This window comes from Phascolarctos cinereus, unplaced genomic scaffold (assembly GCF_003287225.1).
Source record: "Phascolarctos cinereus isolate Bilbo 61053 unplaced genomic scaffold, phaCin_HiC Scaffold_2;HRSCAF=192, whole genome shotgun sequence".
NCBI lineage: Eukaryota > Metazoa > Chordata > Mammalia > Diprotodontia > Phascolarctidae > Phascolarctos > Phascolarctos cinereus.
The window spans coordinates 383,124,626-383,268,804 of NW_027555625.1; the positions used below are offsets into that span (position 1 = coordinate 383,124,626).

General features: G+C 40.5%; 2 protein-coding genes and 1 pseudogene across 10 annotated transcripts; 1 reads left to right on the forward strand and 2 right to left on the reverse strand.

Moving 5' to 3' along the window:
• Positions 1-3,296: 3,296 nt before the first annotated feature.
• On the reverse strand, positions 3,297-6,106 carry LOC110192870 (large ribosomal subunit protein eL42-like; annotated as a pseudogene).
• Positions 6,107-18,018: 11,912 nt separating this feature from the next.
• On the forward strand, positions 18,019-27,399 carry LOC110192822 (heterogeneous nuclear ribonucleoprotein H). Of its 5 annotated transcripts, XM_020964210.2 has the most exons (14): positions 18,019-18,047; positions 18,532-18,650; positions 20,002-20,157; positions 20,348-20,491; positions 22,146-22,284; positions 23,260-23,438; positions 23,524-23,595; positions 23,652-23,785; positions 23,919-24,054; positions 24,373-24,432; positions 24,524-24,613; positions 25,333-25,425; positions 25,959-26,008; positions 26,623-26,710. In XM_020964210.2, the coding sequence occupies exons 2-13, from the start codon at positions 18,554-18,556 to the stop codon at positions 26,006-26,008; spliced, it is 1,350 nt and encodes a 449-aa protein (XP_020819869.1). In that variant the 5' UTR covers positions 18,019-18,047; positions 18,532-18,553; the 3' UTR covers positions 26,623-26,710. The 5 variants fall into 5 exon arrangements, with proteins under 5 accessions (XP_020819869.1, XP_020819871.1, XP_020819870.1 ...); XM_020964212.2 differs by lacking the exons at positions 18,019-18,047; positions 25,959-26,008 and having other exon boundaries at positions 18,554-18,650; positions 26,623-27,399; XM_020964211.2 differs by lacking the exons at positions 18,019-18,047; positions 24,524-24,613 and having other exon boundaries at positions 18,554-18,650; positions 24,373-24,462.
• A 5,881-nt stretch (positions 27,400-33,280) lies between these two features.
• Positions 33,281-75,819, reverse strand: RUFY1 (RUN and FYVE domain containing 1). Of its 5 annotated transcripts, none has more exons than XM_020964221.2 (18): positions 75,415-75,814; positions 59,158-59,331; positions 58,143-58,260; positions 56,529-56,630; positions 54,838-54,961; positions 52,925-52,986; positions 51,533-51,598; positions 50,126-50,195; positions 45,619-45,720; positions 44,682-44,798; positions 44,047-44,214; positions 42,153-42,250; positions 41,667-41,786; positions 40,912-41,041; positions 38,611-38,705; positions 36,461-36,509; positions 34,935-35,012; positions 33,281-34,043 (listed from the first exon to the last, which is right to left on the reverse strand). In XM_020964221.2, the coding sequence occupies exons 1-18, from the start codon at positions 75,701-75,703 to the stop codon at positions 33,900-33,902; spliced, it is 2,106 nt and encodes a 701-aa protein (XP_020819880.1). In that variant the 5' UTR covers positions 75,704-75,814; the 3' UTR covers positions 33,281-33,899. The 5 variants fall into 5 exon arrangements, with proteins under 5 accessions (XP_020819880.1, XP_020819882.1, XP_020819881.1 ...); XM_020964223.2 differs by lacking the exon at positions 75,415-75,814 and adding an exon at positions 60,284-60,388; XM_020964222.2 differs by lacking the exon at positions 75,415-75,814 and adding an exon at positions 59,995-60,253.
• Positions 75,820-144,179: the final 68,360 nt, after the last annotated feature.

A 144,179-nucleotide genomic window follows, 5' to 3' on the forward strand; every position in this document is an offset into this window, starting at 1 on the left:
ATGACCACAATAATATAAATGAAAACACTATTAAAAGGCTTCCAATCATATGATGAAACAGCCCTCTCTCCTGTCAGCAAGGAGGTGGGTAATCTATAGGTACAGAATGAATTCTACATTTTCTTACTTAGATAATGTATTTGTTTTGCTTGACTTAGCTTATTTGTTATAAGGCATGTGACTTACGGAGGAAGGATTTGGGAGGTGATGCTGATGTAAAAAAAAGAAAATATCAATAAAACTTTAAAAAAAACCCAAGGAGACACAGGCTGTTGTGGGGGCTAGAGAATCAGTCAGGAAGACATGTGTTCAAGACCTATGTCCAACACATCCTAGCTGTGTGACCATACATTTAATCTCTTATTTCCCAAAGGAACTCTTTAAAGCTATAGTTTCTCATCTGTATCAGTGGAGGACATTAGGTGTCCTCACACTGATGAAATCACAGGTCTGGACCAAAAATAAGTCCACAAAAAATTCTGAAAATTATAATTGCTAAGATTGGCTTTCTCTCCACTGCACACTATTGTTACTTGTTGCTTTTTCTCAGCATAAGATTTCAGGCTTCCTGTTACATTTTTAACAATCCAACCTCATTCCCTGCTGCCCACGCCAAACACAGATAAAGCTTATCTAGTTTGTAACAGTACAATTTTAATCAAATCCTACTCCTTTCTCTGCTCATATCAAACAGACATCCTGGGATTCTACTTTTCAGGATATAATCCCTTAAAAATTGTCTTTGTTTATTCAATCTTCTCCACGATCCTAAATAGGAATATGTGCTTTGGAAAATATTCTCTTCCATACTTCCCCGCCCCCCCCATCTCTTTGATTAATCTTTACTTGTGGTGTTCAATTTATTTTCATTGTTAAAAATTGTATTGATTTTGCATTTTTACAAAACAATTAAGAAAAACCTACCTACTCAGAGATCCTGTCAGGTGATGGAAGCAATATTCCACATTCATATTCCTCCACCTCTCTGCTGAAAGAAGGAAACTATATTTCATTGTCTTCCAAGATTAGCCAACATATTTTAATCCTGGTTCGGTTTTCTTTTCTTTTATCAGTTCTTACAGTTTCCCCATATTTTCTGAAGTCATCATGCTCATAATTTCTTATGATGTAATGCCCAATTTTAAGAAATATTATTATTTCATTTCTTCAACCTCTTCTAGTCAGCCCTTCAGATGATCTAATTCTGCCTAAACTCCTTTCAAGGAATTCTTCCCTCAAATTCCCAGCCTTTGCTTTTCAGGGACCCTTATACCAATGGTGATTTAAGAACTACAATAGACATTGCCTCCTTATTGTATTTTAACATTGAGTTCTATTTTACTTTTTAATTGCACTCAATTCTAAATTACCTTTCTAAAGTTGCATTTGCTTGGTCAAATTGTATTTTTAAAACCCTGTACAATTCTAGATTTCTCATCAAGAAGTAAAATTTCTGACCTCATTAAAGAGCCAATTTTCCCATGGTATAGTATTCTCACTGTTTCAGAATAGATAATTTTTAGATGCACACGAATTTCTCTTCCTTTTTTAGCACATCACATTTCAGCATATTCTTTCATTCTTGTCCTTAAAAGTAACACTCCTAATCCAGCATTGTCTTATTCCTCTTCTAGATTAAATTTAGGGGGTTATTGGGTTCAAGGTGCTCTTTGGTTCTAACACTCCTAAAAGATGTATAGTTCAGGAGGTTCCGCTGGCATATTACCTTTATAATAGTCATCCAGAGGATACAATTAGCTCAAAGGGAAGAAGGGTAGAAAGGGATAAGCATTTATATAGAGGGTCTGGTAGAGGCCAGGGATTGTGCTAAGCGCTTTGTAAATATTATCTCATTTGATACAACAACCCTTAGAGTTAAGTGCTGTTGTTATCTATTTTACTTTTGAGGAAACTGAGGCAAAGAGGTTAAATAACTTTCCCAAGGCCACCCAGCTAAGTAAAGGTCTGAGGCAAGATTTGAACTCAGATCTTTCTGACTCCAGCTGAGCCCAGCACTTTATGGCCTGTGCCATCTGTCTGCCCCCCAAGCCATCTACTGAAATGGCATCATAAGAAAAGTAGCTATAAAACATTCGCCTACTATGCCAAAAAGTGCACTCCCCTACAACTCTATAAAGTACTAGTGGGAAGAGTATGTATGTATGTATGTATAGTTTCCATTCATAGAGAACACACATGGCTCAAGAAATTCATACCTTCAGCACTGCAGGGCCCCAATGTCCTTTTCCACCATAAACAATATTTCTGCTGAGCAGGTACTCATCTGGATTTCCTAGGCCTGTCTCTGTAGCTCAAATTTTACTGTTCTGGCTCAAAAAGCTCTATCAGTTTTGTGCCTTGATTGGGAATAGTGTCTCCTGCTAAGCAAGTACCTCCATTACAAGATGCCATGATGGATGAATTAGCAGGAGAAGAAGAGAGGAAACCCCTCCTGCCTTAGGTGTGGAACAGTTCCCTCTCAAGGGTTGGGTCCTTCTTTCACGGCTAGCTCTCCACTCACAGTGCTCACAGTCATCAGAGCTATCTCCTGCCTTAATTCTCTATCTTGTTGTCTGTCCTTCATCCTAGAAGAGGACCGTGACATCAGGAAGATGATGCCATGACTTGCGAGTGAGTTGGATTTAAGTGAAAGAGAGCTGTGCAGTGTCACCAGCCTGACTTTCTCCTCTCGAGCCATCTGGGTCCAGTGGCCAGATCTAGATCAGGAGGACTGGAGATGGCCCCGGATGAAGTGGGAGACCAAGGTCTTTCCCAGGTCTCTGTTTGACTGAGGCAACTTCCATTCAGTGATTAAGGCTAGGTAAGAGATGAGGCAAAGAATGGCCTCTTTTATCTAGTTAAAAAAAAAATCAATCTGGGAAGGGGAAGACCTGCAGGGTTTCTGGGCAAAACAGAAAACAATCCGCTATCTACATTCACTCTGAACAATCAGGGTCCAAACAATGACCCTGTAGGCTTGGGCTGGGACCTACTGTTGGCCAATCAAATTCTCCATCTGGAGCAGAGGTTTCCAAACTTATTTGGCCTACTGCCCCCTTTTAAAAAAAATTACCCAGCATCCTCCTGGAAATCTACTTTCTTTAACCCTTTAATTTTTTTTTTAAATTTGCATCGTTTAAAAAATATATTATTTTTTAAAAATGCATCTCAAATTTTTTTTAGGAAAACAACATTTATTAAGCACCTTTAGTGTGATACGACCAAAATACAACCCAATAACCCTCTAAATTTAATCTAGAAGTGGAATAAGACAATGCCGGATTAGGGGTGTTACTTTTAAGGACAAGAATGGAAAAGTATGCTGAGGATGTGATCAGCCACATCCACAAGAACTTTTTCTCTGGGGGGGAAAAGCTTCACATGGTTTTCCTCAAGCCTCTTCCTTTCCAAGACAGAAGACACAAAACCAAGGGATGGAGTGAAACTCAGAGCTGGATCACTTGGTCCGCTCTCTTCTTATCTCCTCCCAGTTCAAAAATGCTTATACCCTTTCATAGCAAGCATCTTCTCAGACCTGCAGCTGGGTTCCACACGTTCAAGCCTCAGTACAATCTTTTCTGTGGTCTTTGCCTGTTTCCAGAAAATTGGTTTTGTTTGACCATCGGAGCCACTCTGCTTCTGATCATCTAGCCTTTTGCGCATCCTTGCCTTTCTTGGACTGGATCACTTTGTGAGGCTAGTGCTTGCTGCACTTTTTGCAGAAAGTTCTTTGGGTTTTAGGGACATTCAACGAAGGGCAGAGGGGCGCTTCCAACTGGGCTTCTCTGATATCCAGGCTACTGGTATCCTTTGGCCCAGCACTCACAGGTGAGCAGTTGGTCACAACTAAATGAGCTGAACAAGACCACTAGCTTCAAAGAATGATGGTAGAAGACTGCAGCTTCACTTGATGCATCTCAAATTTAATCATTTATTGTAAATTTGTGGGTTTTCTTCCTGCATTGAAATTTTGATGTTGCAATATTGCATCATGTAACTATGGTATTGTAAACAAGTCATTACACACATATTCCTGCCGTTGCATGCACCAACACTTGTTTATTAAGAGCTGTCGGTGAACTTGACCCACTGATCTGTTGTAATTTGCATTTTGTGTATTTGTTTGGGTTTTTTTTTTTATTTTTAGGCAATTGGGGTTAGGAGACTTGCCCAGGGTCACACAGCTAGTACGTATCAAGTGTTTGGTCTGAGGGCAGATTTGAACTCTGGTCCTCCTGACTTCAGGGCCGGTGCTCTATCCACTGCGCCACCTAGCTGCCCCTTGTGTATTTATTTGGAAAATAACGTAATCACTATGAATTTAACTTTGTTACACAACAGATGAAACTTATGGCTTTTCAAAATTTTCTTATCTTCTTTCCTTATGCTTCCACCGCCCTCTTATTTTTATTCAATGCCCCCCAACTGCACCCGACACTACTACTGCCTCCCTGGATCATTCCAGCACCCTTCCAGGGGGTACTTTATCACTCACTTTGGGAACCTATGAATTTTCTAGAATTAGTTAATAAAGAGTTACCAAGGGTAGGGCTGCTCTTTTGGCTAACCAATGGCTAGTTGTTAATTCCATCAAATATGATCAGAAATCTTCATACCTTGTAAAGGGTTAATGAAGTATAAATACTATATACTTAACAGCTTATAGTCTCTTTTATGTTCTGGAATTTCATTAACTGGGCTGAGGCCAAGTGGGAAGTCAATGAACCAGGTATTTTCCTGAACAACTTCCATCCCTTTCCCTATTTAAAAACAAAAAAAAAATTTTTTTTCTGTGTCAAATCCCTGTAGTTTTAGGATGTCAAACTTTTATCCTTTGTCTGGCTTTTAAAGCCCTTTACAACCCTGCCGCTTTCTACCTTTCCAGTCCTCTTACATTTTACTCTCCTCCCTGTGCTCCAGGCCTTCTGTTCTTCTTTGCACATAAACATTTCTTTTCGGGGCTGTTGTTGCCCACGCCTGGAATGCTCTCCCTCCTCACTTCCAACCTCCTGGTGTCTCTAGATTTCTTCCAAGTTCAGCTTGAATATCACCTTCTTCAACAGGCCTCTTCCCAGATCCCTACTGCTAGTGCTTTGCCTCTGAGGTTGCCTCTCAGTTCCAGTTGCCACATCTTATATGGATATAGTTGTTTGCACAGATGTCTTCCCCACTAGAATGTGAGCTCCTAGAGGACAGGAATGTGTTTTTGCCATCCTTTGTATTCCCAGAGCTTAGCACATAGAGAGCTCTTAATAAATGCTTTAAGTGCTGTTGAGGCTGACTTGAGTGCAGGGACTAAAGCTTTTTGTATTTGTATCCCCAGTGCTTAGCACAATACTTGATACACACTTAATAAATTCTTTTTCATTCATAATAAATGATTGCTGATTGATTAATTGATTAATTCTGAGAGTGGCAGAGCTAAGAGTGAGCCAAGAATACAGAAAGGGAAGCCACAGCTATTAATGGCTGTCTTGGGGCTGAGGCACATGTGGTGGCAGACAGTCCTAAATGTATAAGCAAGTAGTTCTTATCCTAACTAATCCTAAATGCAAGGAGACTTAAAATAGTGAACTCTTCAATTAACAAACCAGGCACAATCTTACAGCATTAGGGATACAAAAACAATGAAAAGACCCTGCTCTCAAGGAGTTCGCATTCTGTCAGTTGTGATGAAACTTTATATATGTAATGATATACAGAATAAATACAAAGTAATTTAATACAAAATACTTTGGAAAAGAGGGCGCCAGTTGTTACGGAGATGAGGAAACTTGATGTCTGAGATGTGTCTAGAAGGAATTTTGGGGGTCTATGAAGTGAATCCTTATATAAAACTGAAGCTGTTCTTCAGAGCTCCCTCTTCTCTCTCCTCATCTCACATCACCCAGACACCTTCTGATACTCTCTCTTCCTTCACTCTTATCTCACATGAAGAAGTAGTGGCCCTTCTCCTTGTCAGGACAGACCCCTCTACCCGTACAAGTGATGCCCTTCCAGCTGGTCTCCTCCAGCAGATTACCCCCTCTATCATCACCACTCTGTCATTTATCTTCAATTCTCCCTTCCTACTGGCTACCTCCTTACTGCCTACAAACACACCCATGTCTCCCATATCCTCAAAAATATCTCAACTGATCTGTCCATTCCACAATCTCTTGTCTCACATCCCTTCCCCCTTTTGTGGCCAGACTCCTTGAGAAGGCCATCTACAGATGGTGATTCTACCTCCTTTCTTCTACTCTTTACAATTTGACTTCAGACCTCTCTGTTCTCTCCAGTTACCAATGATCTTCTAATTTCAAAATCTAATGGCCTTTTCTCCATCCTGATGCTTCATGACCTCTGTGCAGCCTTCGACACTGTCAGTCACCCTCTTCTTTCTAGGTTTTCATGACATTACTCTATCCTGGTTCTCTTCCTACCTGTCTGCTCCTTCTTGGGCAGCCAGGAGGTGCAGTGGATACAGCCTTGGGCCTTAAGTTTGGAAGACTTGAATTCAAATCCATTTGCTAGCTGTGTGACCCTGGACAAGTTACCTGTTTCTTCAACTATAAAATGGACATAATAACAGCAACTACTGTGAAGAGTTATTGTAAGGCTTAAATGAGATAATATTTGTGAAGTGCTTAACATTAACACAGTGCCTGACACATACGTGCTATATAAATGCTTATTCCCTTTCCACTTCTCAGTTCCCTTTACTCTGTCCAGGTCATACCCACTAACTGTGGGGGTTCTCCAGAGTTCCGGGTTGTCTTTTCTCTCTGTATTATATATATATATATATATATATATATATATATATATATATATATATATATATATATATATATATATACTATTTCACTTGGTGACTTTAATCAGTATACATGGATTCAATTATCATCTCTATGCTGATGATTCTTAAATCTACTTATCCAGACCTCTCTCCTAACTTCCGGTTTCTCATCTGAAGCTCCAATTGCCTTTTCAACACATCTTAAACTGGATATCCCACAGATATCTTAAAACCTTAATCTTAAAGCCTCAAACTCACTATCTTTCTTTTCCAACTTCCCTATTACTATCAAGGGCACTACCACCCTTCTTATCACCCAGGCTTGTAATCTAAGTGTCATCCTTGACTCTGGACACTCACTCATCTCCTTATATCCAATCAGTTACCAAGTCCTGGTGACTCTACCTTGATAACAATGTCTTATATGTCGCCTTATCTCCTATAATACTATCACCTACCCGCTAAAGGCCCTCATCACCTCAAGCCTAGACTACTGCAATGGTTGGATGCAAAGGTTAGACTCCCTACCTTGTCTCTCCTCACTCCAATTCATCCTCCACTCAGCTATTAATCTTCCTAAAGCACAGGTCTGACTATGTCACCCTCTCCCCATGCCCATTTCAACAAACTCCAGTGGTTCCCTATTATCTCTGGGATCAAATATAAAATCTTCTGCTTGGCATTCAAAGCTCTTCACAACCTGTGCTCCTCCTACCTTTCCAGTCTTCTTACACTTCATTCCCCACCATATACTGTCATCTAGTGACACTGGCCTTTTTGCTGTTCCTTGAATAGGATACTCCATCTCTCAACTCTTTACATTTTCAGTCGCTGTCTCCAGTGCCTGAAATCTCTCCCTCATCTCCATCTCCTGGTTCTTCTGGCTTCAAGTCCCAGCTAAAACCCTGTCTTCTACAAGTAGCCTTAATGCTAGTGCCTTCCTTAGTTGATTATCTTCAATTTACCCTAAATATATGTTGTTTATACATGTTTATTTTCATGTTGTTTCTCTCATTAGATTGTGAGCTCCTTGAGAACAAAGACATTTAACACAGTGACTGGCACAGACTGGAATTCAATAAGTGCATATTGCCTGACTGGTGAGGAGGAAGTGCATTCCAGAGAGGGGAGACTGTCTGTAAAAAAGCAAGGAGAGAAGATATAGTGTATCAAGTGAGCAACAGCGAAAAGGATATTTTGCTATCATATAGATTGTGGGGAGGGAAGTGATGTATGAGAAGACTGGAACGATTGGTTATTGTCAGGTGAGAAAGGATTTTAAAAGCCAAACAGAGTTTGTATTTTTCTCCTAGAGGCAATTGGGATCCACTGGAATTTAATGAGCAGAAGAAGACTGACACAGTCAGATTTGAGTTTAAGGACACTTACTTTGGCTGCTGTAAGGAGAATGGACTAGAGCTTGATTGAAAGGATTTATGGCAAGGAGATCTCACTGCAGTAGTCTACGTGAGAAGTGATGAGGGCCTCTATTAAGGTGGTGGCTGTGAGAGATACTGAGGAGATAGAAATGAAAAGGTTTGGCCTCTGCCTGGATATGTGGAATACTGGTGAGTAAGGATTCAAGAATATCAAAGTTAGGAACCTGGGAGAATGGAAAAGCACTGCTGTACTTGACAGAAATGGAGAAGTTTAGTAGAGAGGAGGGCTTTAGGGGAAAGGGAATACATTCTGCTGGGGTAATTTGAGTTTGAGATGTCTCGGGGCTATCTAGTTTGAAATGTCCAATAAGCAGTTGGTGACTTAATACTGGAGCTCAGGAGAGAGAATAAAGCTGCAAGCATAGATCTGTGATTTATCTAAATAGAAATGATAATCAAAACTACTGGAACTGATAAAGTTATTAAGGAAAATACAGAGAAAGAGAAGAGGGTCCTTGGACAGTCTTGGGGTATACCACATTTAGGGTTGTGAGCAGATCAATGGTGTCAAATTCAAATAGAAAAGGGGCAAATAACCATAAATAAGGATCCTTGCTGGCAGCTATTGACTTAGAAAACCACATACTAACATTATCTATGTTCCATTGTAATTTTATTTTGCTAAGTATTTCCCAAGTACATTTTTATCTGGTTCAGGCTGTGGAGTGTTACAGCCTGTAATTCCATGGAAAGCTGAGTGTTTGACACCTCTGACAGAGATGATAAACAAGCAAAGATGACTAGGGAGCAATGAGAAAGGTGGAAGGAGAACCCAAAGGGGACTAACACAGTCTAACATAGTAGCCAAGATTAAGGCCCACCTCTAATGCAGGAAAGAAATCAGTGTTGTCAGGAAGTCTCGCAGCCCTCCCTTTTGGAAGATCCTACCATATGACTCATAGCACTGGAGAAGGGAGTAGGTCTGGGTTGTTACTCCATCGAGGTGTAGCCAGTGGATTAGAGTCCTGGGTCCAGACTCAAATCCCGCCTCTGACATTTAATAACGTCAGTGTGACCAAATAAATTGACCACGCTAAATCTAGACTAAGGTTTAAGTTTCTTCATCTTTATAAAGCAGGGATCTCCTTAATGTGGACCTCAGCTTATTAATGCTCATGGCTCTTTGAGGCTCAATTATCTATTCAGATCCATTCATCTGAGTTCTTTATAATGACTTTCACAAGACCAAACCAGAAGATGCATAAATTCAAAGCAAAATTATTTAATAAACAAATACCTGACTTAGTCACAAGTTCTTCCCTAAAGCTGCTACCTTCACAACTTCAAAAATGAGGGTGCAAGTCCAGTCTACCACTAAAACCCACTGCTTCTCCAACACTGTGGGAGAGAGAGACACACAGGCAGTTCATTTAATTTATGCACTGATGATGCAACATTGAATGTGAGGTGAGCTGTGCTTATAATTACCTCTCCTTTACTCTTTGCCTGGAAGGATACAGAGTTCTGCTGGCCAGGCCCTGACATACTAAAACCTCTTACTTCTCCACCATACCTCATTCTTTTTGGTTGTCTATAAATGCCAGAGCTCAGGACATGGCTGCCATTCTTTCTCAACCTTATCCATCCTTATATATTCAACCCCAACCCCACCTAGGTATATTAACCATTCTACCCCTGGGAGACTTTCTTCTCTTTAAATTGTATGTGTTAAGTTAAAGCTCTCATAGTCAAAGTACATAAGGAACAAATTCACATTTGTAAGACCAAAAGAAATGTCCAAATTGATAAATGGTCAAAGGATATGACTAGGCAGTTTCCTCCCCCCCCCCCCACTTAATAGTGTTTTATTTTTTCCAATTACATGTCAAGATAGTTTTCAACATTCAATTCTACAAGACTTTGAGTTCCAATTTTTTTTTCTCCCTCCCTTCCCTTTCCCCTCCCCAAGACAGCATGCAATCTGATATAAGCTATACGTGTACAATCATATTAAACATTTCCACATTAGTCATGTTGTAAAAGAAGAATCAGAACAAAAGGGAAAAACCATGAGAAAGAAAAAACAAGAGCAGAAAAAAAAGAAAGAAAAAATAGTATGCTTCAATATGCATTCAGATTCCATAGTTCTTTCTACGGATGTGGATAGCATTTTCCTTTTGGAATTGTCTGAGATCACTGTATTGCTGAAAAGACCTAACTCTGTAAAAGTTGGTCATCACACAGTGTTGCTGTTACTGTGTACAACATTCTCCTGGTTCTGCTCACTTCACTCAGCATCACTTCATGTAAGTCTTTCCAGGTTTTTCTGAAATCTGCCTGCTCAGCATTTCTTTTAGAACAATAGTATTCCATAACATTCATATACCACAATTTGTTCAGTCATTCCCCAATTGATAGGCATCCCTTCAATTTCCAATTCTTTGCTACCACAAAAGAGCTGCTATAAATATTTTTGTACATGTGGGTCAGGATCTCTTTGGGATACAGACCTAGTAGTGGCACTGCTGGATCAAAAGGTAGGCAGTTTTATAGCCCTTTGCTCACAGTTCCAAATTGCTCTCCAGAATGGTTGGATCAGTTCACAACTCCACCAACAATGTATTAGTGTTCAAGTTTTCCCACATCTTCTCCAACATTTATCATTTTCCTTTTTTTGTCATGTTAGCCAATCTGATAGGTGTGAGGTGAACCTCAGAGTTGTTTTAATTTGCATTTCTCTAATCAATAGTGATTTAAAGCATTTTTTTCATATGACTATAGATAGCTTTAATTTCTTCATCTAAAAACCGATGCAAATGATTAACAATCACATGAAAAAATGCTCCAAATCTATAGAATTAGAGAGATGCAAATTAAAATAAATCAACTTCTATATCCAATCCATCAGATGGGAAAAGATGACAAAATAGGAAAATAACAAATATTGGAAGGGCTAAGGGAAAAATAGACACATTGCAATGCATTGTTGGAGTTGTGAATTGGTCCAGCCAGTAGGGAAGGCAATTTCAAACTGTTCCTAAAAAAAGTTGCTAAATATGTATGCACTTTGATCCAGTTATTCCACTGTTGGTAAAACTTATAGAAACTGATGAGTGGAGTGAATTTCACTAGAACAATTTATACGATGACAACATTATAAAACAACTTTGAAACACATTAAGAGTTCTGATCAATGCAATGATAAACCAAAATGCCAAAAGACTGAAGATGAAATGTGTTCTATACTTCCTACCAGACAGGTGGAAGAATTAAAATACAGAATGAGACGAAAATTTTCGACACGGCCAGTGCAGGAATTGTTTTGCTGGGCTATGCAAATGTTATGAAGATACTATTTTTTATTGTTCTATGGGGAGGTGGTGGGAGAGTTAATTAATGCTTGCAAAAACGAAAAACAAAACAAAACAAATTGCATTCTAGAACTGCATCTACTTAATTATGCTAAGTTATGCCATGAAACAAAGCTTCCACACTGCCTCCTGAGAGGTATAGTCCAAAGAGACCACAGGTCTATATATAGATCTGGTCCTTCCCCATACATATAATAAGGCTAATAATACCCTTGTCTTAGAGGGTGGTTGTCAGGTTCAATTGAAATAATGTATTAAAACACTGCAAATTTCAAAGTGCAATATAAGTCCCAGTTATTGTTATTATTTCAATTTGGGACTATGCAGATGGAGCAGCATACATGGCTTTCTCTTAAGGGAGCCTGGGAATCTCTTCCTCTCGTTTCTCCAAAGGCTATTACTCTTCTTAACCTGAGGACAGCTCCCTCCCTCCTGGGAGGAACAAGTGAATAAGCTAGTCTTCCTTGAGGAGCTAGTGTACCTGTCTCTACATTGGTTTATTTCTTATTCATCCTCTGTTATCTTTATTAGGTATAGGTTGTTCAATAGGATATATGGACTGGTTCTCTAAAGAGGCTGCAAGAATGTATCAGACTATCTACAGGGTACCAGATTTTTCTGTATCATAAGTCTCTGTGAGAGTCTGACCTTCCTTTCAAAGGCTAAGCTTTAGGGCCAGGCTTAGAAATGTGAACTAAGCCATGAATTTGAGTCTGAGTTAGAACAAAGGCCTTATCAGTGGGGGCTGAGAGACTGAGATAGGAATTCTCATCTTCAATAGGAAATTTATATCTTGTCAAAGGGATAGAAGAAAGGGAAAAGGGGCTAGGGAGGGGACATATGACAACTACATAATTAAGACTCTTAATTAATTTCTTTCTGCTTTTATCCAGTTATTGGGCAGTTTCTATATAGCTAAGGATGCAGTAGCATCTTAGAAGTCAGAATCTAGTTTTACGTTTTTGAGTATTTCTCCAGGGAGTCATGTAGATATGTAATTGTAAAGAGTATCAAAATACCAGTCAGTCCTATCTCCCTGCTCACAGAACGTTATAAAGTTTAGAGGTTAAAGGCAATTTTTTTTTAAACTTTAGAATCTAACACATATAAGAGGTCTTTAGAACTAGAAGATGCAGGAAAGAAGGAGCAGCAACTTCTGGAGAGAAGCAGAGGAGTAGAAAGGAAATGCTTTGGGGGTAGAGGTATCATAAGTAGCACTGCCTACATTTAGGAAGAGACATTGAAATAACAGCAGAAAAGTAACAGTGGCTATTGACTATATCCTCAATCTGGTCTGAATGCCTTTCTCTTTCTTTCTATCCCTAATGCCATCACCCCAGCCTCAGGTCTTCATCAACTTTCATGGAGACTACCTTCCCAATAGGTCCCATTCCTTCGAGCCTCTTGCCTCTTCCATATATCTTGCATACACTGCTGGATTAATCATCATAAAGCTCATCTTTACACATATTACTTTCCTACTTAAAAACATCCAAACGTTATCCATTGATAATTCAGCACATTTCATACTCCTTAACCTGTCATTTAAGACTCTCTAAAAACTAGAGCCTGATATATACTCTTATGTCCTAGCAAGGATGAGTATCGTCACCCAAGCACTACATTTAGGTGTCACTTTAACTCTCTTTGGGCCATTTCCACAAAATAGATGCCCTTTCCCTTCTCCCACTGAAGCCAAATCTTATCATCATACAAGGCCCAACTCTAATTCCACCTCTGGCCTACAGGAAACTGTCCTGTGAAGTCCTATAACACCTGTCTGTACCCCTCATTTGGTACATAGGATATAATAGCCTCTATTTTAAATTTTATATCTTTATCTCCTTTCCTAGACTGATTTCCTGAAGTAACTAGACCATATCTCATTAAAAAAATTTATCTTTTGCTATTATGAACTTGATAAACACTAACATAAATATTTCTGCCCAAAACCCCCAAACAAACCAGAAGGGTATATATGAAACTACATTTCTCTTATAACTTGCTTTTTAAAAAAGCACATAGAAATTCAACATGTTAGTTTCAAAGTTCTCCAACTTGTCTGTCTCCCTTTCTTCTCTTCTCTGCATTTTTAAATGTGTTAATGACCCTCTATTCTTTTTTTTTTTTTGCATCAGTATCACTGGCTCTTCCACTTCATTTTTTCTTAAAATTTTCACCTGTAACAAATCAGTATGCTCAAATACATGCTGGTCATGTCCCAAAATGTCTCAAATCTGCTTCTCAAGTCCATTACTTCTGTCAGAAGGTGGACCATATTTTATTCATCCCTGGATTTTCCCAACATAATAGGCTCTTGGAAAATGTCTTTTGAATAAGAAAGGCAGAAGCAATGGATAGGAAGAAGTTGGGAAATATGGAGCAAGCAAAGTGACAAACTGGGCACTGGAGGACTGAATTTCACTGACTTGATGGGTAATCATGAACAAATTGCTTTAAAGGAGTTAAGATTGATCTCTCTACTTTGCTCCTTTCTCAGACTGTAAAATTATCTGTGGTAGGGAGTTGATTATTTGTATTCCAGCTCATACCTAAGAGTGCCTGATGCTTTGTACTCTTTAAGCACTGTTTAATTTTTGGACTAAATAAGCAATGGGTGAGTATGATAGAATGTACACTGGAAACATATCAAGAAATTTGGTTTCTAGTCTTAGCTCTCTGTTTGCCTTAGTTTCCTCATCTTGAAAATGAGCTGGAGAAGGAAATGGCAAACCACTCCAGTGTCTTTGACAAGAAAACTCCAAATGAGGTCGGGAAGGATCAGGTCTGAAATGACAGAACGACAACAACTACTCAGCTCTCTTACTAACTAGCTGTGTTACCTTGAGTAATTTATCTACCTCTCTCCTCTGGAACTATTTCTTTATATTAAAGTGAAAGAATTGGAATCCTCATTTATAAGTTATCTCTAACTGTAAAATTCTATGCTATTTCCTTTAAAAAAAATCCATTCTAATACCCTGACAATTACTTTAATAATGGCTTCTCAAACATGATAAGCATATCAACACAGTGGTGAGGAAATTGTTAAGACCCAGGCAAGCTCCATCTTCTCTATGAACTTTTCCCTAATTATTCTGGTTCAGAGGTGGGGAGTCATTGGCCTCGAGGCCACGTGGCCCTCTAGGTCCTCAAGTGTGGCCTTTTAACAGAATCCAAGGGTCAAACTTGAGGATCTAGAGGGCCACATGTGGCCTTGAGGCCAATGGCTCCCCATTCATGCTGATTCCTTATTCCACTTACTGTATGTACTGTATTGAAAATTATCCCAATATTTTTTTCTACATAACAAGATAGCACTTTATTAAAGCAATGTTCCATGGACCTGTGATCTCATCCCTTTGTATATTTATTTGCTCTAGGACTTTTCCTTATAGGTGTTTTTTGTCCATATCCCTGCATAAATCTGTAATAGATTTATCTACCCAATAACCCTGAAAGTCTTAATCTAAACTGAGTCTTGATTCTTTTAGAAATTCATCATTCTAGTGAAGCATTTGAGATGTACCTGTTATCTCTTGCTCTGTGATGGTGCAGCAGTATAAAACTCTTCCTATATATTCGTATAGTTTTGTTCACCAATTGTTAACGTTGAAAGGAGTGCTACTTTGTTGTCATTATTTTTAACAATGAAAACACCATTTAAAAGGAGGCTAATATTTGTATATTTTTCTTTTCCATGAAAATAAAATTGTGAAACAAATTAAGTTTCAAGGAAAAGAAATGTTGGTAGCACAAGAGGATAACAATCCTGGGCAAATTCAGAAGTCATCTAGACATTTCACTCAATGCAATTAATTTATATTGTCTTGTTGACATGTTAATGAATCTTCTGAATCCCACTACTAGACTTAAAGTTCCTTGTAGGTAGAGAATTAATATTTCTTTTGGATCTCAGGGTACTTAGCATGCATTATAATAAATGTTTATTTAATGATATGGAACAAAGACTTTGTGAGCCCACTCAAATCACCTATTGTGTAGTAATGACTCTCAGGCTGTTATGACCTACTATTTATATAGCACTTCAGTTTTGCAAAGTTTTTTTTTTCTTCTAATTTTTAGGCAATTGGGGTTAAGTGACTTGCCCAGGGTCACACAGCTATTGCGGGGCAAGTGTTTGGTCTGAGGCTGGATTTGAACTCAGGTCCTCCTGACTTCAGGGCCGGTGCTCTACCCACTGTGACACCTAGCTGCCCCTTGCAAACTATTCCGACACAACTCTAGACACAGGTGAATATCATACTTCTTGATTAAGCCGCCAAAACACTTGACCAATAGTTAAGCTCTAAAATGGGTTTCCTATATCTAGTCTCTTCATCTTTAATACTCTATCACTAATATTTAAATATTGCTTTGATTTCATCACTTTCAATAATGGAATGTGCAGTGAACAAAATGATAGATTGGGCACTGGAGGGACTGAACTTCACTGTTATCAATGGGTTAATTGCTTAAAGGGAGCTGAAGTTAAATCTCTCTAGTTTGCTTCTTTTTGAGATTGTAAAATCATCTTTGGGAGGGAGTTGATTATTTGTATTTCTCTTCCTACCTAAGACTGCCTGGTGCTTTGTACACTTTGAGCATTCTGTTTAATCTTTGGACTAAAAAAAAAACTGGGTATGATAGAAAGTACATTTGAAACATGAAAACTTGAGTTCCTTTTCTCTAATCTACACTGTCCCTGTCAATTGGTGACTCAGCTGCAATAGTTTGAATTATCATCTCCACGCAGACTATTCCAAGATCTGTCTATCACCAGTGTCTCTCTGGAGTTTCAGTTCCACATCACTGACTGACTATTGGGGCATTTCAAACTGGATGTTCTGGAGACATCTCAAACTCAACAATATCCAAAAGAAATGATCTTTTCCCCCTAGAGCCCCTTTTGAAACTTTCCTATTTTCTGTCCAAGGCACTACTGATCTTGCAGGATCCCCGCAGCCTGGGATAGCTTATAAAGAGCTGGCCTTGGAGCCCACAAGATTTGAGTTCAAGTCCTGCATCTAATACATAATGGCCCCGTACCCCCTGAAAGCCATTCCCAACCTCTCAGTGTTCTAGGCAATCCTCCAAGAACACAAATTGCAGAGAAGATGTTAATCTGCACTGGTAGGATTTTCCTCACCGGGGAGATCCCTATACCAAGTCCAGTCACTATCCCTATGGGAAACGAGTTCAACAAGCAGTTATTAAGCACCTACTATGTCCCCAAATCGTAAGGGAATACAAAGGCCGACTATGGCTCCAGAACCACCTAGTTGCTGGCTTTCCACTTTAATCCCTAACCCATCCTTCAACGTCCAGTTTCCCTCATCCCCCGAAAATCCCAAAGCACGCCTGTCGCTCTAACATTGAATCATGCACTTTGTATCATGTAACTTTTCTGTGTGGATGTCGTGCCTCTCCAATTATTACGTAAGCTTTCTGAGGGCCGGGAAATCTTTCTTCTCTCCATACCTTCCTAGTGATGAACTACCGGGTAGCAGGTGCTCAAAAAAAGCAGGATAAGGGGCAGGCCGGGGGTTCCCTACCATTTGTGAAGGAGCTTACTGGCAGCCCCCAAGCCCCATGCCAGGGGTCACCACCCCGGGTCCAGGGATTTGGTGGGGCTCCGTAAAGAGAGGGCGGGCCGGCCCCATCTTCTCATCGGGGCCTCGCCAGCAGGGGAGCTCCCATGTTCCCCCAAACCAACATTTATTAAGTGCCTACAGCGCGCCAGGCAAGGGGTACATTAGACCAAAACAAACTGGGGCCCTGCCCTCGAAGAGCTTCCATTCTTCTGGGTTGAGGCCTTAAGGCCCGCAGGGTTCCCGGATCCGAGAGCCTCCGCAGAGGAGAGGCTGCCTCTCGGGTTCGGCCGCCCCGCGGGACTGGTGAAGAGAGGAGGGAAGGGCCGGCGCGTGCCCGGAGCGGCCGCGGGGGGGGGGGCTAAAGCCTAATTCCGGAAAGGCCCTGACGTTAGCGCCGGGCCCGAGCCTGAGAGCAGGTCTGAGATGTCTGCCGTGCTCCCCTCCGGGACCGGGAGCTCGGGCCTCGCAGGAGGGAAGGCCTAGCCGCGGAGAGCGAGAGCAACTAACGCCACAGACCAAAGGCCGCCACCTCAGGCCCGGCATAGCCTGCCCCTCCCCCACCTTGGCGGACCTGAGAAGCGAACCAACAGTAGGTCGGCGCATGCGCAACAGGCAAAGTTGTAAGCGGACGGGCACGAAGTTCAATATTCGCGGGAAGGCGCAAGCGCAGAAAGGGCGTGGGGGTGTTGGTGGGGGAAGGGTTGAGACGGACTGTGGCCAAAGCGCACGCGCGCGAGATTCCTGTGGCGGGAGGAGGTTGGCGCTCGTGGAACTACGCCTGCGCACAAGCATTGTGTGACGCAAGGGGGCGGAGACTGGAGTTCTTCTGCGCGTGCGCAGAGCGTGCTCAAAAGGGTTTATCTAGGATGCGCAGGCGCTCAGCGGTCATTTCTTCGTAGCCACGCCGAAGTCAAGTATCGAGGTGAGCACCGGTCGGCTCTCGTCCAACCTCCGGCGCCCGCGGGAACGGCACTTCTCTCTGGACCCCTCTCGGCCTGGTCCCCGTCGGCACTTTGGGGGGAGCGCGGCGCGTTGTGGGCCGTGATTCGGGTCGGCCGGAGCTTGTCGGCGCCTCCGAGGCCTGCGGGCCGAGGCGACTCCATTGTGTGCGGAGGAGGCGGAGCGGAAGCAGCCGCCGCCATTTCCTCGGCCGCCCGCCCGCCGGAGAGAGGCTCGGCCAGCGCGGCCTCGGAGGCGCGGGCGGCCGGTTTTGGGGGCGCGGCTGGGGGAGGGGGGGTGTTCGGTGTGGTGGAGACGAAAGACGGGTTACCGGTTGTGGATCCCCGTTTGGCGCGGGGACGCGAACGGCCGGGAACGCGGGCGAGGGGGGTAAGGGGCGGGGCCAGGGCCTACCCGGGAGGCGGGGGGAGGGGTCCCTTTCCTCATCCCCGGCCCTCGCTTCGCAGCCGCCGCCACTGACTGAACAAGATGATGCTGAGCACTGAAGGCGGAGAAGGCTTCGTGGTGAAGGTCCGGGGCTTGCCCTGGTCCTGCTCGGCCGATGAAGTCCAACGCTTCTTCTCGGGTAAGCGGGCGGGGGTGGGGCGGGGTGTGGGGTAGGGTGTGGGGTAGGGGAAAAGTGAGAGCGCGCCTCTGGGCGGCGGTGGCGCGCGCCGGCCTCGCATCCGCGTCGGCCTCGTGCCCGCGTCGGCAGCAGGTCGACGGGCGGGGGAGGGGGGGCCGCGTGGTCCTAGGCCGCCGCGCGCTCCTGGCGGCCCCCTGGCGGGGGAGCGGCCGCTTGCTGCAAGTCTCGCGCTGTTGCCTTGGGGGAGGGGGTGGAAGTTGGTTTCGCTTTGCGTCATTACACAATGGAAATTGCGAAACGACCGCAGCTTGCTTACGGGAAGTGGAGCGGAGGGGCCGGGTTAGCATAAGCGAAAGGCTTTTTTTCCCCTAGATCCTTATGGTTCTTATCATTCTGCCAAAGTAGGGCTGCTTGGAAATGCATCTATTGCTTTGACAAGAATTGAATGTCTTCCTGGTAAACATTTGACTGTCTCCTACATAGCAAAAGTGTCGTGGAAAGGCTGGTATGAATTTTTATTTAGGACAGATGAAGGATGCATTTTTTTTCCCTGGAAAGTAACCTTAGTTTATGATTGGAGTTAGAGACCTTAAGATAAAAGTATAAGTTAAAATTTCGTTGAGATATGGGTAATTGAAGGACTTAACAAAACTGAATAATAGTAAAGCTGTGATTAGGAGTCGATTAGGAAATCGATTTGGAAGAAATTAATAGGTCTGATTCTTTAAGTTGTCAGTGGTATTGGTAAAATGCTGGAGAAGTATGGGAAGGTAAAGCTTTTATAGCCTGCTTACTATTCAGATGAAGCTGTTGTGGAAACGAAAATAAGAAGCTGCTTAGCAGTTTGTAAGGTGGGTCAATAATTAATGCTTGTACTTTATTACAATATGATACCATAGTAGTCCTGCTGCTTGACGTATGGATGGTAAGTCAAGAATGTTTTCACCTGGGTTCTGTTATCTTGGTAAAGACAAGTCATTTCAATGCCAGTTGTTTTCACTCTCCCCCCCCCCTTTTTCCCCGAGATAATCAGCTTTAGAGGAGCTTTAGAGCAAATGGAGTAACCACTGGGTATGCTTGGCATGCAGTCTAGAAGGTTGATTTTTGAGTAAAAGATATTTTTGAAGTTGTAGAACAGCTTTGTTAAGGATTTTAAACTCCCTACATTTATTTAACAGTTCTCTTAGGGACTCTTGTTTCACTTTGAAAACTGCTCAAACCATAACCAGTTATATGTTGTAGTACTTAAGAATATATCTTTTTTTATTAAAAGCAGTCCTAATTATTCGGAGCAGGACAGTCCAAATATTTAGATATGTTAACTGTGAATTAACAATTGGTTTCTTTACAGAATGCAAAATTCAAAATGGGGCATCAGGCATTCGTTTCATCTATACCCGAGAAGGCAGACCAAGTGGAGAAGCTTTTGTTGAACTTGAATCAGAAGATGAAGTCAAATTGGCACTGAAAAAAGACAGAGAAACTATGGGACACAGATATGTTGAAGGTTTGATTTATGTTGACATAGTAAAGTGTTAAGTGTGTAGATTTTACCCCCCTTTCTGAATTTTAGGTAATTGACCGCATGGAAATGGTCATCTAAGTGAGTTTTTGGCAGCTCCTAGTTTATCTAAAAATAAGGAAATCTTACTCATTCTGACATTCCGAAATTGACTAATTCTAAGCACCTCTTACAGTATTCAAGTCAAACAACGTTGAAATGGATTGGGTGTTGAAGCATACTGGTCCAAATAGTCCTGACACTGCCAATGATGGCTTTGTGCGCCTTAGAGGACTCCCATTTGGCTGTAGCAAGGAAGAAATTGTTCAGTTTTTTTCAGGTATGTAGCAGTGCTTGTCATTGGACAGTGCATTCTGGCTAGTTCAAGTAATTGGAGTGATACAGATGTACTTGTTTGGGTAGGTTGAAATGAAAATTTAAGCACTGAATGCTGTTCTCTGGTTTAGAACTTCAGGGACCTTCAAATAATTTAAGCCCATAAATTAGAATACCTTAAAGCTGGAAAACAACTTGGATTCTAAATATTACTAAATTTTTAATTTTTTTTATACTTGGTGTTGTAGTCTAAAGTAGATATTTAGATGCTAGAGGATTGTCCTCAACAGCTTAACTACTTTCTACACATTTGCTGTTCAGCATAGTACCTCAAGTTTATAAGGTAAGCTGCACTTATCACCATGACTAGACTGATGTACTTTAATTTTCACTAACACTCTTCCTGCTGTTATTCATTATTGTAAAATGACACTGCCGGTGTCATGGGACCAAAGTAAACTCCTATATGTTCTCTCTGGAGCAATACTATGAAGCCTCTTCCAAGGAAAACCTGGTTATAGCCTGGTAATTTTAGGCTGCTAGCATTGCAAGTTGCCTGTCTTAAGTAAGATTGCAGAGGAATAATTTTCAGGTACCGTTTTAAGTTCTTACCAATTGCTGATTTTGAAAAATGATGTCCCCCTTTACTTAAGATAGGGAAATGCTCTACGAGGTAATGTTTTGGGCCTAAACTAATTGAATGTCTAACACGATTCTGATGTGATTTGCATGAGTATTGTTCACATTGAAAAGTACGTAATAGAAATGTGTTTTTGAAAAATGTTACTAGTTATTTCTAGGTCTGGAATTCAATGTTAAAGATGGAGGGCTCTTGTGGTTTAATAGCTTATGAAGAGTTAATTTCAAATCGTTTAATAATTTAATAGAATATTTGGTAACAATATTTGAATCCTAGTCACCGTTTTGACTAATGTTCAAATATCTATTAGAATGAAAAATTGAATGTCATGTCACTTAATGTAATCTCATCTTATTCCTAGGAAAGTGTTTTAATAAACCTTTTTGTAATCTTGGAAATGTATCCACGAACTGGAAATTCCATCTTTGAAAACCTCTTAAGTGTTGTCTTACAAATAGAACATAAAAATTGCATGACTGTCTTATGTAGATCAGCTGTATTTTAAAAGTCAGGTTACTTGATGAGTTTTGTGATCTTAGCAATGTTTTATTTCATCTTGTGTGTGTACCTAATTATGCAAAAATTGCCTTTTGAAAACTGAAGTTCCGCTTAGCTGTTTGTAATGTTTAATTTAAAGCAAGGAAGACATGTTGGCAAAACTCGTTAGTGTGTGAAACTTGGTTAGCTTACTGTCATCCTATCTTGTGTGATTCTCAGCAGTGAGAACGTGTTGAGCATATAAAACTGTTGATGCCAGTTGCTTAATACACCCCCTATCAGCGAGTGAACTGTGTATTTGTTTGCCTCCTATGTTTTTGTGCTACAGGGTGTTTTAAGAATAGTAAACTTATATGGAACTTCATGTCAATGCATATTTATGAGTACTTAAAGTTAAAAGCATACCGTTCGCCTAAAATATTTACAATTCTGGTGTATTTAAAGCTATAAGAAGAATCATTTCTGGGCTTGTGATGTTAATATTGCCCCCCTACTGGGGTTATTTGTCCTTGGGTTGAAGGGTTGGAAATCGTGCCAAATGGGATAACATTGCCGGTGGACTTCCAGGGGAGGAGTACGGGGGAGGCCTTCGTGCAGTTTGCTTCACAGGAAATAGCTGAAAAGGCTCTAAAGAAACACAAGGAAAGAATAGGGCACAGGTGGGGATGGATGGTTGGTTGGATACGTCACTTTTCTTATGGTAAATGATAATTAAATCCATATTCTCTCTGCTTGAAAGGAAATGTATCTATTTCCTAGTCCTAGTTAATAATTAAAGTGGTAAAACTTAAGTTACTGTCACATGCTAAAGTTACTTGCTAAAACTTTTAAGTGCCATATTTGCATAGACAAAAGCTTAATGTTAAATTACTCCCAGTTACTAAGATGCATTTGCCATTTAAGGTTCTTAATTTCTATCAGCAACCATAAGTCCATGGAGTCGAGAGACTATGGCTTTAAAGAAATTTAGTGTAAATAATGGCTTTAGCTCAATATCTAGTAAATTAATATTACCATAAGAAAATGTGATAACTTTCTGAACTTGTTTTATAAAGTTGAAATGCCACAAACTTTCTTGCTGTATATAAACTTGCATTGTAACGTTAAGCATAGCTTTCAAGAAATTGTCACAAAAGGTTTTACTCAATTTTGCTTGTGACTATTTTTCATTGAAGCATGCGCTTACCTATGCTGATTCTTACTAAGAAGCATAGGATATGTGGAGTATTTGTTACAGGCAAAGTAATTGTAGCATTGAGCTAGAATGTTGGTGAAGGCTGGCTTTTTAGCTCACTTGTTACACATTGCCATTTAATTCAAATGTTGAAATGTTAAGAGTTGAGTGGAATTCATTCCCTCCTAAAACATTTTACTTTCATATAAACACTCCTCTCCCACCCTTAAGGTTGGGCTACAGTAAAATTAAAAAAAAAAGAGGAGTCTAACTTTATCCCTTGAAAATGACATTTTTATAGTCAAGAGTAAAATCTGGTCATTGCCTATGCAGATGTAAAGAAATCTGGCTTTTAAGTATTTTGTCAGTTTCATGGCTATGACTAGAATATTGTCTTGTGTAATTATACCTGTGCGTGAAATGAAGGACTCACTAGTTTTCTGTATGAACAATGTTTTAGGTACATTGAAATCTTCAAGAGCAGCCGGGCAGAAGTTCGTACTCATTATGATCCTCCTCGAAAGCTAATGGCTATGCAGCGACCAGGTCCTTATGACAGGCCTGGGGCTGGCAGAGGCTATAACAGCATTGGTAGAGGAGCTGGGTTTGAAAGAATGAGGCGAGGTGCTTATGGTGGAGGTATGTGTACCTAAGAAATACCATGTCCAATTTTAAAAAAAAAGCTTCCTGTAAAGTAATGACTCTTCCCCATTAACCATTTCAGGGTATGGAGGCTATGATGACTACAATGGATATAATGATGGATATGGCTTTGGGTCGGATAGATTTGGAAGAGGTAAGGTAAGAATTGTACTTAAAAACTGGAGGATACCTACACTTTTTTAAATCTAGACCTCAATTACTGTTTTTCAGGAATGTCTGATCATAGATATGGAGATGGTGGGTCTACTTTCCAGAGTACAACAGGCCATTGTGTGCACATGAGAGGATTACCTTACAGAGCTACTGAAAATGATATTTACAATGTAAGTTTCTCAGATTAACTTGGCAAGTTAGTTTTAATATGTGTGGTGTGTATATATGACCTTAAAGAAATGAAGGATTTGTAGAAGTTAATCTTTTAAAATAAGAGCATAATCTGATTCTTTTTATGCCTAGTTTTTCTCACCACTCAATCCTGTTCGAGTACACATTGAAATTGGACCTGATGGCAGAGTGACTGGAGAAGCAGATGTTGAATTTGCTACTCATGAAGATGCTGTGGCAGCTATGTCAAAAGACAAAGCAAATATGCGTAAGTCTGTTTTGGACTTCATTGTCCTAGGAAATCTGTCCTAGCTTGCACAACAAAATCATTGCCTGGTTGCTAGTAAAGAGAGCTTGTGGGGTTTTCTTTTCACAAAATTGATTCCATTGGTTGGCTTGCTTTAAATAGTATTTAGATGATAGCCTAACTTACAAATTGTAAATAGAAGAGGGTAGGTTTTAACATTAGTTGATAAAAAGCAAGAGGGTTTATTTGGACTGGTTGCCTGTATTTAATATTTTAGATTATTTTAAAAAAAACTTACACAATAAGTAATATGTATTTCAAACCTTTTTCTCATTTCAGAGCACAGATATGTAGAACTCTTCTTGAATTCTACAGCAGGAGCAAGCGGTGGTGCTTACGGTAGCCAAATGCTAGGAGGCATGGGTTTGTGTAAATATCACTTTAGTGTCTTTTTTTAAGCTAACCTTGTATGCCTTTTCTCTCATTTCAGAACACAGATATGTAGAACTCTTCTTGAATTCTACAGCAGGAGCAAGCGGTGGTGCTTATGGTAGCCAAATGATGGGAGGCATGGGCTTGTGTAAATATCGCTAGTTTTTTTAAAAAACAAAACATTTATATCTTAAGTCAATTATATTTAAGTTAAGTTATTTAGTTTATATTTAACAGTTTAGTGTAACCTAAGTCAGGTCCCTTTGGAAGGTTATTCCTTCCATTCAGATGTTCTATGAAGTTATTTGTATTGGTTAAGTATTGAGACTCATAAGTTAAGTAGTAAAACCTACAGATCAGTGACTAGATTGTTAATTGTTTTTATGTTTGGGGGGAGGGAATTGTAACATTTCTTAGTTTAGTCTGACTAATGTCACTAAAAAGGACATGTTAAAAAAAAACAAAAGTGAAGTCAGTTAAGTACACTGTTAAATGAGGAAGTATTGGTGTCTAGTTAATGCTTGAAGTGAAGGATGTCATTTCATTATTTGCATCCATAAAGTTTAGTGTGAAAAAAAAGTAGTTAAAAGCAGCATTGTAACAATGCCTCTACTTTATTGGATCCTTTGGGTCTATTCTTGCTGATAGTCATGTACTATTAGCTTTTATATGGTACATATAGTGGAGGAATAAAATGCTGTTTAAAAAATAGGTTGAAGGATTGAAAATTTACCTAGAACAGGGTTGGTTATATAGGATATGAGGTCAACTCTGGAAGGATCATGTAGATTTAGAAGAGCAAGCCAGGTACCACCAGGTACCACATGGCCTTGGAAACAAGAACCTAATGTTTTCTTAACTTAACAGCAAACCAGTCCAGTTACGGTGGTCCGGCTAGCCAGCAGCTGAGTGGGGGCTACGGAGGAGGCTACGGTGGTCAAAGCAGCATGAGCGGATATGGTAAGCATTTTTTTAATTGTGGTTTAAATATTTTTTAGGCAGGCATGTTTATAGCTGGGTGGGGCAAGGATATGCAGGTTCCTTTTGAAATTGGGCATATATGATAGTAGAGGTTTTGGGTTTTTGTTTTTTGTTTTTTTCTGGAGGGAGATTGGGAAGGGTGGGAATTATGGTGAGCATAATTTGCCTTATTAAACTTTGAGAAATGAGCATTGGGGGAAGTGTTTCATAAATGGCACCTAGTCTAAAATGATGATAACTGTTGCTGTTGAGCCAGAAAACATCTGCCTCCATTAAGAGTTAAAAAAAAAAAAGTAAATTGTGCCTTGGTTTTTTTTTATTTTAAGTTTTTAAGCTTTTTTTTTATTACTCACTTGAAGATTTTAGGTGGGGTAATTAATGGCAGAATGGTGGTTGGGTTTCAGGATCATGTTTTCTAGACAGTTACTAGGATTGGTTTTGGTTTATTTTCAATTGGTCTAAAGAATGGTGATTTTGGTATTATAGTCTTACCCTACAAAATCCTTTTGCAGACCAAGTTTTACAGGAAAACTCCAGTGATTTTCAATCAAACATTGCATAGGTAAATATTTTCTCGAAAAATCTAATTTAAATTCCCAATAGCAAATATTTTTTTTTTTATCTGTTGTAATAACACTGTCTATAGCAGTCAATGGCTCTGACTTTAACTCCACGGAGGCTGCCATTTTGGGCACAGTGAGTTGCCTTTAGTCCAACTTTTTGTAGTCTCACTTCCTGCCCACCATGAATAGGAAAAGCAAGAGACTTCCCCCTGTGCTCCCTATTCATAATGCCATTCAATTAACACATTGTGAATGTTTTATGTTAAATTTTTAAATGCCTGTTTAGTTTTAAAATTATTGTGAAGTAATTTTGCAATTTTTGAAAAACACTAGTTTTCCTTTAAACTTAAATTTTCAATCCTTAAAGATCCATTAAAATGGTAGCACAGGAGTAATGGCAAGTTGGTACAGCAGTGAAGGGGTTAACGGAGGCCTGTTTGGAGTAAGGGTCCCCCTATCCCAAACATGATTCTCTCTCCACTTAAAACAGCAGCCATTGTGTACTACATTGTGTACCTTGTGCACAAATTAATTAATTTATTTTTGTAATATTGTTTAATTTGGCTGGTACTTTGAAATGGCTATTAACTTTTCCACATGTGTCTCTCTGCAGGGAGCCAAGGAGCGATGAACAGCAGCTACTACAGTAGCGGGAGCCGTGCATCTATGGGAGTGAACGGAATGGGAGGGATGTCTGGCATGTCCAGTATGAGTGGTGGATGGGGAATGTAATCCTGATCACTGACTCTTGGTCAACTTTTTTTAAAGAAAAAAAACAAACAAAAACAAAGTTTAACAGTTTTGCAATACAAGCTTGTGATTTATGCTTACTGTAAGTGAAATCAGGATTGTTTTAAAAACTTCAGGTTCAGTATTTTTGAACACAGGAAAAACATTCATCTAGGATGTAATAACCAAGTTGAGTAAAGACTATAACTGTTAAACAATTTCAGCTTTTCTCAAGGTAGTTATGTTGTAGGAGTGTACTTAAGCAGTAAGCGTATTTAGGTTAAAGCAGTTTCAATTATGTTAAATGTTGCTCTTATACCACATTACATGGAACACTGTTTGAGATGCATGTTGGGAGACATGCTTTTTTGTAAAACAAATATAGGAGCTGTGTCTGCGATTCAAAAGTGAAACATTTGGCATGTTTGTTCTAGTTTATTTCGTTTACTATCCTGTAAGGCACGTACGTTTAAGCTTTTTTTTTTTTTAAGTTAATGGGGACAATTTTGAGACGCAATACGGATACTTTAGGATTTGGTCTTGGTGTTTGTATTAAATTCTGAGGCCTTGATTTAAAATCTTTCATTGTATTGTGATTTCCTTTTAGGTGTATTGCGCTAAGTGAAACTTGTTAAATAAATCTTCCTTTCAAAAACTGGAATACATATTGTCCTTACTTTGAGCAGTGTCTTATTTGGCACTGTCTCTTCATCAACTATTCACTGTTGGTGCTAAATTTCCTCACTATTTCCTGTTGAACGTACTAACCTTTGTTGGTATATGGATTCCCTACTGTTGCCAGCTTCCATTCAAGAGAAAGCAGAGATGTTTACCTTCAGAAACCTGAAAGCTACCTCCTGATGTTTGTAACTGCATTTGTGTAATTTACGCACTACAAAATAGCTTGTATGGCACCACCACCAGGGTATCTTGCCAATTAGTGTCCACGGGAAAAAAATAATGGTACAGGACACGGGTGCCAAAAGGAATCAAGTAGACATCATCTTGGCAGCGTTTTCCTGCAGAGGGATTCAGAATTGTGATTGAATAGGGCGCTGTCGGTTCGGGGCATGATGGGTGCTGTGCTGCTTGGAATTTGTATAGGGTATGTACAGGTTCAAGTTTCTTAGAAGCAGTCTTTATTTTATGGCAGATACATTAACAGGACTTTAACATGTGAAAAAAGTTTTACAAAATGACGTAGGATAGAAATTTATGTGGAGCTCTTTTTGTACCTAGTCTTTGAATGAGTGACCACTAATCCAGGTGTTTTTGTTGGTGTGGTATTTAAACATACTGTGAAAAGTGTAGTTTCTTGGGACAGCTGAATTTTTGTGCCAAGTTCTTGAAGTGGGGGTGGGCAGATAGCTATGGCTGTCAACTAAGGCAGCACCCTTGGAAGCCCAGGCCTGTGGTGGGTGGGCATATGTCCTGTTGACTTACAGATGAAAATGTTTGATTTTTATCTTAATGATTCGAATTGGTTATAAAGTAAATGCAAGACTGAACAGCCAAGCTTTAAGCTACAAAGAATTGGGGGAGGGGTTTTACTTAACTATTAACAGTGCTGTATGAGCAGAGGGATTTCTGTGGCATTGCACCTTAAAGTTTAGAGGACTAACTTTCTAGTGAAAGATGCTGACAAAGCTTTTTGCTTTTTATAAATGATTTAGGGTCTAAGAGCAAGATGTTCACTGTACATAGTTCAGCTGCTGATGGTTTAATGTAGGCCATGGAAAATCTTCCCACCCTTAAAAACCACCACTTCTCACTGAAAGTAGAGTGACTATTTAATTTTTTGAAATCTCTTACTCATGATTTCATCTTCTAAAGCTGTTCAGTAAAATATAGGTATGCTTTGGTTTGTTTGGCCACCTATGGAAAAAGGCAGCTTTCTTGTTAAACCTAAGATTCAAGTATTTTATATTTTATCAGTAAATGCTCAAGGGGAGGCAGTTTAGGAGCTTATAGAAGCCACAGCTGTGGAATAGGTTTCCCAAGTCTTTACAATTTGAATGGGAGTCAGTTAAAGGAGCCATATTTTTAGTTCTCTATTTCTCCTTAGGTGTTGGATGGCTTACAAGGAGATTAATGGCCTTGACAAGTAAGACTTCACCACGCTCTCCTGAAACGTTGTTTGTAATGTCTGCCGTAACTAACTAAAAAGGTTGCCACTTGTCTCTTAGCTGCTATATAAGTCCAATGATTTTTCTCAGTCCTCATTTAGACCTTGGCTTTCGACATGTGACCACCACTTCCTAGATGTGACACTGCTCTTGATGCTTGTCTTGGTTCCTTCTGTTTGTTTGGTTAAGGTATACTGGCTGACACACGTATTTTGCTTAAAAACCTTTGGCTCATGTGATCCACATTTGGAATTTCTCACCTTTGCCTTGTAGGAGGATCCCTTGGCTTCCTAATAAGCACAGCTCAGGTGCCAGTTAAGGTTTTCCCTGAATGAACCTTCTGGGGCCTTTTATTAGCTCTTAGTAAAAATCTGTTGAACGAGACCTCAGAAGCCTTAATTAGGACTCGATCTAAATTTCTTCAGACGTTAAGCCAATGATTAACCTTGTCTTGAAGAACCCTCCAGTAAGGGGAGAGCTCAAATACATCCATTGCAGCCTGTTAGTTTTGGACAGCTAATATATGTTAGGAAGTAATCCCTAACTCAAACCTAAAGTGCTTTTTATTCTGCAACTTTCACCCATTGGTTCTGTTATTTGGTGCCAAAGAAAGCCCATTAGCTTCTCTGAGGGGAGCCCTTGTCTATGTAGTATTTGTAGACTTCTGAAATGCTTCTTTCCCCACTTCCAGTGCTGTCTAAGCTAAACATCTATAGATCCCCACTTTCCCCTAGTCCACATGTAGTATGAACACAAGGTCCTCTTGCTTGCCCTTTGCATACTAGTTTATCCGTGATTTTCCTAAAGTGAATCTCACAGAACTGAACACAATTTTAGGTTGGAGTTAATTAGGACTAAGTATTGATATTACCACCTCCCTAGTCCTGCATATCATTTATCTCAACACAGCTGAGAAGTAGTATTGCTTTTCTTCATTTCATTCTTAGGGCTTCAATTATCTATGCAGATGACTCAAATCTATTAAGATATTCCCTCCCCCCAAAATCCACTAACCAATTTTTGTTGATAGCACCACTATCTTTAATAATCATCCAGATTTAAAACAAGTCAGCTCTTGACTCTCTTCTCAAAACTAATCACTCCCTGCTCCCCCCCCCCAATGCCAAGTTATGTTGCTCCTCTTATTCTCTACCTGGCCTTCCTGGGCTGTGAAGTGAAGAGGCTGTTCTATCAAAGGGTTTTTACCATCCCATCCTTAAACGTATTGACATCTTCCACAGAACAAGGCACCAAATATTCCTAAAACATCTTGACCGTGTCACCCCCCAGTAAGAGACTTAAATGGTGCTGAACTGCCTCCAGAATAAAAAGGCAAACACAGGTCAGCACTTTAAAGCCCTTGGCTGTTCCGACACGTGAACCCGGCTGCTTGGGCTTCTGCACACAGGCAGGTAGACTCCATGACTTTACAGGGAAATAAAGGTGCTGTCTGAAGTTCTTGATTTTCATCCTCTTCACTTGTTAGCATGCTCCCTTTTTAAATTTACTTGTAGATACCTGTATACTTATTTCATTTACTTATCTTTATTAGTGTATCCTTCCCTGAAGAGCACAATCTCCTCCTCAAAGGCAGGGATTTTTCTGTAGGTGCCCTCTGAATGCTAATGCTTTGCATATGTTGCTGCTGTTTTTCAGTCCTTTCATGTCTGACCTGACTCCATTTGGGGTTTTCTTGGCAAAGATACTGGAATAGTTTACCATTTTCCTTACCAGCTAATTTTACACATGAGGAAACTGAGGCAAACAGGGTTAAAAGACTTGCTCAGGGCCACACAGCTAACTTTCTGAGGCCAGATTTGAACTAAGGTCTTTCTGACTCCAGGCCCGCTGCTCTAGCCACTTCCCCTACCTGCTTCTTTGCATATTTTAGGTGCTAATAAAAGTTGAAATGAATTAAACCCAATCTGCTGTCCCCAGCCCAGCATCCAAAGTTTAATTCAATAGACACTAAGGTTTTCTATTGTGCTAGCCAGAAGAAATATTAAGGTGAAATAAAGCTATTGCCACTTAATTGCCTTTGCAACATCCCCCATTCCATGACCATCTCCCATTAGTCTGCTCAAAACTCAAATCTTTCAGCAATTTGTTTTCAGATTATCCCCATCCAATTCTTTAGTTTACATACCATTATGCATGTATTATATGTTCAATTTTTTTTAATACTTGGCACTTTATTAATATTTTGTAAAAAATTCTCAAGTCTCCTAAATAGATATTGTTCCTAAGGGAGGGCTATTTTCCCCTTTCCTATTTGGTAGGAAGATTTCTATTGACTGGTAGATCCAGACCCCAGGCTCTTCTTTCCCTCCTGCCCTGTTGGAATACTGCTGAATGGGGGCAGCTAGGTGGCGCAGTGGATAGAGCACCAGCCCTGAAGTCAGGAGGACCCGAGTTCAAATGTGACCTCAGACCAAACACTTGACACTTACTAGCTGTGTGACCCTGGGCAAGTCACTGAACCCCAATTGCCTAAAAACATAATAAATAAATAAATAAATAAATGAATAGTGCTGAATGTTCCGAAGGAGGTCCAGCTTCCAGAGTGCCCTCCAGGAATGGATGGGATCAGCTGAAAATTTCTGCTGGTTTCTCTCAGGTGCACATGGAGGCAGGAAGAAATGAGAAGGAAAGCTTGTGACTCAAGTTTGGGTCACTGGAGAAATTCATGGTTTCAGTGACAGACCAGAAGAGCATCAGCTAGGGATGAGTTCAATCTCAGACAATTTTGAGTTTGAGGCGCCAGGTGGATGTGTCTAGTCAACAACTGGCAGTGACAACTAGCTAACAAATTCTGGTAGAGGCGCAGATTTTGAGAGGCAACTATCAGCGTAGATTTTGATAAACTGAAGCTCCTGGGAACCTTTAGAGATCAAGGATCGAGCCTGGAGCTAGAACCAAGGAAGAGTTAGAAGGAAGAAATCCAGGCCAGTGTGACACCACAACAGCCAGAGGAAAGGGCCAGCAGTGATGTCGAGGAGGAAGACGACAGAAGAAAACTGGATCTGACATGTCGGAGGTTACTGGTGACTTTATAGAGAGCAGTTTTCATTAGAATGGCAAAGACAAGCCAGGCAACAGCTAAGGAATGAGTGGATGGCGAGGAAGCAGCAGCAGCAGCAAACAGGTTCAGGTATTGTTTTAAGTTTCTATCCTAGACTCTAGCTTAGTCATTCCCTTTAAATTCTCATTTTTGGTTAGATCTGGTCCTATAAATTCATGTCCTATAACCCTGCTCATCAACATGCCTATTTGATTTTCTTGACTTAGTGGCAGGAAGCAGTGGTCAGTTTTGAACAGCACTGTAGTGGGCACAGTGGAAGCCTGACCTTCGCACAGCTTCTCCTTCTGAAGTCTTGATAAACAAGTGAGCTTGGCTGTCCTACTTCAGTGAGTAACTTTGGAGGTTCAGTATACTCTACCCCAAAGGCTTACTACAGCAAGCCTCTATAACCTGTCCCTCAATCCCAAACAGGAAAGAGGAGAAATAATACTTGAGGGAGTAAAGGAATTCAGTCCTTTGTTTTTGTTCAGAAGGGCCGATCAACATTTTGTCAAGCCAAAAAATATTCTGTAGCTTTTAAAATACATATTTTTGACATTTATCACCATTGTATTCCTCTTTTATGAGGCTGGATTAAAATCCTTGACCTCATTCATGGATACTTGGTACCGTGTTAATAAAATTTAGAAGTAGCATTTGAACTGCCCAAAGCTCAGGTGGACAGTGGCTAGAGTGCCAGGCCTGGAGTCAGGACCAGAGTTCAAATCTAGTCTCAAATACTTAACTAGCTGTGTGAACCTAAGCAAGTCACTTAACCCTGTCTGCCTCAATTTCCTCATCTGTCAGGTGAGCTTGAAAAGGGAATAGCAAACCACTCCAATATCCTTGCCAAGAAAATATGACTCAAAGTAAAGAACAACAACTGGTTGTAGCTTAAGGAAAGGAAATTTGCATGTTAAATCCTTAACTAGGCAAGGCACTGAATGAGGTTTAGCTTTAGGTCTTTAGTTCCTGGTAGCTCATCTAAACGGCCATGCTTTCAACTCAACTGTCAATAACCCAAGTGCTGCTGTTCCTTGTCCTGTCTTCCCAAAGTGATTAGAACTAATGGGGAAAGAAAGCACTTAATCAGAGGGACTAAAAGTGCTTCCAGTTATGGGGTTTTGGTCATTCTACATATACAAGATGGAGCCAAGGGTTGGGCACCCTTGGAAAAGAAAAGGGGCTTCGTGAGAAGCTCAATGGCCTGGAGATCGGCAGTCTGGCCTACTCAGGGGACCTTGTTTGAATAAATTGCTTCCCTTCTTTAAGCCTCAGTTTTTTTCCTCTACAAATAGTAGTTTCCATGTGTGCGCGCTTGAACCACAGATCAAAAGCTTTTATTGTATCCTATGGACACGAGAAGCAAACCTTGATGTTTATTTTAGCTCAAAGGGAGGAAATCCATTTTCCTGGAGACACATGAATCAGAAAAGACTTCAAAGATGAAAAAAAATCTGTAGCTGTACACACCCACAGTCCCAAATAATGTTGATTATTTTACAAGTGAAAAATTACAGTAGCAAAATCTTGAGATTCATTGTGCAGAAAAACAACCATTCTGAAGAGGACCAAAGTCAAGAGAGCAAAGAAGAAATAGGAAATTTTAAACAGAGAAAAAAAATCTAGACCATAAAAAAAGCATACCTCAATATTTCGGCACATTGAAGAACAATTAAAGTACATTAAAATAGATGAAGCCCTGTTTATGAACCTTTTTTTCTTCTTTGCTCTCACAAACCCCCCGTACAATTAGTAACATACAGATTGCATTAACAGTAAGGACAAACAGGATCTGGTTACTGTTCTAAGGCCTTCCTTTGCTCTTTTCCTGAATGACAAATAGTTAAATTGCCAGGAACGTTTCTTTAGAATGATTAGAAATACTGCAAAATTCACATTCCCAATCTTGTTCGGAGGCAGAAATTCATTTGCTCTGCAGCTAACTTACAGCCTTTTTAGCTTTCATGACCCCTACGAAGAACTGGATGAATATCTCTGAAGGAGGAGGGTGTGGCAGGCATCACACACACGTACAGGCCTTGGGTAGGATGGCAGTGCGAGTTCGTTGCTTGAACATGTGTTACAAAAAATGTGTCCACAGTTCCGACAGTGATGCTAGAACATGGTTAACAAAAACAAAACAAAAAGGCAGTAACAAGGCAGGTGGGTTTTTATTATATAAACAGATACTTTCCAAAGTACTTTAAATGCAATATCCATTCCATCACTCCAGCTCATGACCACTGACCCTAGTCTTTACAAAAGCAAGACTTTGGAATCTTTCAACAGTTTTGCTTTGGGGTGAGAACAGAAATCAAAGGCTCTACAAAGGTCTTAGGGGTTTGGTGCCTATAACTCCTCAATGTTCATTGCTCACAAACTCCCTGGGACACAGTCCTGCTGACCAAGAGTATGCTCCTTAATGCAAAGAAACAGGAATTGAAATTAGGGTCTTCAGAAGGGATTGTGCTTTTTCCCGAGATTTTGTGGTGGGGCTCAATGAAACCAATGGCATCTTTTAGCCAACAAGGAGTTTGAAGAAGGTAAGTCTCTTTCTCTTTTCTGCCAGTCCACCTTATAAGGCACCTACCTGCCTTTAGTTTTGCCTGGGAAGTTAGCCTTGAGCCCATAGGTACTCAATGATGACTTTTGTCTGGGTAAAAACCTGGATTTCACTTTAGTAACATTTTTGTTATTTCAAGGTTATTGCAAGCAAAACAATTATCTGCAAACATACTGAGTGGAGTACAAAGTGGTGGCCCCTGCAATGCAGGAGCTGAGTTATCTGGGTATGATAGTATTTTCAACCTGATCAGGGCAAGGTGATGAAGTGGGTACAGTGCAGTGGTTCTAATCAGTCAGGTAGCAGGAGTGTTCTCTTACTTTTAACATACTTACCTTTTAGACCAGGTTTAGAGGAGAGCATACATTTATTTCTCAAAACTTAGAAAACAGACAAGAAAAACACTCAATCAAGGCCTGAGCCTCAGAATGGTAGGCCCTTACCTTCCTCCGGGAGATGGAGAACTCTTTCTCACACTGTTTGCAGTATGTTGCTTCATCATCTTTTAGCCAGGTGTGACCCTAAGGAGAAAAAAAGCCCTAAGAATTGCATTTTTCATCTGTAGAAAGAAGACAAATGAAGACTCAAGAATGGCTAGAAATACCAGTGACACACCTCAGCAGTGGCATCTCATCCTACATCAGGTAAGAGGAGTTTAAATACAAGGAAATTCCCCCCAAATCTGAAGCTAACTTAAACAACTGAAATTTTTAGAATTTTAAATGTTTTGAGTAATTTTTTTTTCTTTTTTTTTGGGTGAGGCAATGTGGTTAAGTGACTTGCCCCAAGGTCACGCAGCTAGTAAGTGTCAAGTGTCTGAGGTCGCATTTGAACTCAGGTCCTCCTGACTCCAAGGCCAGGGCTCTATCCACTGGGCCACCTAGCTGCCCCTTGAGTAATTTTTTAAAAAGGTTTGTGAGTAGAAGGAGGAGGAGTAGAAGGAGCACTGGGTTTGGAGTCAGAAAACATGGGTCGCACTTTTCTGGCTTTGCTGCCTGTGTGACACTGGGGCTCAGTCCCATCTATCTGTAAAATGAGGAAGCTGGCTTAGATGACCTCTGATATTTCTCACAGTTTGAGTATGTAACCTTACGAAAGGCATTATTCTTCCTGTGCAATAAAACCAGCGTACATGCGGCAAATTATGTAAGCTAGTGGTCACCAAGTCTTGACATTTCTTCTCCCATCATCTACATTCTCACATTTCTTCCCTCTTTTCCAGGCCCACTACCCATACTCTTATTCAGGACCGCATCATTGTTTGCCTGGATTACTCTCACAATAGCCCCTTAACCAGTCTCTCTGCTTCTAGTTTATTCTCTTTCCAATACATCCTACCCTCCCCTGCCACAGTAATCTTACTAATGAATCGCTGTTCACGTTACTCCCCTAATCAAAGGCCTTCAATCGTTTCTTCGCCATTTACTGGATAAAGTTCAAACTCAATAGCCTGGCATTTAAGACTCCATACTCCGGCCCATCTACCTTTCTAGCTTTCTCCCTCACTTTCTTTCTGTCACATACTTCATGCTCTAACCAAGATGGATTGCCAGTCATTCCTCAAACATGCCTTTTCTGTGCCCTCTACCTGGAATCTGCTTCCTTTACAACTCATCAAAATTCTGTCCAAGTCCAGCTCAAATACCATATCTTCCATAAAGCCTTTCCCTATTAGAGATGGGGAACCTGTGGCCTCGAGACCACAAGGGGCCTTCTAGGTCCTTGGGTGCAGCCTTCTGACTGAGTCCAAGTTTTATAGAACAAATCCTTTTATTAAGGGGATTTATTCTGTGATGTTAGGGCCTAACTACTGTGACTCCTACGATCTGAGGATGAGTGAGAGGATTAGGTACAGAAATGTTTACTTTGAATGTCAATTATATTGAGAGTTTCTGAGGAAAATCACAAAGGACTGACTATAGTTCACCTAAAATACTCAAATACCTCTTGGTTATTCAAAATCCAGTACCTTTAGTGCCTTATTGACCTCTTTTATATCTTCCATCTTCAGCTTTGATCTGAAAAGAAAGTGTTTAATGGCAATAAGGACAGTTCTGACAGGAGGGAAAAAAGCATCAATTATCATGTTTATTGAAATACAGAAAAAAGTTTTTGTGAAAATAAAATGTTTTGGAATTACCTTTTCCCTCTTTTTTTTTTTTTTGGTCCAGAGACTCCACCGTTCTCCTCTTTGTTTATGTATTTGTCTAGGTATGTTTTTTCTCAAATTTAATTTCTGAGAGGTGATTTTAATCTATTTCTACTCCTACTTGGTTAGGATTAGTCTGAACACTTAAGAATACACATCTTCCAATTACCACAAAGATTAGAATGAAAAGTATCACATTACAGGCATAGTCGTGGAGAATTACTGTGGAAAAAGGAAACTAAAATAAGCTATACATACATCAGTGCTCTGAGACGGCATCAAGAAAACTGGGTCAAAATGACAGTTTTATATACTAGGCCACGTCATGAAGAGTGTGTACCATAGAAACTTATCCTGACACAGAAACATAGTAAAAGCTGGAGGAAATAAATGTGGCTCTTTTCGCTCCTTTCCTTGTCTTTGCTGGCTAAAAGAGAGTAGGAATTTCTGTCTTTCAGTTACAGGACAGAAGAGGAAGACCAAAAGGAGAGCAGGGAAAGATGGATATTCTAGCATGAAGGTCTAAACGATGCTTAGGATAGCGAACTTCAACAAAAGGCTTTAAAAAGGTGATATTTTAATTAGGCTGAAGGACCCACAGCAGCCAAGGTGCCTTGTCCAAGATCACAATGATTAAGGAGCTCATCTACGGATTTTGAAACTACATCTGGAGCTAGCCCTTTGCATATACACATGAAGACTAAACTAAATCCACATTGGAAATCATACTTTTAAGAGCAAAGCCAGAGAATTGCTCAAATTTCTGCAGTCTATATTTCCCCCCCCCCCCCCGCTTTTTTGGTGAGGCAATCAAGGTTAAGTGACTTGCCCAGGGTCACACAGCTAGCAAGTGTCAAGTGTCTGAGGCTGGATTTGAACTCAGGTCCTCCTGACTCCAAGGCCAGAGCTCTATCTACTTTGCCACTTAGCTGCCCCCAAAGTCTATAGTTTTGAGTGAAATCAAACTTCTAAAAACATTTTCCTTTTTTAATCAATGTCGAGCCTGAGTAGGGCAGCACAACAAAATAAAATGCAAAAACGAATGCCCATATTGAACAGGAAGAATTGCACTGTCTAATTGTTTTTGGTAAAATGTGTAGAAAAAATGGAGGAATCTTCTGGCTCAATCCTATACACTTTGAAAGCTGCTGCACCAAAGAATACTTCAGAGACCCAACTCTTTTGTGATTCAATAGCCCATCATATTAATGAAAATGGAACATATTCTTAATATAAGAGCATAAGAAAAGCCATACTAGGTCAGTCCATGGTATTCTGTTCCTGATGGAAGTTCCAAGGGACTTGGAAATTCAGGACTGTGCCTAAATGAGGTTGAAGGTGGTGGGATGTGTATTGAAACATCTTTGTTTCCCTTGGTAACCCAATGACAGCTTTGCAATCTAAGATCTCATCTAAATTTTTTTTTAGAAAATCCAAATATAAGAACCTGTACCATAACCTCATAAGAATAATGAGGTCCAAAAATTTATTATACTTTATGAGAAACAGAACATTTTTGGTTAGACATATTTTGTCAAATTTGAAGGAATACCCTCGTATAGCATTTGGTGCACTCTAGCCACACCATTTATATTTATAGGCTGAAAAGTTTTAATCTTTTAAAAGTCTGTTTTATGCAGCAATGTTCAGGTTAGCTGCTTATATCTGGACCTCTTTAGTTTCATCACATTTTTCTTGAGGTAGCCAAAGGGTAATAAAGGGGCAGAGAGATCCAGATGGAAAGAAACTTTTAACCTGCTCTGAAGAAAACCACTGTGTGATTGTCCCAGGTACACTTGCTTATAGACTAAAGAACATCTGAAAGAGAAGGGTGTAAAGGGTAAAAGGAGATGGAGAGGTAAATACGAGGGGGATGGCTGGTGAATGGGATTTTAGTGCTGAATGGGAGTTCTGATCGGACTCAATGAAAAAGTTCTGTTTGTCCTCATTATGTTGAAAGGGGAACTTACTGGCTGAGGTGCAGTCCCATTTCCTGCAGGGCTTGTTCCTGTTCTTCACAAATCTTCTGTAATTCTTCTTTCTTCTCATAGAGTTTCTGAAGTTCCTATAAACAACAAACCAAATATTTTATAAACAATCATATTTTTTTAAGGATAATTGCAACAGCAACATTCTCCTAATTTACAACCAGGGCCAGGAAATTTCCCTGAAGCCACAAGAGTGAATTGATACCAGGACTAATTGATGGGATTATTTATAGGATTTATTTATTTGGATGACTCACCTACTGCTCTTTGCCACAACAATGACTTTATCCAAACAGTAACTGGAGAAGCTGTTTAGGAATGAGACTCTAATCTTCTACAGATAAAAACCAGCTACACTTGTCAGCTCTATCTCATCTCTGAATACTATTGTGTTGTAAGAAATGATGATGGGGATGGCTTCAGAAAAACCTAGGAAGACTTATATGAGCTGATGCAAAGTGAAGTGAGCAGAGCTAGAACACTGTTAGTAATATTACTATCACTATGTACAATCAACTAGAAAGAATTAGCTACTCTGATCAATACAATGGTCCATGCAAATTTCAAAGGACTCATAAAAAAATGCTGTCTACTTCTACAGAGGGAACTGATGCATTCTGAGTGGAGACCAAAGTACATTTTTTCACTTTATTTTTCTTTTTGTTTGCAACACAGCTAATGTGAAAATTTATTTTGCGTGACTTCATAATGGTACTGTATTTCTTGTCTTCTTAATGGGTAGAGGGGAGGGAGACAAATTTGGAAATGAAAATAAAAACAAAAACAACTCCCCACCCCCCCAAAAAACCAAAACCAAAAAAGATATATATATATATCCCCATCTTAGTGAGGATCTGTCTTGTGGTCAAGCCCTCAAATATTACTTATATATGGTGAGCAAAATAGTGGATTTTTAAATTTTTATTTTTTGAAATATCCCTTTTAGAAAAATAATTTTAAAAATCCAGATATAAACACTTAGATTTTCCTTCCTAGGAAATACAAGATTAAAAGCTAACATGAATAAATACTTTTCTTGTCAGAAGTAGGCTATTTGTGAACAGCTCCTCAATTAGCTGACTCTTGTGAAAGAATTGTCAACATTTTTGAACAATAAAAAACCTATTTCTAAGACCTATTTATGGCACCAGGAGATATGATATACTTAGTCAGGGATGAGGAACCTGTGGCCTTGAGACCACATGTGGTTGCTGGTATAGATATTCCAAATAATATCTGAGACTCTAAATTCATTAATAAGTTACTGGAGATAGAGAAAAATAAATCAGTAAAAATGAAAATGTAATTAATCACCTGAGAGGATAGTGAATTTTCAGAATTTAGAAATATGAAAAGGATTTGAACAGGGGCTTTATCCTAATATTGGAAAAGGAAGTGGACTTGTAGAAAGTGATAACATTCTATGTGACCTCTCTGAGGATTAGGGCAAACTACTGAGTTGAGCTGGTTGCTTGTAGTTTTCTCTCTGGGTGAGTCTGACCCCGAACTTAGCCAAACAAAAATTAGGAGGCCCTTTTACTACAATTAAATGAGAAAGCCATGGTTTCTAATGAATCTCTAATCCTACTAAAAGAAAAAGAGTTTCTTTCAGTCACTTTGGTAGGGTAATCATGTAGGGTAGATCCCAGAGAGCAATTTATCCAGGAAAATATACTGAATTAAGAGAATATGGCCTTAGTTCCGCTTCTCCTTTATTTCTGACATCTTCTGGAAACCAGGATGAGCTCAGCCTATCCCTTGTCTGAACTAGTTCCAAGGCAGCTATGAATCTCTAAATTTGGAGGCCATCTCCTCTGACCCCTGAAAAAGCCAGGGTTACTATGTGGTTCCCACTAGAGGTCTGAACCCACTCCAGGACGAAATCAGGGTTCTGGTTTGGTGGAACTGACATTAGCCCTCTGGGATGGCGACAGAACTCCCTTGAGCAGTTCTCAGGGGTGGTTTAGAAGCGCTCAAGGATAGGTGGGCTCTCCTGGCTTCATGAAAATATAATGGACCTTGTGGGACTTTTGTCTTCCTAGATCCTTGAAGGTCTTAGGGTAGGGTTATTAGGTATTATCTGGCCACATATATTTGCCATACTGAAAGACCCTTCTGAAGTACCACTATTCATTTTCGGTTCAACAAAACCACACTTCAAAGATTCTGAAGAAATCTTTAATCATTTCACTTATACAAAAAGACAAGGGTCTTCAGATGGCTTTGTTAAGATGCAGGATTGATAAGCACAAACTTCAACCTTCCACACGCTGTCCAATTTACCTTTTTCAACCCTTCTACCTGGTGCAACTCAGCTTTGAGCAGAGAGGCGGTATCTTTTTCTTGTTGCAACTCTTTCTGAAGAGCTTGCCTTTGCTCTTTTTCTGATTTCAGCTCTCTCTCGAGACTTGAGCTGTTTTTAAAAAAGGAGATGATTTTAGATGGAAATTGTTATATTATGGAATACAATTCAAACCTTGGACTAGTGTAAGCCAAAGGGAAAGTCACTTGAAGTCTTATTTCTTGAGCTGGGAAGTTTTATTTCTCATTGATCCTTCTAATTATTCCACTTTCCCCCAAAACTTATAGCTTCTATAACCTTCACCAGTGAGAAAACTAATGGCTTTCTATCATCAAGTACGAAAAAAGGGTAAAGAAACCATTACGCTGACCCTGGAATCTAAAGAGAAAAACTGAGAACACCAGTTAGAAAGAAGCAAAAAGGTAAACCTCAGAGTTTTTAGATAGGAAGTAAGGTAGTTTTGGGAAAGAGAGGAAAACCAATACTCTGATGAAAAGGAAACTTCTTGAGTTCATTGTTTTATTTGCTTTATGTACTACTCTTCAATGCCACTTAAAAGAGAAGCCACTTTTGTGCTGTGCACTAGGATATGAGCTCTGGTAATGGTAACTTTGAAATTCAGGGAGTAATTGTTACATCACAACTAGACAGATGCCTGTCATTGCTCCCAGGGTCCATGCTCCCTTCCCCCACCCCTTCCCCCTCAATTAAGCGGTAGCAGTTGGGGATTATCCACCATTGTTTGTCCAACTGGGACAGTTGCTGTTGCAGGGTTTCAACTTTGCCACCAAATTCTTGCTTCAGTTTGTTGTTTCTCTCTTCAGCCCTCTGCCTGGCCTTTTCAGAGTGCTGTAATCTAGGCCAAAATATGAAAAGATATACGTGTCTAACCCAGCATTAAGAAAATATAAGAAGTAGCATTAAGACTCAGCATCTTATAAACACTACTCTTCTGCCTCTTCTAGTCAGTTCTGAGTCTAAACACTAGAGACAAGTGGCTCAGAGCAAAGGCCCTTTCACAGCCCCAGTTCTCAGTATCATTAAGGACATATATAAAACCCTCAGGCTTTTGGGGCAAGGTCAATCCTTCTCTACTTAACAGAATTCAAGTATCAGTCTCTACAAGAATAGGTAAATTTTACTTCACAGAACTAGAAATCTCCAATTTCACAGAATTCCAAAGAGACTTTCTAGTAAACATCAGGTGATATTCATTACCTACCTCTCTTCCATTTCTTTCATGGCAGACATTACTTGACTGGTTTTTCCTTCATAAGATGTGATTGCTTCATTCTTCTGTTGTAAACAGCTCTCTGCATTCTAGATAGGAAAAAGTTAAATTCAGAGAATTAAATGAGATAACGTATACATTTATCCATTGTGTTGTAAATGATAAAATGTTAGATGTCTGCTATAATCATAAGTATTAACAGTCTATAAGATGTCAGAGAATCAACTCAAATCAAAAGCTTTGGAATGCCTACTTAATTATTCTTAATGTCTTATTTTCCTATCCCTTTAAAAAGTATATCATTAATTGCTGAATGTCAGAGTCCTGGCAGATGTATGAGCAAATCTCAGTTTTACAGATAGGAAGGGATGAAGGAGGAGGCTGGCTCAAGGCCATAGTCACCAAAGGTTATTTTGGTCCTTTGCTTTCACCACTAGAGTGCACTCTCCTCTTTGGAAACTATAAACTCAAGAGGCTTGTTTTAATTGAGGAAAAAAAAACACCAAAGTAACATAATTAAGCACTTTGGTGGAAGGGAAAGATGGTGAATCTAGGGTATGGGAACGTGGCCTTTCAAGAGTATTTATGAGAAGTAAGGAGGGGAGATTTTGTCAAAGAGTGGGACTCACACACAAATACATTGAGGAGGCTAAAGAAACAGTCACTATGGCAACTCTCAGGGCATTCTTTTATTTGAGTCTCAAGTCACAGAATGGGCAGCTGGATGATAAGTTGCTCAAAGAGACTTGAACTAAACAGGCTGAACTCTGACTTCAGTTCAGAAAGAAGAAAAGGAAGGAACTAGTAATCCCAGAATGTCTCACTTATGCGCCCATGGTAAGAATCCATGCAGAGGACTCAAATACAACTAAAATTAGAGGAAGGGTAAATCTACCACAATCTGTTAACTAGTATTGTTTATGTTAAACATTCTTTATGGCAATTTCTTTTTCATTTTTGGAGAAGAAATTTCTATAGCTTTAATACATATGCAAGTGTAAAGAGGTATTCATTTAACAGCTAACATATTAACAGAATTTACGGGAGATAACAGGAAAGATCTGGGCCCTGAATGATCACTGAAACATGTTCCTGGAGAGACATTTCTAAATCTTTGTGGCTCAATAAACTAGTACTGATTCATTTTACAGTGATGTCTCTAATACTAGAAAGAAAGGAGAAAAGAGAGAGACAAAGAAGAAAAGGAGTAAAAAAAAGTCCTGGTTCATTAGCATTGTTACTATCAGTGTCTTTGACAAAGATATTAAAGGAAGTGAAAGAGGAACCATAACGAAACATGATTTTACATGGTTATTTATATAATAGAGTAGGAAGTAAAACTTTTAACAAATAGCAGTGTTTTAGAAAGGATAATTCTGAAATAACTGGATCAACATATGAAGCATGTAAGCAAGACAGGATTATTTGAAGTCAGCACAATTCAGTGGACAATTTGCATGGTTTCCAGCTAATCAAAGCATAGTTTTCTCAGCAAAGGTATGCCTGCCATTTCTGAAACTGACACCACCCCTCACCACCCCTCACTGCCCTCCACTTCTTCTCCTCGGTCACTTTGGGTGAAGAGAGGGAAAGGCATATAGGAGGGCTGTGTTGGGTATGTTTTACATAGAAGAAAAGCTTAACATGGATTGAAATGGAAAGATTTGGAAACCAAACACTAAGTTAATAAAAATCAACTTATATGTGATTGGTACTGAACAATCAGAATTCGAAGTAGAAGTGAACAGACCAAGGAGAGAATAAAAGAAGGCATGTTTTAAGATACATGGCAAAGAGCAAAGAAAAAGGACATCTGACAAACTGAGTTCCAAGTCACTCTGCGGTACATGGATGTACTGACTTCATACACAAAGCTGATTTCTACCTGAGCCTTATGAAACATCTGCAAGTTAATTGCTTTGACTTCCTCCAGTTGTTGGCGAAGAGCGACTAGCGCGTCTTGTTTTTCGTGTGTGTCCTTTTCTAGCAGTTTCATTGCAATCTCCATCTCTGCCTTCATTCCAATCTGCAGCTCCAGTTCTTTTTCTAGTTCCTTAGGAGGAAGACAGTCACAAGGAAATCACTACTCTACATGTATCACAGTAAATCATCAGCTTAACTTTTGCATGCTGCCCTTCTTGGTCAGTGCCAAGGACATTAGAGCTTAATACTGTAAACATTGGTTGTGTTTCCATGTCCACCGTAAAGTCAAAACAATCATTATGGAATCACGAGGCTGAAGCAGAGTCAGGAAGGCCATATAAAACACCATGCGCAAAGTTATAATATACTTTCTTCCCATAATGTCTATGTCTGTAAGCAAAACTGGCTCTGCATCATGCCAACAAAACACTAGTGACTGACAAAACAAACCTTACTTTAAAATTTTGCAACTGTGTCTACTTTCCCAATGACTCAGCAGCTGAATACATTCTTGGAATTATGTGCCTAATTATTAAAAATACATTACAGGGATAAGGATGAGTTTCTTCTGCACCTGTCCTAGTGTCCCACACTCACCATTCGCACTCTCTTTTCCTCTTTCAGCTGTTTCCACACATCACTATACATTTCATCCAGGCCTTGTCGGGTTTGTTTGTAGGTCTCAAGCTCTACCTTTGTATCCTGTTTTGTCACCTGTATCAAATACAAATATTACAGTACTCCAGAGAACAATCTTTTGCTCATTTATTTGAATACAGTTACTAATTGGGATGAATGAATTCTAATTCTTTAAAAAAAATTTTTTTGTCAGTCTTTTTTTAGGCAATTGGGGTTAAATGACTTGTCCAGGGTCACATAGCTAGTAAGTGTCAAGTGTTTGGTCTGAGGCTGGATTTGAACTCAGGTCCTCCTGACTTCAGGGCTGGTGCTCTCTCCACCTTGCTATCTAGCTACCCCTAAATGAATTCCTGCCTAAAACCATGATAATTAAATTTTACATTGCAAACTGAAAAAAGAACAAACATTCACAGATTTAATATAATTAGACAACCATTCTAGGTAAATGAATCAAAATGGTCCTGGCTTTTCTGAATTAGCACTTTTAAAGGAGTTATCTGGAAATCTAAACCAATGCAATGTAGGAATATTTCCTTCTAAAGCATTTACTTAGTTATCTTTCCAGCCTCTAGTTAAATCAGGAAAAAGGAGCCATATAAAACCATTCTCCACCCCCACTTAAAAGAGAATGGTTTTAGCATTTTCCTTCACATTTGTTTCCTCTTATAGTGGCCCCCAAAACAATTTGGAAACAAGTTACTCTATAATTCCTAACAGATGAAGTATTGCCAGTGTAATGGTTGGGAGATGCCCTGGGCTGTCTTCCACAAGCCAGAGCACAATTTCCACTGGAGCAACTTCAAGGATACAGTCCTTGTTCAGCTCCAAGAGAAGAGCTTGATGGATAAAAACGTGCTTATTTTCTGTGGCCAGTTTTGTAGCTCCAATTTCTAACCTCTACACTCTTTTCACTTCTTTCCCGGATTAATTCATTTTGTTCTTTTAACTGTCGCTGTTCTTCTTGAAGTGAATCAATCCGATCTGTAGCTGCTGAAAGCTAGTCAAGAAAGGAGAAGAGTTTTAGTGCATACATGAACTACCCATTTAAATCACTGAAACTCACATATGATTTAAGATACTAAGTTAGACACAAAGTATACAAATCTTAGCATTCATATAACAGCAGCAGATCATAGAAATTTAGAACTGAAAAGGATTTTTTCCCTTCAGATGAAGGAAATTACTTAGGCTCCCAGAGCGGAAATAATCTAAGGTTATTTAGCTAAGTTCAGAAACTCTTTTTACTATTATTGTGACATTCACCCTTTTAATTCTTTTTAGAAATATTCTTAGAGGTCAGGGATTGGATTTTAGATCTAAAAGGTTATCTTATATCACAAATGAAAGAGAATGAACTTTGAACATATCTTCTTTTGTCCCATCTGTACGTGTAACTGCCACTAAGCTCACAGAACTGGCAGCTTCTGCTAAAAGGACATTAATTAGTTGGTGTTTTAAAGTAAAAATTTAAGGTTCAAGTGGTAGAACCTGAGTTACCAATGCACGTAGAAACTTGAGGATTTGAAATCTCAGCTAGGCAAGGTTCAGCATTGAGAAATTATTCAAACAGAATAACAAGTAAAAAATACCAAAAACAACCCACCCCTTTATTTACATTTTTAACAGTCGTATATAGAGAAAATGAGGATTACCTAAAGAAAGATAATTTCTTTGATCAGCAGGGAAGGCTTAAAGACCTGCTAGGTATGTTAGGTATAAATACACGAGCCAGCCCTCCTTATCCCTGCCTCAGAATAAATGTAGAGAAAAGCACAACAAGAGAGAATCTGACAAATCTTAGGGCATTTCCCTAACCTTCCCCCCTAACACTGTGATGGTAAGAGTTTCATTTGGGAAGTTCATAAGCCAAATTATGAAAAGGAGTGAATCACTCACACTCGGCATTTAACCCAAACTCCTAGCTGACAAGTAACACGCGTTTGACGATTAGAGAAACTAACTGTGTACTCTTGGCTACAGCCTTAAGACTGGGCTTTATGCATAAGGTCATTTTGTCCAACATAAAACAAAGGGCTTTCAGAATTCTCTTCTTACATTGATAAAGAACGGATAGCAAACATCGTCCACAAGTTATTCTGAATGGTACTTTAACTGGCTAATCTCTTGTAAATTCATCAACAGTCGCAAGTATTTGATCTATACTTGTGCTGAGTAACATCTGAAAAATGGAATATGGGCATCGATCTCCTGAATCTTGTGTTGGCCCCACTGGCCAATGACAGAGTGCCAACCAGTATAAAATTCCCTTTCAATTCCTCTAATTGATGAACTACTGCAAACTGACTAATGATTCCACACTTAATGCATACTTATCAATAAAAATACTGGAAAGCATTTTTCCCAACCCCTTAGAACAGCAGGATGAAGATGCCTAGTCAGACAGGGACAGCTACCTGAAGAAAGGTTCACAAACAGTTGAGAATGCCATCTCCTGCTAAGAGAGGAGACAAGATGGCTATCATGTCCACAAAGGAGTGTCTGCCTGGCAGCTGGTAGAAAACTTTCGCCTCTTCCTCATCCCTTGATCTTCCTGTCCTCTCATTTTCCACTTCCTATGTAAGAGACAAGAGAAAGACCATGCTATGGAGATATTGGTCAAGTCTTGTAATAAATGCTTGTTGACTTGACTTGATTTGAGTTAGTCCCATGCTTCCAAGAGGCAGGTGTTCTGGAGGGTATAGGCTAGGGTATTTGTACCTCTCAACAGATGTCATAACCTCTGGTACAAAGGGTGGATGTACAGTGTACTATCTATAACTATGCCACAAACAGCTCTTCCATTTGGATTAAAGAGCAACAAACAAAAAACGGCCCAAACAGGAAAGCCACAGGCCGTCCACTGAAATCCCACTTTAATGTCTTATTATGGCATGGAGGAGCCCTGAGTTCTTATGTAAAGCTTTAGAAGGCCCTACTAAGCTAGAAAGGCTTCAAGTGTAGATTTGGCCTTAGACTATCACCTAAGGACCAGCCTGGCCTTAGCCAGGAAAGTTTGGAAAGATTCCTGAACCTCAGTAAACTAGTAGGACCTTTTATTTTGTGTGGGTCTAGACCTCTGATTTAATTATGTTTACTGTACACTCATGATGAGAAAATTCCCTCATCAACGCAGATCAACAGCTCTTCTGTAACTTACAGACTTAACAGAATCTTGTAGGGCACTATGAGAGTTTAAATGACTCCCAAGGTCACATGGCTAGAACTCGTCAAAGGAGAGACCTGAATCCTGATCTTCCTGACTCTGAGGAACAAGAGCCATCATAGTGGCCATTGCTAAGGGTGGGACACAGACTCTGGACAGATAAGGTTTTCTAGACAGTAATCCTATGCAGGGCTTAAGGCAATTTTCACCCACTAGAAACTCAGTGACACAGCAACATCATCAACCATTTGTGAAACATTTAACATATATGAAGCTCTGTGCTAAGATGCTCAGACAGGGAAGAGAGGTAAGATATAATCCCCGTCTTTAAGGTACTCATAGTACACATTACATAACATATGCATCAGAAAGCTATACAATAAAGTGCTATTCGAGGTCTGAAAGGGAAGGTGGTTCCTATTATGGAAGCAAGGAAAAAAATCTGAGGTGTCCTGGAGGAAGTAACATTGAAATTGTGCCATAAAAGAATGCAGAGAATTCAGCTGGTGGAGAGGGAGGGACGGCATTTCAGAAATAAGGACTGGCTTCTACAAAAGCATAAAAAAGTATGTGAGCAATATGCATTTTGGGGGGCAGAGAGTCCAGTTTGGTTGAAACAAAGCGTGAATGGAAGGGAGGAATAGGACATAAGGCTGGAGAAGTGGTGTGTAGCACCACATCACAGAGACCCTAGAGAAGGAGAAGAGAAGCCTGAACTTGACATAGGAGGCAATCTGGAGGACTGAAGATTTCTTTTCTCTTTCTTTCCTTCTTTCTTTCCTTCTTTCTTTCTTTCTTTCTTTCTTTCTTTCTTTCTTTCTTTCTTTCTTTCTTTCTTTCTTTCTTTCTTTCTTTCTTTCTTTCTTTCTTTCTTTCTTCTTTTTTTTTTTTTTAGTTTTTAGGCAATTGGGGTTAAGTGACTTGCCCATGGTCACAAAGCTAGCAAGTGTCAAGTGTCTGGTCTGAGACCGGATTTGAACTCAGGTCCTCCTGACTTCAGGGCTGGTGCTCTATCCACTGCGCCACCTAGCTGCCCCAGGACCGAAGATTAATGAGGAGAAAAGTGACGTGCCCAAACCTATCTGTACAAAAACGTACACTACTGCAGTATGGGTGAATGGAAGAGGAGAAAATAAAAAGGGGAAGAACTGTAAGAAAGAGAATGCTACAGTCTGAATGGGTGGCAATAACTGGGCAATGTGGTGGCAGTGTGACTGGGACTGAAGTGGATGGGATGAATGTGTAATCTGTTCTGGAGACAGATCTGGCAAATGACTAGATATGAAAAGTGACGGAGGGTTAAAGATATCCAGATGGTTATAAATATTGTAGGTCAAGTGAATGGTTGTGTGACATAAACACAAACAGTGAAGTAAGAAGACAGGTGGGTTTGGAGGAAATAGACTTTGGTTTGGGGCAGGTTAACTGTGAGATGCTGGTAATATTTATAGGTTGAGAGGACCTGGAGATATGAGTCTGGAGCTCAGAAGAGTTTTCCAGACTAGAAATATCGATTTGGGTGTTATTTGCACAGAGATGACACTTGATGTCACAGATGTAAATGAGACTGCCAGGAGAAAGAATGTAGAATGAGAAAACAGACTGTCCTTTGGGAGGAAAGCTTACTGTAAGGGGTAGAGAAGAGGATGAGGAGCCAATGAAAGAGATAAGATATGGTAACAGATGTAGGAGGAAAACTAGTAGGGTACAATATCTTTTAAATCAAAGAAAGAGGGAGCACCTAGTAGAAATCATAGGGTCGCATTTTTTTAAGAGCTAGAAGGGATGGAGTATCAATAGCTACAGAGAAATAAAGGAAGATGAAGACTCAAAAAAAGCCACCAGCGAATTTGGTGATTAGAGTCATTGGTGACTTTCAGAGAACAGATTCAATAGTGTGTTCAAATCAGACTGCAAAGAGTTGAGAAAAGGAAGAGTAGGTAGTGAAAGGAAAAAGAACAGCTGGTTTAACAGGAAGGAGAGAAATGGGAGAGTAGCTAGCTGGGCTAAAGGATTAAGGGTAGGCTTTCTTCAAAGTGGAGAGATCTGAACATATCTGTAGGCCAATGGGAAGGACAGCTAGGAATAGGAGAGCATCTCTGCAGAAGGAGGAGGTAACTGCTAGAGGAAGATTCCAGCAGATGTGGGGGACAGCTGGGATCAAGTAAATCCTGACAAATCAAAACCATTTCAGATAACTTAAACTTCCAACACTTAAAAAAAAATTATTGTTACAAACCTCTTCTTGAAGTTTTGAATTGGTCTTTTCTAGACAATCTATCTTGGCCTGGAGATCCCCAACAGTGCAGCTGGAACAAAAAGATTAAAGACTGAACCTGCGAGCACACTAAACATTCGCAGCTCTGTATACTCAATCAAGGCAATAATTCTCAACCTTGGTTTTATAACAGCTCAGGATGTTTCCGACGACGGAGAGCAGGGGTGGGGGAACCTGTGGCCTTCAAGCCACACGTGGTCTCTCAAAAGGATTTGCTCCGAAAAATTTGGATTCAGTCAAAAGGCCACAGGTTTCCCACTCCCGACCCAGACTGAAGGGAAGAGTCTTTTGAACCTTCTTTCTCCTCCTCCCCCATCATCTTATTGTTTAAAATTACACAGTTATTTTCTGGAAGAGGCTAAAGCTGGAGTATGGGTTTGAAATCTAACAGTGATAGGGATAGCAAAAAACCAAAAAGTTGTTGCTTTTTCCGACAAGTTTCAACAATGAAAGTAAGTTTATCTGTAAGATACACATAAATTTCATTTACTTGCTACAAATGTCCAAGTATTCTTGACATAATTTTATTTGCTACAAATGGAGGTTACAAAGTTCATCAAACTGATTCAAACGATACAGACAGAACATAGGCCGGCTCTTTCCACTCTAGAAGGGCGTATCTTTAAGATATGGGCTGCCATTCAGATCAGTTTCTGGACTGCTATGATCTGAATAGCAGCCTGAAAAGAAGACACCTCCATGCCTACCATATGTGGGTCTGTATTTGCTTACTATTGTCTATAATTCAGAATAACTGTGTAACTGGGAAACAAATAAAAGACTGAGTGCCTACCCTGAGCTGAAGTTATCTGGCAGAATACTGAAGAATCCATTATTCTGCTCATCTCTCTTTTGAAACTTTCATTTTATGATTTGTAGAACACAACCCAAAAAGACTGCTTGTAAAGGATACTAGAAACTATTTCCCAAGAGGAAATTAAATTACTCAGTTGCACACAACTCAACTACCGGCTATTTCCTTTTGTTTGCAGACTGAAAATATAGAAAGCTAGAAAGAAGCTTCTTCAAAAGAAGTATGAAATCATGATAACATTTCTAGTGAATTTTCTTTGGAAACAAACATCTTGTGAAAGGATAATTAACAATTAAAACTGTAAATTTAGAACAACTTTTCATGAAAAAATTAAAGCAAACTAGAAATTAAAAAAAATACCTTCTGCAATAGTTAAAGCTTACATTTACATAAATGCTTTAAGTTTCACAAAGCACTTTCCTCCTAAAAGCTCTGTAAAGTAGATAATAGTACAAATACTATTATCCTCATTTTACAGATAGAGGAAAAAGATTCAGAGAAGAAAAGTGATTTGCCTAATGAGTAATGAAAATAAAAAAATGACTGAGTCCTACCTTAAGTGTCTGTTAAGCTCTTCGACATAATTCTTTTGATCAAGGACATCAGTAATTCTTTCATGTCTGTTTTTAAAGAAAAGGGATTCCTTAATTTCACTGGTTATTCCTTATCTTCATTCTCTATTCCCCCTCCAAAGACAACTACCTCACATAGACAGCAGCATCTCCAGTATTAGAAAACTACTAAGTCACAATACTTAGAAAGGCTGGAGAACAAGTGTTCATCCTCCAAGCTAATGAATGGTACAGCCAGTAGAAAAAAAAAAGACAGCTGGGGAAGGGAAGAAGCAGAATTAGAATGAATTACTGGTGAAGTCCTATACTTGAGCTGTTAGTAATGAAACTTGCATTATTAAAAAGTCTCAGAAAATGGGATGAAAATTAATACATATAACAGGGTACGAATAAAGTAACTTTTACGGCCAGTGTTAAAAATATTTTCCCTATCCTTTAAGGGCAAATAAAGGAAAGTGAAAGTAGAAAAACCCTACAGGAAAAGTAACAAACTGTGTTCATAAAATACGAAAAAGTGAGAGATGACGTCTATCCTCCCTTAATCAGTTCCATATTTCTACTGAAAAACAGTGACTGTCGTTAACCAGTTATTGAGGTACTCAAAGCCTATATGATTTGATTCCTAAGCTCGTTTCCCTCTGCTTGGTGAGGTTTAGGAGTTGTCATACTACTTTGTCAATGGCCCGTCTTAGACTCAAAGGCTCAACTTGGCCCTCCTTTCAGCAGTGCTGGAAGACTCATGGAGAGGGCTCATCTTCTCATTTGGAATATAAAGCCCAGAAACAGTGATACACCTGGCACCTGCATTTATGAAACAAAAGCAAATAGACGAAAACCACTGGATTTCAATATGTTAGCTATTTGTTTAGTGAAAACTCATTTGTTTCAAAATATGGAACTAGTTCAGTGAGGATCAACATTACCTCAAAACCACCACCAGACATGTTGATAGGGCTTTCACAGATATAAAGGACGTTCACATCCATTATTTCGTTTGATCCTCACAAGAAGTCCGTGAGGTGGGTCGGACAGGGAATACAGAAGACGACCTCAAGAGTTTTAAGACGTTAAGTAATTTGCTGAAGGCCGTCTGGTTAGCAAATGATCAAGTAAGAATTAGAAACCTGGTCATCTCAAGCCTTCTCTGGTGCCCTTTCACAGAGAATCTAGTTCTGCCGCTTCATCATACAGATATGGGAAATGAGACTCAGAGTGGGGGGGCAGTGACATGCTAAGGCAGCAAGTGGCCAAAGGAGGCCTCTAAGGCAGGTCTTCTGCTGGTCCATTGTGCTTTCTACTGCACCCAGGTATTTTGTGCACTACCACAATATTTGCTAGAATTCCATTATAAAGAATAATTGACTGTGTACATACTCTCTGTCACCATCGATATCCTGTACGTCCTTAAGATACAAGGAAAAATCGATCACTCCAACCTGGTTAAAAAAAACACGCACAAAAGTTTAGACAACTCTTTCTACAAAGAAAAGTCCAAGATGGCATTTCTTATTTTCTATGCCATTCATTATCTTCATAATTTAGGCTGAACATTTAAATTCCTGTCCCTTTAAAATAATCATTTCGCCGGGGGTACACAAATTATGCTGACGATAAGGCTCAAGAAATCAAAATATGTCCCGCTGAAGACAACAGCTTCTTTTAAGACAAATGATTTGCATGACTACTCTGGAAACTGATCACAGGTCATGGAGCTGGAAGGGCGCTCAGGAGCCCTTTAGCCCACCCCCTCAGGGAAACTAAGTGATAACAAAACACCCACGTGCAGTAAAGATCCGAGGTGCCAGTTAAATGTAGGTGCTCTAACTCTACAGATTTTGTGGCTTATTTTTTTTCAATGTTTTATACTCAATATATCTTGATTCACAAATTTTCTGTTAACAAAGCCTCACTTGAATGAAGTTAGCCTGGGTGTTAAAGAAGTGGGGAAAAACTTTGACAGTGGCTTATGAAAAAGTGGTAATGGTGCTATCTCTGGCAGAGAACTTCTCATGAGCCAATCAAGGCCATACTCTGGGAACTCTCACAGCAATGGGTGGTAGATTATTTTGAGAGAAGTGAGGATGCTCTGCACATCCCCTGAACAGAAAGGAGTGAAGAACTACAATCTGTCGGTACATTCTCTACTCAGAAGGGAGTCCATACACATATCCTGAGAATCCGCATCACTAGAAGGCATCTTTTTCCACTAATAGAAAAACCACCATAGTAATGTAATCCCTATTAAATGGCTTTATGTTCCAATTTAGACACAGACTAATTTTTTTTTGAAGTTGAGAGTCAATTTGCATTACAGAGTCATAGGATCTAAGCACTAGAAAAAGGGCCTTTTGATGCCATCTCGTCCAAGCAGTACCAAAGAGTCCCTTCCACGACACCCCAGGCATTGGCCGTCCCATAGCTTCTACTAAGGAAAAACTCATGATTCTTCGTACCTGTTTTATTTTGGGGGGAGGGGTGAAGCGGATGGGAAGAAGAGAAAGAAATTATTCTGAATTTAAACACCAAAAAACAGAGCCTTTCTACATACACCGAGCAGGACACAAAAAAGACGGTTCTATATGAAACTGTGAATCTCCATGTCATATTGATTACATTCTCCAAACCTATATACGCAGGCAGCCCATTCTATCTGTGGGTAGCTTTCATTCTTAGGAGGTTTTTCACTTTATCAAGCTAAGTCTCCCTCTCTGGAACTTGTGCCCACTCTTCCTGTTCAGCCCTCTAGGGCTGGCTGTGTAATAAGAAGTCTAATCTCTAATTCCTCTTGTACATGACAACCCTTCAAATACTTAAAAGAGTAACAACTCATCTCCTCTAAATTTATACTAGGCCAAGTATTTCCATTTCCTTTACTGATCTTCATATGGCATGTTCTCTAGTCTTTCTCACATCACAGGCCCTGTCTTCTGGACAGACTCTAGTTTGTTTATGTCTTTCCTAAAGTCTGGTGTCCACAACAGAACACAGTACTCCAGCTGTAGCCAGGCCAGGGTAGAAAAGGAACTATTACCTCCTTATTTCTCCATGCTTTTCTTTTCTTAATGTAACTTAGGAAAGCATTATCTGGTTTTATAAATAAGAAATAATTAATATGCCAGTAACTGTTACAGAGCATATGGAAAACACTTATAACACTGGGCCTATAATTTAAACTTCCAAATCATTATTTGTTCCAAGCATATCCCATCCACGTGCATGTCTTCACAACTATTAATCAACACTGGTTTAACTCAAGCACTTAATCTATAGCAAGAATTCTGTTTCACCTGAGAGTCCAAATCTTCTCCTTTTAAGCAGAGGTTGGCATCGAGAACATTGAGTCCTACCAGCAGACCTACAATTACTGTTCCTTCTTCTTCCATCATCAATGCCTCAGGTTCGTAGAATTCACTAAGAGAGATTGGCAACCACCAAAGTTCTGCTTACTTTACAGCAATAACAGGCAAACTGTATTTAACAATAATGTTGATATTTAGATATGTAAGCCTAACTTGGCAGGCTGGTCTAAAGTTGGCATGCTGGTCAAGTTCTAAAGTTTCCCCAAACTATATTTGTGAATACTTAAACTTGGTTTTCAAAGCTGCCCAGTTAAAGGCACAATACTTATGAATACTTACTGGTTTATAAAAGACACTGGAAACATTAGTTTACCTAGTGATAGGAACTGAACAATTTAGACACTTTTATGAAAACTATTATGACTTTTAGGGAATGATACCCCCCAGAAGAAGATTCTCCCCTCATCTCCCCACCTCAGTACCAACTGGACAAGGGAATTATATTGGAGAAAATTCTTCCATTATTAGCCACAGATGATCAGAAGAAGCAAAAACCAAATATTCTGGTGCAATTTACATAAATACAAATGTCAAAGATGCTTGGGTCCATGCAAAATTCAACATAGCAGACATCACTGATGCTATAAATATAGATTTTATGTCAAATCCTGGGACGTTTCTTCTATCGATTGGTCAAGGTACTGATATCCTCTTGTAAGAAAAGTTTTTTCTATCTCAATTAAAAATGACCATAACTCCTATATTACCTTCTCTAAACCTCAATCATGATTTCTTCAGGTTGTTCATCCCACTAAGGACCAATCATTTTTAATTCTATAATTTAACAAAATATCAAATAGCCATTATTAATACTGACAGCAAATTTTCAGAATGTTACCTGTACTCAATAAATGAAAAGACTTAATACCAAACCACAGCTGTGTAGCAAATGCTATTCTTCAGACAATAACAACAGCTCACATGTCTACAGCAATTTAAGAGATAGAAAAACTTTTTCTTTATAATAGCCCTTTAAGATAAGTAGTGCAGGGGGCAGCTAGGTGGCATAGTGGATAGAGCACTGGCCCTGAAGTCAGGAGGACCTGAGTTCAAATCTGGCCTCTGACTAAACACCTGACACTTATGAGCCCCTGGGCAAGTCACTTAACCCCAATTGCCTTAAAAAAAAAAAGGTTGGTAGTGCAAAGTATTATTCCCATTTTGAAGACAGAGACATTGAAGCTCAAAGAATTTAGATGACTTCCTCAGTGTGACATAGATGGTTAGGTGTGAAAGCCAAGACCAGAACCCGAAGTTTTAAATCATAATGCTATTTCCACAACATTGTTCTGACTCTAAGATTATGCTATAAATATTGCTACTGATGTTATGGTCACAGAGAATTTCTAAGATTAATAATGCTAATCTGAATAGAAACCATAAGTCATAGACTCTTGACTAAAATAAAAATCATTTATAGGGATATTTTTTTAAGGCAATTGGGGTTAAGTGACTTGCCCAGGGTCACTAGTAAGTGTCAAGTGTTTGGTCTGAGGCCGAATTTGAACTCAGGTACTCCTGACTTCAGGGCCGGTGCTCTATCCTCTGCGCCACCTATATAGGGATATTTTTAACCAAACATTAGATAGCTATTAGAAATTTAAAAAATTGTAAGATACCTTAAGAGATGCTTATTATCTATAAGCACTTTCAGATAATCTGCCAATTTCTTTTGCATGAGTGCAAGGTAAAGCCAAGCCCTTCCTCTTCCCACTGCTGTCCTAAAATCAAAACAGATGGATCAAAACACCAGCAAAAAACCCCAAAAGACCCCAAAATAAATTTTATTCATGTTTAAGAAACACAATTAAATAAAAATGTTCCAAAACATACACAATTTTCTCTAGGACCCTGAAAAAATTGTCAGATTCAAATAAAAGGATACAAACATTCTTATAAAATATAAATAAGTAAATGCCTTGAATTTAATCATGGGGCAACAGTTTTATGGCTTGGAAAAAAATATGGGTTGTAAATAGCTACTTCAAAAGAGGAAATTAAACCACATGGGAGAAAAACATCAGAAACAAAACCCTTCCAAAGCAGATTTTAAAAAGTTTATCCTAAATGGTTATTTTTTAACAAACTGGGATTAATATTTGACCCAATTTAGTCTACAAGAACATTGGTAACTACAGCAGTGACACAAAACAAAGGAAAAGGAGAGAAATCTCAATCCAGTTTTCAGATGGATGCAGAGCAGACCAGTGCATAAAATCTGCCTGGCAAGTTCCAGTTTGATGCCCAGCTGTCTGACAGCAAAATAATTTGGCTGAAATGCCACCAGCAAATGGAGTCAGCACAGGACTACTGTATACAGTATACAGCTTCTAGGACTTCTGTCCACATTTCAGAAGGATTTTTAAAAAGCAATAAAATCGCTGCGCTGCCTTAAAGCAAAAAAACCCTCCCCAATACCGTTTCTTAAGAAAACACCTACAACAAGGTGACTGGTAAACTTTTCTTTAAAATGATTGGGACTTAGCTAACTTGATTTCTCAGGCACCTTGGATTTAGAGGATTATACCAAATTTCAATGACTCGTTTTCCATTTTACTGTGGCAATCCACAATAACATATCTGAGTCCCATCAGCCACAACAATCAGCATTAGCATGTAAATCTGAACTTGATCGGGACATATGCTCTATATATTTTAGAGCCTACAATTAGGCCCTTGTTCTTGAATCACAGCTCAGGAACTTAAAGGTCACAATATATCTAATCCAACCCCTTGGTTTTCAGGAGTAACCTGAAGCCTAAGGTAGTAAGCATCAGAGGAAGGAACTGAAGCCAGGCCCTCCGACTCCCGAGCCAGGGCTGTCTGCTGTGCCATATTTCAACCCACCCTCAGCAATCTACTGATTTATAAGATGGAACCAATACGTGTGAAACATCTGTTCCGAAGATTTCAGAGGATGGTGAAATAACATGACAGTGCAGTGTGAACACCTGTACCGGTAAGAAATAGAAGGGCCGCTGGAGATTAGGCTAACCCACTCATTTGACACAGATGAGCAAACAGAGACCCAGAGTGTTGACAGATAAAAAGTGTCCATCTGTCTCAACTCTTTTGAGTGCAGCCTAAATATAGTGGCTGTCCTATTAAATGCATTGTGTTCAGTTGAATACTGTTTATATGCATTAGGAAGAACTCGCAGAAAGACTTAAATTTCTTAGAGGACTGAAATTGTTTTTTTGAACCGAGAATTTGTGTAACTACTTCCCACTCACTTTAACTCTGGCAGATTTTTAACACTAGTGGCTATATCTGATGCTTCCGGACAAAGTTTCTCCACCAACTCCAGGGGACCAAAGAAAGACTTATTTTGGCCAATAAAACTCTTCTTAACTATAAGGGAAAATACAAAATTTTGTTAATAGGGTAAATATTCCTTAACCCACAAAACAAAACTACAACCCACAATGGTATTTTATCTGGTACTAATGGTACTATTTCATAAACCCCTGACTGTCCTGAGTTTTGAGAAACCTTAAGAGATCACCCAGTCACCTGGTGTGCCAGTGCACACCTCTGATTCATAGAGGCTGAAGCTGCTGATGGATCAACTGAGCTGGGAGTTCTGAGCTTCAGTAGGCTAAGCCAATCCATCGGGTGTCCTCTAAGGCTGGCACCAATATAGTGAGACTCCCTGGATGGGGACAGGGCATCAAGATGACTGAGGAGTGAACTAGCTCAGGTCGGAAACGAGTAGGTCAAGCAGTAGTAAGCTCAGGCCTGTGAGTGGCTGCTGCATCTCCAACCTGGCTGATACAGGGAGACTCGATCTCAAAAAAAATAAAATCACCCAGGCCAGCAGATGAGAAAACTGAGATCCAGAGGAAGGAGACAATGGCACCCAAAATCATACTGTGACTTAATGGAAGGGCCAGGACTAGAAGCCAGGTCTTCCTGCTACCTACTTTAGTGTTCTTTCCATTATACCACACTACCTGCTGTAGCTGATATAATTTTTGGGTTGGTTTGTATGTGTAATGGGCAATATGTTGTAAGCAGAAAAATAAACCCCATAAAACAACTATAGCAGCTAAGCGATTCCTAGGCTAATTACTCATATATACAAATGTCTACTGAATGTCCATTTGAAGAGATAGGTACTACAGCTAAACTAATTTTAGAAGAAAACCCTTCCTTTTGTCCTTTCTATCAACATAATTCACCTCTTCAAATCATTCTCCTAAATACTTCAGCCCAAATTCTTATATTCTACAGTACAAGGATGCTCACCTTTCAGGCCATGTTTGAGACAGTGCTCCATCACCACAAAGAACTGTTGCAAAGGGGCGTAGTCTGCATCCAAGCTTCTACCTAGGCTCAGGGCTGACTGGATCAAGACTTTAATACTCAGCTTCATCATATTCATGAGGTTGGAGCGTTCTTCCATCATTTGGCATTTAGCAGCTGTTGAAGAAAAGAAGCGATTCCTTGCTTAGTTTAAGTAGTAAAAAATGAGTTCACCTGGCAGTAAGCAAAACTTAGTTCCATGGACAGCAGGAGTTTGTCTGCATTATATACTTTGGAATTCTAACATATTTACTATGCACATTAAGGACGGGATGGAGCCTAATAGACAATACATTTGCTGAAAAATTATTAGCAAGCTGGTCTGGTTTTACTTTTCCAGTCTTATCTTCCACGGAACCTTCCCATCTCCCCCTACCCCCATCCCACGTTTCTCAGTTTAGAAGTTTGGCAAAGAATTCATTCCCTAAAAACCAAAAACCAGAATAAAAGACTTCTTGTACTCAGCTGGGCTGACCCGTGGGCGCGGTCATCATCACCTCAAGCCGATTTTCAAGCTTGATACAGACTCCAGAGACACAACCTGGAGACCTGCCCCCCCCATCCGCCTATGGAAAGAAACCGTGTAACAAAGACTACGGGTAACAGTAACAAAATCAGATCGCACCCACAAAGTGCTTTTTTTTTTTTTTCAAACAGTTTGACATTTTCTCGCCATGCCTCCAGGGAACCAAGCTCATACCCCATCCTAGGATTTTAAGCGTTGTCAAGAGGCCTTGGAGGTCAGGGAGTCCAACCCCTTCATTTTACAAAGGAGGATACCAAGGCCCGGAGAGGTGGCGGGGGAATGATGTGCCCAAGATCCCGATAGGGCGCCGGCTTCTCTCCCGGGCCCTTGGGCTTCCATACTCGCAGCCCAAAGGGGTCGGCCTCTCCTTGGGCCCGGCCTCCTCCTGCCGGGTCCTTCTAAGCTCTCCAGCTCGCTCCCACCCCACTCCCTGGGCTTCCCGCCCGCCAGGCGCGCTGCAGAGGCCCAGGGGACAGGGCCTGGACGACGGCCCCACCACGGGACCCCAAAGGCCGGGGGAGGGGAAAAAAAATGGTCAGTTACCCCGGGGGCTTCTCCCCGGCGGCCAGAGAACGTTGCCTAGGAGACAGCCTCGCGCTCTCCACGGACTTCTCGGGATTGGATATCCAGCCCAGCGGCCTTACTGTCTTAACCAATGAAAACACAAAGATTCGCGCACGACGCGCAAGACGGCCCAATCCAAGGGTCGGGGAGGGACATCATCCCACCTCCAATTCCCGGGGCGAGACGGCCGAGAAATGCAAATACGAGGACTACGCCCTTCTCGCTGCTGGAAACCCCCGCGAGTCTCGCGAGACAAAGTCGGGGAGACGCCATTTTACATTCTCCTCCGACTTCAGTCTTGACATGGTGCCTTCCCGCGCTGAGAGGGCCCGGGCGCTTCAGGAAGGGGCGGGGCGGGGCGGCCATTGCGTTCCAGGGTTTCGGAGCTGAGGGAAGATTCCGATCCCTAGATCAGGCCGCCAGTGTCGCGGCGCTGGCTCACCTCCCTTTAAGCCTGACCTCCGTTTGACCGAAAGGGAGCCCAGGCTTGGAGGCTTCGTCAAGGCCTAGTGACCAGGGGTCGGCCTGACGGGCGCCACCCCGGCCGGGGCCGGGGGTTCTGACGTCAGCAGTGACCCTCTCTCCCCCCCCCAGGTCCTCTTCTGACACCCTCGCATTAGCTAGGAACCCCCCAGACTCCACTCTTAACTGTCTCAGCCCTGGCCGGGCACACAGCAGGCGCTCAGTGTTAATTGAACAAGCCTTAGTGTCCTCATTTGTTAAAAGAGGGGGGTTGGGCTGCATGGCCTCATGGGTCCTTTCCAGTTGTAGATCTGAGCCCCCTCTCTCGGACAGCCAGTCAGCTCCAAGCTCAGCATTGTTTCGACAGCTTTCCCTTAGCTCTGTAACATCCTGCTCCTCCAGTTCTCATCTAGGGTCATACATTTAGCACAGACCTCTTCTGGAAGGAAAGAAACAAGCATTTGCTGAATACTTACCATGATACTGATGGGGTGCTTGGATCTCAATTTTTCCCTAGCCTCAGAAACACTATCCCTGGCAGTTTCCCTCCAGCCCAAAGACCCTGTCTCTGGCAATTGCTCATGAGTGGGCCCCAGCAAGACCCCTCTCTCCATCCCTGGTGCATTAAAAGCTGGATGAGAGAGTGATGGGCTGCTCTCAGCCCTAAAATCATGTCTCTGGAAGCCTCCCACTTTCTTAGTAAGCTCTTGTCCTGCGAGAAAATTTTCTCTTGTTACAGAGCATTCTCTAATCAGGACACAGAGAGTGGGATACCTGGCCCAAGGATTTTTGTCCTGGGTGGCCCAAGGACTTTTCCTCCAGATTCCTAAGATCCATGCTTCTGATGTCTCCCTCCCTGTCTGGTATACTCCCTACACTTTCCCATCCATAGCTCCCAAAGACACCTGGACCTCTAGATTACCTAATTAGTATCCCTGGCATTCCTTTCCCATGCTCTTTTCCATATAAACTCCAGCACCATCCTCAGTCTCTCACAGGTTCCTTAAGAATCCTTACTGAAAAGCATAACAGTAAATCTTTGCCAACTTGACTCAAAGAATGCTTGAGTCTGAATTCATTTCAGACCACCCAGTCCTGCACTCTGGTCTTTGAGGGGTCTCACCCTCTCAGACATTTCCACTAACTGAAGGGCCACATGGGGTCCCAATTCCTTGTATAATTCAGCTCCTCTCCTCTCATTAATAAAACAGCTATATGGATGTTTCAATTAAACTACTTGATCATCTTGATCTGGCAAGAGATTGTTTTAAATAGGGAAGGTGAACAGGAAAAGGAGTAAGTATATAGTACCTACTGTGTGCCAGGCACTGTGCCAGTCACTTTAAATGGTATAGTGCAAGGGCTGGATGAAGAGAGATACTTGATAGAAGCACATGGGTTGGAATCTCAGTTGAATAATTGTAAACTCCAAGCAAGTCACTTTACCTTTAGTCTGAGTTTTCTCATTCTTAAAATGATGGGTATGATTAGATGTTCTTTAAGGTCTCTTCCCCTTCCATTATTTTAAGATTCTTTTAGCATGATTAAGAGACTAGGTTTTTGTGATAGTGATTTCTGAAACTGCTTCTACCTTAGCCTGGTATTAAAGGACTGTTAGAGGGAGTCATACAATCGCAGGCTGAACTGTGTCCTTACTGCTAAACAGTCAGCATCTTTTATGGGGGAGGTGGAATACATTGTATGGGATATGGTAAGTAGGACAATTTGGCTGGAATGTAGAATGCAAGAGGCCATGTGGACAAGACTTATGATTTCAGTAACAGTGAACTCCCAGGGAAGGAAATATTATTTATAAATTGCCCAGATTAACAGTAGAGGAAGTAAAATACTTAAATAACTCATCTCAGAAAAAGAAATTGAACAAGCCATTGATGAACTCCCTAGGAAAAAATCTGCAAGGCCAGATGGATTTACAAGCGAATTCTATCAAACATTTAAAGAACAATTAATTCCAATATTATATAGACTATTTTGGAAAATAGGTGAAGAAGTAGTCTTACCAAATTCTTTTTATGATACAAATATGGTACTGATACTTAAACCAGAAAGAGTCAAAATAGAGAATGAATATTATAGGTCAATTTCCCTAATGAATATAGATGCAAAAATTTTAAATAAAATATTACCAAAGAGATTACAGCAACTTATCACAAGAATAATACACTATGACCAGGTAGGATTTACACTGGGAATGCAGGGCTGGTTCAATATTAGGAAAACTATCAGCATCACTGATCATATCAACAACACATGATCATCTCAATAGATGCAGAAAAAGCTTTTGACAAAATACAGCACCCATTCCTATTAAAAACACTAGAGAGCATAGGAATAAATGGAGTCTTCCTTAAAACAATAAGTAGCATCTACCTAAAACCTTCAGCAAGTATCATATGTAATGGGGACAAGCTAGAAGCACTTCCAATAAGATCAGGGGTGAAACAAGGTTGTCCATTATCACCACTGTTGTTCAAAATCGTACTGGAAACGTTAGCTTTAGCAATAAGAGAAGAAAAAGAAATTGAAGGTATAAGAATAGGCAAAAAAAGAAACAAAGCTATCACTCTTTGCAGATGATATGATGATATACTTACAGAATCCTAGAGAATCAAGTAAAAAACTACTTGAAATAATAAACAACTTTAGCAAAGTTTCAAGCTATAAAATAAACCCACTTAAATCATTGGCATTTCTATATATTACCAACAAAGTCCAACAGCAACAGATAGAAAGAGAAATTCCATTTAAAGTTACTATAGACATTATAAAATATTTAAGAGTCCAACTACTCAAACAAACTCAGGAACTATATGAACACAACTACAAAACAGTTTTTACACAAATAAAGTCAGATCTAAATAACTGGAAAAACATCAGCTGCTCATGGGTAGGCCAAGCTAATACAATAAAAATGACAATTCTACCTAATCTTATTTACTTATTCAGTGCCATACCAATCAAACTACCAAAAATTATTTTATAGTTAGAAAAAAATATTAACAAGATTCATTTGGAATAACAAAAGGTTCAGAACATCAAGGGAACTAGTGAAAAGAAATGCTAGGGAAGGTGGCCTAAGCCGTTCCAGATCTTAAACTAGGAGAGCAAGGAATAGTTTACCTATAAGATTTATGGAAAATAGAAGAATTCATGATCAAACAGGAGATAGAGAACATTATGAAATGCAAAATGGATAACTCTGATTACATTAAATTGAAAATTTTTTGCACAAACAAAGCCAATGCAACCAAGATTAGAAGGAAAGTAGAAAATTGGGAAAGAATTTTTACAACCAGTGCCCCTGATAAGAGCCTCATTTATAAATATATAGAAAATTAAGTCAAATTTGTAAGAATATAAGTCATTCCCCAATTGATAAATGGTCAAAGGATATGAACAGGCAGTTCTCAGATGAAGAAATTAAAGCCTTCTAGAGTCATATGAAAAAGTGCTCTAAATCACTACTGATTAGAGAAATGCAAATCAAAACAACTCTGAGGTACCACATCACACTTATCAGATTGGCGAACATGACAAAACAGGAAGATGATAAATGTTGGAGAAGATGTGGGAAAACTGGAACACTAATGCATAGTTAGTGGAGTTGTGAAATGATCCAACCACTTTGGAGAGCAATTTGGAACTGTGCCCAAAGGGCTTTATATATGTGCATACTGTTTGACCCAGCATTAGAACTTTGAGGTCAGTATCTCAAAGAGATCATACAAATGGGAAAAGGACCCACATGTACACAAATATTTATAGCAGCTCTTTTTGTGGTGGCAAAGAATTGGAAATTGAGAGGATGCCCATCCATTGAGGAATGGCTGGACAAGTTGTGTATATGAATGTAATGGAATACTACTGTGCTATCAGAAATGAGGAATAGCTCGACATCAGAAAAACTTGGAAAGACTTGTATGGTCTGATGCTGAGTGAAGTGAGCAGAAGCAGGAGAACGTTGTACACGGTAACAGCCAAGCTGTATGATGACTAACTTTGATAGACTTAGCCCTTCTCAGCAACGCAAGGATCTAAGACATCTCCAAAGATCTCATGATGGAAAATGCTATCCGCATCCAAAGAAAGAACTATGGAGTCTGCATGCAGATTGAAGCAGACTATTTGCTGTTTTTAAAATTCTGTTGTGTTTTGTTTCCTCTTTCTGGTGGTTCCTCCTCTTGGCTCTAATTCCTACTTACAACATCATTAATGTGAAAATACATTTAATAGGAATGTATATGTATAGCCTATATCAGACTGCGTGCCATCTTGGGGAGGGAGGCAGGGACAAAAATTTTAAACTCAAAAGCTTACGGAAGTGATTGTTGATAAATCAGAATACATTAATTAAAGAATATTATTAATGCAGGTTAGCTCCTTCTCAGCAACTTTTAGTCTTCAGAGTTGCCCAGGGGTTCTTTGGCTTCCTCAGGATCACACAGCCAGTATATGTCAGAGGCAGGACTTGAGCCCAGGTCTTTTGGGCTTTAAGGCTGGCTCTCTATCCACTATGCAACACTCTCTCATTAAAAGGAGTAATGTGAAATTCCAAAAAGAAGGGTTGGAGCCAAATGGCAAAAGGCTTTAAATGTCAGACCAGAAGCATCTACTAAGTTCATTCTGGAGGCAACAGGGCACTACTGAAGCTTCCACACAGGGGCGTAACGTGGTCAGACCATTATTTTGTGAAATATTTTGGAAACTGTGCAGAAGATGGAATGAAACAGGAAGACCAATTAGGAAGGTAATGCAACAGTCCAGATAAGAAGAGATGAGGGCCTCAATGAGAGTGCTGTGCATATGAAAGAAAATAGGGCCGATGTGAGAGATGCTTCAGAGGAGATTTAGCATCTGATTGGATATGGAGTAGGAATAGTGGTAAATGGAGGGATGGTGATGTCGATGGCAAACAAGGGCAGTTAGCAGGAGGGCTGGGTTTTGACCTTTCAATTACTCTTCAATTTCTTCCTATCCACTTGCTCCTCCTTGTTAACAAACATCCACAGGTCTCTTCCCATCCGTTATAAATATTCGCTTGACTCTACCATCCCCTCAAGATACTACACTATATCTTGGTTTTTCACAGCCAAGCTCCGATAAAAAGCCATTGAAACTCACTGCCTCCACTTCCTTCCCTCCCATACACTTTGTAATCTGCTGTCTCACCTCACCATTCAACTGAAGTGGCTCTCTCCAAGGTTACCAATGATGTCTTTGTGCTACACTGGACAGCCCTAACTGAGGCTTCATCATTCTTGACCTACGTGCAGTCTCTGACAGTGTTTATCAGCTCCCACTCCCGCTTTTCCTTGTAACTAAGTACATACAGCTAAGCAAATTGCTGGCCAGGTCTGACGGTTGTATGCCTCATTCCGCACCTCTCTAAGAAGAAAGAAACATACTACCCAGTCAGATGTCAAAATTGGTCACTGCATCGAGAGTTTTGAAGTTTTAGTGTTTCTTTTACATGATTGTGGCCAATGAGCAAATCGTTCTATTCTGATTACTTCGATCTGTATCAAGTTTCTTTGAATCCTCTGTGTTTATCGGTTCTTTCAGTGTACTTTCTGGGCTTCTGTGACACAACTCTGTTCAGGTCTTTCTGTTCCGGTCTTGCACCTTCAGATACCTGCGGGGCATCAACCAGAGGATGTCCCAGAGATAGCTAAATTAAAAAATGAACTTCCCCCCTAAATCTACCTTTACTTTTATATTAACGCTGAGGTATAACGAGCCTTCCAGTCACTCAAACTCATAACCTCTGCACTGTTCCTAACTCTTCCTTCTCCCCCACCCTCCACATCCAATAACTTGCTGAATCTTTGGATTCTACTTCCACAACACCTGTCCCATGTGTCTTTCTTTCCATTCACATGACTTCCTCCCTAGTTCAGATACTCATCACCTCTTATCTGGACTACTACAAGTTTCCTAAAAATCTTCCAGTCTCTCCCATTCCAATCCATTTCCCACATTCTAGCAAAAAAAAATATTTCTAAAGCACAAATCTGATTAATTTTCCTGTTCAGAAATGGTCAGTGGCTCTCTGTTGCCCTCAGAACACAAGTGTGTCAGTCTGACATTTAAAGCTCTTCCCGATCTGACTCCAGTTAACCTTTCCAGTTTATTTTATGTTCTTCTTCATGTATTCTACATTATAGATAATCTTCCTTACTTCCCTGAACTTGGTCTTCCATCTCCTGCCTTTGCACAGGTGGCCTTATGTCCAGAATGCACTCTTACTTCCCTTGTCTTTTAGGAATCTCTAGCTTTTTCCTTCAAGGCTTAGCTCGAGGCCCACCTCCTATTAGAAACCTTTTCTGATCACTTTAGTTGTTTGCTACTTTCTCTCCTCAAATATCATGCATGTACTTAACGATTTACATACTGCATCCTTTCAGTAGAACGTACTTTCTTTGAAAACAGGGACTGCTTTGCTCTAGTGCCTAGCACAGCGTGTTGCATATAACAGGCTCTTAATAATTGCTTGTTGGACTGGATTCCGTATAATTTAGCCTTGTGAAAAGTCAGAATCTTGCTTACTGCTGTGTCATCTATGTTACTTAAATATTCCTTGTTTTCCCAAATGTAAAACAGGGATGACACCACTTATCCCATCTCAATTTCAGGAAGAAAGAAGATGAGCTCTGAATCTTGAAAAGAAAAAAAATTGCTTAAGAAGTACACTAAAGGGGGCAGCTAAGTGGTGCAGTGGCTAGAGTCACAGTCCTGGAGTCAGGAGGACCTGAGTTCAAATGTGACCTCAGACACACAATACTCACTAGCTGTGTGATCCTGGGCAAGTCACTTAACCCTGGACTGCCTCAAAAAAAAAAAGAGCATGCTAAAGGTTCCCATATTTAAAAAAATATTGTAAAGGAAAAAAGAAAATTATACAGAGGAAAAATGGAAACAAAATACAGACGGGAAAATGTAGACTGTTTGCATTTATTTCACAGGAAAAAAATATTAAATGGAACTCCAGATGATTCACTTCATGAGTATATTTGTATGCTGATTTAAGACAAAATGATAAAGACACTTTATGTAGATTTGGGGCTAGAATTATCTTTTTTTGGTTTTCAGAGCACTAACAATTCCCAATGGCAGTGTCTTCAACTATTCAGGTGATTAATTTCCCTTTAAGGAAAAGTGCTTTGAGGAAGAAATTGAACCAGTGAAAATGGAAATTGTGGCCCACATTTCAGGATGAATGGTGATGAACATTTTGCTAAGGCAACATTCACAAATCTTAGGGAGCAGAAATGGATTACCAAGTAAGGCTGACATCAACAAATTATGACACAGATATTATCCCGTGACTAAGTATTACATTCTTAGGGAAAATTCTCAATATAGTAGATTTTTAAAATATAAAACTGCTACTTAACAAAGTTGGTAAGTAATACTATGGAATAAATGGAATGCTATGGAATAAGACACCAAGAATAGAGTTAACAGCACTCACGGACATTAAAATCTAAATCTAAATCTAAATATATATATAAATTTTTTTTTTAGGCAATTGGGGTTAAGTGACTTGCCCAGGGTCACACAGCTAGTAAGTGTCAAGTGTTTGGTCTGAGGCGGGATTTGAACTCAGGTCCTCCTGACTTCAGGGCTGGTGCAAAATCTAAATATATTAAAAGATGTAATACAGTATGTATAAAGAAAATCTACTTCTTGTGACCTAAGAGAGGAATCTGGTTATTTTTACACAGTTGCTAAAAAATGATTATGTTAAAGTAATTAGGTGGAAAGCCACTACATATATGGGAGATGAAAGAATTTTGCCACCGTTTCTTAAAATTCCTCCTTAAAACCTTAAATATTGTCGAAGGGTATCTGCACAATGATCAAATATGATGAAATACTAAGTTCTTAGAGAAGAGTTTCAATCCAATAGCTTTTCCCAATCTAAAGGTATTACTGGTCAAGAAGAAAGCTATTATGAAATAATAAAAGATGAAATAGCTCAAGAATAGCACTTGTTTTATACATACAAATTGTGGCAATAACATGGCTCTGTGGTCACTCAAATAACTGTCATTTGAACACTTTCTTCCCCCAAAGGCAGGTGTTAAGTAGTTTACCTTTTGTATCAGATATTTCAGCAGTATCATAAATGCGAAGATGAACTGGCTGGTTATATCCTGATCTGAAGAATCTTGGCAAATGATATTTGAAATAAATGTCTACCATACTTTAAAAAGCAGACCGGCATTTTATATTGATCTTTCTGAAATTAAGGCTAAAGGGGCTGCTGGGAAATGTAGTACAGACCATTTCTATAGACTCACAGAGTTAGAGCTGGGAAGGTTATTTCGTCCAATCCCTTCATTTTATAGATAAAGATACAGAGACCAAGAAAGGCTAAATAATCTGCACAATAGGTCACACAGGTAAGTTTCAGGTCCCCTGGCTCCAAATCTTTCTACTGTACCACATGGTCTGTTTGTGAGATTCATCCTCCATTTTCTCCAGGGCTACTATTCTCTCCTCCTTATTTACCCCACAATGGCCCTTCCAAAGAGGCCATTAAGGTTTTAGCTCCTTTGGGACGTTCAGAATTACTAGGTGAAAAGCTTATTAAACCCTGCTCTACCACTTATTTCTTCAAAATGCAAAATCATCCATCTATAAAAAGCATACACTTATAAATGATGCTTTCAAGAAGATAAGGGAATGAACTTCGTGGCAAGAACACCGAACTGGGATTTAGGAATTTTTAAGCTCAACTCTTCTACTGACTCGATGTATGACCCTGGTCAAGTTACTTTCCCTAATAGAACATAAACTCCTTGAGAGCATGGATTGTGTTTTCATTTTATATCTCCAGCACCTAGCACTGTCTTGTACATGGCAGGCACTTAAGTTACATTTGTTGAATTGATTAAATTTTTGATATGTCCTCATTTGCAATTCAGGTAAAGACTCACGTTTATTAAACTCCCTGTTGTTACTGTTCACTTGTGTCTGACTTCACATTTTCTTTGGTTTTCTTGGCAAAGATAGTGGGGTGGTTTGCCATTTCCTTCTCCAGCATGTCCCCATTTTACAGATGAGGAACTGAGGCAAATAGGGGTTAAGTGACTTGCCCAGGGTCACACAGCTGGTAAGGGTCTGAGGCCACATTTCAGTTCAGATCTTCCTGACTCCAGGCTCAGTGCTCTATCCATGGCACCACCTAACTGCCCCTATTAAACACCTACCATTTTTTTTTATACTAGTCACTAAGGTAGATATAGAAACATGATCCCTGACCTCAAGTAGTTTATGGTCTAGAAAGGAAAAGGAGGGGCTTAGATTAGATGATTTCTAAATTCCAGTCACACTTTCCCTATGAGTCTATGAAATCCCAGGATCTTTATTACCATATTACAGAAATAGGGTGATGATAATTTGGTTGCTATCACTGCTTCTTTGAATATAATATTTTGGGCACAGCTGCCTCTCCTTTATCCTTTTTATATGTAAGTCAGCCACCAATGATTAATTTAGAGACTGAGAACTTAGAGCTGGAAGTGACTTTAGAAACCAGTTAGTCCAATCTGCTCATTTTACAGTAGAGGAAAAAGAGTTTCTTCAAGATGTCTTTCACCTATCCCTTATTTTAGCTTCCCAATGCTACTACCCTAGCCCCCCCAGTATCTAGTACTTGGGCTAATGGCAATGGCCTGCTCTCCCCTTTAATCCATCCTTCACACACTGTCAGAATAGTCTGAGGGTTCTTAACTTTTTAGGTCATGGACCCATTTGGCAATCTGGTAAAGCCAGTGGACCTTAATAGCTGGCCAGCTGTATTGCAAGAGTATGTGAACACAAGGAAAACTTCCATTATGTGTGATTTAGCGGTGAGTCAAATAATTACAGTACTTTTGAAGTAGTGATGAGGGTAAAAGATATTTCAAGATCTCTGCAACAACTCTAATACGATATGAAAATGTCTGTAATTTCTGGTGGAGACAAAACACAGGAACTGCTAATACTGCTCTAGTTTGCTGCCTATGTTCGTAACTAAAGGAAATGCTAAATTTCAGTTAGAGTCAGTAGAAATAAGGATCAACCCTGATGCTAGAACTGTTGTTTCAACTGTTTCTTTTGTATATGTATGATTTATTTTTTCCTCATCCAAGTTCATGGACTTCCTGAAATCTAACCACAGAGCCATTAGGGCTGTGTGGACTCCAGATTAAGAACCCTTGTTCTAAAGTACAACATTCAAAAAACCTCCTTACCAATAGAAGGAAATCAGAATTACTTCTGGATCCAGGCCCGTCATAGTATTTCCTCATTCTGTCTATCCAGACTTATCTCTCACTGCTCCCAACAGGGTTAGGCCCTTCTCTGTACTCTCTGCCCCATCATACTCGCTTTCCTCATGATGATCTTTGAACCTTCGGAAAACCCTCCTAATATGCTCATCCATTTTCAAGGAGGAGCTCAAATCCCTCCTCTTCCATGAAGCCTTCCCCTAAGGCTTATATAACTTTTATCACCATGACTTCCTCCTGTGATCAACCTTAATTTTAGAACTTGGTTATATCCTGCTTTACGCTGAAGTTTAACTGTTTCTTATAGATATGTGTCTTATCTCAAGAGGACTATAAACTAGGCAGAGAGAGAGTTTAAGAATTATATCTCCCACAGTTCCTAGCAGGTAGTAGACTTATATAAATATCTGCTAGATTGAATTCATGACAACTTTTTTCCATGTTTTATCATAAGGCATCTATGCGTAAAGATGTTTTCATGGACTTGGTTCACTGCAGCTCTTTTGCACACATATTCAGCACAATGAAAGGATTCACCTACCCCTTAAAGGGTAACTGAACTGAATGTGCCTATCAGTCAGAAAGTAAAATACAAAGGCCTGCCAAACTGGAAAAATAATGGATATGCCCACATATTAAGCATTAAAAACAAACCTACGTATGAAAAACTTGCTTAAATAAAACTTTCACAGAAATGATTTCTTTGCTTCTCGAGAAATGTCATTAATCCTGCAATCTCATGAAAGCCAATCTGGTAAAGATTATAGTAGACTTCACAAATGATATTAGTTTAGAAAAACACTCAGTATTAAAATTTCAAATCTCACAATATAAAGTGGTCAAAGACATCTAGCATAACGAATTGGGCTCACAAAAAAAGGATAATCTTGCAACTTCACTTTTTAACATAAGCTACAGTTCTTCCAAGAAATGGAATCTGTTCAAATATTTCTTGAGCATCTACTATATTTAGGGCTTCGATGAGGACTTGAGGTAGGAATATAGATAAATAGAAAACAATCACTGTCCTCAAAGATCTCACATTCTGGTAAGAGAAACCAAATATAATTGGAAATAACATTGCAAGAGAGAAGAAATAATTCACCACAACAAGCCACAAGGTGTCCCACCAATCCTAGGCAATACAAGTACTATTCTGCCTATTTTATAGATGAGGAAACTGAAGCCCAGAAAACCTATATGACTTGTCCAAGGTCACAAAGCTAGCAGTGGCAGAGCTGGGTGTAGAACTCACATCTGATTCCAGAGCTATGACATACTGTGACACATTGCCCTCACAATTTTATGTTCCTAAACAGCATTTGAGAGAAACTATTCTGCCCAAGGCTGCACAAGCTAATATGTATAGAGGTAGTTTTTGAACTGAGGTTTTCCTGGCTTTGACACTGTTCTAGCTACTATAGCCAGCTGCCTCTGCAGAGATTCAATAAATAGTAACAATTATAATAAAAAAGAAACTAATGTGTCTTATATTGTACCCCTAGCCTTTTATGTGGCATGTTCTTTTTTTTTTTTTTGGCTAGGCAATGGGGTTAAGTGACTTGCCCAGGGTCACACAGCTAGTAAGTGTTACATGTCTGAGGCCGAATTTGAACTCAGGTTCTCCTGAATCCAGGGCGGGTGCTCTATCCACTGCACCACCTAGCTGGCCCTGGCATGTTCTTTCTTACACAGTATTCAAAATACAATATTAATTAGCCTGTTTAATAAAAGCTTCACCCATTAAGGGTGTTAGTATATAAGATGTACCTTGTTGTCACAAATCTTTCTACTTAATATAACTAGGTTTATCCCACTGCTTCTGGCAGCAGATTAACCATTGTGACTGCACTTCCCAGAGTAATTCATTTGTTCAACAGTTAATAAATCCTTACCATGTGGACTATACTAAGATAGGTAAAAAATTACTATGGAGATTTGGAAGAGGGAGAGATTACTTCTGGCTGGTAGAGGGTCAGGAAAATCTTTATGAAGGAGGCATTAGAACAAAGGGAGACGAGGAAAGATATTTCAGGAAGCAGAATTAATTTTTAAGTTATAAAGTATAAAATGATAGGCATCCTGAGTTGTGAAAAGAAGACCAACCTTTGAGTCAGGAAGACTTGGGTTTAAGTTCAGTCTCTGCCTCATAACAAGCTGTGTGACCCAGCATAAGTTACAACCTCTCAGTGTACTAGGCAACTGTCCAAAGAAGGGAGAGCTCATACCAAGAGTTTCTCATACTGCTGAAATCAAAGGTCCAGACAATAAAAGGGGGGGAGGGGAGCATATACAAACATGGTCACAGTTAATTTTTTGATGTATATCATTCCATTTCTGCAAACCTTCAATTCAATATATTGCTGGCAGAGATAACAAAGTTCAGATAATACTTGGTCCTTGGCCTCATGGATCATATAGTTTAAACAAGCTTCAAAGATCTAAATACCAAACTTTTTTTTCATAATGTTAACGTCATCATGATCGATTACTTAATTGTGTTCATATAGTTCCTGGGTTTGTCTTGGCAGGTAGACTCCCACATATTTTATATTGTCTCCAGTTATTTTAAATGGAATTTCTTTTTCTGTCTCTTGCTGCTGGAATTTGTTGGTGATATGTAGAAATGCTGATGATTTATGTGGGTTTATTTTGTATCTTGCAACTCTGCTAAAGTTGTTCATTATTTTCCCTAATTTTTTAGTTAATTCCCTAGGATTCTCATAGTTTTGTTTCCTCATTGCCTATTTTAATTCCTTCAATTTCTTTTTCTTCTCCTATTACTATAGCTAACATTTCTAGTACAATACTAAATGACAGAGGTGATAATGGGCATCTTAGCTTCACCCCTGATTGTACTAGGAGGGCTTCTTGCTTAATCCCATCACAGATAATGCTTGCTGATGGTTTTAAATAAATATTACTTATCATTTTAAGGTAAGTTCCATTTATTCCTATACTCTCTAGTGTTTTTCATAGGAATGGATGTTGTATTTTGTCAAATCTGCATCTATTGAGATAATCATATGATTTCTGTTAGTCTTATTATCGATATCATCAATTATGCCGACAGTTTTCCTAATATTGAACCAACCCTGCATTCCTGGTATAAATCCCACCTGGTCATAGTGTATGACAGCAGATTTGTTTTTAAAGAAAAAAAAAGCAAAATTTGTCTTCAGTATCCTACCTCCTTCCTTTCTTGAGTTCTTGCTACGCGCGCTACTTGTCTGAGTTGCCCAAATCCTCTCATTAGAGACCCCACACTCCCCATCTTCAGCCTTCTCTTTCCCTATGAAAAACCATTTAGTCATCTCAGACTACTACATGCTCCTTAACATTTTACAGGGATCTCCTAGTGATACAATCCAAGGTGGTAATGGTGGTTATGTACTCCCCTGACTGATTAGGTTTAAGCAAGAGGTACCGAAAGGGGGTCTAGATGTGGGGATTCATAAACTGGATAAAGGTCGGGCTAAATGACCTCTCAGGTCCTTTTCTTACAGTGAGATTGTGTGATTCAATATATTTGAAAGCCTAAATAAGAGAAAGATTTTGGTACTGTCTAGTCCTTTAGAAACGGGTTCTTTTTCATAATCATAGAATAACAGAACGTTGAAGTCGAAAAGAACCTCAGAAGTGGTCCAATATCCCAGTATCTCTGCTCAACTTCTTCCAGTGAGAGCTTGGTCACTGTTTTAAAAGACAACGATGAGTAACGAAGTGAGCTTCGGCCCTGGAATCAGGACATCTTGATTCAAATCCAGCTTGTGTACCTGACAGCCCCGGGCCCACTTCAGTTCCACCTGTATGATGTCCAACACTGCTAGACCTACCTACCTACTCACCTATCTACCTTTTCTAAGCAGGTAGGGGGCCTTAACTCCACTCCATCAATACTTACTGTTTTAGCCACACAGATTTGTTTCGGCTGTGACAAAACCCCACCTACTGTCCGAACTTGGAAACAGACAAATTGGGATCTTTAAACTTCAGAGTAGAGGGGCCTTTATCGAGTACTGGGACCGCTTTACGTGGAGCAGTTATTTTTGCCGTTTTGGTTTAAACCTGTCTCACTACCCCTTTCTCCGCCTTGGTGAAATGTCAGGTCCAACAGGAAGATCATCTCCCCTCCGCACTCCTTCCTCCAAGTAATCCAGTCTGGGAAAGGAGGGCGCTGGGGCTGAACCGGTGTGTGGGGGGGTGAAGTTTTGGTTTATTTCGAGAAGACTTTGGCCAGGCTCTCCTGACCAGCCGCTCCCGAGTTCACTTTCTGGAGTGGCACCGTGCACAGAGCGGGGCCGCTTTCTGCAGCGGGCGGCCCGGGCTCGCCACGCCTCGCTTGCTTACCTGGGCCGGCGGGGCCGTCTCCGCCGCCGCTGCCTGGGAGTCTGCTGCGGAGCCCGGCGGACGAGGCTGCGGAGCGCAGCGCGTGGCCGCAGCTCACCGACAAGTTCTCGGACGCCTTCCTGGCCAGCGAGAAGAAGGGGTGCGACCAGCCGGCGTCGTCCCCGGCCGCCGCCTTGCCCCCAGCCCCGCCGCGCAGCTCGCTCGCCGGGGGGATCTGGGTCCGGTCGATGATCTCAAAGTCTTCCCGCGGATCCACGTCCGGGGAGCCGCCAGCCTCCCCTTCGGCCATCTTTACACAGTCATCTGACACCAGTCAGGAGGAAGCGGGTTTGCAGCCGCCCTAGCCGCCCGCCAGCTCGCCTGCTCGCCCGCCTGCCCGGGGCGGCAAGCGCTGCAACCGGCGCCCAGGAGGATGCCATCGAATCTTTTTTTTTTTTTTAAATATATATCCCGGGTGGGTGGCGTGCGCAAGCCAGCGTGGGCAGGAATCAGTTTTAGAGAGAGTCTTGAAGCTGTTGTGGGAAGGGGTGCGGTTTGGGGGAGCTCCCAGATGCGAAGCGGGCAAGAGTGAATTTGGGGAGGGTTCTCAGATGCGAGTCAGGGAGGAGTGAACTTGAGGGGTCTCAGAACCAGAGTGGGCAGGAGTGAACTATGGGAACGACCTTAGGAGATTATATAGGCAAGAATAAAAATTGAGGGGGTCAGTGTAGGCAAGAATGTGCTTCGAGGGGTGCCTAGAGGGTGGCATGGGAGTTTGGGAGCCAGGCCTTGGCGTCGGTTTCCCAGGGGTTTGGTGTGATTGTGTGTTTGGGCAGTAGGGTGGAGGAGGGAGTTCTTTGTTGAGGAATCACTAGGCTTTCCACATTCTTTGTGGTGAGGTGGCCTCAAGGGTCTCAGTTCTTCATTGATTTAAGTCCAGCCTTTGGTCGTTCCTCTGAAGAGCCTGCTCTGAAGAGGGCCCACGTAAGGGGAGAGAGGGGAGAATGAAAACAAATTAGGGAATATGAAGCAGGGAAAGGGATGTGGGAAGTAACGACTTCAAGAAAGAATATGAACATTGTGAGTGAAAGTCATTTCATTCTTTGTACTTGTATACTCAGTGCCTAATAACGTGGGCACTTAAGTAGGAACTTAATAAATACTTGATTAATTGCTTATAAGAGAGGAGGGAGCTCCATACTTCTCTATACTGTCTAGGGCAAGCACCACCACCTTCCTAGTCACCTGGACTCCCAATCTATCCCCAGTCCTGTTGATTTTACCTTTGTAACATCTCTGGCATGTTCCCTGTGTTACTGCCATCACCCTGATACAGGCCCTCATCGCCTTGTGCTTGGACTATAGCAATAGCCTGCTGGTGGGTCTATCTGCCACAGACCTCTCTTTTCTATTACACACACACACACTCTCTCTCTCTCTCTCTCTCTCTCTCTCTCTCTCTCTCTCTCTCTGTCTCTCTGTCTCTCTGTCTCTCTCTCTCTCTCTCTCTCTCTCTGTCTCTCTGTCTCTCTGTCTCTCTCTCTCTGTCTCTCTCTCTCTCTGTCTCTCTGTCTCTCTCTCTGTCTCTCTCTCTCTCTGTCTCTCTCTCTCTCTGTCTCTCTCTCTCTCTCTCTCTCTCTCTCTCTCTCTCTCTCTCTCTCTCTCTCTCTCTCTCTCCCCCTCCCTCTCTCTCCCCCTCTCTCCCTTCCAGTAAACTGAATGGTCTTCCTAGTTAGGTAAGTAGTGAACTTCCTGCCCCAGCAGGCATTTGGAAGTTAGTTAATGAGTTTACTATGTTTCCAAGTATATACAGAATTGATGGAAGGCAGTCTGGCAATAATTGTGGGGGGAATCAAGAAAGGCCTTCTACAGTGAGTGGCATTTAAACTGAACCTTGAAGGATGTTAGGGAAGCTAAGAAGTAGGGGTGGGGAGAATAAAGAACTCCAGGCATGGAGTACAGTCACTAATCCTTCCCTAGACCTCCTTCAAAGTAGACGATTCCTGAAATGAACAGGAGGTTCCATTTAAGGGGCAAAGAATTCTATGATCTTGTGAAAAGTAGCTCTACAGAAGATCTCTCTTTAAAGTTCATGTTTGGAAGCAAGGATTCTATGTTGATTACTTGGGTTCTTTACACCAGTCTTTAAGAAATAAAAAGGACAAAGCCATTTTTTTTACTCTGTAACTCATGTTCTCAGACTTTAGCAGCCCGAGTGGCCCTGATCATACATATTCTTCCTTCTGGCCACTATTTTCCCTGTTGTTTCTTGTTACCACAAAGCTCAGTCTCCCCTTCACACCCCTTCTGCCCCCAAAGTTGAAGGATTGGGCAGAAGATAGTGCTTTAGCTTTGACACCAAAAAAAGACGTGACATTTTAAATCAGTGCCAAAAAAACCCAGGGAAAACATTCTGTAATACGAGGGAATTGGGCTAATCATCTTCTAAGCCCTTTCCAACTCTAAAACTATGATCCTTTAATCATCACATAAACAAGGTCAGAAGCCAGACCCGTCACTTGTGAGGATTCTTTTCCAGTGATGGGCTGACAAAAGCACTAACTCTGAGGTGTGGGCGCCATCTTGTGGATTGCAAGTAGATGAGTTTTGAATGGTTTCCAGCAGTCTTTCCCAGGCTGATTTGGATATGGCTTCCAAGGCACTAGAAAATATGTATCTCTTACTAGGATCATGGCTCTAGAACTGGAAGTGACCTAGTCCTACCCTTTCATTTTACAGATGATGAAATTGATATCTAGGGAGATTAAGTGAGTTGTCCAAGGTCACAAAGAGGCAGGATTGAACCAAGAACTTCTGACTCCAGTGTGAGGGTTTTTCCTTCTGTACTGTGCTGGGGAAGACCAGGATTTGGGAATATAAATATGCTTGGGATAAAAAGGGGCATGAGGAAGCAAAATAGAGGACAGTAAGTCTCTTTTATCCAAAAATTGCCAGGTGTTTTTTAGCCACATATGTAATTTTATTTTAAATATTTTACAGGGGAAAAATGTAAACATCATTGATGTTTTTTCATGGAAAATTGTTTATGGAAATTTCATCATGGGAACACCTGGATTCTGTATGAGTTTGAGAAACAACATTTTATAATACTGGATTTAATTCACATAGTACATTGTGGTATGGGACCCCTGGTAGGTCTGTTGGAAATAGCACTGATGGGGAAAGTTACCAAGTGCTTGGAGCAGGCCTTAGACTAGGCCTCACTTCTTATGTGAGGCTCCTTCCATCACTTTTCATGGCCAATTTAATACTCCTGTGGCCTCTGGTAATAATAATCATAGCCTGGTAGTTATGTACATTAAAAAAAAACAACTCTGTTGAGATCCTGTGAGGTGGAGCAGTGGATAGAGCGCTGGTCCTGGAGTCAGGAAGACCTGAGTTTAAATCTAGCCTCAGATGCTTGCTAGCTGTGTGATCCTAAACAAGTCACTTAACCTCTGTTTATCTCAACTTCCTCATCTGTAAAATGGAGATAATAATAGCACCTCCCTCTCAGGGTTTTAGCATAGTTCTTGGAACATATTAAGTACTATGTAAACATTAGCTCTTATTATTATAGGAGGAGGCAAAGTAAAGTTGTGAGGCACTATGGAAAGTGAGATTGCCCCTGTTTCTTCTAGAACAGAGTGGAACCTGTCCTGCCCTGAGTGGGATCTGGGCAGCCAAAAGCCAGGTAACAGTTTAAAAGAGGGAACTGTCTTCATGCTGTTTACAGATTCCCCTCCCCTGCCACATACCTTTCCTGCTCTTACCCCTTTTCTTTTCTTCTTTGCTTCTTTCACAATGCTCTTCCTTAAGTATTGGAGCTGGAACTTCCTCTGAGATGGTAGAGCAGAAGGCTGCAGCACACCTGCTGAGAGAGAAACTGGCATATAAAAGATTAGAGCTGTGATCAGCACCACTCCTAAGCAATTGGGAATAAGCAGGCAATGTGGCTTTTGTGTGCCCACAAGCCAGGGAGCTGGTGGAAACACATCTTCTTTACCTTCTTACCAAAGTCCACGAGTCGTCTAGGGCACACCTCATCCCAACTATTAATTTCCAGGACCCGCAAGTATTATGAGGTTGGTCTCGGTTTCTTTTTGTTAGATTGTAAGCTTCTTGAGGGCAGGTACTGTCTTTTGCCTCTTTTTTGTATCTCCAGTTTTTATCACAGTTCCTGGCCCACAGTAAACACTCAATCAATATTTGTTGATTGATCTTATTTGCAATAAACCATGTGATCCAGTCGACAGTAACCTAAGATCCACTACAGGGTAGGGGCTCTGAATTAGGTATAGAAAGTAGATTTTCTGTTCTACCATATTGAGTAATATTCTCTATCAGCCGCTATATTAATTTTAGACCTGTCTAGCAAAGGGTTAATCTGAGCTAAATTGCTTAACAGGGTGGCAGAAGTCTCCTGGGAAAGGGCTGACTGGTGAAGGTAGGAAAGAAAGGGACCTACAAAGTCTCCATGATAGTTACTAAAATAGAGCCCTCTGGTGGCCAGTTCAGATATTGCATGCCACCTGTGGATAATCCACAATTCCAAGCTCTCTTTCTGTGGATTTCAAGAACACAGCACTTCAATCATAGGACCAAAGAGCCCATGTAGGAGCAAACGTCACATAGCTTACACTTGTATGCACTTTAGGGCTTACAACACATTTTCCTCTCACAAATCCCATGAAGTGGGTGATATAATTATTATTAGCCTGTTTTTATAGATAAGAAAATAGGAAGCAAAGATCAGAACCAGGGTATCTGCAAGCACATATTGGCAATGAGGCACAGTGGGAAGGATGTGGGATTGAAAGTCAGGGACCTGGGTTTTTGTTTTGCTTCTTTGGGCCCTAGATTCCTCATCTTTACAATGGGATCGTGGCAAGAGTTGGACAAGAGCATCAATGAAAATTCTATACCTAGGATACTGTCTTCGGCTGAGATGTTTGCTAGCTGTAAGAATCTAGGAGTGGGCCCAGTAACTTTGTTTCTTCCACTTTGAAATGTTGGGGACAGTATTATAGGAGAGCAGTCTGTGCTGAATCCGTAGACATCAGCATGACTTGCTTCCTAAGTACTGACTTACCTTCTAGAAACTTACTATACAGATTTGTCATGAGGAAGGAATAATCATGAAGAAAAGTGCTAATCCCTACCCCACAATTTCCTGCAATTCAACAAGCATTTATTATGTACCTATGCACGTATATGCCTGTGTACCTATGCACATAGCACTGGGCTAAGTGTTGGGGATACGAAGACAAAAAAGAAATAAACTAAGTCCTGCCCTCAAGGAGAGAAAGTAAGAAGTTTTGTTTTGGTTATGTTGAGTTTAAAATAGGTATTGGGACTGGAACTGTGATTTCAATGGCAAAGGGAACTCCCAGGTGAGAAACTCCCACTACTGATAATGGTTGGCACTCCCTCTGCAGCTTAGAGTCTTAGGGAACTGCCTCAGGCACATAAATAGCAGTGAGTATGTGTCAGAAGTGGGACTTGAACTCAGGTGTTCCTAGCATTGAAGCCAGCTCTATCTGATGGGCCAACTCTGCCTCTTAAGTTTGAGATGCTTATGGAAAATACCGGTGGAGATTTCCAGCGTGTAGTTGAACTGGATCCCAAGTTTAAGATTCATCTGCTGGAGGTGATAATTGAACCCCTGGGAGCTGATGTCATCCCTAAGAGTAGAGAGAGAGGAAAAGGGGAAGAGGTTCTTAGAAGAAGAAAAGGAGCCAGAATTTCAGACTGGGGTACACCTATGCAGAGGAGATAAGACCTAGAAGATAATCTGGAAAAAAAGGTCTTAGGAGCAGTCAGAGGAGAGAGCCAAGAGATTGCTTTCCTATTATTTCTATTCTCTCTCTGATTTTCAATTTCTCTGTATTCACTGGCTCCTTCACTGCTGCCTTCAAACATGCCCTTGTTCCTCCGTCCAGCTTGATCCTACCATTTCTTCAAGCTATCATTCTATGTCTCTTCTCTCCTTCTAGGAAAGACTCCTTGAAGGAAGCCATGTACAATCTGTTTGCTCTCTTCTCACTTGATTTCAGGCCCTTAAGCAATCTGCTTTCTGAATTCTTTATTGAAATGAAATTTCTCTCTGCAAAGCCACCAAGCGACCTCTTGATTCCCCAAACCAACGTCCTTTTCTCAGTCTTCCTCTTTTTTGACCCTTCTGCCGTCTTTTATGCTTGATCACCCTCTTTTCCCAGATGCTCTCTTCTCCTTAGGTTTTCATTACACTGCTCTATCCTAGTTCTCTTGTGAACTGTCTGACCTCTCCTCAGTCTCCTTTGCTGGATCTTCATCCAGCTTATACCCACTAACTGTGGCCATTTCTTAAGGCTCTGTCCTAGATCCTCTTCTCTTTGCCCTCTATTCTATTTCACTTGGTGATTTAATCAGCTCCCATGGGTTCAGTTTTCATCTCAATCTAGATGATTCTCATACCTATTTGGATGGCCCTAATCTATCTTATTGCCAGTCTTGCATAAACAGTTGCTTATTGGACATCATGAGTTGGAATATAAGACATCTTAAATTCAATATGTTCAAAATTGAATTCATTATTTTTCCCCCCAAACCCTCCCCTCTTCTTAACTTAGCTTTATCTGTCAAAGGTACCACAATCTTCTCAGCCAGCCAAGGCTCACCACCTTGGTTTCATCCTCAGCTCCTCACTCTCACTCACTTCTTGTATCCAATCTGTTGTCAAGTCTTGTGTTTCTATCTTCATAACACCTCTCACGTATTTCCTCTTCTCTCTACTCACACTGTTGCCATTCTGGTTTGGGTCCTCATCATCTCATACCTGGACTGTTGCAATAGCCTTCTACTTGGTCTTCTTGCCCTCTTCTAGTCTGTCTTCTATTCAGCTGTCAAAATGACCTTCCTAAAGTACTTCAGTTGTTGTCATTTAGTAATTTTCAGTCATGTCCAACTCTTCATGACTCCATTTTATGGTTTTCTTGGCAAAGATACTGGAGTGGCTTGCCACTTCCTTCTCTAGCTCCTTTTACAGATAGGGAGACTGAGGCAAACAGGGTGAAGTGACTTGCTCAGGGTCACCCAGCTATTAAATGTCTGAGGCCAAATTTGAACTCAGGTCTTCCTGATTCCAGGCCTGACGTTCTATCCACTTCTATCACCTAGCTGCCCCTCCTAAAGTGCTGAGTCTGACCGTGTCTCTTCCTTACTCAGTAAATTCCAGTGGCTTCCTATTACCTCAATATGAAATATAAAATCCCCTGGCTTTCAAAGCCCTTTGCAATCTGGCCCTTTCCTATCTTTCAAGTTGCCTTACAATGTATTCCCCTCCATATACTCTATGATGCAGTGACTCTGGCTTTCTTGCTATTTCCTGCAAAGATACCCTATTTCCTGACTCTGTGCCTCTCCCTGAGGCCTGGAATGCTTTCCCTTCTCACCTCTACCTCCTGGCTTCCTCCAAGACTCAGCTCACCTCCCACCTTCTGAAAGAGGCTTTTCTTAATCCTCCCCAACATTCCCTCTGAGATGACTTCAGATTTTCCCTCTCTGTGTCTTATGTATGCATAGCTGTTTGCATGTTGTCTTCTCCGTTAGAATGTGAGCTTCTTGAGGGCAGGAACCGTTTGGTGCCTTTCTTTGCATCCCAGTGCTTGGTATAGTTCCTGGCACACAGGAAACACTTAATAAACACTTGCTGATTGGTTGACTGACCCACTTAAAACCACAGCTCATGAGACCCCACTAATATTTTTACTTTTACTTGCTAGCCGCAAGGCATATTAAATCAAAACCAATGTAACAAATCAAGCAGTGTAGAAAGTAAAGTCACAGGAAATATCTCCTAGTGCTCACATGGAGTATATTCTCCCAAGGGTTTTTACATTACCGGTGCAGAAGAGAACGTGGGGGACCAGGGAACATGCCTTGAGAGCATACACAAGGGAACATACATGGCCAGGAAATGTATGTAGAGTTTCATACACTCTAGGAAGCTATGTGGCTAGAAAATACCCCTGAAGCACATAAGTGTAGGGGATATGGGATGCTAGGACACATGAGGGGCCAGAGTAATTCATGCCTCTGACACTGTAGGTCTGTTTGTGTTCTTTGGTGATATCACATGGTTTTCGTGTTTTCTGCTGTTCGTTGTATCTCTGTTCTCCAGTGGGTGTGACTCTGTCCTAGGCACGTGCCATCTTTGGTGGGTGTTATATCTGCATTCTCTGTAGGGCATTGTATTGTCTCTACTGAGCATGTTTCCATTGGTTTCATATCTCTTCCCTCTCTAATATATTTTCCACACAGCTGCCAAAGTGATATTCCTAAAGTATAGATATGACCATGTCACTTCCTTACTCAGTAAACTTCAATGACTCCCTATTGCCACTCTTAGATCAAATATAAGGCCCTCCATTTAACTTTTAGAGCCCTTTACAGCCTGACCCCAACCTACCTTTCCAACCTTATACATTACTTCTTTTTCTTTATCCTATGATGCAGCCAAACTAGCTTTCTTACTGTTCCCCACATATAGTATTTCTCCTGTCTCTAAACCTTTCCCCAGGCTCTCTCTCATGCCTGATATGCACATTCAGTTCATGTCTACTTCTTAGAATCCCTTCTTCCTTCAAAGTTCTGTTCAGGTGTTACCTTCTACATATATGAAAACTTTCCTGATCCTTCCAGCTACAAATGCCACCCCACCCCACATATTTTGTATATGACTATTTATACACATGATGTCCCTCTTGATAGAATGTAAGAGTTATTGAAGGCAAGAGTTATTTCTTTTTTTGTCTTTGCATCCCCAGTGCCTAGCATAGTACCTGGAACGTGGTAGATGCTTAATAAATTATTAATTAATAAATATGGTTGATTAAATAAATGGTTAATTGGTTAATAAATGGTTCATTGGTTTTATGGTCACCTATTTTTTCCCTTCTAATGTCTGGGCTTCAGCTTTTCGGGGTCACGTGCTGGACTCTAGGCTCCTATCTGCTAAGGTGCTGTGGTTAGAAAATTTGTGTCTTACAGGAGCAGCTCTTTTAGTTCGTAGCTGAGGCTACGAGCCACCACACTTAGCTAAGGGCAACCAGGAAAAGTTAGATTGTATCAGACTAATGTTTAAGATATTCTTTTGACTCCCTGTATTTGGTGCTGATTCCAAGTCAGTGGTCCCAGACAACCAACCACCTGAAAGAGTTAGAAAGTTCCTTGTAATTCCCATTTAAACTCTAATGGAAACCCTGTGTCCTCAAAAGCCATTTTGGGAACTGATTAAAAAACCCCACAGAAACTGTGTGATGACTGCTCCTCCTTCCTTCCCTTCCCCCTGCCCCCAACACTGGCAAGCAAATTAGGTTGTGTAAGAATGTAAGCTAAGCAAAGAAGCCAAGGTCATCCTATCTATCTACATTCCTGGACTGCATTCTTTTAAAAATTTATGTCTATCTTTTAGAAGCCCTGCATCTTCTCCCTCCAACCCCCCTCCCTCCAAAAAAGCTATCCCTTGTTTTTGCAATGTATTTTGGCCAACAACTTGCTTATTTCTTTACAAATGTAAAGGAACAAATAATTATAATAATAATAATTATTAATTTTACTACAACAGCTGCTGCTGCTGCTATAGAGAATCCAAACTGGTTAGCCTACGATAAAAGCTCTTCACTTTCCTATCCTTATCTCACAGTTCTCACCTACAAATACCTTATGTTTCAATGAAAACAGAAAGTTCTCATTTCTTCAAATATGCCTCAGGTTTTCCTGCCTTATGTCTTTGCTTACTCTATTCTTTATGACTGGAAAGCTCCTCCCCATCTCTACCTCTTCAAATCTCAGCTCAAATGCCTCCTCCACAAATCTTTCACTGATCTCTCTGCCCTCCATTCCCCAGTTGGAAGTGGTTTCCCTTATCTGAGATATTGTGATTATTTATGTCCATATCTCCCTCAGATACTTAGTAGCTATATGACCCTAGGGAAGTCACTTAACCCTGTTTGCCTCAGTTTCTTCATCTGTAAAATGAGCCAGAGAAGGGAATGGCAAACCACTTTAGTATCTTTGTCAAGAAAACACCAAATGGGATCATGAAGAGTTGGACAAGACTGAAAAATGACTCAAGAACAACAAAAATGTGCATACTGCATCCTCTGTACAAGCCTGTGAACTACCCGAAACCAGAGGTTATGTCTTATCCATCTTTGGCAGCATGGCTTAGTATAAGATTCTGAACACCGGAGGTACCCAAGAAATGTTTGCTGAATTGAAAAAAAGTGTTTAGGAGCAGACAGGTGCAAGGACTGGAAGGACGTTCTGTTCTTTGCTCAGTCAAGTCCTCACCTTTTTATTAGTATTTTTTTTTTTTAGGCAGTTGGGGTTAAGTGACTTGCCCAGGGTCACATAGCTAGTAAGTGTCAGGTGTTTGGTCTGAGATCGAATTCGAACTCAAGGCCTGACTTCAGGGCTGGTGCTGTATCCATTGTGCCACCTAGCTGCCCCCTCAATCATCACTTTAAACCCTTGTAGCTGTGACCAGACTTCTGTTCATTGTTCTCAACGTGGTAGCTATCCCTTTGCAATCCCTTCCTCCTCTGGACACTTACCAGTAGGGTACAAGTGTTTAACAGCATTAGACCTCTATTTCTGGTTCTACTACATACTCCCTGTATGAACATGGGCAAGTCAGTTCGTCATTTTTGAGTTAATTTCCTTACCTATAAAATGAGAGGTTTAGATTAAAGGTCTCCATGGACCTTTATAGTCTCAACTTTCTAGATTATGTTTTTCCAATTCTGTAGGATTGGGGAAAGCAGAAAGAAATGTTACATTCGGTTTAGCACTGGGTATAGCAGAGGGGACTAGAGGACAGGAAGTCTCATTCAAAGTGTTGATAGCTTCAGGTGTGGTGCAAGAAACAGACATTAATTAAGTAAACCTTGCAGACCATGACCTCTGGAAAGTGTACAGTCTTGTAGGTAGAATCTAGTGACCACTAGGTGGCTCTAGAATACTTATTTATTTAGAAAAGCTACATGTACCAGCATCAGAGCCCTTCTTAGGGTGGGAAGGTGGTTATTGTCTCTCAGGAAAAATGCACAATGAGGTACTTTGGAAGATCATTTTGGTGAATCGTAGCACATAGGACCAATCCTTATTACATCAGGAAACTCCCAATTTAACTTGCCAAATGTACATATAATTTTCACAAGTGGTTTCTGGTTTTTAACTTGATTTGCAATTTAGGTTTGTGTTCATTTTTGGAATTCATTCATTCATTCATTCATCCAAGAATCCATCAAACATTTATGGCTAGTATTCCTAATGCCTCTTAGAAGTTTGATGTGGGAAGGCAAGAAATGTATTTGGACATAAATTTGCCTGAATCCTTGAATTTTCCTTTGCTTTGTCCACTTAAGAGACTTCTGACCCACTGCTCTGTACTGTTCCTTCCTTGTAGGTTGGAACATAGCAGTTCAGACTTGGAGCTCTTGCTGGGGCAGGTGGTCTGCAGCCTTTTGTTGTGGTTTCCTCTATTGCTGGTGAATGGCTATATGGTAAAGAGCTGGAGCAGATGCAGAAGAAATCAACAAATAAGTATTTATTAAGCACATACTGTGTGCCAGGCTATGTGCTAGGGACACAAGTACAAAGAATGAAACAATTCCTACTTGTAATGGGCTCACATTCTAATGGGGCAGATAATAAGACCTTGTATGCAAGAATACATACAGCATAAATGTAAATACATAATAAATACGAATCATAAAAAGTAGTTAAATATAAGAGTTAGGGAAGGCACTAGCAGCTGGGAGGATATCAGGAAAGACTTCACACAGAAGATGGTTCCTGAACTGCAACCTAAATGAAGAGAGAGATGCTATGAGGCAGAGGTAAGGAGAGACTGTATTTTTTATTTTTATTTTTTGCAATTGAGGTTAAGTGACTTGCCCAGGGTCACACAGCTAGTGAGTGTCAAGTGTCTGGTCTGAGACCAGATTTGAGCTCAGGTACTCCTGATCCCAGGGCGGGCATTCTATCCACTTCACCACCTAGCTGCCCCCGAGAGACTGTATTTTAAACATGGGGGGAGAGCCAGTGCAAAGAAACTAAAATGGGGATGTGGAGAGTGTGTGTATGTGTGTGTGTGTGTGTATGAGAGAGGAGGCTGGGTTAATCAGATCAAAGAAGGTAGGAGGAGGAAAAATGTCCAGTGAGGCTGGAAAGATAAGATGATGCCAAGTTGTGAAGGGCTTTAAAAGTTAACCAGAGTAGTTTATAATTTTTCCTTGAGTTAGTTGAGTAGGGCAGTCTCATATAAGATCATTGTTTAAGGAAAATTACTTTGGCAGCATTGTGGAGAATGGGGACGAGTGGAGAAAGATTTGAGACTGGGAGCATAATTAGGAAGAACTGTGGTATTTGGTTTCAGAGACCCATTGCAGAGACAACACCATGCTGGGAGGTTCAGACCAATGGCCAGAGGCAAGACTGGACTGGACTGGCTTCTGCCATGAAACCTCTGAGGCTGGGGAGATTGGGCCAGGAGACCAATTCCAATCAACAGTTCTTCCCTCTATGTTCCACACCACCCCAGGGCGCCTCGCCCCCTTTTTCTAATTGCAGAACTGATTTTGGTGGGTTCAAACATTTGACCTCCTCACTTATTTCATTCTCCCATCTACCAACTTGGAGAAAAGTTGAGGAAAGTGATAGGGCAAAGCAATTTCTTTGTAGGTTCTTTGCTTTAAAATGCTTCAGTAAATCATGTGGCCACTGAAAAAGTCAATTGTCTGAATCTTACAGCGAACATTTCTACAGTGTTTCAAGCTTTGCAACTTAATATGATCCTCATGACAGCCCTGTGAGGTAGGTGCTTTTATTTATCTCCGTTCTATAGAGGAGGCAACTGAGGCTGAGAGGAGTTAAGTGTCTTGCCTGTAGTCACACAGCTAGCAAGTGTCTGAGGTAGGATTCAAACACATATGCTCCTGACTACACGTGGGTCCAGCACTTTATCCATTATGCCACCTAGCTGTTTTGTGAATGAGATGAGTTAATTAAGATAAAGATCCGTAAGAACCTGAGAGGTACAAAGTACTATGTGTATTTATTTATTTATTCATTCACTTATTTATTTGCTTACTAATTAATTAATTAATTTTTAAATTTATTTTAATTTTTTTGTGATTCTTTTTTTAAATATAAATTTATTTATTTTTAGTTTTCAACATTTACTTCCACATGATTTTGAGTTCCAAATTTTCACCATATCTTGCCCCTCCCCCCACCCCAAGATGGCATGAATTCTGAATACCCCTTCCCCTAGTCTGCCCTCTCTTCTATCTCTCCCCTCCTTTTCTTATCCCCTTCCCCTTCTATTTTCCTGTAGGGCAGGATGGACTTCTGTACCCCATTTCCCATATTTCTTATTTCCCAGCTGCATGTGAAAACTTTTTTAAAAAAACATGTGTTTTTAAAACTTTGGGTTCCAAATTTTCTCCCTTCCTCCCTCCTTACCCACCCTAATTGAAAAGGCAAGCAACTCAATATAGGTTAGACATGTGCAGTTATGCAAAACACTTCCATAGTAGACATGTTGTGAAAAACTAACTCTATTTCCCTTAATCTTATCCCACCCTCCCGTTTATTCTATTCTTTCTTTAGATCCTGTTCCTCCTCAGAGCTATTTGCTTCTGATTACCCCCTTTCCCAGTCTGCCCTCCTCTCTATCATTCCCCTGCTCTCTTGTCCCCTTCCCCCCTATTTTCCTGTAGGGTAAGATAGATTTCTATACCCAATTGAATGTTTATGTTATTTTCTCCTTAAGTCAAATTCTATGAGAATAAGATTCACTCATTTCCTCTCACCTTCCCCTGTTTCTCCTCCACTGTAAGAGCCTTTTCTTTTCTGTTTTCTTTTTGTGAGGTAATTTACCCTATTCTACCTCTCCCTTTCTTCTTCTCCTAGTATAATCCTCTCTCATCCCTTAATTTTGATTTCTAGATATGACCCCTTAATCTTCAACTCACCCTGTGCCCTCTATCTATCTATCTATCTATCTATCTATCTATCTATCTATCTATCTATCTATCTGTCTATCTATCCATGCACATAATTTTCCCCCCTCCAACTACCCTAATACTGACAAAGGTCTCATGAGTTATAAATACCATCTTTCCATGCAGGAATGTAAACAGTTCAACCTTAATAAGTCTCTTATGATTTATCTTTCCTGTTTACCTCTTCATGTTCCACTTGAGTCTTGTATATTCTATAAAGTCAAATTTTCTATTCAGCTCTGGTGTTTTCATCAAGAATGCTTGAAAGTCCTCTATTTCACTGAATCACCATTTCCCCCCCTGAAGGATTATACTCAGTTTTGCTGGGTAGGTGATTCTTGGTTGTAATTCTATCTCCTTTGCCCTCCGGAATATTATATTCCATGCCCTGCGGTCCTTTAATGTAGAAGCTGCTAAATCTTGTGTTATCCTGATTGTGTTTCCGTAATACTTGAATTGTTTCTTTCTGGCAGCTTGTAATATTTTCTCCTTGACCTGAACTCTGGAATTTGGCTGCAATATTCCTAGGAGTTTTCCTTTGGGGATCTCTTTCAGGAGGATATTGGTGGATTCTTTCAATTTCTATTTTGTCCTCTGATTCTCAAATATCAGGGCAGTTTTCCTTGATAATTTCTTGAAAGATGATGTCTAGGCTCTTTTTTTGATCATGGCTTTCAGATAGTCCAATAATTTTTAAATTCTGCCTCCTGGATCTGTTTTCCAGGTCAGTTGTTTTTCCAATGAGATATTTCACATTGTCTTCTATTTTTTCATTCTTTTGGATTTGTTTCAAATGCTATCTCTTGATAGCATTATCTTCCTGGACTCCAAGGCTTGAAGCCTCAGAATTTTCTTTGATTCTTCTCTCTCCATCATGTTCCACATCACAGTCGCCAAGTCTTTTCAATTCTACCTCTAGAATATCTCTCAAATCCATCCATACCTCTTCACTTTCCCTGACATTGGTCTCATTTTAGACCATTATTGTTTCTAGCTTAGAGTATTATAATAACCTCCTAGCCAGGCTTTTTGCCTCTAGTTTCTCTTCTCTTCAATCTATCCTTACACAACTGTCAAATTAATCTTCTTAATGGACAAGCCTGGCTTCTGTCTACCTTTCCAACCTTATTTTACATTACTCTCTTGGATATAGTCTATGTTGCAATCAAACCTGTTCTCTGATACTGTCTTGCCATTTCCTATCACAAGGCATGTCTTCTTTCATGCTTAGACCTTTCCCCCACACCTTTGCCTGTTTAAATTCTCACTTTCCATAAGTTTTAGCCCATGGAATATGCATTTCTTTCCAGCTGAATATATTCCCTTCTTCTAATTTTCTTTTAGCAATTTATCCAAACTTCTTTGCTTTCATTACATTCTACTATGTATAACACTTGTTGGCATGTGCTTTGTAACCCTTCCTATTATATTGTAAGCTCCTAGAGGGTAAAGCCTGTATCATGTTTCATCTTAGTATCCTCAGAGTCAGGAACAGAAAACTAAACATAGTTGGTGCTTAATAATTGCTTGTTTCATTGATTGAGGAGGTGGTATTTGAATAATCTATTTTTTTCTTGCTGTTAGATTTTTAGCTGTAATGAGGATAACCATTTGGAGAGGTCATGATAAGGCTCTCTTCTGATCTGATATTACTAGAATCAAGAAGACAGCACTGTGGAGTTGTGAGAGCACAAAGGGATCGCTGCCAATGCATCTGGAGAGGGCATCTTTCCATCCCGAGGCTTCCTGTAAATATCAGACAAGAAGCAGGGAGAACTTTGGCCACTGCACAGTTCCTTAAACTGACTAATATACTTACCGTGGCTGTAAAGCTGATTTTGTTGATGTGAGAGAAAAAGAGAGCCAGGCGAAACTACAACGTGGCAGAGCCATGAAGTTGTGCAGAATCTAGTTAAATAGGAGGCTTTCTGTGAGGGTCTTTGCTCCCCTGTGATGTGTGTGCCTCTCAGAACTGTCTTCTTAATTGGTCTGTGCCAATTTTAAGCATCCTGAGATCTTAGGCTGGGCATTGGTGACTTTGCACCATGGGGAAGGAGGAAAAGGGGAGGTGAAGAGAGGGGAATGAAGAGAAGAAAGCGGGAGAGTAAGGGAATGAAAGAGATCTGGAAGAGAGGAGAAGTGAGGGGAAGAGAGGAAAAGATAGGAGAGGGAATGGCCCAGGAGAAGAAAGAGAGGAAGATGTAGGGGAGGGGAAAGGGAAGAACCATCTGAGAGGAGGGGAAATGTGATTTAGATTTACAAAAAATTCTTAATTTAAACCCCCTTTTATTTCCAATAAGGCAATTAAGTCAAAAGTCAATAGAGTCAGGCTCTTGTGCTAAGTGGGGAGGGGCTAGTGGCTGGGGTGTGGTGGAGAAGTAAAAAAAAAATCCAAAATGACTTCAGCCAGAGATGTCTATCCTGTCTCCTCTCCTTAAATGGAGTTTATGACTCTACCCTCTAATCAGAGGGGCAAAGGGTACTGTTTATGTGTGAATAATAGCCTTTTTATTTGGGTAAAACAATTAAGTTGCAATATCTGGCAACTCAATACAAGTATTTTTAATATGCATAAACAAAATTCATTAGAAATATTGCAACTGATTTTAAAAAGAATTATTAATAAAATGGTATCTTTTTTTTTCAATTCAATGAAAATGTTTTGTAGGTCAGATTTTATTTCTTTTGGCCAATGGCCATTCTAGGGAAAGAGCAGGGATAGTGTAATCTTCAGAGTAAATTACAGAGTTTGTGTGAATGTCTGAGGCTGGAAATATTTAATATTCCAGGGGTAGTTTCATAAAAGGAACCAGTAGTCCAAAAGAATACTATATCAGTTTAACTGTATTCTGTTTCTGAGTTTTTGAAACAGCCAGTGCAAAAAAGAAAATTAAAATGACATGATTTTTTTTATATAGCAAGTCATTTTACCTTTTATATATATATATATATATATATATATATATATATATATATATATATATATATATATATATATATATAGTCTAGTTGGAAATACCTGCAAGGAACTTTCGATGTGGCTTCAAATACTTTGCCAATCTTGTTCCACATTGCTCGCTTCCTTCCCTCACATACTATGGTCCAGCTGTTTGGGCTTTTACGATTCACACTCCATCTCCTGATTCCTTTCCATTGGATGTCCCTCATACCTGGAATATTCTCTCTCCTCACCTCTGTCTTTTGGAATTCCTGATTTCCTTTGACGTTCAGCTGAAGTACCATCTTGTGCACGAGACCTTTCCTGGCCTCCCTAGCTGCTAGAGACTTCCCCTCAAAGGTTACTTTGTAAATGCTTTGCATATATCTATATTTGTATGTATTATCTCCTCTGTTAGAATGTAAATTCCTTGAAGGCAGGTACTTTTTCACTTTTGTCTTTTGTAACTCCACTGTTTAGCATAGTGCCTGGTTCATAGTAGGCATTTAATAAATGCTTATTGATTGATTGGGCAGAATTGCCCTGACCTAAGCCTCTGGAATAAAGTTTGCCACAGAGGAGAGTGCTACTGTGACTTGGAAACATTAAGCTTCTAAACTCCCAAAGTCTGGTAGGAATAGCCCAGAGGGTCACAGAATTATAGGATCATAGAGGGAGATGAAGGAGTGCTAGGTGAGAGAGACATTCCATGCTTGTATTCAGACAAGGAAATCAAGGGATCAACACTGTTAGAGTCTGATTACTGTTAGCAGAAGCCAGACAGAAATGAGACAAAAGAACTCCAGGGCAAATCAACAAGGGAAGAAACTCAAGGGTAAGTACCAGGCAAAAGACATCCATTAAGTCACAGTTACTAGGTGGGTGATTCAACTCACTTGCTGTAAAAGCATGCCAGTAACGACTGTCTGTACTGGGAGTGCACCATTTACTTTCTGTTTAATGTTTCCTCTTCTTTTCCCTCTTTTTTCCTTCTTCCTCTTCTTCCTAATTTCTTCTTCCTCTTCTTCCTCCTCCATCTTCACCTTCTCAGCTGTGGGATCCTCCACCTCCTCCTCTTCCTTCTTCTTCTTCCTCTCTTTCTTCCTTCTCTTCCATCTTCATCTCCTCATCTATGGGACCATGAGCAGAACATCTAATATCTCTGGGCCCCAGGTTCCTCTTTTGCAACTTGGTGACAACAGTAGCACCTACCTCACAAAGTTATTGTTTAAAATATAACCCAACTTTTAGATAGAGAATTTTAGTAAAAGATCAAGTCATACAGGTCTATATATCCTTCTGAAATGGTCTGTAAGTTTATAAGGATGGAGTAGATGTGAAGCCTTTTGCATATTTACAGTAGAATAGGAGAAGAAGCATTTGGCCCAGGAATTAAACTGTGGGAACAGAAAAGTAGCAACTACGAATAGCCCTAAAATAGGTCACCAGCTTCTCTCCTACTCTGAGGTTGCCTGCAGGCAGTAGATAAAAGCTGGAGGAGAGCCTGGGCCTTTGAGCTTGTTTCTAAACTGGCCTCAATACTGTGTAGTTGATTATCTTGACAGGAGGGAGTGCAAGAGAGGCAGGGGAGACAGACCTCATGGTGGTGGAGCCGTGCAGCTCCTGGAACGAGGCATGGTCTGGTTATCTGGCACATTTCCCTGTGTGTCTGTGTTTGTGTTTCCCTAGGAGCAATAAGTGGAACTTGGAAAGAGGCAAATTTTGGCCTAGTATGAGGAAAAACTTCTTAACAATTAGAGCTATCCAAAAGTGGAATGGGCTATTTCAGGAGGTAATGGGCTACCTCCCTCTAAAGGTCTTCAAGAAGAGGCTGGATGACCAATCCAATCCAATAAACATTTATTGAGCGCTTACTATATGTTAGGCACTGTGTAAAGTGCTGGGAGACAACATAAGGAAAGACAGTCCTTGTCCTCAAGGAGATTATAATCTAACAGAAGGAGAAAAACAATACACAGAAGGAGGCAAGAAAGTGTGTGCATGCGTGTGTATGTGCAGGGGCCATCTTGTTCCATGGAGTTGAAACCAGGCACAGCAGCAGATTCAAAGTGGAATGAGCAGAGTCCAATTTTCCCCCCATATAAAGGAAGGCATTTGGAGGAGTTTGATACTCTATTCTCTAGCCCTCCAATCAGAGGGAAGAAGGAAGGAGTTGGTGTCCATCAAGGCTTGAGTTAGCAGCGTATGCTATAGTATTAGTCTTATAAGTATTATAGTATCTATAGTATTAGAAGAGATGATCTTATCCTGGGAAGACCAATTATTGGTTATTTTATAATAGGGATTCTTTTTGGGTAGGCATTGAACTAGATAGCCTTCCAGACCCAAATGGGAAATCTTGTGCATTGGGGTGTACTAAAGCTGCTTGAGGTCTTGGCACAGTAAACCCTGAGGGTTTTGGATAATTATGCCTCTGTGTCACAAGGTCAGTGAGAGCTGCATCCTTGATAATGTCATTTGAGCCTCTTCCTATTCTGTCGGGTATACCACTAGTACAGTAGTTAGAGGTTATTCTGGGACTCTTAACACCAAGTGCTACATAGGCAGGAGAGTGAGTTATGTTAAGTATAGGCCCTGCCTTCAGGAAGAGACACCTGGCAAGTCACTCCATGGGGATGATAGTGAACTGAAAGCTGTTAAAGCTATGCTTTGGTGGCAGTAAGACACTGGCGTTATCTAGATCAATTCATGCTCTTCTGTTATAGCAGGATAAAGTAATAATCTTAATAACTAATATTATATAACACTTTATAGTTTGCAGAGCATTTTACATGTATTATCTTATTTAATCCTTAAAATAACTCTAAGGTTAATGCTATCGAGATCCTTATTTTACAGATGGGGAAAATTAGATTAAGAGCTGTTAAGTGACTTGCTCAGGGCAACATAGCTATTAAGTGTCCGAGGCAGAATTTGAACCCAAATTGTCTTGACTCCAATCTAGGGCTATATCCACTATGCCATATTGCGTCTCTGGTACTAGATAGTTGTAAAGGTATCTTCAATGCAAGTGAGTTGTACGTGATGACAGTGGTCTTTGGGGGTTCAGAAATCCCTGACTTCTGTGTAACTTCTCTGTGACTCTGTGGTGTTCCTCAGTTTGAGGGGACAGCTCTCTGTCTCACTCTGTCTCTCTCTGTCTCTTTCTCTGTTCCCTGAGAACTGACTGCAGGAATGTCATTTCTCAAGTATGTCTGGGGATGCAGAAGCAAGTAGCTTGGGAATCAGGACTGAGCAGACATCAGGAGAATTGGCCAGTGATAAGACTCAGACTTAGCTATCTGTTGTGTGTCTGAAATCTCCTGGCAAGGTCTTTTACTGTCACCTATTCAAGAGATCTTTGACATGATAGTATTCTAAAACTCAGCTCTTAAAGCTTTTATTTTTTTTTGGATAAGTGAGGAACATTTAGTTATGGCCACAAAAACATAGACTCTGATTGTGGGGAAATCTGTCTTGTGTTCAGTTCAGAGATACCAGGGTACTAGAGTGCAGAAGGAAGATGTTTTATTAGATTAAGAGAAAGTTAGTTCGAAGATATTGATTTAATTAATTTAAAAACCCATTTTCATCATCTTAAAAGGTGAGACTTCTATGAATTTGATTGTTTTAAAAATCAATACATTGCAAAATATTTATTAACCCCTGAATCAAGCTACCCTCTGCACTCAGACAATCCCTGTAAATTTCAAATAAGCACATTTCTCCATAGTTAGGGCAAGGGCTGCCCTCCTGATAGAAACTGGAGCTTTGATTTCATTGGCAAAGGGAACCATCCGGTGAGGAAACTTCCTCTATCAACATGGGTCAGCTCCTTCTCTTTATTGAAGAAAAAGATTAATATTGTATTCTGGGTTTTAGGTACAAGTCTGCCAGAAACAATTCAACTTATTTTAATATTAATCTAATATCCAAGCATTTCCAGCTTGGACACGTCTTTCTATCCCAAAACAATATGAGGTAACATTCATAAGAATTTTGAATAAGGAAAAGATTATATGTTAAAATGCAGTTTGGGGCTAACATTCTAGAATAGTCATTATTCAAGTCACTTTCCCATTCGTTCCAAGACCACACCCATCAAGGATTAAAAATGGTCTCCTCCATGTGATCAATATTATCCTTTCTCAGTGGAGATGATTGAATTCTAGTGCCTTTGCTTCTGGGGCTGGGGAAAAAGGAGACTTTTTGCCCTTAGATGGATAAATAGCCTAATCACTTGAGGGGGTGGGAAAACCATTAGTCTTGTCTAGACAAGAATTAAATTTGGTTTTCACCCATGATCCTTTTCCTGGTACCTTAACCTTTGTTCTATATACTTTCATAAAGAGTAAATTCTGGAAAGAGTTTTAGACTAGAGAAAATATTTATTTCTGAATATTTCTAGAGAAACTTAAAATTTTTTTAAAATATGCTTTTACATCTGCGACTTTGTAGTCTTAGAGCATTGAAAGGTGATTTTCCCAGGCTCCCACAGGCAGTATTTGTCAGAAGAGGGGCTTGAACCCAGTTCTTCTTAGCTTTGAGGACAGCTTTCTCTCCTCCAAAAACAGACAACACACTGTATTTGGTAACGTGCCGTTTTAGCCTAGAAATTGGTTTGAGACCGAAAGGTTGAAATGGGCCACGTGAGGGCACTCAGATGTCTAAAGACATAAATAAAACCTTGCAAAGTTAATGAAAGAATTGGAGAGCTACAAAGTTTGACATTATGTCCATGCCAAATTATCTGAAAAACCAGTCTTCATTTCCTATATATTTTGCTTCATCAGTAAAGGGAACAGAACACAGCTTTTGATATTTTAGCTACTTTTTTTGGGGGGGGTGAAAGTTTGGTGTATGTTTAAAATTTTCTTCAGCATTTGTTGTTAAAATGAAGAGGTCTGTGCAAAAACACAAAGATGAGTGAAGCTATGGAGCAAATGCTCCCTGATTGTGCTGAAGTCTGGGCAGCACACCAGATTCCCTTCCAGTTCAGGCCTCTACAGACAGCCATGACTGTGCCCTTTCTATAACTTGGCACCCATCACTCCTCTGGTTCTTGTGGCATTAAAGCAATCCAAGCAGACCATCTGCACTAGACTCAGTGTGAGAACTTATTTCCTACAATCCTTGGTTGTCCTTTTATCATTTTTTCTCTCTAGCTCTTGCAGTTTCCCAAAATATTTTGCAAATAAGTTCCACCACCAACTCTAAGAAATATGGACAGCAGTTTCCTCACCTGTCTCACCGCCTAATCTGCCAACTGCAGAGTGCTGAAAGAGCTCTGAGGGGAAGATGGATTTGTGTGTGTGCCAAGCTTCCAAGTTCTGAAGTGACTTCAGGTGTTATAGGGAGGGTGATGGGGAGCGTGTATGTCCTGGCCTGATGCCTGGACCCTCATGCTGGGATGTGGAACCAGAAACTTTCCACACCTCTGCAGTATCTCTCACATCCTCTCCCCTTCTCTTTATCCTCATTGCTCTGCCCCCTCTAGGCCAACCTTCATCATTTACCTTACCATCTTCCTGGACTATTTGCCTTCTAACAGTTCCTCCTTCCTCTCCTTTCTCCCAATCTGTCTGTACTCTTAGGTAAGACTAATCTTCCTCGTGCATGGATCTGATTGGGTCAGTCTTCCACTCAACAATTTTGCTTTTGCTTTTTTGGTGAGGCAATCGGGGTTAAGTGCCTTGCCCCGGGTCACACAGCTAGTGAGTGTTATGTGTCTGGGACCGGATTTGAACTCAGACCCTCCTGACTCCAGGGCCAGTGCTCCATCCACTGCGCCATCTTGCTGCCCCACTCAGCAATTTTCTGCAGCTACCTGTTTGCACAGTCAAATTCAAACTTTTGTTTGACATTCAAGGCCCTCTGTAGTCTACATTTCCAGCCACTTCACATACCATTTGCTCTATGTGCTAGATGCTCCAGGTTTATTGGACTTCTCATGGCTGTCTACACACTACCTGTACTTTATTTCTGCTGTGCCTTTTTCCTATCCTCAGTACTACCTACTTTCTCCTGTTGAATTCCGACTCATCCTTTAAAACCCAACTTAAATGTTACCTCCTCCATGAAGCCTTCTCTGATCTTCCCAGTCAGTAATAACCTTTCCTCAGGTGGGCCTCATGGGGCCCTGAATTTCACAGCTCTCTGAGGCACTAATAATCTGTTATGGTATCTCATGGTTATCTGTGTGTATCCCATCCTTCTACTACCCTTTTCTGATCCTCCTTAATGCTAGTGCCTTCCCTCTGTTGGTTATAGCCAATTTATCCTGCCTATATCTTGCATTTACATAGCTGTTTGCAAGTTGCTTCCCCAATAATAGATTGTACGCATCACGAGAGCAAGGATTCTGTCTTATCTAAATTTTGCATCTCCCTCAGCAGCCAGCCCAGGGCTGCACAAGTGACAGGTACCCAATACATTTTTGTTGTATTGGAACGGAATGGATTTAAAGAAAATTGTGCTGCTTAAAACTAAAAAGAAATTCAAGGAAAATGTGAGTCTTTATTGTCAAGTTTGAAATTAAATGGGGTCTTTTGTTCATCCAGTAAGTATTCACTGAGTACCTACTGTGTGGTCAGCCCTATGCCATGCTGTTTGGGAGGCAGAGATAGGATTCCTACATTCCAAAAGCTTATCATCTATTTCAGGAGCTGACATATCTATGTGCATTAGTTAAAGGGGTAGCTGAGGCTTGAGGTTAAGATGGATTCTGGACCAGAGTTTTTTAAAACTCTGCTGTGGAAACCCCAAGGTACAATCCTAGATTGTGAGAGCTGAGGCACAGGGGTGGGCTGGAGCCTGCTTGAACCAGCTTACAAGAGTTGATTGTTAAATTTTCAGTCTGAGCATTTACACCTCAGAAATTGGCAAATACTATAAATTGGGGCTTGGTTTATTATCTTGTTGAGTGTCTAGACTTAAGAAATTGATGGAAAAAATGTTAATAATGCAGATTAAACTTAAAAGTGTGTTGTGTATATCCCCCCTCCCCCACCAAAAGTTAGTAGTTAAAACCTTTGCCATTATATACCTGACTGAGAGGGACCTTAAGAGATTATCTCCCAAAGGCTTGCTCAGGCTTTGAGGGGGTTATTTCAGAAGTTGGGTTCAGATTTTAGTGTTTATGTGAAATTTTTCAAGCTCTTTCCCCCTATTTTAAGTTTGTGTGATATCTGAATCCAGGTCCTTTCTCTTCTCTTGTCCCCAATCAATAGTTTATTCATTGCCTGATGTAATCAAAGAACACCTAGACACAAATAGGATGAATATTATTGTCTTAATACCTTATTATTTTTTTTTATCTTCTTACTCTCTTGTACCCAACAACTTCCCTTAGACTAGTGGACTTCAGATTTCACGTTGATGTTCTCTCAGATTCCCTAACGTCCCAATTCCTCAGAACCTCCTTAAATTCCATGACCTATTCTAGCTCACCTCACTCTCCATCTGCCACTCTGCTTGGCTTCGTTTCCACATAACAAAAAGACACCTCTGTGCAGGATACTCTCTGGTGTCTCCACCTTGCTTTCCAGCTTCCTTCCTGTTGTCTTCTCCCTTTAGATTGTAAGCTCCTTGAGGTCAGGGACTCTTTTTTTTCCTTTACAGTGTGTGGCACATATTAACCACTTAGTAATGCTTGTGGAATTGAATTGAGTGCCTTCACTACACACTACCTTCCTTAAGAAGCCTTTTCTGATCCTCCTTGATTCCTTCCTTCTGTTGATTATGTCCAGTTAATTCTCTCTGTATTTTGTTTGTACGTAATTGTTTTCATGTTGTCTCCCCAGTTGGACTGTGAGCTCCTTGAGAGCAGAGATCGGTTTTTCGCCTTCCTTATTTCTCTAGTGCTTAGCATGGTGTCTGCACATGGCAGGCGCTTAATAAATGACTTGCCTTGCCTTGCCCTCGGTCATCACGCTGATGAGGATCACACACTGAATCTCACTGTCACCTGTAAGTGTTCCACTTCCTTCGTTACAATCTCTGACATTCCTCTGTCTAACCATAACCTCCTCCCGTTCCTTCTCTTCTCATGCCTCGCCCCTCCTAAGCTATTCGTTGCCTTCATCAAAATCTCCCTCCTCATTCACCTCCTACCTGTCTGGTTACTTCTTCTCTGTCTCGTTTGCTGACTCATCACCCATATGATTAACCTCATAACTGTGGTTGTTTTCCAAATGTTCTGTTCTAGTTCTTCTTCTCTGTTTAACTATTATCTCTCTGCAGACGACTGCCAGGTTTACATGTCCAGCCCCCAAATCTCCCCTGTGCTCCAGTCACACATCACCATTGGTGTATTGGACATTTCAAATGAGATATTCCAGAGCCACCTCAGACACAACATATCTAAAACTGAATTCATCTTTCCCTCCAAACCTTTCCCTCTTCCAAACTTCTCTATTGCCATCAAAGGTATGACTCTCCTTCCTTTCTCACAGGTCGTAACCTTATCCTCAAGTCCTCCCTTTCTCTTACTCCACAAATTTAATCAGTTACCAAATCTTGCTGTCTTTTTGCCTTTACAACATTTTTTTCTATTCCCACAGCTATCACCTCATTTTAAACCCTCATCATCTCCTGCCTAGATTACTGTGATAGCCTCCTAATTGTTCTCCCTGCCTCAAGTCTCTTACCACTCAAGTCCATCCTACACCCTGTTGTCAAATTAATTTTCTTTAAGCTTAGATCTGACCACATAACTCTCCCAATCAATCAATTTCAGTGATTCTCTAATGCCTCCAGGATAAAATATTAACTCTTCTGTCGAGCTTTGAAAGCCCTTCACAACATGGCCCCAAACTATCCTTCATTAGCCATTTTTCCCTTGCCCACAATCTGCAATCCAGGCCAACTAGCCTTCTATCACCTCCTCACAGTCAACTTGCCATCTCTGTGCTTTTGCACTGGCCATTGCCTCATGCCTAACATGTATTGCCTTGTAGACGCTCTCTTCCTTCCCTCTCCTTGCTTCTCTTCCTCTCTTCCTTCAAGACACAGCTCAGGCACCAATTTCTGCATGATGTCTTTCCTGATCCTTCACAACTGGAGTGTCCTTCCTCTCAAACCACTTTGTATTTGTATGAATTCTCTTGATGTTTATTCTGTAGATACTTTTATACATGCTTGCTGTCTTCCCCGTTACAATGTAAGCTTCTTGGGGGCAGGGACTGTTTTAGTTCTTTCTTTGTAGCCCTCACATCTTCCTTTGTGGCCCTCCCACCTCCCTTTGGGGCCCTCCCGCCTCCCTTTGGGGCCCTCCCGCCTCCCTTTGGGGCCCCTTTGTGGCCCTCACACCTCCCTTTGGGGCCCTCCCGCCTCCCTTTGGGGCCCTCATGCCTCCCTTTGGGGCCCTTACTCACACAAATTAATGCAGAATAAAACCCTTCCACATCTTAGTAGACAGTTACATAAGATGCTGTAGCCAAAAATATGCATCACTGCACAGCTACTCTTCTGGGGATGGACTTTTCCATTCTTGCATAGGCTTGTCCTCAGATAATAGTCACATTCTTTGATGCTGGGCCTGCAGAGAAATCTTTTCTAGGTTGGAAGGATCTGCCAGAGATTTTGCTCTGCTAAAACAAATTTTGAGAACCCGGGGTTGACTTCGTATTTGTTTCACTACCATCACTCAATCAACAAGTCGTTAGTGTTTACCATGGGTCAGGTACTGTGCTAGGTGCTGAGTGTACAGAGGCAGGAATGAAACAATTTCTGCCCTCATGGAGCTTATATTTCATCAGGGAAGACAACACATACCTACAAATGTATGTAAAATAAATGCAAAGCAATTTATTGGGGGATCACAAAAGCCCTCATGCAAAAGCTCTGAAGGGAGCTAGGGAGGTGAAGCAGAGATGAAGAGATGGCTCATTTCAGATATGGGGGAGGCCTGTGCAAAGTCATGGAGATGGGAGATGGGAGAAAACAGGAGGTGGAGATAAGGAACAGCATAGATGCCATAGCTACAACATTGGAAGAAAAATAGCAGTAGAGATAGCTAAAAATTCACCCATGACAAAATTTCCAGAAGGGCTCGACCCCATTCTTTTTAACACCAATGTTCTTCTGGTGGTGGTGTATAATTGTGGATTAAGGAATACTATAGTCTCTGAGGATCATTCGGACACTGGAGAGACACATAGTGTCTGCAACACTCACTTCGAGGCTCTTGTTATGAGCAGGCTGCCACATATTGTATGAATGAGGAATATGAGGATTGTGATGGAGAAGTGGTAGAAGAAATATCAGAAAAATGTATGAGTGGGAAAAAAAGATGGGTCGGTCATGTCTAATAACTGTCAATAAGGGAAGGAAAGTTAATCTGGCATGGCCTTGTTAGAAGTTCACTAACCATCACTTTAATAATCTCTCCTAGATTTTTCTATGAATGGAAGTTAAGCTTACCAGCTTGGGGATTTCAGGTTCTCTCTCTCTCTCTCTCTCTCTCTCTCTCTCTCTCTCTCTCTCTCTCTCTCTCTCTCTCTCTCTCTCTCTCTCTCTCTCCTCTCCCTCTTCCTTTCTTTTTCCTTCCTTTCTTCTTCCTTTCTTCCTTAATTCCTTTCTTTCTTTTCTTTCTTCTTTCTTCTTCCTTCCTTCTCTCCAGTTGGGACATTTGTTCTTCTCTAGTCCTGCAGCACCTCTGTTGTTTTGCAGGAGAGTGGCATAGGGATCTCATTGATCAGTTCTTGTAGTAATTTGGGATGTAGCTTGTCTGGATATAGTGACTTGACCTCGTTGAGGTCAGTTAAGGTGCTTTGTTATCTTGAACTTTAAATCCCTGACTAATGTTAGGGAGAACCTGGAGCTGGCCCATGGAAGTATCAAGTGACTGACCCACTCTTGGTCTTCTGGGGTCATCTGTGACATTTCAGGGTGAGATAGAGAGATGGAACCTGGGCTCCTTGGGTGGCCTGGGAGATTTTACTGAGATTAGTGGCTGAAGTATCAGACAGGTGTCACCTGGCTGCTAACCAGCTGCCAGATCTGATGATTGCCCCTACCCCCACAAAAAGACGAAGGGAACTGTAGCACAGTGGGATGATTCTACTTTCCTTGTGACTGATAATGCTTCCCTACAAAGGGTTTTGGGTGCATTGGTTTCTCTCTGACTTGTAAGAGTAAAGAGGCATGATGCAAAAGAGGGTGGGTGGAGGAGTCAGAATGGAAGATTCAGACTTTACCGGAAGTGACTGGGGCTGCTGTTACCATTTGAATGTCGATACTATGTATTTCATTTTCTCTGTAGTAGCTGCATGCTACCCTACATACCAACTGAGAGAATTCTTTGAGGGTTTCGCTGAAAAGGGAAGAAAGCTTAGGATCCAAGTGAGTAAGGACATAAGCCAAGCAAATGATGAATTATTCTTAGAATATCCATAACCCCGGAAAGGAACATAGTAATAACAGCTAACATTGATATAGCACTTTAATGTTTCTGAAACCCTTTATAGATATTACCTTATTTGATCCTCACCACAACCCTGGGAGGTAGGTGTTTTTGTGTTCCCCATTTTACAGTTGAGGAAATTGAAGTTACGGCGGCTGACTGACTTTCCCACTAGTAGGTAGGTATCTGAGGCAGGATTTGAACTCAAATCTTCCTGACTCCAGGTCCAACACTCTATCCGTTGTACTATCTAGCAGCCTCTAAATGTCTAAGGCAGCACCTGAACTCAGGTGTTTGCCGCTCCAAAGCTGTATCTGCTGGGCCGCTTAACTGCGCCATGGAACCCAGCAGGCACTGGAAGAGAGGCTGGGGAGATGATAGAAATGGTGAGCAGTTCCCATACATGCTCCCTTGGAAGGCAGCCGGCGCAGCAAGCTTCAACCGACCCGAGCAATGTGTGCAGATATACCCCCACCCCCCAAAATACCCCTGGCTGCTACCAGTCCTGCTCCCCAGTGCTCACAAGAAACAGTGCCCCCATGGGACTCAAACTTCCCATTTGGGGGAAAACATGTTTCCTTTCTGTTATTATTCCCTCCACCCCGAGTAACATTCCTACCCTTTCTTTGGTGACCCCAAAGGCTAAAAAACCACCTTTATTAGTTGTGAAACTTAAAACATTGCTGGCTCCTGGTCTGTAGAACTCCAGGCTCCAGATCTCCTTCTCAATGAAGTATAACCTTCGGAGGCATATTCCAGCCACCCCACCAAGTCTCAATATCTATAAGGTTAAATTTGTGTCTGTGTATTAACATCTGTAGTTCACCTTGCTTGTCACCCATATCTTATGCATATGTGAATGGACGTCTGAGGCCATGGATTTTAATGACGGCTCCCTTCTTGAATTTTGTCTCCTGCTAATTCCTGGTCATCTCTATGGCTCTGCTTCTTTCTATGTTGTAGCTTCTTTCCATGGTGTTGAGCTTGGCAGGTGTACTTATGCAGTTTTCTCCCTTCCCTTTTCTTTTTGATTTGAAACTCTCATGGTCAGATGAGCAAGACTCCATTGAAATACATTTTTTTGCCAGGCTGTTTGAGGCCAGGTGCCCATCATTATTGTATTTTGAATTGTGAATGAGAAATCCAAATCCAAAAAAGACACCATCTTTTTAAGTAGATACTTGCTTCCTAAATTCTCCTTTCTTTTCTGAAGCCCTAGTCTTAGGAGTGATGAAAATGCCCCCAGTGCTCATAAGGTCTTTGGTTTCTTATTTAAAACTGGTGAGTAAATGTAAATATTGCAAGTACATTTAAAACACATACATGATGGGAACGGGAAGACTTCTCCTTTGACAGAGGAAAAACATTAACTTCTGATGTTGCATGGTTAGGTGGAAAGGGCCCTAGACAGGGAGTCAGAGAGTAGAGTTTTAGGTCTGGCTCTTCCAAACCTTTTCCGTAAAAAACAGGTGATCAGTCCAATGATGGGGCAGTTAGGTGGTGCTGTGACTGTAGACACTTACCAACTGTGTGACCTTGGGCAAGTCACTTGATCCTGTTTGCCTCAGTTTTCTTATCTGGTAAATGAGCTGGAGAAGGAAATGGCAAACTACTCCAGTATCTTTGCCAAGAATACCTCAAATGGGGTTATAAAATGTTGGACATAACTAAACAACAACTGAGCAATTGAATGATATAGCAGAGTTTAATTATGACATGTTAAAAATTGGTAAAAATGGAAAAGGTATGTAAAGGTTTTTATAACAAAATCTTTTCATGATTAAGGAGAATGGAACTACCACATTTGGATTATGACTACTTTCTACCTTTGTGACCTTGGGCAAGTCATTTAATTCCTTTGCATCCTTGTTTCCTTATCTGTAAAAAACGAGAGAATTGGGATAGATAATCTCTAAAATTCCTTCCCACTCTAAATCTATGCTCTTATGCTTCACAAGGAAGTACAACTGGAACTATGGAAGAGGAGGTGGGAGAAGTAATTGGAATAGACAAAATATACATAGGTCAATTCTAGGGACAAAATAAATTTTTTTTTTTGGCTAAGTAATGGGGTTAAGTGACTTGCCCAGGGTCACACAGCTAGTAAGTGTTATGTATCTGAGGCAGGATTTGAACTCAGGTCCTCCTGACTCCAGGGCTGGTGCTCTATCCACTGCGTGACCTAGCTGCCCCAACAACACAAATTTGAAGACATTATGTGACAAGATTTTCAATATCTTTGAAATAGGGTAAGGGAGGGAATTGTGGGAAGATGGTGGATTAAAGCAGGAAACTTACCTGGTTCTACCAAATTCCTCCACAAATAATTTTTAAAATGCCTCAAATTTCAGAGCAGCAGAAATAATTAAAAGTTGGGGTACAGCAGTTCATCAGCCTAAGACAGCTTGAGAGGATGTTAGGAAAGAACTGACCTTCTGGGGGTGGTGATCTGGCCTGGCTGAAGTGCAGATTTCACTGGTCAACAAACAGCAAGTCCAAGGACAGCTGTGTGGGTGGCAGCCTCGCCTTCAGAAGCTTTGCCCCACATGGTGTAGGGACTGGGTGGCTGATCAGGAGAAGATCGTGGGGGCCCTCCATTGGTGCTGCACTCTGGGCCCAGGCCCGCTGATCAGACACAGTTCCAGGTTGTGGCTACAGGGTGAGGAGCTGGTGAATGAGGTTGCAGAGGGGTGGGGCACTGCTGGTTGTGCTCAGTCATAGGAGAGAGTCCCTGGCTTTGGTTTTAGGGTGGGGGGGGTGAGCTGATGCTTGCAATCACCTGAGGGACTGCAGGGAGCAAGAGTGTTTGTGGTGGCAATGGTGCTGGGGGCCTTGACTCAGGGGCAGAGAGAAGTATCTGTGGTCACTTATAGATCAAAATGTGAGCTGGAGGATCAGTGACCACACCTGGCTTTGCATTATAGAACACTGGAAGAACCAAGAGCTCAGAAAACAACAGGATGAAAAACCTGAAGCCCGAGATGTCATTCCTCACACCCCAGGAATAGAGCCTGATTTTAATATAAGTTAACAGCCAAGAAATAGGCTATTAAAATGAGTAAAAAACAGAGAAAGAACCTGATCATAGATAGCTACTATGGTGATAGAGAATATCAGGGTTCAAACTCAGAAGACAAAATAGCAGCCTGTAAAGCTTCAAGGAAAAATGTAAAATGATCACAAGCCCCAAAAGGGTTTTTGGAAGAGCTTAAAAAGGACTTTAAAAATCAAAGAGAGGTTGAGGAAAAATTGGGAAAAGAAATGAGTAATGCAAGAAAATTATGAAAAGAAAGCCAATCAATTAGAAAAAGAGATTCAAAAACTTACTGAAGAAAATAATTCCTTAAAACTTAGAATTGGGCAAGGGGAAGCTAATGACTTGATAAGACACCAAGAAATGATAAAATAAAATCAAAAGAATGAAAAGATAGAAGAGAATGTAAAACATCTCATTAGAAAAGCAACTGACCTAGAAAACAGATCAAGGAGATATAATATGAGAATATCGATATCAATGTCTATTTTCCCTCTTCTACAAATTCTTTTTAGAATAATTTCCATACACACATGGAAGGCATCCTGGATGAAAGTATAATACAGGAATGAGCAAGCTTTCACAAATGATTTTCTATAGCAAACCACATCCTTACAGCTACATAGTTGATTAAAATTGTAAAGAATATGTGATCATTGTTTGTTGATTGTAAAAAGGCATTTGATCCCATAGAACAAAACTCTGCCTTAAAAGATCTGTTACAGCCAGATGTCTCTTTTAACTGTCAAATTCATACAGAATTCCTTGGACTAGGTAACCACAGGGATAACAGGCAGACAAATTTATACTTACCAAAGGTGTTTGCTATTGTCATAGAGAATGGCCAATGAGGGCCTAGATGTAAGAGATGGTAAAGTCCTCCAGATACTTCTGTTTGATGGCTTTTCTTGCATTACTCATTTCTTTTCCCAATTTTCCCTCAACCTTTCTTTGATTTTTAAAGTCCTTTTTAAGCTCTTCCAAAAACTCTTTTGGGGCTTGTGATCATAATAGGATCATAGCATCATGATTTAGAGCTAAAAAGGCCTTTAGTGGTTATTGAGTCTAACCCCTTCATTTATTTATTCAATTAATTTTAAATTGAAAAATCCCCTCATTTCAATGAAGAAGAAACTGAGGCATAGAAAGGTTAAGTGTCTCACTCAGGATCACACACCTAATAAATGACTGAGGCAGAATCCACTACACTATGCAAAAGAATTCTGCCTAGCTATCCATACCAGAAATACCAAGTGAATGAAGAATGCTTATTGTCCAGATTATCATACAGAGTTAGGTAGACAGCCTAAAGCAGGGGTGGGGAACCTGCAGCCTCGAGGCCGCATGTGGCTTTCTAGGTCCTCAAGTGCAGCCCTTTGACTGAATCCAAATGTCACAGAACAAATCCCTTTAACAAAAAGATCTGTTCTGTAAAACTTGGACTTAGTCAAAAGGCTGCACTCAAGGACCTAGAAGGCCACATGTGGCCTCGAGATCAGAGGTTCCCTACCCTGACCTCAAGTCTTCATATAAGAATATGTTTATCTTGAATAGACACTGAAAATGGACAAGGAGTTAGGCTCAGAATTGAAATGAAAAAGAGAACAGGATTATTATCTTTGGGAAAATTTTTCAGTTCTTTTAATTACCTGAACTTTCTCCATCAAACGAAGAACCCATTTTTTTAGCACCAATATTTTTCTGGTCTTGTTGTATGAGTATGAAATATGTGATACTACAGTCACTGAAGAACTGAAATTAGCTGAAAGATGATGGAGAGGCACATGGTGGGAGTGAGCAGGCTACAACATATTACTTATTTGTAATTATAGGAAACACACAGGAGTAGTATTGTAAAGGATATCATAACGGAAAAGTATGATTGGAAAAAAAGATGGATCAATCACATAGTGAGAGTGAGGTCATGTATAAGATATGAGCCATATTTGATTCTTTACTTTCACTCATTCTTTATATATAATCATTAGTTGCCAAGACCTGTACACTTCTCCTCATTGACATCCTTCACATATGTCTGTCTTTCTAGTGATATCATAGCCACCCTAGTTTAGGCAACCATTACTTTTTGCCTGCATTATTGCGGGAGTATCGTAGCTGGTGGCCTTGTGTCCAATCTCTTCCCTTTCTAATGCATTCTCCACACAACTGCCAAACTGATATTCCTAAAGTACAGATCTGACCATGACACTTCCATACTCAAGAGGTTTCAGTGGCTCTCATTGCTACAAGGATAAAATACATTATTATGTGTGTTATTTATATTGGGCCTCCAATATGCTGTTCGACATTTAAAGCCATTTATAGTTTGGCTCCAACCTATCTTTTTGGGTTGATTACCCATTGACCAGGTTTTATCCCCTGACAGAATGTAAGTTGGCTGAGGACAGGGACCACCTCATTCTTGTATTTGTAGCCCAGTCACTTGGCACATAATAGGTGCTTAATAAATGTTTGTTGATCAACTAGTATTCATCCAATACTAGAGGAAATCACCTTGCGTGCTAGGGTGGGGGAGGGGGTCTTCTCTGGCAGTTTTGCAGGAGGACAAGGACAAGAGTTGCCCAAACAGGCAGACAGGGATGGATTGCAAAATGCAGCATCATAGATGAGATATAGATTCAATGGAGCATAGCAATATTATTTCGAAATGTTTGGGAAACATGATATTATTTAAAAAATTCAAAATTATTTCAAAATGTTTTATCTTGAAACGTTGGCATGCCACGTATGCCTGTTTCATAATGGTAAAATTCTACTGTGAAGTCATTATTCATCATATTCCTGTTCACAGAATTGTGGACTCTGAATTGAAAGGAACCTTAGTGACTACCTTGTCTAACCTGTATTTGATAGAGAATTCCCTGTATAATAAACTCCAGAAAGCCTCTACTTAAAGACCTTCAGGGATGATGGTACATTCAGTGCCCCCTGAGGCAGCCCATTTCTTTTTGGAGTACCTGTAATTGTTTATATCAAGCCTAAATCTGCCTCTTTGCAGCTTCTACCCACTGCCCAATGGGACCATGCAGAAAGTCGAATCTCTTTTCCATATGGAAGCCCTTTGGATACTTCAGCCCTTCTTCCATAACATAGTCTACAGCAGACATGTCACATACACTGGCCACAGGGTGAATGAGGCTCACATCACTACTGAGCACAGCCCAAACCTGAAATATTTAACAAAATAAATAATAATACAATAGAACATAGATAATATTAATACATGTTTTTCTAAGTTAATAGGTGGCCCTTTGTGGCCTTGTTTCTACTTGAGTTTGACATCATTGTTCTACTGAGCCAACACCACCCTGATTCACTTTTTCTGGGCAATAAAAAAAAATAATAACCATAGTTAATGTTTTGATATTATTTAAGGTTTGCGTGGCACTTTACATACATGATCTCATTAGAGCCTCTTGACAAATCTATGGGGTTGGTTTTATAGAAGAGACTCAGAGTCTCAGATAGGCAGTGACTTGTGCAGGGTCCTATGGCTAATAAATGTCCGAGATGAGGTTAAAACCTGGGTCTTCCCTTTCTTAATCCATTGTGCTGTCCCCTTCCCCCTCCTCCTTTGTCAATTTCTTTGGGTTCGCAAACAAGATAGCATATTCTAGAATTTTATTCATAGCACATTTTAGAATTTTGCCATAAATCACAGTCAAGATCCCTGGCCTATGATTTGAAGGCACCATCTTTCTTTCTTTGTTTCTTTCTTTGTTTCTTTCCTTCCTTCCTTTCTTCTTTCCTTTCTTTTCCTTCCTTCCTTCCTTTCTCTTTTTCTTTTCAAAAATAACATTCTTTTTTGCAACAGAGATTCAGGAGGATGCTGCATCAAGTTTCAGAGTCTAATTCATTATTGAATACTGTTCTGGGGTTGCTATTAGTCACTGACACTAGCTTGATATGAGTGAGACAAGTTTAAATGTCAGGAAGGGAAAATCAGGTGTAACAAAAACCAAAGATCACAGATGACTGGAATGTCGAGTTTTAATTAGTAAAGAGACTGCCTGCCAAAGAGCCCTGTCCTGTCACCCCCTACCTGGCACCCCCCCCAACCTCCGCCACCTCCCTTCTCGAGGCTTCCTAGCTCTTCTTTGTTCAGCTCTGGACACTTGTAACTAACAGACATCTCTCCCCAGTGATATTTGCAGGGTTTGGGTTCTGGATTAGTTAGAAATGGTTTTTAGTTATGACTTCTTGAAAGGCCAAAGACCCCTGGAGAGTGATGAGTGATACAAAAGTGCATGGTTTCCTTGTAGGAGATGCTCATAGTGAGACATCATCCTGAGAACATTTCTGAATCTTGAGTTTCTTTGAGAGGGAATTTAAATTGTTCGTTGACAATATACTGGTTAACCAAGATGGAAACTGGTCTCGTGCCTGAATCATATCTGATGATAGTAAACAGATCTGACCTTCCAATCTCCTTCCCCTCCACAGTCTTTATCTCTATCCCAACTGTTAGGTCTTGAGATTGGGAAGTAACATGGCATGATGTGATGAATACTGGATTTTGAATTAGAAGACTTGGATTCAGATTCTGGCTCTGCTACTTACCTTGTTTGTGATCTTCAGCTAGCAGTTTTCTGAACCTTGGTTATTTACCTATATATTGAAGCAGTTGGACCTCAGCGCAGGTCTTCCATCAAAGACTGGATGACCACTTATCAGATATGTTATGGTGGGGATACTTTTTTGTTGCCCACAACCAGATTGTACACCAAACGGAGAGAAGTGAAATAACTTATGACATGGGCCAGGCGGAGCAGAATTACTGACTCAGTTTATTCATCTGAGGGTACAGGATATATAGAGAAAATCTAGCCTAACTTCAAAGAGTCCTCCCCGCGAGATACTCCCCAGAACATCTGCTGAGGATGTGACAACATGAATTTTCTCGTTAACAGGGTTCCTAGATTGGGTTGTATTTTCCAAGGTTTTCCCAGGCGCCTTGGTGCCACCTGCATAGAGGAGTGAATGTGTAAATCTAAGGTTCAAAGAGTGAGAAGGAATGTCTCAGGGACCTCCTAATCAGGAAGGACTTGGACAGCCGTACCATTTAATCAGCGAGCCCTTTTGGGTAAAAGCCTGGGCAGAGGTCAAACTCTGCCTTGGATCTTAAACCGTTATCAGACTCTTAAGATTGGCCCTCAATGCTTTTTGGGTGTGTTGGACTAAATGGCTGCTAAGAGTTCCAACTGAAAAAATTTGGTAACTTCTGTGCTTCTGTGACTACATGATTTTTAAGCTCTAAATTTTATGGCACTTTGTGTGTTTCTGGAGAAAGCCACAGATTTGTGGTTGACTGGCCAATAACGCATTGTCTGCAAGCAGGATGGTGAAGTGTCTGAAAGGCATGTCCTATGAGGACAGCTTGAAGAAACTGAAGATATTTAACATGGAGAGGAAAAGACTCAGCAAGACATATGATAGCTGTCTTCAAATATTTGGAAGATAGGTGTGTTAAAGAGTGTTTAGATTTGCTCTCTGTAGCTGGAGAGAGCAGAACTAGAGCTAATAGACATTAGAGGGAGGAAAATTCTGTCTCAATATAAAAAAGAACTAACAATCAGAATTTGTTGCCCAGTTGTTTCAGTTGTGTTTGACTCTTCGTCACCCCATCTAGGGTTTTCTCGGCAAAGATACTGGAGTGGTTTGCCATTTCCTTCTCCAGCTCATTTTACAAATGAAGAAACTGAGGCAAACAGAGTTAAATGACTTTTCCAGAGTCACACAGCTAGTAAGTATCTAGGGCCAGATTTGAACTCAGGAATGAGTCTTCCTGACTCCAGGCCCAGCACTTTCTTCACTGAGCCACCTAACTGCCTCATAAATCTACTCCCTTACATTTACTAGCTGATGTTTTGCTTTTCTTTTAGGTTTGCAAGATGCTTTACATACATGACCTAATTAGAGCCTCATGACAAACCTGTGGGGTTGGTTTTATAGGAGAGACTTTCAGAGTCTCAGGGAGGGGAAACAGCAGGGATTTATAGTGGACTCAAGCAGCATAAGTTTGTGCTTTTTAAAAATCTAACGTGTCAAGATGAAGATGAAGAGCAGGTCAAGGAGTAGTGCAGTTATACAGAGCTGGAAGTTGTCCTCAGAGGAGGGAATTTCATTGTTCAGTCATTTGGAGATGGAACAGTTTTTGAGTGGTGATGAGAGCCAAGGTGAGGCTGAATTGGCAGGGACTAGAGTGGAGGGGAATGGTTAGAGCTGAGGCTGTGCAGAAGCTGTGAGTCCACGGTTATGGAAGATTTATCCTTGTGTGTGTTGATGTCACTAAAGACAATGGTGAGGACCCTGATGGATCCTCTGATCATTTGCCAAGTGCTAGAGTCATCAAGGAAGTTGGGAGGGTGAAGACCAGTTGACGGCGGATGAAGGTGATGAGGTTGGGAGGGGGTGATAGGGAAGGGCAGAGCAGTATGTTGTCTTGTTCTTCATGCATGACAAGTAACCCTTGGCCAGTTACACTGGCCGCCAGCCTTCATACAACACTTTTGACCTTTTTGCATATTTAAGGTTTCTTTCCTGAGCTAGACTGTGAGCTCTGTGAAGGCAGGGACTATTTTACCCATTTTCAGCCTTAGTTGAACATAGGCCCCTGAACAGACTGACCAAGTTCAGGCCCTTACTGGGCAGCCCAAGTGGGGCTCAAAAAACATTTGTTGTTAACATTTATATGATTGATTTATTTGCCCTCATTTGCATGAGAAATACCACAGTCCCCATCATAATTAACAGGCCCATCTGGCAATAAGTCTTCTCTCCTTCAGCTCTATTCCTCAGAGATCTGTTCTTGGCAGGATTATCTATAATTAGCTTCTTCCTTTTCCTAATCTGAGGAGAGATGAGCCGCGGGCAGGCTTTTTTACTGCAGATGCTGAACTTTGGCTAATAAGCCCTAGACTCAAGATTCTGCAGCAGGGACTGCAGTTGAGTTTCAAAGTGATGGTGAAATTTTAGGCCACAGTTATCTTCCTAGCTTTCCCTTTACATATCAGGCCATGGATGACACTGTCCATGCGTGTAAGAGCCTGGGTTAGTCTGTTTAAAGCAATGATAAATTTAATCATGAGAAGCTGCTTTACTTTAAAGCCTCTAGAGGGGGGTGGTTTCTGTCCACCCTTTGGGGTCTCAGTGAACTAGGAGAGCCAGGCCCCACGAGGAGAGAAGGACACATCCTGTCTTCCTCTATCCCTAGCCCTCTATGGCTAACTCTTATCTCTGTCTAAGACTTTGGGCATTTTTATCATGAAGAGGTCCTAGGCATCAGGGAAGGATGTTGGTTTGTTGAGAGGGAGGCAAAGCCTCCTACTGGAAAGAATGCTGGATTTGGAGTCAGAGGTCCTTGTTCTTTGTCACTATTTGTCCTTGTTAAATTCTAGTCTATTTTGCAGCCTTTTAGTAATTTAAAAATCTTGATTCTGACACCTACAGAATTAGCTGTGTGATGTATCATAGCAAAATCTATCAATGTGAAAACTCTGGGGGCACCTCCCTGGCCTGCTGCCCCTCTTGGTCACTGCCATGGCCAGCTTCGCGTCCTGGATTCCTTTCCGCTCAGATTGCTGTGAAACATACACGAAGGTTTTCATCTTTTTCTTTACTGTCCCTGAAACAAGCCTGCAGTGCTATGTGATGGAGTCTTTCTGACTTGAAGACAATGACTGTTTTAATCCTGACTGTATTATTTTCTAGGGCAGCTGGGTGGCCCAGTGGATGGAGCATTGGGCTTAGAATCAGAAAGGCTCATCTTGCATGAGTTCAAATCTGGCCCTAGACATTTACTAGCTGTGTGACCCTGGACAAGTCACTTAGCCCTGTTTGCCTCAGTTCCTCATCTGTAAAATGAGCTGGAGAAGGAAATGGAAAACCACTTCAGTATCTCTGCCAAGAAAACCCCAAATGGGGTCATAAGGAGTCAGACATGACTTAACAACTAATACTTACTTTATAATATAACCTTTCACTTCTTTGAGAGAATAGGAGTCATATTTTGATCACCTATGTCACAAAGTCATTGTAAGAAAATAGCACTACATAAATGTGAGCTGCTGTTTTTTCTAAGGTGTTTTTTTTGAGGGGGGTGGTTTGTTTTATTGGTGGGAACTAAAAGAAAAAAAGACATAGCTTTACAGTAACATGAAGTGGAAGTTACATGAGGCAACATGGTATATTGGAAGCTATGACTTGTAGAGTCAAATGTCTTGCGTTCAAGGCTTTCTTTGATATGCTTTGGCTTTGTACCTATGAATGAATGAACCATGGTTTCCTTATCTATAAAATGGAGATAGTAATACCCTGCTTTCTTTAGAGGGTTGTTGTGAAACATTAAAGCATTTACAGATTGTGTCAATAAAAAAAACAAACTGGAAACACAATATATTGTCTGAGGAGCAAAATGGGTGGGCCAGAAAGTCCTGGGAGGGTGCTAGAAGAGGGATGGAAAGAGCACCTAATTATCAATTAGGTAATAATTGAATAAACTGCCTGAAAGCACTGTCATTGTTGTTTACCATAAAGCATATGACTCAGTTTCACACTTAATGCTTATTTGTGTAGTGCAAACACAAATAAGTCCAAGGTGTCCCAAAAGTTTTTGTGAAATGTTCTGCAAGAAAACTTTTGGGACACCCTATGTATAAAATAGACCCAAGTAGAGGGAGGACACTAAAGTATTTGATTTTCACTTGGAAAACTGTTTTCTATTTACAACATTCTGCCAAACCAGTAATGTGAAAAAGAACACATGTAAAACATGGCATTTTCCAGGGAGACTGGCTAAGCCCCATTATGGCTCTGCTTAATCTTATATCCATGATCATTTCTCTTAAATGTACTTAAGCATAGCTCCCAAGTTAAAGAGCAAGTTGAACCAAAATATCTTATTAATCACTTGATATACATGGATGATATCAAACTGTAAGATTTCGTGGTAAATCATATTAAAAAGCTTATTCATCTCATAAGGAATCTTTCTCCAATGATATAAAAATTTCATTTGAACTCAAAATTTAACATTCGAGTGTGTGTGTGTGTGTGTGTGTGTGTTTTCTTTGAACTCATTGTTTTTGTAGCAGACTATCCTACTCAGGTTGTAACTGCCAAATATTTGGCTATACAAAATAGAATATAGAGGGCTTCACTTTAAATAAGAGACATTATTTAAAAAAAAATTTAAACCTAAATTTATGGTCCTATAAAATAGCATTTAAACAAAATAGTCTAAGTTTATCTACCTCCTTGGACCCACAATAAATGCTATTATTTTCCCCATACCAATAGAACCAATACACTGAATCATCGGTCCCATTGCTTGAACAACAGATCATAGCAAACGAGTCCTTTTTTCTAAGAGCTTTTTCTAGCTCCTCTACAAACATGACCCAACCTGGATAAAAAAAAAAATTAAAAAAGACCACATAAGGAATTTCTTGAAGTTCAGTGATCCAAAACGCTGTGTTGTTAAGTATTCTATGTGATCTGTATTCATTGTTTCCATTTTTAGTTAGGATATATTTAAATTACCTTCTTCAACGCACTGTATAAAATGAGCCGAAAAGCTATATCCATGCCCCTAAGAACATGGACCAGGTACTCTTGAAGATCCCAGCTCCTTTACCCTCAGACTGTATTATTCTTCATCTGCTTACTATATCAAAGGGATAGGGGACCATAATTGCTACAGCAGTTGCTGATTGTTCAGTCATCAAATTATCACAATATGAATGTTGTTAGGATCTGGGAGCATGGCTTTTGTTGTATGATAAGTTCCAAAGTAGGCTTTTCTGTAAATGATAATGCCCTACATTGAGACCTTGAGACCTTGATACAAGCCGCAAATTCTGGCAGTTTTCACAAGGCAGATCTCCCAGGCCTTGAATTCTCTTTCAGTGCCAGACTTCCCTGGATCGGCTTCCAAGCATCATCTTATAAAATGCAAAGGGTGGAGTCCAGCTGTGCCACTAGAAGCAAGATTACTAACCAAAATACTTCTAAAATGATATGTTCTTGCCCACTTCTCCCCAAAACATCTGCTTCTTAAAGGTGAAGTGAAGGGCTTGAGTTGGGAAATCTATGATGACATTAATAAGTTACCTCTTCAGAAGGAATCCACCGCTTGTTCTTTTGGAGTGTGGACTCTACAATCCATTCTGCCCTTGTATTGCTTATCAGCAGCAGTTTATTTACTGCCGCAGTAGTTTGGCTGTCTCCAAGTGGAGTGCCACAGTCTCAGAGATACCGCCAATGCTGCCGACCAGAAAGCCCTTGGCAAAAGAGATAGGTTATTTTATTGTAGGTTATGAAGTGCTCAGGAGGAGGAATTAGAGGCAGAGAGCTGGAGTAGAGAAGCCAAAAGCTGGGGAATGCATTGCTGTCTTCCCAGCCTCTTACCATGTAAAGTTTTTACTGTATACCAAGGAAAAGGTTAGAGTGAAGGCCTTGAACTTTAATCACATTGAACTAATTTATAAAAGTGGTGCCTACACATACATTGGTCTCCTTCAGGCAAGACAACTGAGTATAAAGATATTAAAGAAAAGGTTGTGGCTGACTATGTTAAGAGACTTACTGGCATCCGGAAATCAAAGCTAAACAGAAGAACACGTTTAAAGCAACTGACACTAGTATATCATAGTCTTAATTATACCTTCAGAGCTTACAAAGTTTATGTGTGGAACAGCCTGGGTTTGTCTCTTTCAAAGAATTGTAAAATGGACCTCAAAAGATTTGGGAAGTTTTCTAATGTAACACTCTCCTCTGACCAATTCTATAACCCATTTACCTAACTCTTTTCGGGGTTGTAGGGGTAACCCTGAGGAGGGGTGGTTCTTTTCTAGTGTTGTCGTTCGTGAATCCCCACTGTTGTAGGACACACATCACCAGCCAGATCATTAGCTTTTAGAAAGGTATTTTTTGCTGTTTTTGTATCCCCAGCACTTAGCACAGTGTATGGTACGTGGTAGGTTCTTACTAAAGGTTTATTGATTGATTTACAAAAGTGAGCATAGCATGGCTAGCTGTTGCAGAAACATCCTTCTGAAGCGGAGGTTGGCAAACCACGTCATGGGCCAAATCTAGCCCACTGCCTTTTTTCTTGTTTGTGTAGCCTGTGAGCTAAGAATGGTTTTTACATTTTAAAAAAAAAGTTTTATTGTATTTAAAAATATAAAATCCATTCTTAGCTTACTGGCTGTACAAAACCATGTGGTGGGCCAGAATTGGCCCTTAACCTTCCCCCCTCCTTTTGGGAAAGGCAATTGGGATCAAGTGACTTGCCCAGAGTCACACAGCTAGTAAGTGTCGAGTGTCTGTAGCCAGATTTGAACTCAGGTCCTCCTGATTCCAGAGCCAATGCTTTATCCATTGTACCACCTAGCTGCCCCTTGTCCCCTTTTCTAAAGGATGATGAGGTATATACTCTCCTCTTGAACAATAAGGTCCCCTTAGAGAGCATATGTAGTCAGAGGGTAAATTTATAGTTATTACAAATATTTTCTACCTCCTGGAAGTCCTTATTAAATTCCCTTTAAGTATAATTCTCTTTTGGGCTCTAAGCATTGGTATCCTTCTGGAGTTATGGAGCTGTCTTTTTTCAAGTGTCTGCTTTATGCTCATGTATCTCCCAGGGGTGGTTGTCTGCCCCTGCTGCTCCAGGATGATGCTACTGGCTTTAGTGGACACTGCTATCAACACACACTGATGGGACCTCCAGATCTTTTGACCTTTCCAAGTTCATAAGGCTATCACCTGGTCAAGGTGGGGAAGTGGGTGTGGAAGAGGAGAATTACTTGCTCCTTTGCTTCATTTTTCTTCTCCTCTCCTCTCCTTCATGGGCTCTCCGTTCCTTGCTATTCTTTTCCAGGAGTCCTTCACCTCTGGGTTCAACCATCACTCAGATGCTCAAACAACTGGCTCTGAGCTGGCTTGCTCTTTTTATATTTAATCCAATAGAGTGTGTCTAATTCTCTTTAACTGATCAAAACATATTTCCTGTGTGGCATCATCTGCTTTCATCCAAATGCACTACCATCCTTTCAAATTGATTAAGGAATTCTTCATATCTAGTTTACTTTTGATTGATTCCATCCTGATGTCTAAGTATTGTGTTATTAGCTCAGGTGGGAGTGGACCCGTCCCCTGTCCCCCCATCTTTACATTAACAAAAACGTTACGTTTGTAACAAAACAAAGGATTCATCGCTTTAAGGCAACAATAGAAAGATTCATATTTTCCTTTTGAAGAGGAAGAAGGGGATTGATAGATGTTCTTAGAGTACATGATATGTAGGTTAAGAAAGACCTACAGAAATACTTTTGAAACAGACATCACTGAGTAATATTAGAGGGTACGGCAGGCATGTGCTAGTGGACTTGAAGTAACTGAAAATTGCTGGCGCCTATTAAGTAGGTGATTCACAAATGAAATTAAAAAGTCCTCCATGGGCAACACCTGGATAAATTCAGGCAATAATGTGTCAACAGAGAGCATTAATTGGATAGCAGAGTCATGTGGATTTATTTGTGAAAATAGAGAAGTTTATGACGGCAATCCAGGACCAGGTCGTGGCCACAAGAAACTACAGAAAGGTTGTCTGTAAGGATCCTAGACTTGGTGATCAGTGTAGGTTATGCAGGGAAACAGTAAAAACCATGCAACATGTTGCTGCTGGCTGTAAACGTTTAACCCTATCAAATACGTATCAAGACATAACCCGGTGGCTGGAGTTACAGAGTACGGTAGAAGCTTGCCCTCCTTCATGAACAGATGATGATAAATGCCTGTTACGAGAAATACAGACCCTAAAATATCCTGGAGAACTCAACTGCTAAGCTGCACTGAAACTGAACCGTTATCACAGACTGAAGCATTGCTGATAACCACCCAAATATAACATGGGTACATAAAAACTTAAGCAGTATTTAATAGATGTTGCCACATGAAATAATCATAGTTTCTAAGCTCCGTGGAATGAGATACTTTCAAAATATAGAGACTTAGATCAGGAGACCAAAATCAAATGGGAATAAGATGAGGTACATATCATTCCTGCTGTTTTTTCTCGACTGGATTTGTACTGAGGTGGATTTTAAGAGCCTGTAGGGGATGAGTTTTTATCTTAATATCTTTATTTAAATGAAACAATTAATGATTTTATCCACTTGTGAAACATTCCATAGAACATTAAATAAAAAAAAAGGGGTAGATACTTGTCCCAGGAACATTTCTATCTGAACCTCATCAAGAAATATGAGAATGAGGTGATGATAATGATGACAACAGTAACAATAATTCATCTCTATAATGCTTTTTTTTTTGGGGGGGGGAGTTAGGCAATGGGATCACGTGACTTGCCCAGGGTCACACAGCTAGTAAGTGTTATGTGTCTGAATCTGGATTTGAACTCAGGTCCTCCTGAATTCAGGGCTGGTGCTCTATCCACTACACCACCTAGCCACCCCTAAGCTTTGTTTTTAAAATCATGTTTTTCCTGAACATAAACACCAAGTAAAATAAGTATTCACATACATTGTAGAGCATAAGGAGGATTACATATGAATCTCCATTATGTACAGGTTGCTTTTCTTTTAAAGTGTATAGTAAAGTCATTATGTAACTCTCAAAGCTATCTCACTTGTCTGTGCTCCCTTCTAGTCTTCCTACTGTTTTGTTTTCTTTTGAAGGTGGTACTATTCCTGCTCCTATCCCCTCCTTTTTACTTTCCCACCCCCTTTAAGCTTTCCAAAGTGTTTTCCTCACTTGTGAAGTAGGTACAGGGTAGCAACCCTGCCAGGAGAGGGGCAGGACAGGTTGTCCAAGTATTATCGTCTTGATTTTACTATAGAAATGAGAATTTATTACTTATTATTATTGCTATTGTTATTGTTACTATCATAAAAGCTCATATTGTTTAAGAGTTCTGTCAGTGGAATGTGAATGGTACAAAGCCATTATACCACGTCCCCTCTTCTTTTTCAATGACCCATCTTTTTGGTCCTTGTTTTGGGAGTTAATCTGGAATGGAAACTGGACTAAGTCACTTGGGCGCCTTCACTGAGGGAGATTTGGACTGGCACTAATATTAGGCCCAGTTGTATTCTCTGTCCTTACTTGGACTGGAACCCTAGATCTTCTACAATCTGGCTTCAGTCTATTTTTCAGCTTTATCACCCCCAACCTCCCGTTACTTCCATTCACGCATTTTATATTACAACCAAACTACTAAGAGTTCCACAAACATGTTCTTCTCCCTCCCAGTTCTGTGCCTTGGTGCACACTGTCCCTTATACCTGGAATACGTTCCATCCACTTCTCTACCTGTGCAAACTCTTCCTTCAAGGCCCAGCTCAAACACCCCTTCCTCTGTGAAGTGTTTTGTGTTCTCATTTAGCTAAATGATCTTTCCTCTCTGCCTGAATCTCTTAAGTCACACTATGAATGTAATTATCTTCCAAACTGTATTATAGTTGTTTATTTACACATTTGATCTTTCTATTATATTGTAAGCTCCTTGAGAGCAGGGATTGTGGCATTTTTATCTCTGTGTTCCTAGCCTGAGCATAGACCTTGTGTGGGGTGCTGGAATTAGAGTCCATGAGACCTCACTTTAAATCTAGCCTCAGAGAGTTACCAGCTGAGTGACCCTGGGCAAGTTACTTAACTTCTGTCTACCTCAGGGAGAGAGAAAGCATTTATATAGTACCTATTTATACCGGGCACCGTGTTTTTTGTTTGCTTTTTTTTAAACAAATATTATCTCGGTTTCTTCATCTGAAAAATGAAGGTGATAATAACATTTATCTTTCAGATTTGTGAGAACTAAGTTAATATGTGTAAAATTCTTTACAAACCTTAAGGTATTATATACATGCTAACTTTTGTTATTATTATTAGTATTAAAAAGTAGTTGAATTGAATTTTTCCAAATCATTGATTAAAATGTTGGATAGGGGAGGGTGGAAAACAAACTTATAGTCACCACTAGAAACCTCTTGGCTATGATTTAGGCAGGGTGGCCAGTTTCCCAGGTGGGGGCCATGACTATGACCAGATATTACCTACACTGGCTGTCTGGATTCAGATAATTTTGAAAATTATGGAACTACACTTAATAGAGTATAGGCAATCGGAGTGATGCCATAAAGCAGATTCACCTGGCTAGAGAAGCAGAGAAGAGATAGTCTTATCGTCCAGGGCTTAGGTGACTGGGAGATGAGCATTCAAATCCCAGGGTAGAAGGGTCAAGAGTAGAGGCTTGGGTGGAAGGAAGCCAGGATCCTGGACATCTCAGTTGGTGCTCAGCACCCCACCCCCCACACCCCTTCCCCACAGGGGTTTTTCATGTGTATATATGTATACATGTGAATATATGAAACTATATGAACACATGAACATATATAGGTATATGTAAATATACATATAGAAATATAATTTTGGATGTTTATTTTTATTTTAAATGTAAAAAATATGTGAAATATATTTATTTTATATATAATCTATTTTAATTAAATTTTTGTAAAATAAATTTTTATTGTTATCTTCTGTTTTACATGACCTACATTTCACATTGCGTCCCTTCCCTCACCTTTTCCTGAGAGCCATACCTTATAATAAAGTGGAAGAAATAAAAAAAATTAAATGAAACTAAGCAACATATTGAAAAAAGTCTGATGTTATATGTAGTGTTCCACACCCAGGGTCCCCCACCTCTGCAAAGAAGACAGGGAGGTGTCTTTTCATGTCTCCTTTTTGGGACCAAGTTGGTCATTTTGTAATCAGTTTCTATTGTTTGTCATAGTAATTAATTTATATTGTTGTAGTTATTTTGTGTGTTGTTTTCCTGGTTTGTTTCTCCTCCACTTTGGTAATTTTTCTCTGTTGGATTCTTGGTTTTAAAAAAATTTTTCCTCTGTAGTTGCAGACTGCTTGCAGACTGAGAAGAAATCTGGAGCCCCACAGTCCCTGGCTTGTTATCAGACTCTTTTGGAAGGGGGCAATTCTCATCTTCCTAGGAACTTTTGGTGTAATAGTAGTGACTGGCATTTATATGGCATTTTAAAGTTTGCAAAGCACTGTGCATACATTAAATCATTTAAATTTTCTACCAATCTTGGAAGAGCCAGGATGATGTAGTGGGTAGAGATCTGACCTTGGAGTCAGGAAGATCAGTGTTCAGATCCTGCCTCAGACGCATACTGTTGTGTGTATGACTCTGGGCAAGTCACTTTACCTCTTTGTGCTCTAGACAGTTCTCTAAAACTATATGATGCAGCATTGGTGGAAGGACTTTCCTCATCTGGGAGTTCTACTACATCAGTGGAAACAGGTTTAGGTCCTCTCCTAACAATTAATAATGACAATAATGTTACATAACATCATTATTAATGGCAGTACCTGTATTATTCCCGTTTTACAGATGAGGAAACTGAGTTTCAGACTGCTAAGTGATTTGCCCATGATCATACAGGTAGCAATAGAATCCAGTGAGGATTGGCTGTGTTGGTGATATAGAGACAAAATGAAAAGAGCTGACATGTTACATTAGCAAGTGTCAGAGCCAGGATTCAAGCCCAGGTCTTTCTCCATGTCTTGTATCTTCTACACCACACTGCCTTTCAGGATCACCGACCCATACTCTCTGTGTCAGACTATAGAACTGTGATTGGGAGGGCCAGATGTGCTTAGGTTACTGGTGCTTCTCTGAGGTTGTGCCCAAGTTATAAGTGATAATGAAGACTTATCAGGGATAGCATCATCTTTCTGCTCAAGTTTTTGAGGGGCTGTGTAGTAGAACCAGGCCAGGAGCCAAACTATTTTGAATCATTTCTTAGATCTGTGTGACCCTGGGCAAGTTATTTAAACCTTGCTCAGCTTCAATTTCCTTATCTGTAAAATGGGTATAAAAATACTTGTATTACACCTACCTCACACAGCGGTTGTGAATAAAGTATTATAGAAGTGACTGTTGTTATTTTTTTAATCTGTGATTCTATCAGGGTGGGTACTCCCTCTACTGATGGAAAATGCAACGCCTTCAAGCCTTAGCAGACAATCTTTGTGACTACTGGGACAAAAAATTTATCACCTGGTGATCAACCTTGTGGTGATTACTGTCTCTGCATATAACTAGGCTGTTCCTTGGAAAAGCCACAGTTCATAGCTAGGCCCATCTTTGAAGCTTTTCCAGCTCTATAGGACCCACCTTTGAGATTCCATGATTACCTTTACACCACATCAGGGGACTGAAAAAAGAACCTCAGCGACAGGTGATTTGTCAGGAAGATTATAGAGGGGATTCCTGGTCAGGATAAGATAAGATCAGATGACTTTGCAGGTCCCTTCCATCTCTGGAATCCTGTGACTGTGAAATTTAACAAATATTTTAATAACAATTACTATGTGAAAGCACCTTGATAGGCCCTGAAAGAGATACAAAGATAAGTGATCCAGTCCTTGCCCTCTGGAAGCTCATAGTTTATGAGGAAATCTCATGCTGCTTCCTCACTCTCCTCTGTCACTTTCTCTGCCCCCTTGCACCTCCCTCTCACTGATCAAAGTACAGAGACCCTATCCATTAAAACAGCTCTGAGCTACTACCTCACACCCATCAGATTGGCAAAGTTGACAAAAAAGGAAAAATGACAAATGCTAGAGGGACTGTGGGAAAACAGGCACATTAAGGCACCTGTGGAGCTATGAACCAGTCCAGCCATTCAGGAAACCAGTTTGGAACCATACTTATTAAGCTATTCAACTGTGTATACCCTTTGACCCAGTGATACCACTATTAGACCTGTTTCCCGAAGTGAGCAGGGAAAAAGGAAAACAGCTTTATAACTCTTTGGGCATAATTCTAGATTGCTGTCCAAAATGGTTGGAGCAGTTCACAGTTTTCCACCAGCAGCAAATCAGTGTCCTAATTTTTCTACTCTCCGCCAACATTTGTCATTTCCCCCTTCTATCATTTTAGTCAATCTGATAGATGTGAGATGACACCTCAAAATTGTTTTAATTTGCATTTCTCTAATCAGTAATGATTTAGAGCATTATTTCATATGACTATATGTAGCTTTGAATTCTTCATCAAAAAACTGCCTGTTCATATCCTTTGACCATTTGTCAATTGGGGAATGACTGAGACAGAAAACTTTGAAAGATCAGCACAATGACCACCCACAATTCCAAAGGATTCATGATGAAACACATTATCCATCTCCAGATAGAGAGGAGATAAGCTCATGAAGCAGCTAGGTGGCACAGTGGATAGTGTGCAGGGACCAGATCGTTTATCTTTGTGTCTCTTTCAGGGCCTATCAAGGGGCTTTCAAATAGTAATTGTTTTTAAAATATTTGTTAAATTTCACAGTCACAGGATTCCAGAGATGGAAGGGACCTCCAAAGTCATCTGACAGCAGGGAGACCTGAGTTCTAATCTGTCCTCAGACATTTACTAGCTGTGTGACCTTGGGCAAGTCACTCTAAAATGGGGATAACAATAGCACTTATCGCTCAAGGTTATTGTGAGGATCAAATGAAGTAACATTTGTAAAGCACTTAGTACAATACCTGGCACATAGTAGGCACTATGTAAATGCCAGCTATTAGCTATTATTATTAGGGTGTGTATGACATGGATAATTTGTTTTCACTCTACATGTTTATAATTGGTTTCGTTTTTCTCGATTTCTCGATGGGGAGGAGGAAGAGGAGGAGTGGATGGAGAGAATTTGGAGCTCAAAATAAAACTGAATTAAAAAAAATTGAGTCCTTATTGGGAGGCCTTCTTGGGTACCCCTTTTTAGGCACAATCTCCATTCAGCAACTTCTTCTCTAGGGCTTATTGCTACCATACTTCCCTCTTCTTCCACCCTTAGCTTTCTCTTGCCTTATAATCTATCCCCTCTGGGCTAGGCTCTCCAGGCCTTCCAAAGTGACAATTAGCCTCTATGATAAACAGTGTACTAATGTGTGAATTATAAATCATGTTTATACTGTGCTTTTAGATTTATGGAGTGTTTGCCCCATAACAATCCGGTATGGTAGGTGTTGCAAGTATTTTAATCCTTATTTTGCAGATGAGGAAATTGAGACTCAAAAGGTTAAGTGACCTTTCCCTTCCCCACTTTTCCCTTCCCCTCGCCTTCCCAGCCTCTCCCCTCCCTTCCCCTCCTTTCCTCTCAGTTTTGGGAATACAAAGGCTAAAATGAAAATAGTCTCTGCCTTCAATGTTCCTGTTTTGAACCAGTTTAAATTCTGCTGTTTTACTGTTTCTAAAATATCTGACACCTACTGGGAAAAAGTAGTAGACATGTATCATGATGAAGGTCTCTGAAAAGTCATATTCTGCTAATATTACCAGAGAAACCATGATTCCTGAATGTATAATACTTCAAAATATCTGTGATTTCGTCAGTGGGGAGTTCTCATAAGAGGAATCCTACCTCACAGGGTTGTGGTGGAAGAAGCCTTTATATACCTTAGCCTACTATAGAAATGACTCATTGTTATGTTAGTATTAGAGAGTTATAAGGGTTCCAAAATGCTTTCCTCATAATGACCCTGTGGAATAAAATATTATTATTCCCATTTTATGGATGAGAAAATCATGGATCAGAGAGGTTAAGTGACTTGCTCAATCAAAAGAGCCCAGATAAAGTCTTCCAAAAGCTTGCGCTGTTTCCATTCCACTATATTGCCTGATAATTTCCTCATTCTTTGTCATTTTAAACTCAGATATGCATGTATGCATATATATACAAATATGTATATACCTATAAATTAATGTTTGTCAATGATTTTTTTTAATGAAAAATCCAAGACCCTAAGACTTATGAAAAAAGGTATATCTTTTTCTTGTGGCACTACCTATCAATGGATAAAGATAATATTTATAAAATGCTCTGTAAACATTAAAATGCCATATAAATGCTAGCTATTATTATTTGATTAAAATTTAAAAATTTTATTGATATCTTTTAAAAACTCCATAATCATTTCCGAGTATTCCTCAAAGTCCTCTTCTGAAGCCCTATTACATGTGGAGGTGACCTTGGTTTCTCAAAGGCTGTGCCCGCACAGAATAAGCTCTGTCTGACAGGTTCCATTATACTGAAAAGTCTCTTAGTATGGCCCTAGCAATAGACCAATTTTATAATTCCCAATATATCCCCTGCTTTATTTAACCCTTCCTTGTAAGAAAGAAAAATAATTTAGCAAAAATGACTTAACATAATTACTGCCCTGATAGTGATAAAATATTCTACATCTGTAGTTCCCCACCTTTCTACTGAGAAACTGGGAATGAGTTTCACCATCTCTTCTCTAGTATTAAGATCAGTCAATGCAATTAATCTGCATTTGGTTGCCTATTAATGTTTTTTCGTTTATGTCTGGTGGTCACTGCTTGTGTTGTTCTCCTGGTTCTGCTTACTTTGCTTTATTTCACTCAAGCCTCCCTATTTTTCTCTGAATTCCTCAGAATTTACTCAGTTCCCGTGTGCAATAATATTCCATCACGTTCACATGCCACAATTTGTCTAGCCATTACCCAACCAATGAACACTCACTTTGTTTTCAAATTTTAGGCACCACAAAAGTACAGTGAGTATATGAATGTATATGTATATGTATATATACACACATGTGTATATGCACATGTATATGCATATATATATATATATACACACATATATACACATTGTTGTTGTTCAGACATTTCAGTCATGTCTGACTCTTTGTGACCCATTTGGGGTTTTCATGGCAAAGATACTGGAGTGGTTTGCTATTTCTGTCTCCAGCTCATTTTACAAATGAGGAAACTGAGGCAAACAGGGTTAAGTGATTTGCCCAGGGTCACACAGCTAGTAAGTGTTGAAGGCTGGAGTTGAGCACAGAAAGATGAGTCTTCCTGGCTCCAGGCCTGGCACTCTATCCACCTAGCTGATAGATACACACACATGTGTATGTATGTATATATACACACATACATATATGAACACATCCATGAAAACATTCATTTGATATATGAACATATACACATATATGAACCCATATGTGTATGTATATCTATGTCTATGTATCTTCTGTTCTGTCTCTGACCTCCTTGGGGGTATATGTGCTAATAGCCATTTGAAACCATTTCATTCTTGCTTTGCTTGCCTGTAGAGCTGGCAGCCCCAGTGGTAACAACCTCTCCCTGTCGCCTCCGCACATTAACAGATTGAGATAGACTCACACACATTCATTTGCCACACTGCAGAACAGATACATCCAAGTTGGCTCCTATCCAGCCTTTCACTTCATGATCACTTGGATAAGTCGCATGAGAAAATAGAATCTATCACTTTGAGTGCATCATCTCACACCTTTTCCTTTTGTTGGGAGGAATGAAACCTTTTGTAAATAAAGTTTGAAATGATCGCATCTAATGCTTGGATCAAACCTTGGTGACTTATCCTATTTTATTAGCGCTAAGCTCCTCATTGCGGCATTCAGGGTCTTCCATGCTCAGGCCCAAACTTACCTTTATAATCTTATTTCTCTCCGCTTCCCTACACAGATCCCATCCTTCAGAAAGTTAAGGTTATTCAGTGCTCCTGAACATGCTTTGTCCTATGCTACCTCTTACTCCCTCTACCTCGAATTTTGTTGTTGGTGCTGTTCAGTAGTGTCCCACTCTTCTTGGCCCCTTTTGGGGATTTCTTGGCAGAGATACTGGAGTATTTTGCCGTTTCCTTCTCTAGCTCATTTTACAGATGAGGAACTGAAGTAGACAGCAGTTAAGTGACTTGCCCAGGGTCATATAACTAGTAAGTATCTGAGGTTGGATTTGAACTCAGGTCTTGCAGACTCCAGGCCCGGTGCTCTATCCTTTATACCACCTACTTGTCCACCTACAATACCTTCTTTTATATCTCCTGCTGAAATTCTATTCTTTATTCAAGACCTACCTCCAATACTATATCCTCCACAAAGGATTCCCTACTTTACTCCGTGTTGGAAGGATCTCTCTGATTTCTGAATTTCTATAGCATTTTGTCTCCCCTCTTATGTATGGAATTTTCCGCATTCTGCTTTGTATTGCAGTGATTTGTGTCTTTGTCTTACCTAGTAAACTAGACTGTGAACTCCGTGAAGGTAGGGCCCCTTCATCTTTTTCCTGTCATTGCCCTGTAACGAAGTAGATATCGTAAATGTTGAATTGTTGAACGCTATATTGTGTGAAAGAAACGTTAAAACTGAGCACAACTTCGTCACTTTAAGACACATTTTTTTGGTCAAATGAATAATTGGGCTAGATATTTTGGAATTCAACCCATTTCAGGGTTTAAATCAAATGCTTATGGAAATTTAGTGAAACTTTAAAAACATGTGGATCCGGAAGACCAACACTGTTTAATGTGTTTCCCCCCTAAAAGAGTCTGCAATTTCACAATGTGTCCTGGGCACGGAAACACAGTGTTGACAACTGGTCTGTCTGATTCAAGATAAGCTAGAACACTCTGAACTGACAGAATCCAAAGACCTGGCTACTTACCTATTGTTCTTGCCTTCATTTCCATCAACCCTGCCAGCTCTTTAACAACTCACATAAATGTATCTAAGTTGCTTCAGCTTATCAGCTTCATGCTTAACCCAGCAGGGTTTCTCAAGCTACCTAGATTGACATGGAAGACCTCCTGTAGACAAAAGTCCTCCCTTGGTATGTAATATTGACCAGTGTTTGGGGACACAGTGAGAGTACTTACAAGAATTGTGTCTATTTTGTGGTAGGTATTGTCTGTGAAGATTTTATTTTTTGGTGATTAGTAGTAATGCCTTGTGAGATTAACCTAGAATTTTATGATGGGAAAATGTTAGGATTTTTCCCATTTGAATTTGTATAATTATGTGTCATAGTTATTAAATAGCTATTTTGGAGGCATATTGGAAAATTGGATTCCAGTTAACCAGCTGCCTGGGATTCTTATGTGGAGAGACTTGACTTCTATCTTGAAACACACAAAAGAACCATCAACAAAGGAAGTACTGCTCCTTCCAGTTTGTGGGATCTAGCCTAAGTCAGAGTTGACCTGTCACTCGCTATTCCTTCTTCACCCAAAATGAAGACATTTAATAATGTTGTGAAATTATTGAAAGTACACTATTGGTAATTGTTCAGAGATTTTAAATTTCAGGATCAACAGCCTGGTGAGGGCATTGATGTTTATGGTGAAGAGTTGCACAATCTGTTTTAACACTGAAATTTGGGGGATTTTTTTTAGATCAAATGAAATATTTATAAGGCACTTAGCTTAATGCCGAAATGCGTATTCTCTCTCCTCTTATACACCCAGATGATATCTTGTGGGAGCTTACAATGAAATTCTTCAGTAGAACCTTTTGTTTGAACACAGTTGGCATAAATAATGGTCGAAGACAAGGTCTTAGCCAGTAAGACTGTATCCCTAAATGACACAAATTTTAGGAAGTATTCTCCCAAGTTCATGGCACACAGCCAGAGAGCTCTTACCGCTATGGTCAGCAGGCTACATCCAGTCTATGTGGATTAGTCCCGACTTACTAGCTGCAGAAGTTTACAAGATTCTTCTTAGAAATTCAAGGATGTGGAGTGCAGGTTCTGTAAGCAGAAGGGCCCCAGAGAGAAAAGAAGCCATTCGGAACTCATCAGGGGTGCCCATCAATTTCTTAGCAGTCCACATTGCCTGTCATCAGACGATCTTGCTCATTCTCCTGACAGGAAATCTCAAATGCTGTATTGTCCAGAGGCAAATGACAGGAAATCTCAGTATACTCTAATACTAGTGTCAGTGCCCCTAAGCAGCCATGAGTGCAAGACAAAAGCGATTCCAGATCATGTTTTCTGACAAAGCTTGTTGCGAGGGTTGTTGAGGCCACCATATAAACTATGTGGTTGTTGTATGGTGGTTTCAGTTGTGTCTGACTCTTTGTGATCCCATTTGGGGTTTTCTTCATGGATAAAATACTGGTCCTGGAGTCGGGACGACTTGAGTTCAAATCTGACCTCAGATGCTAACTACCTGTGTGACCTTAGGCAAATGCTTGAAAAATGACAACAACAAACAATAACAACAATGCCTTGGGCCAGACCTGATCTTTATGTGAGAAATGAGAAGCAGTGCTGAAAGAGTTTGGGATAATGGCATCAGAGGGTATGTACTCAAATCCTAGCTCTGCTATCTACCTATCTGTCTGTCTATCTATCTATCTATCTATCTATCTATCTATCTATCTATCTATCTATCTACCCATCTATCTATCTATGGCAATTGGGGTTAAGTGACTTGCCCAGGGTCACACAGCTAGTAAGTGTCAAGTGTTTGGTCTGAGGCTGGATTTGAACTCAGGTCCTCCCGACTTCAAGGCCAGTGCTCTATCCACTGTGCCACCTAGCTGCCCCTAGCTCTGCTATTTACTTCCTATGGCACCTTGAACAAGGCATTTCACCTCTCTGTGCCTTAGTTTCCCTCATCTATTAAAGGATCTGGTATAACTTTATTATATATTTAAAAGTAATAGCAAGTTGTACATAATGGATTTACAGTTTCATGTGCAATCATCTCTTTTTTATTATTAGATACTATGCTATGGAAATGCTTGTTTTATTCCATAAGTTAAAAATAAGATAAATATTTTTTTAAAAAGGAGAGATTATCTAGTCTAGGGTTATGATCCTATGTTCTCTAAAGTCCATTGTAGATCTCAGTTCTATAAATCAGCACTGAAGTCCTTCATATTTGTGCTGTCTGGTCCCCCCACACCCTCACCCCCCCTGCCCCGGGACTCAGGCTCTTCCATGGCAGAGGCTATGGCTGGTGGGGTCAGGGAAAGCTGTTGGCAGAAGGTTCTCATTCAGGGAAGGCCCAGAAAGGTTGGGTTGCTTGGTGATTGGACGTTGGGTGGAGGCCCCAGAGACATGTCATGTAGTCTAGATCAGAATCGTGAGTTGGCACCAGGATCAACAGAGTTTGAGGTGGCACCCAAAGACATGAGGTTTGGGAGGAGGATGTTAAGTAGAAGGGTTCAGTGCTTGAGGAGAGAGCAGGATTGAGCTTTATGAAGAAAAGCCATGATTTCTTGCATTTGCATCTCAAGGATGTGTGGTATGTTTTTGTGGACAGATGCATGAGGCCAGGTGGCCCCACCTTCTGGCTGCAGGGGGACAACTTTGACCCAGTGGCTGGGAGTGTTATTCTCAGAGGAAATGGCTTTCTAATCCACGGTAGAAAATGCCATTCGAGTTCCCTGGTCATAACGGGAAGATGGTAGCAGATTTTCCAGGGTGTTCTCTGAGGACCTTCGAGCTACCGGAGGAGGAGTGTGGTAGAGTGCTGGTTGCCTTGGGAAGACAAGGGTTTGAATTCTGCCTCTGACACTAACTGTGTGAACGTGGGTGAGTCCTCCAGTACTTCTGGGTCTTGATTTGTTCTTCTTAGGATGGAGGTAAAAATATTTACATTAACGCGTAGAGTTCTTGTGAGGAAAGTGCTTTTTAAACCTTGAAACCTAGAAACTTGAGTTATTGTCAGAAGCGTGCGGGAGCCAGCTCAAAACAGGCTCAGGAGAGCTTATTGTTAACATTTTTTTTTGTACCTCAGAACTTGGCAAGTGCTACAAAGCAGGACTTGATTTATTGTTTTGTTGATGGTCTAGACTTAAGAAAGAAATGAAGAAAATGTGAATAATGCAGAAAAAGCTCGTATAGCAGTACTTTCCCCCCACCTATGGAGAGCCAGTTGTTAAAAATTTATCACCATACCTCTGGTTATTATTACAGGGTGAGAGAGAGAGAGAGAGAGAGAGAGAGAGAGAGAGAGAGAGAGAGAGAGAGAGAGAGGGAGAGAGAGAGACATAATTTCAATTGGATCGCCTCAGTTTATTTGAAAGGTAGAAATGCCTTGAGCTCTAAAGAATAAAGTGAACAAGAGCTTAAGCATCTAATCAAAGTATCCTTGAACCTGTTAGACACACCTAATGGTCCATATAATTGGGCAACTGATATCACTGTTTCTAGGTTTGAAAATTGGTGACCTGAAAGTCCCTAGTATCCAGGACTAGTGTCCTCGCCTCCATAGTTCTCTATGACCTGTATGAGGCCTTTCTTGATTTCCTCCCTTTCTCTCCCTCCCTTTTAGGTGCTAGTACCTCCCCAACCCCATTACCTTGTATTTATTATGCATGTGTTTTGTTTATACATAATTGTATTATTAGTTGTATTGCTTATGTAAATGTGGAGGTTCCTTATCCCAACTCACACTTAAATTTATGTCAGTCATAGGTCCCCAGAGCTTGCTTGTGTCAGAGGAGTGGGGCTCTACAGCAGTGTGGGAAACTAACTCCACCACCCGCTCAAGATCGCCAATTGAGAGTCAACTTAGTTTGCCAGTTTTAAGTAGCATTTAGAAAGCGGTTATTTACTAAGGTCATATAATAAGAACTATTGGTAGCCTCAACCATTCCTCCCCCACCTCCTCTCCATTCCAACCTTAGCCAGAGAGTCTAGGGGAAAGCTGCCTCAACCTTAGAGAACAAATGCGGGAAAAAGAAAACTTGTAGGTCCTGGTTGTTGGAAGACCTTTCCCACATTCATGGGAGCTCAAGATGTTCCCTTTGGGCACGGTGGAATTTCTTCTCTGGGCTTCTTGTAGAGTCGTGAGTCCAGACCATCCTTGGCTCCTGATGCAGTTACCTGATCCGGGGATATGTCTGGGACGCTGATGGAAGGTTCAACACTTTCTAGACCCTTGGGAGCTCAAAAGGTCCTCTTTTGGTCAAAGAGGGAAGGGAAGAAGACTTGGCCAGGATTCTCATTCCCTCCCATTTTCCCTCAGGGACAGGCTGGAAAACCACCTGTAAACTCCAATTTCTGGAACTTAATCCCTTCTCAACTCATTTGTTAATTTATAGACAATCTCTGGAGGTGTCCAAGTTTCCTTGGCCTATCTGAACAGAATTCTTGGCAACATCATTTCAATTTGAAGGCCTTTTAGCACTTAGTCTAAGGTCTACAATGATTGATTGATCGAGACATGTTTTCATTTAGTTGAGGTATCAAGGCCAAAGTGGTAAGGAGTGGTTTCTATCCCATTCTTAAATTTATATGTAAGTTTGTCATTGCATCTTACATAGAATATAAGCTCCTTGAGGGCAGGGATTGTTTCTCTCCCTCTCTTCTTCCTTCCTTCCTTCCTTCCTTTTACTTATACTCACAGTACCTAGAATAATGCCTGGTATATAGTAGGCACTTAATAAATACTTATTGGTTAGTTGACTGATTACCTTGAGCAAATTACTCCTCTCTGGGGCTCAGTTTCCTTATCTGTAAAATGAGGAGGTAGGAATAGAAGATCTCTAAGGGCTCCATTGCTCAAATCCTGTTGTCCTATGACATATATTGTTGTTGTGTTTGTCCTTCATTCTTGAAGAAGACCATGATATCAGGGAGGTGATGACGTGACTTGCAATTGACTTTGATTTGAGTGAGTGAGGGCTGTGAAAGGTCACCAGCCTCATTTTCTCCTCCACAGCCTTCTGGGTCCAGTGGCCAGATATTCTTCAAGATGACTGGAGATGGCCCAGGATGCAATGGGAGACCCTGGCCCTGTTAAGCTAAAGTCTTTTCAGATTCTCACTTTGAGTGAGGTAATGCCCATTCAGTGAATAGGCCTCTTTAAGAAGTGAGTTGAGGGATGGCCCCTTTAATAAAAAAAATGACACATTTATATCATCTAAGAAGAATATGAAAAACTGTGTTCCAGCTAAAATCCCACCTTCTATAGGAAAACTTTCCTAATCTTCCTTGACTTTTGTGCTTTTCTTCTATTGATTATTTCCTATCAATCCTGTATGTAGCCTGTTTGTATGCAGCTTGTTTGCATCTTGTCTCCCCCATTAGATCTTGGACTTCTTGAGAGCAGGGACTGTCATTTACCATTTTTTGTATTCCCAGCACTTAGCACAGTGCTTGGCATACAGTATGCACCTAATTTGTGTTCTTTAGACTGACTGCCTGGTATGTGGAAAGAATAAATTGCTTTAGACTGAGAATCAGGGAATCTGGATTCTAGCCCTCTAGCTATGTGGTCTTGGGCAATTTTTTTCCCCTCTCTGGGCCCCAGTTTTCTTGTTTAGAAAATGAAAAGGGTGGACTATGATCTTTACAGTTCCTTCCAGCTCTGACATTCTTTGGTTCTAGCGACTCCTGGATTTGTTCAACAACAAATTTTAGGTATTTACTGAGTGTTAACTGAATGCAAGGCTGTGTACTGGGCACTGTGATGGGGATGAAGAAGACACTGTCCCTCTGAGTGTCCACAGTCTAAGAGCAGAGATGAGAAACAGACACACATTTACAGCAGAATGTATGTAGGAATGCTGTAGGAGAGCACAGACCAAAGGATTAGAGTCATAATTATTTGTTAAAACAACACCACCTGCCACAAAGAAAGACTGCTGCATGTGCCTCCCCAAATGGACGACTCTCTAACCATTGATGCCCTGCCAGGACTCTTTCCCCAATGATTAGCATCTTCTCTCTTCCCTTATGCTTTCCACATCCCAGTGATCTGGATCCGCCAGCTGCTGAGATGTAAACCTTGCTCCCTTCCCCATCTCCAGATGTCTGCTCTCTTACTGCCATCCATCCTTAATCCCACCCCACCAATGTCACTGTGCCCCCTTGAATACCTGACCCATAGTTGACAAATTTCCTTCACCTTAAGCTCTTCCCTTGCTTCTTCTGTCTTTTGGTAGTCACTGAGGTTTGGTTCCCTCCTGATGACAGTGCTTTCTTTGCCACCCTTTCTGGTCCTGGCTACACATTCACTCATACCCCTCTACTCACTCATCTCAGTGAAGGAGTTGAAATATTCATTGCTCCCCATTGCCAATTCCAGTTTCTGCCTCCAACACCATCATGTAGGAACCTCTCCTATGAGATTCACCCTATCCAAATTTCTCACTCAATCCACATCCTGATTGTTGTCATCTGTTCACCCCCAGTACATTCTCTTTCCTTTCTCAAAAAGTTCGGTGCCTGGCTTATAATCTGCCCTTGTTCTCATGCTAGGGGACTTCAATATACAGATTGCTGCTCCCTTAAAAAAACCTTTTCTTCCTCACCTTGGAGGCGAGGATGCTAGTCCTGGATACTAGGGACTTTCAAGTCACCAATTTTCAAACCTAGGAAGAGTGATATTAGTTGCCCAATTAGTATGGACCATTGTGTGTGTCTAACGGATTCAAGGGTACTTTGATTAGGTGCTTAAACTCTTGTTCACCCTATTTCTTAGAGCTCAAGGCATTTCTAGCTTTCAAATAAACTGAGGGGATGCAATTGAAATTCTCTCTCTCTCTCTCTCTCTCTCTCTCTCTCTCTCTCTCTCTCTCTCTCTCTCTCTCTCTCTCTCCCTGTAACAATAACCAGAGGTATGATGATAAATTTTTAACAACTGGCTCTCCAAAGCGGGGGAGGGGGGGGAGCACTGCTTGACAAGCTTTTTCTGCATTATTCACATTTTCTTCATTTCTTTCTTAAGTCTAGACAATCAATAAATGGGCATTTTCACAGCCCTCTCTCACTCAGATCCAAGTCAATTGCAAGTCATTCATCACCTCCCTGATGTCATGGTCTTCTTTAAGAACGAAGGACAAACACAACAACAATATGTGTTCTTCATTTTACTCTAGTCCTATGACCTAGTCCTCTCTCTCTTCTCTCTCTCTCTCTCTCTCTCTCTCTCTCTCTCTCTCTCTCTCTCTCTCTCTCTCTCCATATATGTCTATATCTATGTCTATATATCTATCTATATCTATGGAGAGAGTTGTACAATTGATCTTGCCATCTCCCACAACCCTTCTACTTCCATGTTAGTGAATCCTGATATTCCTTTATCAGATTCTAATCCTTTATATTCCATCTTTTCCTCTGCCTTATGACCCCCAACCCTATTCTTTGTCCTCACCTTTACCTCTTTTCGCTCTATTGTTCGTTTTTTTTCCCCAGGCTATCATACGTCTTCTTCTTCTTTTTTTTTTTTGGCTAGGCAATGGGGTTAAGTGACTTGCCCAGGGTCACACAGCTACTAAGTGTTATGTGTCTGAGGTCATATTTGAACTCAGGTCCTCCTGAATCCAGGGCTGGTGCTCTCTATCCACTGCGCCACCTAGCTGCCCCTATTATACTTCTACTAGCAAAACTATTCTCCATTCTCTAGACCCATTGGTGAACCAATTCAATGCTATACTGTTATCTACTCTTAAAGTCCCTTCCCCATTGTCCTATTGCTGATCTTACCTTGCCAGACATCAACACTGATTACCATTTACTTTCTTGGCTCCTATTTGTGTGATGCTCAATGATGCTGGGAGAAATCATGAAGTCACGCTGATTTTTGATCCTCTACAAATATATGCATTTGTTTTTAATGGGGCTCTCACTGCAGCAAGGATGACATTCACATCCTCCCTGATCAATTCCCTATCCCACTCTCCAAGTTTCTATTCCAAACCTTTTCTCTCCTCAAGCATCTCAAGGCACCTATTTCCCTCCCACTTCCTCTGCTGGGGACCTCATCTCATACTTCACAGAGCACAAGGGATTATTAGCTATAAGTGCCTTCTTCTCTTCTCCTGATCTCATATCACTGATATCTTCCCCACTACCTCCTCCTTTACTCCAGTCTCAGATAAAGAGGTGGCCATTCTGCCTACCAAGGCCAAGAGGGCTACATGCATCACTGATCCCACCTCTCCTGTGTTGTCTCGTTCATAGCCCTCCTTATCATTCCCACTCTCTCTTACCTTCAGTTTCTCTCTGTCTCCTGGCTTCTTCTCTGCTCTCTACAAACATGTTCACACCTCCCCCATCTTCCTCACTCGATCCTTTTATTATTGATAACTGTTGTCCTATGTCTTTCCTCCCATTCCTGTCTATATTCTTTGAGAAAGCTGTCTATATTAGGTGTTTCCAATTCTTCTACTCTCCAAAAATCTTTATTTATTTTTAGTTTTTAACATTCACTTCCATAAGCTTTTTTTTTGGTGAGGTGATTGGGGTTAAGTGATTTGCCCAGAGTCACACAGCTAGTGAATGTTATGTGTCTGAGGCCGGATTTGAACTCATGTCCTCCTGACTCCAAGGCTGGAGTTCTATCCACTGCGCCACCTAGCTGCCCCATCCATAAGCTTTTGAATTTTAAGTTTTCCCCCCTTCCCTCCTTTCCCTCACCCCTTCCCAAGACAGCGTGCAATCTGATATAGGCTCTACATATACATTCGTATTAAACATATTTTCACATGAGTCATGTTGTAAAGAAAAATTAGAACCAATGGGAGGAGCCATGAGAAAGAAGAAACAAAACAAAACAACAACAAAAAATAGAGCAAATAGTATGCTTTGATCTGCATTCAGACTCCATAGTTCTTTCTCTGGATGTGGATAGCATTTTCCATCATGAGTCCTTTGGAGTTGTCTTAGATCCTTGCATTGCTGAGAAGAGCCAAGTCTATGAAAGTTAGTCATCACACAATGTGGCTATTACTGTGTAGAATGTTCTCCTGGTTCTGCTCACTTTATTCAGCATCAGTTCATATAAGTCTCTCCAGGTTTTTCTAAAATATGCCTGCTCATTATTTCTTATAGCATAATAGTGTTCCATTCCATTCATATACCACAACTTGTTCAGCCATTCCCCAATTGATGGGCATCCCCTCAATTTCCAATTGTTTGCCACCACAAAAAGAGCTGCTATAAATATTTTTGTATATGTGGGTCCTTTTCCCATTTTTATGATGTCTTTGGGATGCAGACCTAGAAGTGGTATTGCTGGGTTCCTGACCCTTTATTTTAAGCCAGAGGTGGGGAACCTGTGGCCCTGTAGATCCTTAAATGCAGCCTTTTGGCTGAGTTCAAATTTTACAGATTCATAAATTTTATAGAAGATTTACAAAGATTCATTCTATAAAATTTGGATTCAGTCAGAAGGCTTCAATTAATGATCTAGAAGACCATATGGCCACAAGTTCCCCCCCCCACCCCATTTTAAACCCTCTACCATGTGGCTTCTGACCTCCTCATTCAATTGAAGCTATTCTCTCCAAAGCTACTGATAATCTTTCAATTGCCAAATCTAATAACCTTTCTTAATCCTTATCCTTCTTGATAGCTCTGCAGCATTTGACTCTATTGATAGATACTTTCCCCCTGAATACTCTCTCCTTTGAGTTTTTGTGACACATTTCTCTCCCAGTTTCCTTCGTAACCCCTCTGATTTCTCCTCAGTGTCTTTTGCTCTTTCTTCCACGTCATACCCAGTAACGATGGGTGTCTTTCAAGGCTCTGTCCTGGTCCCTCTTCTCTTTTCTCTCTATACTATCTCATCCACTCCCATGGATTAAAATATTATCTCTATGCAGATTATTTTTAGATCTACCTGTCTAGCCCTTGTCTCCCACCTGAGTCTAGTCTTATACCACCAACTGCTGATTGGACATCTTGCACTGTGTCCCATAAGCATCTGAGATTGAACATGTCTGTAATAGAACTCATTATCTTTTCACCCAAACCTTCTTATTACTGTTAGGGTGATACTCTCCTTCCAGTTATCCATTGCCTTACAACCTTAGTATCATCTTTGATTCCTAACTCTAACTTGTTCCACAGATTTAATCTGTTGCCAGATCTTGACATTTAGAACATGTTACACACACATATACACACATTATATATACATTTTATATATGCATATCAGAAAAAGTGATACAAGGACCCTCTCAAAATCTCTCATAAGAACTCTGGAATCAACTTTATGACGTGGGAGACTCTGGCAAAGGACCGCCCAGCATGCACCAAAGAAGGCACTGTGCTCTATGAGCAAAGCAGAATTGCAGTAGCTCGAAAGAAATGTGAGATGTGCAAATTTAGAGACATCTCCACTCCAAATGTTCGCATGGACTACTTGTGCCTGACCCAAGGTGGAGCCTTCCATATCTTGTATTGGTCTGATCAACCATAGTCAGACACCCTGTACCTTGATTCCAACACAGTGATATCATTTTGGTCTTCTTTGAGAATGAAGGATAATAACTTACCAATTACACACACACACACACACACACACACATTCCCATCTCTCCCCTTATGTAGCCACAGCCCTAGTTCAGGCCCTCATCACCTCTTGCTTGGACTCTTTCAATAGTTTTCTAATTATCTCCTGACCTCGTGTCACCTCACTCCAATCCACTCTCCATTTAGCTGTGAAAGTGATTTTCCTGAAACATTGTTATGACCATGTCAGACCAATGGGTCTAACCATAACTCTACCCTCTACTTCATAGATGTCAGTGGTACTCTTTGTGACCTTACTTCTTCCTTCCTTTCCTTCATGTACTCCTATGATCCACCATGTTCGTCTTCTTGCTCTTCCTTGCAGGTGATGCTCCATTTCCCACCTCCACAACTTTGCATTGACTGTCCCATATGCCTGGAATGCTCTGACTCCTCACTTCCAGCTCTCAGTTTCCCTTGCTTCCTTCAAGACTTAGCTCAAATCCCCTTTTCTGCAGGTGGCCTTTTCTAGTTCCCCCAGCTACTAGTACCTTCTCTATTGAAATGACTTGCCACCTATTCAGTGTATATCTTGTACGGGGATGGTTGCTCACGTCTCCCCATTAGAATGTGAGTTCTTGAGAGCAAGGATGGTCTTGTCCTTTTTTCATATCCCCAACATTCAGCACAGTGCCTGACACACAGTAAGCACTTAAAAAATGCTTGTTGGGTGTACAAAGACAAAAAACGAGACAGTGTCTGCCCTTACAGAGTTTATTTGCATTCAAAAAAGAAACTGTTTTTCCTCAAGATCTTGGTTCCTGACCTCTGAGCTATTTCAGTGAACAGTTCCAATGTAAACACCATAGTTTTCTAGGGGGTAGAATTTGGGGGCCAAAATCCAAGCAGAGCTGAGGGTGTTATTCTTAGGTGCCCTGGTAACGGCATTGTCCGTGTGTGTGTGTGTGTGTGTGTGTGTGTAACATGGTATTCATTAGGTTTGGCTTTGAAATGCTGTATATGTGACAGTGCTTTTGTTAGGAAAACATAAACAAAACTATTTAGGAAAATTCCTTTTGTGAGTACTTCACTACCCAGTCAGATATTTTATCATTTAACAATGCCAGAAGGAAAAAGCCGACAATGGATGAACTTACAGCTCATAAGGAATGCAAAGTAGCACAGGTTTTGATTAGACTTTTCTCCAAATTATTTAGAGACAACTTTTTAATCAATCAGATTTTTTTAAAAGTAAGTTGGAAAAAGGAAGGATCATCTTCTAGCACTTTACAGAAAATAGCTTATCAGTTTAATTCCCTGGTTGGCCATTGTAATAACATTAATCCTGCTGAACTCATTAGATTTTAATGAGAATGTTACATGCTATGTGCTAGAATTCAACTGCATTCACCCCATCACTGCTGAATGGCAGGAATCCATTTAGCATTCAACATTCAACAAACGTTTATTGAAGGATCTTGAGGACAGGGTCCTAGGCTAGGCTATGTAGCAGAGGACATCAAGATGAAAAGGACCTGGTTCTTGCCCTCAAGAAGGTCACAGTCATGAATACATTTGGGGAACAGACAGAATGAGAAAATTCATTGCATGACCCTGTGTAAGACATGTTCCCTCATCCATACCTCAATTCCTTCATCTATAAAAATAAAGGGGGCTGGATTAGATGTTCTCTAAGGTTCCTTTGAACTCCGGCATTCTATTATTCTTTGTTAAGAAATACAAACCTAGCAAACAACTGCTTGCCAGACAGCCCTGTGAAGATAGCAGTAGTACCTATCTTCCTTCCTCTCTCCCAAAGTCTTTTTTTATCCACAGTGATTAGACTTCATGGCATGGCTTCTAGCACCTTCACTATTCTAGCAATATTCTTCCATATATTTCCCAGTTTTTAAAAATTCAATCTAACAAACATTTATTTAACACTTACTGGGTACTTACTTTGCACAAAACATTGTGCTGTTACCTTATACATAATCAGTAATATTAAGAAATCCAAATGAAATAGAATATGCAAAAAGAAATATTAAGCAGCCCCTACCCTTGCTGAGCTTACATTCTACTAGGGAGATGTAGCATGTCTAAAGATAAATAAATACGAAATACATACAAAGTGATTTCAAGAGGAAGAGAGCATTAACATGGGCTCCCCTCAATTCCCACTGCCCTTGGGGTATACTCAAGCAGAATTCCAGAAATCTTGGGATGGGCTTATTTCCACCCATGCGTGTCTGGAGAGGCCAGAGATCTTGTGTGTGTGTGTGTGTGTGTGTGTGTGTGTGTGTGCGCACGCGTGCGCGCGTGCTCGGGCAAAGAGAGAGGGACACCTCCTGGCTTGGGAGGATTGCTTTTGTAACCTCTGCCCTTGCTCTTCATAAAAACTAATTCGTGTCAACTGGTTAATTGATGCTAGAGGGAGCACACTAGATGGGGGCTTGTGAGCAACACGGGAGAAGCCACAGCTACTCAGGATTACCCCCAGAATCCTGAGGGGGAGTAGTCAGTCACTCTCTGGGGATTCAGCCTGCCAATGAAAGTGGAGATTAGAAGATTGAGCTCAGAAGGATTGCTACAAACAACTGCAGAGATCAGATGCACCCTATTTTGTTATTGTCATTCCTAAACTATGAGACATAGAATTAGACATAATCCTCCACATGCATCTGCCTGGGCTGGACAGCGGCATGACTAATACCTCTCCAGCTCTGTATGCTACACATCTATGCATGCAGCCCAAGTTCATGTTGTTGATTTGGGTTGCCACACCTCTATAATTACTCACATTGCCTTTGAGGTGAACTACAGTCTCAGTCCTCTCCTGGACCTGGTGAAAGTCAAGAACAAAAAGTAGATGGCTCACAATCACAGATTGTTATTTGGACACTAAGACTGTGACCTTTCCCTTCCTCCACATTGTAAATTTAGCTTAGCTTGGTGATCTCATCTCTGTTCCACGTCTTAGGCCCTAGGGCAGGGCACTAGAAGATTTCAATCAATCAATCAATCAATCGAGCTGCTATATCCCTGCATGATATCACTGATCCATATGACAGAGCTGACGTACGTGAGGGTTCGATAACTTAACATTGTTATGTAAAACTTAAGGTGTGTGTTTGGGGGTTCTTTAGTTCCTGTGCACCTGGTGCCTTGATTTGAATAATGTGCCCCATGGCCTTCTGGGACTAAACTGAGCATACACTGAGAAGTAACTGGAGAGTGAGTAGACTCTTTTATGGGGAATGGCACACGTCTCTGCCAACAACAGCCGCATTAGGGTGAGGCACAGATCACCCTAACTAAATTTAGGTCATTCAATCCAACCCCCAGTTTTGCAGATGAACAGAAGCCTATCCCTTTCCCTCCCTTAGTAAGTAGGAGGACAGAAGAATCTTTGGTGGGGAAGCCCTTTAAGAGGGAAGAAAGGTGTGTTGTTTTGTAATGGTGAACCAGAGCTATGTATGTGATGGGACTGAGCTTGATCTGTGCCCTTTAATTCTGATCATTGTAGGCAATGTTATGATCACACCATGAGCAGGAGAGGAGCTTTTAGGCTTTCTCTGTTAGTCTGAGGGGTGTCCAGGGAGATCTGCTGGTTCCCTCATGTCTTCAGATATTGGAAAGAAAGAGGGAAGGATAGAGGGAAGGAGGGAGAAAGGGAGAAAAGGAAACATTGAGGGAGAGAGGGAAGGAGAGAAGGAAGGAAAAAAGAGGGAGGGAAAGAGGGAAGAAGAAAGGAAGAAGAAAAAAAGGAAAAGGAGAGGACAGGAGGAGGGAAGGAGGGAAAGAACCATTAGGTGGGATAGTATACCTGAAGATGATAATGTGGAAGCAACATCAGTGAAATGCAATTTGTGGGAAGGAGAAACTCAGCAGAAATAGCATGAGAGGTTTTCTTTTCTCAGAACTGTGACCTTGAGTCACTTGGCATGGAGCTTTGGGCTTTGGAATTATAGTAAGTTACTTGTTCCAGGACATATACTCTGATTTCCTTTTCTTTTAACTAAATCTTCCTCTGGCCTGTGAAAAGTAGATTCTGTTCTCCCAGTCTCTTCAGGGGATGGATGTTCCCAAGGTTTTGGGTAGGACTTCAAATCTGAATGAGATCATGAATGAGACACAATCATTGATGGATTTTTTGCTTACCCTCCAAAGTATTTCCTTCCCCGTTAGATTTTCTTGGACTACCTAGTTTGGAGCTCTCCTTTGTTCTCACCATGTCTTACCTTGAAATATACTTA

Bases quoted from the DNA above. Each gene is read 5' to 3' on its own strand.
- LOC110192822 (XM_020964212.2), top strand. From the start codon at position 18,554: ATGATGCTGAGCACTGAAGGCGGAGAAGGCTTCGTGGTGAAGGTCCGG. The intron at 20,158-20,347 runs GTTTGATTTATG...CACCTCTTACAG, and splicing joins GGGACACAGATATGTTGAAG to TATTCAAGTCAAACAACGTT. The intron at 22,285-23,259 runs GTGGGGATGGAT...ACAATGTTTTAG, and splicing joins AAGGAAAGAATAGGGCACAG to GTACATTGAAATCTTCAAGA.
- RUFY1 (XM_020964221.2), bottom strand. From the start codon at position 75,703: ATGGCCGAAGGGGAGGCTGGCGGCTCCCCGGACGTGGATCCGCGGGAA. The intron at 52,987-54,837 runs GTGAAACAGAAT...TTTTTTAACCAG, and splicing joins GAGAAGATTTGGACTCTCAG to GTTGGAGTGATCGATTTTTC. The intron at 44,215-44,681 runs GTGAGTGTGGGA...CTTCCTCCTAAG, and splicing joins AGGAAAAGAGAGTGCGAATG to GAACTAGAAAAAGAACTGGA.